The sequence below is a fragment of the Xiphophorus couchianus genome, chromosome 2 (assembly GCF_001444195.1).
Source record: "Xiphophorus couchianus chromosome 2, X_couchianus-1.0, whole genome shotgun sequence".
In the NCBI taxonomy this organism is placed as follows: Eukaryota; Metazoa; Chordata; class Actinopteri; order Cyprinodontiformes; family Poeciliidae; genus Xiphophorus; species Xiphophorus couchianus.
The window spans coordinates 7,148,840-7,262,582 of record NC_040229.1 but is presented as its reverse complement, the minus strand read 5'-3'; the positions used below and the strand labels follow the sequence as shown (position 1 = coordinate 7,262,582).

The 113,743-nt window shown below is 38.6% G+C and overlaps 1 protein-coding gene across 2 annotated transcripts; it reads right to left on the bottom strand.

The window, feature by feature from the left end:
• Positions 1–217: 217 nt before the first annotated feature.
• Positions 218–111,137, bottom strand: LOC114152855 (guanine nucleotide-binding protein G(o) subunit alpha). 2 transcript variants are annotated; one of them, XM_028030951.1, is made up of 8 exons: positions 110,429–111,130; positions 109,767–109,809; positions 85,146–85,287; positions 37,997–38,157; positions 30,012–30,140; positions 27,019–27,148; positions 9,485–9,638; positions 218–2,902 (listed from the first exon to the last, which is right to left on the bottom strand). In XM_028030951.1, exons 1-8 carry the CDS (start codon positions 110,544–110,546, stop codon positions 2,715–2,717), a joined length of 1,065 nt encoding a protein of 354 aa, XP_027886752.1. In that variant the 5' UTR covers positions 110,547–111,130; the 3' UTR covers positions 218–2,714. The 2 variants fall into 2 exon arrangements, with proteins under 2 accessions (XP_027886752.1, XP_027886761.1); XM_028030960.1 differs by lacking the exons at positions 218–2,902; positions 9,485–9,638 and adding exons at positions 14,699–16,694; positions 19,248–19,401 and having other exon boundaries at positions 110,429–111,137.
• Positions 111,138–113,743: the final 2,606 nt, after the last annotated feature.

Here is a 113,743-nt window from a genome sequence, read left to right as displayed (position 1 = left end):
AGAAGAAACGAGAAAAAGAATAGTCTTTTAAAAAGTGTTGCGTCTATAATTATCCACCCTGAAAAAAGAAGGTTTAAGTATTAAATGTTCATAATGGAAACTTTTGATCACATCTGTACATCTAGAATTTCTTAGTCACTTGAAGCTTGACTGTAAAACAAACAGCGATGTGCAATGCTTCTTGCAGCTGAAAGTCAGAAAACCAGAGACAAGAAGGTATTTTTTCTGTAGTCATGAAAACAGTGGCTTTTTAATGTAAACACTACATTCGATTGGTTTTTCCAGCACGGACATCCCACATGAAATAACAACCATTCACTAAAGAAGAGTAGAGGGAGAGAAAGAGAGAAAAAAGCTGCACAGAAAAAAAGCATTCACTGGGTAAAGAACAGAACGTAGGTAAGAAAAAATAAATCATGAGGATAACAGGAACGGAATGCAAAAAAACCCCAAAACAGCTTCATCGTGTCATTATACACAGTTTTTTCTTTTTTTAAAAACTAGAAATCAAGAAGGCAAGAAAGAGAGGTTTCTATAGATAGATTGATGAGGGGGAAACATAGATCAGGTATGAATAAATAACAAATTTCCAAATCTACTCATTGTGTGTCTGCGTGAGTGTGAGCGAGTGTGTATGTGTGAGGTGAGAACTGTGCTTTTCATTATAGACCTGGAAGGTGTGCACTAAACTGAAGAGAGATAGAGAAGAAGAAGGAGCATGAATTTATACAGCGCCGATGTGTTAACATGCGGCATCCCTAACTAGCGGATGCAGCCAGAAACGTGCTCTCCCCCACAAAAAGAGTGTTTTTCTTTTATCCCCCCCCAGAAATAATAAAAAATAGATATTGTTATAATATTATATTTAATCGTTCTGAGTCAGGCTAAAGTGAGGAGACGATTCTAATGCAGGGAAACAGGCAGAGGAGGTGGAGCTTGGGCCTGGGGGCGGGGCTTAGGGCGGGGCACAGAGCGGAGCGTTACAGCAACACCGGGTTCTCCGTGGTTCCTTGTCAGCTCACCGTCCGACCGGAACCGTCCACCAAACATCGGTTCATGTGAAATGGAGAAAGAAAACGTTCCGTAGCTACAAATCATGAGAAATCGTCATGATGTCGGTCAGTGTCGTGGTGAAGGCGGTTTTTCTCTGGGAGATTTTTGCCCTTTGTGTTGCTGCAGGAAAAATCTAAACTTTTCTTCACTTCAAAGCTTCCCATGTGAGCTGTTCCTGCTCGGAAACTTCAAACTCACATTTTTCTGACATAATCTCATAATTCATCCCTCACCCCCCCATTCAGAAACCCATCAGCTTCCCCTTCAGTTGCTGCTTCCACATATTTTTTTTTATTGTGTTTCCATTTAATTTGCACTTTTTATGAAGTGTTTTTTTCCCCTCATAAGCAGCTTTATGTTATAAGTTTTAACAATTAACTGGTCTTTTTTTATACAAAGTTGAGTAACTCATGCTATTTGTGTTGGGAATGAAAAAGAAGAGAATGAAAAGGACAGGAGGGGGGAAGGGTCAAATCTCGACGCCTGGGCGCCATGCAAAAGTCGACAGCAAGGAAAGAGAGGATGGCAGGCGATTGGTCAATAAATAAATTAATAAATTAATTAGTTTTCTTAAATGGAGAATGTTATTCGATTATTATGGGGAGGAAGGTAGAGTTTTACCTGCTTCTAAAAGCGCAGCTATCTACAGCGCAGTGCCTCTGTTACACAGCACTGGCGATTCAGTCAGTAAGCAAGCTTCCTATTGGCTCTCGAGCCTAGTTGTGGTTGGCGGCTGGCCAATGACAAAGACCAGATTATGGAAACAGGAGACCGGGGATCCTGGGTGGAAACTGGGTCATGAATGTGAAGATGTTAAAAGTTACTCAAAACAAAAAAGAACAACATCTTAAAATGTCTTCTCAAATGTAAACAACAAAAATAATCAAGCCAGTTTTAGCAGATTTTTTTTAACGTTCTTATCCAACTTGTCAGGTGCATTTTAGTGCTGCTCACATATACACATATTTCTGCAAATAAAAAAAGTATTAATAAGCCATAAAACAGTCCAGAATGACCAGAATTAAACAGAAAGTACAGGTGAGAGGTGAGAAAAATCTGTGTACAGACTTAATAAATATACACACGATCATCAAAGAAATAAAACAGCATCATCATTGTCAAAGTAACAATACATAAAAAAAGTATGCAAGAAAAAAAAATGTACAGGCTTCGGTTTTGTTAACAAAAAACAAAAAAAAAAATCACACAGTCGACCACGTGAGAGAGCGGGAATGAAGGCTTTCCTCAACTTTGTTCAAGATGTTTCAAGGCTGCATGTTTGGGTTTTTTTCTACTAAAACTAATTTTGTTTGCTTGGCAACAGACCAAAAAAAAACATCAGGGGGGAATCAGAGCAGAGAGGACACAAGAACCAAAAACATTAGATAGATTTATATATATATTTATATTTATATGCATGTATGCCTATTTTTTTTAAAATCATCCTCATTATTAATATGTACCTAGTTGGATTTTTTTTGTTGTTTTTCTTTAGAGAATCATCATTATCATCATCATCGCCATCATCATTTCCACAGCAGTGCCAAAGGAACATGACAGAGGATTAGGAGGAAGAGGAGGAGGACAGGAAGGATGGGAGAAAAGTGGAGGGGGAATGGTGATGGGTGGAGGGAGGGGGTCCAGGGTGTGTGTGGGCGCGCTCAGTACAAGCCACATCCTCGGAGGTTGTTGGCGATGATGATATCGGTCACAGCGTCAAACACGACCTGGATGTTCCCCGTATCCGTGGCGCAGGTCATGTGACAGTAGATTTCCTTATTTGGAGAGCGGTTCTTGCTCTCGAACTGTGCTTGGATGTAAGCTGCCGCGTCATCGTAGGTGTTGGGTCCTGGACGAGCAGAAAACAGGACAAAAGAACTCAATTTAAATGAGATTTTACCAGATTTTATACTAAAATTTGCGTGTTTTGCAAAAACAAAACAAACAAAAAACTCTGTTCAGTTGGAAAAGAGAAGCAAAAAAATAATTGAGATTTTACAGTATTATACATTAAAATCTGCCTGTTTTGCAGAAATTGCTCTCAGTTCAGTTGCATGTTGATGTAGTCAACTTATAGACTAAGAGATTACCAACAGCTGAGATAATGCTATGAGGGGCCGTTTAGGACAAAATTTACGTTTTGTCTCTCACACACTACCAAAAGGTCTCGCATACTCCAAAAAAATAGCCACGCACACTCCAAAAAATTACGTTTTGTCTCTCACACACTACCAAAAACTCACGCATACTCAAAAAAAATAGCCACGCACACTCAAAAATTACTCACGCACATTCAAAAAATACTCAAATTGCGTATACACACACTACTAAAATGTCACACACACATTCACAAACGTTAACTTTCTCGCTCACATACACTGCTAACAGCTCGCTCACACACAGACGTTTATCTCTCACATACACAAGACTAAAGTTGAACACACACACAGTACTAAGACTCGTTTTATGTATGTGTGAGAGCGAGACTCTTTTTGAATGTGTGAGAGCGAGACTCTTTTTGAATGTGTGAAAGTTGTCACGGAAGAGGCGGGGCATAATTTTTGGATCAAACTGCGCATGCGTAGATCCTAAACTATAAGTTTCGATTGTTGACTCACTGTATGTTCTGTTACTTAGTATATTTGTGCTTTTAAATATATATAGAACGTTTAACTTTCTTGTAGATTAAATGTGCTATAGAAATAAATGAATCTGATTGATTGATTAAAAATAGCAAAATTGCTGTAGTACAATCTGTCCACTGGGTGCCAGTAACTAACTCTAATTCGAAACGAGAGAGAATTGGTCAGGCAGCTGCCATTTTAAACAATTAGAGTTAGCCATGTTCGGTATAGCAAACTCTTTCTTCTTCGGCACTAGTTGGCGCCGGTTAATAATTCCTGTAATACTGGCACCCAGTGGACAGATTGTACTACAGCAATTTTGCTATTTTTAATCAATCAATCAGATTCATTTATTTCTATAGCACATTTAATCTACAAGAAAGTTAAACGTTCTATATATATTTAAAAGCACAAATATACTAAGTAATAGAACATACAGTGAGTCAACAATCGAAACTTATAGTTTAGGATCTACGCATGCGCAGTTTGATCCAAAAATTATGCCCCGCCTCTTCCGTGACAACTTTCACACATTCAAAAAGAGTCTCGCTCTCACACATTCAAAAAGAGTCTCGCTCTCACACATACATAAAACGAGACTTAGTACTGTGTGTGTGTTCAACTTTAGTCTTGTGTATGTGAGAGATAAACGTCTGTGTGTGAGCGAGCTGTTAGCAGTGTATGTGAGCGAGAAAGTTAACGTTTGTGTGTATGTGCGCGAGCTGGTAGTAGTGTATGTGCGCGAGCTGGTAGTAGTGTATGTGAGCGAGAAAGTTAACGTTTGTGTGTATGTGCGCGAGCTGGTAGTAGTGTATGTGCGCGAGCTGGTAGTAGTGTATGTGAGCGAGCTGGTAGTAGTGTATGTGAGCGAGAAACTTAACGTTTGTGAATGTGTGTGTGACATTTTAGTAGTGTGTGTATACGCAATTTGAGTATTTTTTGAATGTGCGTGAGTAATTTTTGAGTGTGCGTGGCTATTTTTTTTGAGTATGCGTGAGTTTTTGGTAGTGTGTGAGAGACAAAATGTAATTTTTTTGAGTATGCGAGAGTTTTTGGTAGTGTGTGAGAGACAAAACGTAATTTTTTGGAGTGTGCGTGGCTATTTTTTTGGAGTATGCGAGAGTTTTTGGTAGTGTGTGAGAGACAAAACGTAAATTTTGTCCTAAACGGCCCCTCATATAATGCTGCCATCCGCTGATCGTTCTCCCTCTCCAGCTATTAACTTTCTATTTTCATGAACATGAAAAATAATCCTAGATCCGTTCTTCTGTTTCTTTCTGTGTCTGCTCTGTCTTCTCAAGCCTCCAGTCAGTCATGTCAGATGGTTCTGGTTCTGCTGGAGGTTTCTTCCTGTTAAAGGGGAGTTTTTCCTCTCCACTGTCGCTACATGCATGCTCAGTATGAGGGATTGCTGTAAAGTTAACAACTCAATGTAAGCAATTGTCGCTACATCCAGGAGGAGTAAATGCTACAAGTCACCGACTCGATCCAATCTGCTGGGTTTCTAGATAAAAACTTTTAAAACTATTCTGAATAATCAGTTGAGCATAATGTTCTGTTTGATAAGTAGGATTAATTGGAACATATGCATGACTGAATCGAAATTATTTTTTTGTAAAGTGCCTTGGACAGTACTTGTGAATTGGTGCTATATTTGTAAAAGGTGACCCACTATGAACAGGTTAGGATAGGTCTATGGTCTTTACAAAACATGGTCATTGAATTTGTTTGCTCAAAATTATTCTTAGATAATAAGATTTTAGTCTGCTCAGTTCTACCCATTTTGAGCTCATTTAGGGCCTCTTGTCACTTTAAATCCAAATAAGCTGCTGCTGGCCACGCCCCTCAACTCAACTTAAAACAGACGCACAACTGTACATCTTTGAAAATCAGAAGTGGAGCCTCCTGCACAACCAACATGAATGCAGAAAGTGGCTTCTGGATAAGTCAACAGAACATTTTGTCTCTTCCAGCAGCCATTGTACAACGCACAGCGGTAAAACCAGCTCAACAAATGCAGTGGAGCTCTGCTTGGGTTGCTAGGTTACAGAGCTGTTCCTGCTGATTTGTGATGTTTCATTCTGGCACCAAAAAGCATCAACTTATTTCCAGATTGGTTTGTTTTTAGAAGGAGTAGAAACCCAAATGAAAGTACAAAAACGTGCAATATGTGAATTTTCCATAATACTTTCCCTTTAAGGATGCAAAGAGGCAAAACCCTCCAACTCCACCCTGGCATTTCTGTCATATAAAATGAAATCAGAAAATGTATTTCCAGTGATCAGAATAAGGAGTGATCAGACCTTTGGCTGGACAGAGAGGGAGAACGTGATGCAGCAAAAAGAAAAGGTGGAACCTGTCAGAACGGCTCAGTGTGACTATCAGAGCAGCGGGAGAGACGGGTGCGCCACTGTGAGTGTGTGAAGTGGCTTATCATAGCGCACCACGTGCGTCTATTACTCACAGTGCTTTTATCCGTCACCGCTACGTCTGGCTCCCACTTCCACGTCAAGAAGTCGTTCTGCTTCCCTCTGCTGTTTCTGCAGACTCTCACTGCCAACAACTTTCCTCTCCTCCCTGTACTCCCTATTATTTCTCCACTTGTGGAAATGCAGTAAAGTAAATCTCCTCTTGAAGTGAGGTTTTATGTTCCTCCAACCATTTCACTCTCTCTCTCTCTCTGCTGCAAACTATCTTGCAGCTGTAATCGTACCGCAATATTTAAAGTGGCACATTTTTCAGACGGTTTATAATGCAGAGACAGTAAATCCACATCTGAAGGTCTCATGCACAACTAATGCCCTCAATCAGGCAGCTGTTAATCAGAGAACAGACCTGAGGTTTTTAATTTCCAGGAAATATCATTCAGACAGTAAAGATCAGTCATTCATGCTTTCATATCCAGTTTTAAATATGATCAAGACACGGCTCTCTGACTGAACAATCTTAAGGTTAATTTAAGGTTTTAGGTCAAGAGTTTGATCTCCAAAGTAAGTTTAGCTGAATGAGGTCGTTTGCTTTTTTGCCAAAAGCTGTTGGAGAAAATTGATTTTCTGTCCCAACAGGAAATATGAAGCCATCACTGGCAGTCAGAACCGCTGAAACATAAAAGCAGCAACTTGAGCTCTAACCAAAGGCGCTGAACACAACTCAAAGTTCGGCCAGTTTATTTAGCAGTTTTAAACAGTTGTAGATACATTTGTAAGAAAGTCTGAATCAGAATCAAATCAACCTGAATTTTGAGAAGTGGAGTTATACTGGACCAACACTGCAGATACAGGATGTATTTTTCCAATATTTCTTAGCTAAATATTTCTTAGTTCAAAATCAATAACATTTTCTACTGTAAAACAGAGATAATCATTAAAAAAGTAAATAATTTATCTACATTCCTAAGCCATACAGACATCTTAACCCTCCTTTGCCAAACTGGGATGATTCTTCCTGAGGTCATTTCAGCTCCTGCTGTTTCTCCTGAAAGCTGAGTCTTTAAAACATGGATAAATGTGCAACTGGCTTTTCCAGGGCTGGGTAAGCATGAAGCCCCTCTGCCCCCCGTAAAACTGAATCTGGAAAACAGCTTGTTCCACCAGAGTCTTAAACATATTCCTTTGTCCATCCATCCATCCATTTTCCGTTCACCCTTGTCCCTAATGGGGTCGGGAGGGTTGCTGGTGCCTATCTCCAGCTACATTCCGGGCGAGAGGCGGGGTACACCCTGGACAGGTCGCCAGTCTGTCGCAGGGCAACACAGAGACATACAGGACAAACAACCATTCACACACACACTCACACCTAGGGAGAATTTTTAGAGAAACCAATTGACCTGACAGTCATGTTTTTGGACTGTGGGAGGAAGCCGGAGTACCCGGAGAGAACCCACGCATGCACAGGGAGAACATGCAAACTCCATGCAGAAAGACCCCGGCCGGGAATCGAACCCAGGACCTTCTTGCTGCAAGGCAACAGTGCTACCAACTGCGCCACTGTGCATATTCCTTTGTTCTAAAGCAAAAAAAGACTTTACAAGGTAAATGCTCAGAAAAAGTCCCATTGACCACAAAACAGACGTATGGCAGAAAAACCCCCCGGCTACTAATCATTTTGATGTGACCATTTTTAGAATCAAGAACTTGATCATTTGGGGAGGTAAAAGTGGTTATTAAGGTGCAAAAAACACCAAAAAGTTCTTGTTTATGATCCGCATCAGGGGATAACCTGTGAATGTGAAACTTTAATGTTTGCAGCTTGAAACTGCTGGCAGCATGAATGTCATAAATTCATGCTTGAAATAAAGATTCTTTCAGCAATTCAAGCCTCGACATCTCCAGATCAGGAGATAATAAAATGAGTTTCTCATCAAAGAAAGCTTGAAGTCTTATTATTTCAGCAGATTAATGGGATAATAAAGCTGTCGCCTCAAGAGAAACCCCCCCCAAAAAAACCTTGATATTGATTTTTAATGGAGCTGTTATTGAAACAATAATAAGTTTGAGAGTTTATGTTCTCAAGATAAAGAAACAAACAACCTCAAGGTAACGTTATCTCCAGCTGATGAGATAATGAAACATTAACATGAAAAACAAACTCCAGGTGGTATTTAGAAAACTAAATCTAATAATTAAAACAAGCCTCACATTTATCATCTCAAAATAATTCAAGTCAAGAAAACTGAAACCTAAACAATCTCAACATCACATTATGTCTACATGCTGATGACACGGTAAAGCATTTCAATGTCAAAATGAATTTTTTTACTCCATATTTCTTTACAATTTTTGACAGCATTAATTTAAGATCGGCTCAAAATCTGTTTTTGAGTTACTGACTGTGAACTCTTCTACAATAATCAGTGCTATAAATAAAAAGGTGTTTACTTCTTTCATTTTTTGTTTTACAAGTTTAAGGTGACCAAAATATTTTAAAATCAGAGAAAGATGACATGAGGAAAAACAAGTGTTTTTGCTCCTGCACATACGTTGCAGTCCATTTGGCAAAAACAAATAAAAACCGGCAGCTACTCTTGAAATCATATTCCTTTAACAACAACACCAATGCTACTACTACTACTAATAAAGGATATTGTTTAAAGATTGTAATTCTGGTGACAGTTGGTAGCACTCCTGCCTTGCAGCAAGAAGGTCCTCGGTGCAAATCTCAGTCTAAGGTTTTTCTACATGGAGTACTGGACTAAATGCCATCATCACTTGAAAACAGTTTTTTTTGTTTTTATTGTTATTATTGTTTAATATTAATGTTTGTTTTAGGATCAGAAACCTTTAAATGTGACAAAAAAACAAAAATAGTCTTTAAGGGGAGTATTATGTGTTCCAGGCACAAAGTCCCATTTTATAGCACAATCAGGTAACTATGTTAAGTTCAGTTGTTATAAAATAAAAAATATGACTTACCAGACATTTTACTTGCTAATTTAACACCTTGTAATTGGGCCTCTGTCTCTTTAAAAACTCCTGCTCTTCCTGAAACTCTCCCTTTACGAAATCATCACAACACGGCTCCTCTATTAACCCTTTGACGTTTTTACCAGCGTTGCTCTGAGAAGTAACTCCTATAATGAGCTCAGCAGATGCACAGTCCTATCAGATGTTTGCTAATTGCTGCTGGCTAGACTGACGGAGTGGAGGAGGAGCTGCATCTCGAAGGCGGAGCTAGGTCCAACCACGCGTTTTTCACAGCTGAATAGAGATTAAAGGATTTCTCAAAAATGCATGAAAGAATCAAGGTAACACTCCAGGTATGTTTTTGATGAGGGAATAACATTATAATAAGTGAAAGAAATCTCTCACCTGTGTACTCTGGGAAACAGATGCTGAGTGCAGACTTCTTAATCTTCTCTGCAAACAGATCCTTCTTGTTGAGGAAGAGGATGATGGAGGTGTCGATGAAGAACTTGTTGTTGCAGATGGAGTCAAACAGCATCAAAGACTCGTGCATGCGATTCTGCGGATGAGGAAGGAAAGGAGTGGGGAAAGGATGAGAGAGGAGCAGGAACAAACAGGAAAACGGGATGATGAGGACGGATGATGGGGAAGACGAGAAAAAAAGAGGACATTTTCAAAGTTAACAGCAACTCAACAAAAGTGAAGATTTACACAATAACATGTTACTATTAAAAGTTGAGCGAAAGAGTGATGAGGGAACAAAGAGGGAAACTTTTCTCTAGAATTATTGCTTCAACATTTTCCTCAGCCATTATGCTGCTCTCATTTGACTCGCACTCAAACAAGCGGCTTTTTTACTTGTTTACGGAAATCCTTTGTTAATAAATAATTACAGCTGTGGAAAAAAAGACAAACCCAGAAAAAGAAATCGGAGGAAGAGAAGTGACGAACGAGAGCAACACTAATAAACTTCTTCATATAAAGGAAAAACATTTTAGGAGGGAAAATAATCACACATCTCCGGTTGCTCATGTGGTGCTTTATTATCATTGTCTCATGTATAAATACAATGTTCAATAAATTATCAACAGAGAGGGAGTTACAGCACAAACAGTTTAGCACTTGCACACATACAGTATATACACATCCATATACAGTTTGTGCAGGTTTTGCAGTACCTGGACAGTGTTTACAGTGTTGGTTGGCATGGAGACAGAGTTAACTTATGGTAACAGGAGAGCTGGGTTATGGGCGTGATGAGAAAAAGCACAGTTGATGCTCTGGAGTTAAATCTGCTCTAATGCAGCCGGGAGACTTTCTGCAGGAGAGCGAGTGACTCCTCGGCTTAAGTGCTCATTACGGCAAAGTGGGACTGAAAATCGCTCATAAGGACATGCAAGCAAGGTCAGGATGGGAGCTGCTCTGGAGCTAATAAGGAAAATATTTGGCACTTTGTTTTAGTTCTTCATCTGTAACACTGTGGCATATCAGGAGCTTGTTATGCTGCTGTTGTAGGGCAAAAAACAAAAACAAAGAAAAAACGTGGCACAAATGCAACCATTTCTCTGGGCTGCAGCCACACGGCATTTTTTAAAATCTGAATTTAAGATCTACACTGAGAAATGACAGATAAACTACATTACCCACAAATCCCTATTTTATGTAGTCAACACAGATTTGATATTTACTAAAAAAGATAAAGTTTTGCTTTTTGGTCTTGGCTGTTTGGCCCCAACACACACGTCTACACACAGACACACTGATTGGCTCATTGTTCTTCTCTCAGCGCTGTTTCCATCTTATTAACCCCAAACTGCTTTAGTGCTACAGTGCGGTACTTTATTTCTAAGAAACAATTGGATGTTCTGGAAGGTCAAGCTGAATGAGCAGATCACACTGTTTAATCTAAACAAACACTATAAGCTGCTAAGAAATGTTGGTTTTTCACTGTTAATTAAAGAAAAAAAATTGTTCATGTTCTATAATGTATAGATAGCAAAACACAAGTCTTGTATTTATTATAAAGACATACATTTAAGTTATGTTTGAAAAAACAACTGACTAAATAAACTGTAAGAAGAGAACTCCCCAAAGGTTTTAACTAATACATTTTTAATTGGAAACTTTAGGATGTTTTGGTCCATTTCCTCATGTAATGTGGGCTTTTGTAAATCTTAAACTGCTTTAGCTGTTATTGCTAAAGACAGTAAAAGACATCCAATGTTTTATTTTTTTTCCAAATTAAAACAATGGAAAGGCTTTTTTCCAATTAAAAATAGTCATAATAATTACTGAACTTGGTTGAAGAGATAAAAGTAACAATGAAAATATCCGAACTTTTGTGAATCCTGAGAGGTACAAACTGTTTGCAGATACTTAATCTACTCCCATTTAACTAAATTAACTAGCTCTTAATTACAAGGAGAAGCATTTTCCTGAACACCATCATGAAATTCGGTAACCAATTCTTACAACCCAGGATGATGTAACTATTACTATTTCATATGTGGGTTTTATCTCACTAACGCCATAAAACCACAGTAAACCACCACTGTGAAATTGTCGCTCTATGCGTTCCTACACATAATCTGACCACCAGCTCAGCCAGAGGATTTTCAGCCAAGCCAGGAAAATGAGCCACACGCCCGTTGAAGCTCATAAACACCGTGTATACAAACATCTGGGCCGTTGCTACAGAATCAACAACACTGTGACTCAAGCACAGCAACAATGATTCAGAAAAACAGTTAGTAATTTCCCACCAAACAGCCCAGGTGCTTCACTCACCTTGGCATGCCTGATGCTTGAAGTTAAAAGTGAAACTTCAAACTTTATCTACTTTTTATTTATTTGACTAATAATTATGTCTCCACTTAAATATGGCACTAAAATTTAGTTATCAGATAGTCAGTTGACTTTCTTTTTGTATTTTAAATAGGAGCCAAAAAACACAGCAAAACATCATGGAAAAGTATTGTACCCGGTCATGACGAGACAGAACGACGTGAATTCCACACCACTGATCCCAGTGGACACACTCCATCAAAAGTCACACATAATTCTGCTTCGTTTCCTCATGTTTAGACCCAGGAAGGACACCAACCGATATAGCAAGACAGCAGCTGTAGCTTAAAAACATAACAATGATGATAAAGTGAAATGACTATCAGAAGGTACTGTACATTTCTGGTTCTGAAGCTCAAATGTTTCTCACCAACCCTGCTTTCAAATTACAACATAGCTGCAATGTGTATAAAACAAAGTACCAGATGCAGTTATAAACTGGTTATTTGACCTGATAAACGTTTGAATCTTAATAAATAATTTGTACAAACATTGTGCTCATAAAATTTGTTACTCATAGTAATACTTAAGCAAGTTAGTCAACAACATTTTGAAATTTCTCAAACAAGTTTAATTTGATTGTTACATTATTTCCAGATTTGAGAACTAGCAACTGGAGTGCAGCATAAAAGTCATCTTTCCCTGCAATGTAATGCAAATATAGGATATAATAATAATAAATAAAGTAAGGTAAATATAGGATTTTTTGTAACGAGTTCAATGTTTGCTTTCCTGTGAGAGACTGGTGACCTTGTCCACAGTCACCAGTCTCTGACCCTGAGAAGATTCCTGCAGAATCCTTCTATGCATCCTGATTTTAAAACCATTTATCAAAAGCTTTTAAAAACCTTTAAGCTTTTCCTGGGAATCAAAGAAATCAATAGAAGCCATGTTGAGAGGTGCATGTACAACATCAGGTAAACCAAAATGACTTCACCACATATCACTTCGTAATGCTTCCAATAAGATATCTGCAAAGTTGTTTCAGTTCTGGATAACAATTAACTTTAACCAAAAATATGCAAAATGCTTCAAGCTGCAACTCACAAACTCTTACACTAATAGATTTAGATGTACAAAACACATATCAGATCATTTAGGTTCGAATTATGTTTATGTTGTGAACAAACTGGGGGTAAATTAATAATACTGATAAAGAACAGCTGAAAAAACACCTCCATGTCATTCAGAATCAAGAGATGGAGCTCAAACAGTATGTTGTCACTTTCTGGTACGAGTCAAATAAAAAAATGAAAAGCCTTTTATTTTATCACTGTGAACTGATACAGAATGTCACGTAAATGGAAAATTCAGCAGGATGTCTTCCTCTAACTGCTGACAGATCTTTATGTGAGGCACTAGAAACAAAAAACCAACAAAACTAATAAACTGCGGTCATTTGCTACCATCCTATTTTAAAGCCTTTTCTGGCTCAATTCATTGGAATTAAACAACAAAAATTGTAAGGCAAAATTTAACAAGATCAATATTTGTTGATGAAAATGTTGCCAGTAAGGTGCATTCTTTGGATTTGGAGACCCAAGAATTTAGTTTCCATTAAAAAAGACAAACATGCAATTTCCCCTGTGGATTTAGATGGAAAGTAGTTTCCATAAAAAAGTAAGGAGAACTATTACTAAATTTATTACTAAATAATTTTAATGCACAGAAAAAACAAAACAAAATAATAATAAAAAGTGCATCATTATTCTTACACACAAACAGCAGATTTTCTGTTTGCCAAATCAGCCAGAATCCATCTGATGCTTTTTGCTACGAACGACGGGAACATTTGGCAAAGGAAGGTGTGGCGACATTTTAAAAACCCGAGGGCCGTTCTGTGCGTTCAGTGCGTGTGTGAACACTTGCCTGTGCTGCTGTGTGTGTTTGTGTTAGCGTAAAGGGTAGACAGGTGCTTTGCGGGTAATTAATCCAGATACTGACTCCATCACTGCACCCCTGAGCTGATGCTGTCTCCCAACACAACACGTACACACACGTTTGTGAGCTGACCTTTCCTGTTCTGTTAAATGACACGCACACACACACACATGCCCGCCCGCCCACACACACACACACACACACCATTAACTGTACGCAATCTGCAAACACACACAGACACAGAAAATCCACAAGCAGAATCATGCACATCAGGCCGATCAACAGCCTCGGGGAACGCTCCGTCACTAATTAGGAAATTTGGCGCAGATGTGGAAAGATGAACTGATGATGTCATCTACCTGTTTAAAAGTGAGGCAGAGGATGGGAGTGATGAAGCACGAATCACAGCAGTAAATCCACTCACATCAGACACTTTCAACCTTTCAAGAGGGGTGGGCAATATGGACTTCAAGTTTTAACACAATGTTCTGTGGCACTATTGTGATAATGATAAAAGTGATAAGAACTTCTCTAATTGGTAACTGTATGGCTGTGACTTTTATCAGCAAGTCTGATTTTTATTACTAAACTACACACAGTAACTGCATTTAATCATATTTTCAAACATATGGATATTTATCAAAACTCTTATTGAAAAGTGGAGAAGATAGTAAAAAAAAGCAATTTTGACAGTAGCTATGTTTCCATTACAAATGTGCAAAAAACTGTTGCTTTTCCACTAAAGTAAAAAAAAAAACTGAATTTTGCTACTGCAGTGTTTCCATTAAAAAAACCCACAATTAAAGTTACATGTGAATAAGTTTGTTCACGTGATAAGTTATTAAAAAAACATGGCCGCCTATTATCCTCCAACTACTTCCTGTCATCTTCTTCTTTGTGGTTTGTGCCAGTGGCAACATCTGATTGTTGATCATGTGAGTTGTGATGCATAAAAAGTCTTCCCATTACAGTTCTGAAAAAGAAACCAATTTTGATACTACCAAAAAACCTCATCATGGCGCCAAATCTTTTTATTGAAAGTTGAGTTTTTGCAGAAGTGGTGTTTTCCTACCTTCCATAACACGTAATAATCTTCAATCTGAACCCAAATCCCAGCCATCTACTCTCTCCAGGTTTCAGTCTTCCAAAACTCAGCTGCGGGTTTTCATGGCCGACAGCAGGAATGTTACAGAGAGCAGCCTCAGATAATGGCTTTAGTCTCAGGGCGGGGTGAAATCGATGAATCCATCCAGCCACTATCTGTAGCTGCCGGGCTGAGTCAGCTTTTCTAGCCCTTTGTTTTAAGTGGTTTCATAATGGAGTCGTGCACACTACGACATGAGGCAATGATGCAACCTCCTCCCAGCTCAGATCCTGTTTTCCTCCACTTACATCTCAATTGTCTACAAATAAAAAACAAAAACACACAATTGATAATTATGTAATAAAGAATGTTAGAGTTGTAAGTATTTACTTTCGGTTTACATGGTGAGATTTTTAATAATAATGTTCTTTGTTTTAAATATGGTTGATTCTCAGATCTCTTGCCAGGTCTTATGTCTCATATCAGAAGTCAGAGGAAAAACTAGCCTAAAATGGTTTTCATTATTAGAAATGGTAAAAAAAAATACTCCATGTCCAAACAATACATTACTTGTCACCATGCAGAAAACAGTGTAGAGAAAGGTGTGACATCCCTGCTATTCATAGGAGACATGGAGCACAACCACCAGTGAATAGCTAAAACATCCCCTAAAATGCTTATAACTCCCTACTTTATTAGTTCAAACACCAAATATACCTTAATATATATTAATACAGACAGTGTAAACCGTCTTAACACTACCGCAGAATATCAACCATTTTCCTCATTTCCGCTCTCAGGAGTTATAGCTAATCTGTGTCAAGGAAAAATGGGATTGGCTGCTTTGCAAACGCCAGCCATTACCATGTCAATGAGCATTACATTTAGGTATTTTAGCTTCTCAAGCTACATTTCCTTTGGAATAATTTGGAGTCATATTCCACAAAAAATCCATAAATATAAAGACATAGCTAATGTAGGAGTGTTCAGTTATAACCACAGACATTAGCTTACGGTTGTCTTCAGAGACTAGCTAACTGTGGTAGCAAAACAACCCAATTTTCTGGTTTGCTATTGCATTCTATCACCGTAACAAATATAGCAGAGTACTGTGTGTGCGACTGATTCAATGAAATGCAAACTCAGTAATACAAAAAAACCCAGGTAATTATAGGAGCAAAGAATACACATGCAGCGGCCATGTTGGATTCTGAACGAGGTTGGTGAGGAATCTCGTGATATTAGGCCAAATAGAATGAAGCATTAAGCAATGGAAAATTCTTACAACACTATGTATGCATTAATGGCTTTTCTAACAAACTTGTTAAGGTTTTCTCACAATTGCCCCTTTACAGAATGAACCAAGACACCATTGTTTGATATAGAGGCCTGAATCAGAGGGGCTCGGACAGGGAACCGGGGACAGGTAAGGTCAGAAAAACAACAGTACACAGCGGGAGTGGTCCAGGACTAAACAAACAGAAGTTAAATCAAGCTGGACCAACAGTCTGCTCTGTAATAAAGGAGGACATCATTTGACCATCTCTCACAGGATGACCAATCAAATTGGCCCCACACACGTGACATAACAAGGTACCACAGAGGTAAAAGCATCCGGTCAGTACAAGCCGCAGACCCGCAGGTTGGTGCCTATGATGACGTCTGTGACAGAATCAAAGACGAACTGGATGTTGTTGGTGTCCGTGGCGCAGGTCACGTGAGAGTACACCTCCTTAGTGGGCGACTTGTTCTTGCCTTCGTAATGAGACTTGATGTAGGCAATCCCCTCTTCGTAATTATCTGGACCTGGAAATGGGACCCAGAGAGGACATGAAGCAGGAGTTACGACCAGTTTAATAGATTTTTAATTTGTTTAGTTTTATTATGTTTTGACTTTTTATTTGTCTAATTCAGTTAATTTCTAGTTTTTATTAGTTTTGTTTTAGTTTAGTTTATATTATCTTTAGTTATTTCATACTTTGGTTAATTTCTAAGTGCAGAATTCAAAAAGGTTGCAGTATTGCATTGTGATACATCGACAGGGTAATGAGTACTCAACAGAAGATACTGTTTTCATAAAATGTAGTTGATTATTGTTGAACAACAAACTGGCTCTGGCATTTTTTCCCAACTTTTGCTGTCGCCATTTTTCAGACTAGCCGTCATTTTGTGAACTGGTGTAATCGCCACCAGGAAGAGGAGGAGTGTTGTCATTTCCTGACAGTTAACGTAAACTGCTTGTGCGGAAAAAACAAAACAAATCCACATCAGTTTGAACAACTAATGAATAAATCCATAAACACAAAAACAAAAGGTATTATAATTCTAACTTCAGCATATTTTCATAATATATGCAGAACATAGTTCCAGCTAGTTTTCCCCATTAATTACAATTTTTATTTATTTCTGTTAATGAAAATGTTTCAGATTTCATTATTTAGTTTATTTTTGATAACTTTAATAGCCTTGGTTATGATGCGGCTTTTAACACATTTTTCATCTGAACCGTTTAAATCTGTTAGCCGCCTCCTACTTCCCATTATCCCCGTTTTTTCCTCCATCAGCACTATTTTGTGATTTTCTTTCTGAAAACCAAACCTTTGACTCTTCAGCTCAGCAAACATTGTGCTGAGGTGTGCTGAGCTCACTGCCAGCGCACTTTAATAAACGTGATGCATGGACAACTTTCTGAGACAAACTGCAGCTGTGAGTTTGCTCCAATAAATGGAAAGTGATGGACATTAATACGTCCCGTTATTGTTGCCGCAGTGCGCCGCTCTCTCCTGGATTACTATGATAAACCAGCAGCTACAGAACGAAAGTCTGACAGTTCTGACAACCTGAAGCTAAAAACACTGGAGCCATTATTTGTACAGTGAGTGTGGTGATCAGTTTAACACCGGAGCCAAATCCACTGTGGCTCCTTTCAGGTCCAGTTCATAATTAGCTGTTGGGGCGAGCGCCGCCTTCTGCCAGCTCTTGGCTCACTTCCCTTTGTTCTCATGCTTTTGGGATGAGTCTGACCTCAGGGACTAGAGTCATTTTTGGTCCAAGCGTCGCCGACGTCTCGGTGGCTCTCGGCCATCAGCAGCCGCTCGCTGCCTGTCTGCTCCGGCAGGAAGTTGGTCGGAGACCGGCTAGTGGGAAGGGATGAAGAGGGGAAGGGACAGCTTTGGAATCCTAATCCCTTCTTTCTCACAGTCTTGCTGCTTTCTGTCTTTCTGTACCCATTTTTCCCACAGTTTCTTTTCTTCCTGATTTTCCTCCCACTCTCAGGCGTTTTCTTGTTTAGTTGTTTTGTCTCGTGTTTTCTCTTGTCTCACACACACTCAGGCCCTGGCAGTTTGGACCCTGGAAGCCCTGATTTCATTTTCTTCTGCTGTTTTCCTTTTTTTACTCTCTGTAACTCTCATCCCTGGTAGGATTCATAGTCCCCAGTTGATCTGTTTCGGTTGATATCATGAACCTGCAGCTCTGTTGTCTAAAATTTAGCAGAATATTTCCTCCTTTTTGTGTAAAATGGCCACTGTGATTACTCGACTTTTATTAGTTGTAGAAAAGTAAGAAAAAAAGAGAATTCTAATTTAATCTCAATTTATAAAGGTTTTGCTTTCAGAAAAATCCATAATTGAAATTTAAGTATATTATTTAGCAAAATGTTACTTCTCACAATTACCTACTCAAGTGGATTGTTTTTGATTTGGGCTCTTTGCACTTTCTGAGACTTAATTTATTAGGACTAATGTTATTGTAAATGTGTGCATGTAATCAAGAAAAATTATTTTAGCATCCAAAAACAAAAAAAATCTACAAATAAATTGTGGGCTAACTGTTTTAAATTAACCGGAATATTAAATTAAAATCCATAAAGAAATAAAGGTCTTGTTTCCAGGATGGAGAGCCATCTAGTGGTTTAAACTGAAAACTGCAGGCAACTTAAAAGCTGATTTCCTTTTTTTTTTTTTAAAAAAAAGGATTTTAGATAAAGTTTTTGATTTTTATTGTAATGGGGGAGTAATGTAAAAAAAAAAAAAATGAAGCCCCTGATTAACAGATTTTATTTGTCTTTATAACAAAGTAATATTACGTATGTGTTCCTTTTATTTTATTTTTTTTATTCCTCATAAATTTTTGATTAATATCTATACATTGAGCATGTGAAATGGAAGTCAGATTCCTTATTTGAGTTCATAAACCAATGTATGCTAAGATGGTTCATGTCAGTAGAATATGAAAAAAATAAACGTTGAGCAAAAGCCTAAAGATTGGGATTGTCTGTTTTTTAGAGGTTAGACAAGTTGGTGACTTTCTAATGTTTGAACCAGAATCCAGTTCAAACAGTCACTGTGAAGGATGTACCGGTGTATTCTGGGAAGCAGATGGTCAGCGGAGACTTGATGATCTTGTTTTCGAACAGGTCCTTCTTGTTAAGGAAGAGGATGATGGAAGTGTCGTTAAACCACTTGTTGTTACAAATAGAGTCGAAGAGCTTCAGCGACTCGTGCATGCGGTTCTGCAGGAGAGAGATCAGAACATGTCAAACGGGACAGAACTCCATGAGAAAAAACTCCAAACTGCAGGATATCATGACGTGTGCAAACGACATAATCTGAGCTAAAGGAGGAACTGTGATGAAAGCTAAAACCAAAAAGCAGAACAGAAGTTTGGGGGAGTTCCTCGTAAAACCACAGTTTGTGATCTGAGTTTGTGTTAACATTTTCTATCAGCATGCAACATTCAGAAATGATTAGTAAGACTCACTGGCAGTGAGCTTAATGAAGCCATGCATGGTGAGATGTTAGCTGTGTGTTAGAGTCTGCTCTAACGGCATCATGTTAAACTAAAACCCTGTGAAGTTTTTCACCTGTAGGGGCGCTACTGAGCACAATTTCCTCATGTGACAACAGTTTGATTAAACCTGACTTGTCAACTGAAGATGAATCAGCCCAGCAACTAGTGAAGAGCTTAAAAAAAAACTTTTTAGAAAAGTTTTAGGGTTGTAAAAATGAAAAGAAACTCATTTTTGTGATCAAACCCTGTTATAGTGAATAATTTAGGAGAAACTGAAGCTAGGGGTCTGGATGCACCACAGAAAACTAACAAAACCAAAGCAATCATTTTGTTAATATTTTTAATATCAACTATTAAAAATATTAACTATTTTTAAAAGTTAATATAACTAATTATTTAAGAACAAACAAGTATTTCACAAAAATGATAAAATTTGCACCACCTTATCAAGGACCCACTAATATGAATGTAAACTTATTTTGAGGCTCTTATTAAGGGATATCTCCAATTAAAGTTGAAGAAGAGGAAATAAAAACATGAAAGTCGTCCTCCTTGTTCAAATCAAAGCATCAAACCAGAACTGTATGTAGTTAAATGATCACAACGATAACTCCACAGGGTTCTAATGTAAGTAGAAACATGAAGAGCAGATGTAAAAGCTGCTAAATTAATGTTGCAGCTGCTTTGGTTAAGAAGTATCAAACCTCGTTTATTACATAAAACCAGAATATTTTACTTGATTATTTTTCCTTTTACAAAATTTATCATGCTTAATTTGTGTTTTCAGTGAATCATTGCCACCTAATTATTCACATTGCATTACAATAAATTGTGGATTAAGGAGAAAACTAACTAGCTGTTCCAGTGATTTTTTTTATGTAACAGGTAATAAAAACAGACAGATTCCTTCAAACTGTGAGCTGAAAGCAGTTTCTCTCTGGTTCTGATCCAACATTAACTTGAGGAGAAAGAGATCGATGGGATCCATCGATCAGATTCATGAGAAACGACTGTTGGAGTTTCACAAACAAGGAAAAGGAAGAAGACAGATCTATTAATAGAGATGCACCTTTTCATTTCCGATACCAATATCTGAGGTTTATCGATCTGATATAGAAAAACAGCTGTACTGACTTAAAACATTTCTTTTAAATGCAGACATATATGTACTAAATTAGGAATTTATTTGATAATTCTGCTACAGTACAGCTCACTTAAATACACCAACAGCATCACAAGCTTGGTCAAAACTGTAAAAACAATTTTAATTTGTTCGGTCCATGCAATTAGGAGTAAAACAGCCAATGTAAAATAAATAATGAAGAAACTGAAACTGAAAAACAACAGGGTGACTACTTTGTAAAAATAAACTGCAACAAATCATTTTCAAATGGCTCAGGAAGTGCAATTAGGAATTGTAAACATAATGTAAAATAAATAATAAAGCATTGAATTAGACCGAATAGATCTGCCCTTATGGATCGGGAACATTGTCGTCGATACCCGATCTAGAATTTTTTTCAATATCGGGACCGATACCGATATTAATAAGGGATCGGTGCATCTCTAGCTATAAAACAGAGGAAACAGCAAACACAGAGAGGACCTGCTTCCAGCTGCTAAAGTGAGTGTGTCGACCTATTTGGAGATTTTCATACCTGGCTGTGGGTGGAGCATCTGCATCTGACAGCTGATTGGTTAGAGAGGACAGTCGGTGGCGACAGTGACAAGAGGAGTAGAAGGAGCCAGAGATGCTGCAGGGCGGAGCTTAGAGAAGGAACAGAAAAACGCAAGGGACCCGCCCCCTGCGTCCGCTTCCCCTCCCCTCCTCAACCCGACATGCTAATGCTAACACACATCCGGTGCTGCAGAGAGAGCGTTCACAGGGCAGGAAGGCAGCGTTCACAACGAGCAGTCGTCATTTCAGAGAACACGATGAAGAGGAGCAACGACCAAACACAGTACATGCGCATCTGAAGAAGAAGGAAGGGAGTGACAGAGAGTAAGTGGTGCAGGGCGTGTTTGTACCAACAGACACCGATGGGAAACCAGTCAGAAGCTGGGAGGCGGAGCCTATCAGGAGCTTTTACTGTTTTTACCAACAGAGAAAATATTAAACCAAGCAGCTCAAAACTTTCCTGGAGTGAAAGGTTTTAATATCTGATGGTAAAATAAGGATCCTCCAACAGCAGAATCATGAAAGAAATTCATAAAATGGATAAGATTCAATAAATTAACATATGTAAGAATTTTATAAAAATTGGAAGACATGTTTTTTTATATTTGTCACTAAAGTACTAAAAAGGGCTTAAAATGATCTAAGTAAGCTTAGATGAGACTATTTTTTCTCCTTTTTTGTGATACTGATGTGACCTGAATTTTTTGGTCTTATTATCTTCAAAACTTTCTGCCTATCATATTCCTCACATACCTCATACCTGTGCAATGTATTTGTATGAGTTTTTTCTTTTTAAAATATATAATACACAAATTATGTTGGAAAAAAGAATAATCTGTTTGCTGAATAAGCTAGAGATCTTTAACAAGTTTTGTCTCACTCAAAAACAGATTTTTAACAACTTCATCTTGTGAATATCATTTCTGAAAAAGATGTTGAACATTTGATGTTTTTGATATAATAGGCACACATTGATTTGTGTGAGCAAAACGTGCCACTTAAGACCTTAAGAACAAGAACACAAGAGTTATATGGTTTTTAGTGTTTTTCCTTTGCACTCTGGTAGCCAAGCAACAACATTTTGTGAAAAAATTCACTGTTGTCTAAGTCTAAACTAATACAGTAAGGAGGCAAATACTTTTGCTCTACATAGCAGATGACTAATCCACTAAGTTAATATTCAGCTTGTGTTTGCTTTCCAGTGCTGTGACACGCATCAGCTCTGTTACTTACCCACAGGTCCTTTCACAGGTGTTTTGACATTATAAAACTATACACCTCCCTTTGACTAAAGTTCAGCCTGTTTGCATGCAAATGTTCCTTTTATGAGTCCAACTATTGAAATACAGAGACAGGAGGCTGAGCACAGCTAACAGCTTGCAGCTCTGCTTCCCACAGCAGGTTATATCAGCTTCATGGTGCTAAAATCTAACATTCTGGTTCAAGATTTAAATGGTTTATAGATTATTACTGTCTTAAGATATCTCTTTTAACTGATCCCAAACTGCTTTGGGAAAGAGAAACTGTTAACCTGAAAAGTTCAGCGTCTCATAATATCATGTCAATTCCTTCACATTTTGTCACGTTATGCTACACTGGGTTTTACTGGGAGCTGAAGAGGTGAAAGTCATGTATAAATTCTGATGTAGAAGAAATGTTATTAGAAATGAAAATCTGAAAAGTCTGCATTTGCATTCAGCTGCATTTTCTCTGAAAAATGAAATACAGTGCAGCTTAACCAGCAAACAGAGTCAGAAATCCAGCTGTTCTATGAAGGCATCACAGTTTACCAGAAGCCATGTAAAGAACACAGCAAACATGTCCTCTGGTAGGTTCTCACATCACAAGACCAAAAACTAACTGTGGCGTTGCACCAAGAACCACTGAAGGAAACGATACGAAAACATCAGGCGACACTGAGAGCAATTTCCTTCTTCACAAAATATAAACAGAAATCTAGTGGCGTCAGATTTTAGTGGTTACAGGATTTATTTTTTGTCTTTGGTAAAAGACCACAAACCATTTTTCTTGCACACTTTTGCGTGTGTTTAGGTTGCTTTTACCCAGAATGCCTTGCACTGTAGTCCACTTCCTGCTTTTGGAGCGGTCTCTGGTTCACTTTGTGTTCACATATGTTTTCAGACCGCAGCAGAGTTCACGTCAAATGAACTGAGACCGAAGTTTTTAGGTGGACCAGAGTTTGCTGTTTTGTTGCACTTCAGAGTGTGATTAGCATTCACACCTCACCAAACGAACTGGACTTTCTAGACAAACAGAGTGGAGTTGAATTAAAGCGGACTGAACAGGGCTGAAAACAAATGCAGACCAAACTTTCCAGAATTTATTTGTAAAAAAAATGGAAACCAAAATAAATAATTTTCAAATCAGTATAGTTGTCTGGTTGGAAAACACCTGAACCAGGGCTGGTCACTGAATAATAACCAGGAGTGAAGATGGATTCAAATCCAGATTTCCACTGCTTCCTTGCCATTACAGGTAGATTAGAATTTTAAGAAAAGTTGCTTGCTAATTAAAACTCCAGCAGAGCAGTGAGTTTAACGAGCTGCCGGATCGGGCTATGTGTTGCTTCTTCGGTCCAATTACTGGGAGGTCCTTCGCTTTTTCTTCCTAATTGTGGAATATTTTTGCTGAACGGGAGGCTTTCGGTAGTAAAACAGAGAGAAGGTTGAAGCCAGGAGGAGAAACATTTGTCTGCCAGTTAGAACTCCTACATCATTTCTAGCTTAGCGATAATAAAACTGGATAACAGAATGAAGATCAGGTCTGTTTAAAGCATCCCCGGGTTTCTGTGAAAACGTCACAGTTTTGTCTCACTGCAAGTTCCTCAGTTTACAGACGTCTAACAATTACAGAAACGGCTGCGTTAAATGAGTCAATGAAGTTCCCCGTTTATTTCCTCCATGATGGATTGTGTCTCCCTGTGTGATTACGAACCAATCCTGGGGATTCTAGTGATGCTGACTGCAGACGACGATTCTCTCCGTTGCTGTTTAAAATGTCATCGAATGACTTCAAAACGTATTCACAGGACCAGCGGCATTTCCATTCACCTTAAAACTGTGCAAATTAGGTCTACAAAACTAAACTGGTTTAATGGAAACACGCTAACTTGAGGTAGTTTCTCTGCTGTATCAAAATTAGTGTGTTTTGTAAAACTGCAATGGAAATGCTTTATTCGCTTCATGAGTCACGTGATCAACAACAAGATGTTGCTATTGGCAGAAAATATCCCTCCAACAGGAAGTGGAGGGAGAATGATGGAGTGAATCATTATTTTTAAATGACTTATTGCATGAACAAACTTATTCAAATGTGATTTTAACTGTGTTTCTTTGTTAACAGAAACAATGCAATTGCAAAATTTTGTTTTTTCAACATTAGTGGAATACTGACAAAGTTTTGCTCACATTTGTAAAGAAAACGCAGCTACTGACAGATTTTTACTTAAAGTTAACCTTTAATTTAACAAACATGCTTCTTCAAACTAGAAAGTATGATTAATATCACTCGGCTTGAATCTGTGGATGGAGCAAAAGATTAGGGTTTCGGCCAAGAGGCCTTCCAATGTCAAGGACTTTAACTCAATGCAAACAATAAATCAAACAGAAAAAACTGGTCATGTATTATTTGTAATTCCATTAAAGGATATTGAGAATTGTATAAAAACAACAGCTCTTACACATTATCTGCCAGGAGTATAAATAATAATTTTTTTGTTTTTCACAGCCTTTTGCATCATTTCAGACGTACCACATGGAGATCTGGGCGGCTTTGCCCATTGACTTTATCAAAGTATGCATGTTGTTTAATAAAATATGATCCTGTGTTTGTGTGACTTTAAACTTTTGGATGATTTCGTGGGCGTGAATAATTTGGGGCTTGACTATGTGTTTGACCTTAATGAAACTTGATCTATTTGTTGCCGTTTCTAAAATGCTCACACGTCCATTGTTTCCTGTTGTACATAAATAAAAAAAAATTCTGCACAGATTCCTCAGTTTCTAAGAGAATATTTCAAATGTATTGCAAATGAAAAATGTAAAAGTATGTGAACATTTTGGATTCAGTTTACAATATCAGAGTGTACAATGAGGCAAACATGTATCAGCTCTATGGTTTGAAAGTTTAGAAAAGCAGAACAGAGGCCTGATTTAGGATTTGAGAATCACTGGTTTAGTGAAAAATGAGGGTACAAATTGGCAAAGGGCTGAAATTATCCTGAGATTTATTGGTCAAATATTATTTCTGAATGCAGACTATGATGCTTTAGGTCAATAATGACATATTTTACCTTCAAGATACTCAGCAAATCCTCATTAAGGTAAAAAGGATTTTGAGCGGTGTTTACTCTGTGATCAGACGGCTTGTTGCAGCTCTGAATGAACTTTGGTCATTTTTTAAAGCGTTCTCTGTAACCGAAATGCTTATTCCTAAATTCTGGAGACATTTATCCTTTCCTGTCTGAAGCCTTTCCACAGGCCGTCTGTTTACTGTCGGCTTACTCAACACTTTCTACGTTTAAAGTGTTTAAAACACACATCGCGTCTATTTTCAGAAACTTTCCCTTCTGGAATAACTGAATTAAAGCTCGTTTGGATTATTGCAATTCATTATATAGAGGCCTGGATAAATCACAGATGCAGCGACTTCAAATGATCCAGAACGCAGCAGCACGGCTTCTTAAAGGAACCAGGAAGCGTGACCATATAAGGCCCATACTGGCCTCTTTACACTGGCTGTCCGTCTCTTATCGAATAGATTTTAAGATTCTTTTATGAACTTATAAAGTTTTAAATGGGTTACCTCCCCTTTATCTTTGGAACCTTTTAAAATTTCAGTCTGTGTCCAGAACCCTACGATCAAATAATCAGCTATTACTGACAGTTCCTCGGACCCGACTTAAGAGGAGAAGAGATCGGGCTTTTTCTGCTCCTATTCTATGGAACAATTTACCTCTCCAAATTAGATCTGCCCACAGCCTGGATCATTTTAAATCGCTTCTCAAAACTCATTTTTATTCTTTGGCATTTATTTGAAGTAGTGTTTTTGATACTCTGTTTTTATCAATTTGTTATTGTTGTTCTTGTACAGCACTTTGGTGCAGCTTTACACCTGTTTTTAAAGTGCTATATAAATAAATGTGACAGTGACATTCACAAAGCAGCAGACGCTCAAATATATATGGATAGAAAATCTGAGTTTTTATCTTCATGTTCATCTTTCAGATAAATTAATTGCACAATGTAAAGTTACTAGTGAGATTGACAGCTTCAAAAATCCCCTTTCAATAATATTTATTAAACACATTTATGTAATCCTTAAATTTTTTCTGACTTCCTGAATAAGCCACATACAGGAGCATTTTCACATAAGCCTTGTTATTAACCAATAATATTTATATTTTTTAGGTTTGTCACAGATGAAAATAAGGTTACATGTCGCTAACGTAAAAACATATAAACTATTAAAAATAATAATACTATAAGAATCTCTGACTTGTCAGGTGTTTAAGCTGTTACAATTCACCAAGTTACAAACAGCTGTTTGGTTCAAGGGGATTTATTTGACTTCAAACCACGTTTATAAATGATAAAACAGCCATGAATAAATCTATAAGTAAAATATTCGTCGGGTTCTTACCGTGGTTTCGTCCTCATGCAGAACCTGGTCGTATCCACTCAGAGCCACGCAGAAAATGATGGCCGTCACATCTTCAAAACAGTGGATCCATTTCTTCCTCTCCGACCGCTGACCTCCCACATCAAACAGCCTGCAGGACAGGAGACACAAACAAATACAGCAAAATAAAAGGTTGTGTAGGTGCAACATTGTCTACCTTCCCATTGTAGCATCTAAAAACACAGTTCCACTCTGGAAACTGTTTACACTCTGATTAGCTGTGCTGCAGATATATTAATGGACTGAAACACCTGAAGGGTTTGGCAGCTCAGCTTGGAGTGAAAAAAGTGTATTATAATTACACACACAAGCTTCAATGTGTACATAAAGTGTCAGTAACATGTAGCTAACTCTCCATTAGCAAGTTGCACATCAACTAAATCCACATAACTGCTGGAGAAGTAGAATAAAACAGTAAATTGTTAAACAAGATAAGATAAGATAAGATAAATCTTTATTATCATTGTCACAAGGACAACGAAATTCAAAGGGTGCCATCAGTTAAACAAGAAAAGACAGCAATTCCAAAAGCAACAAATGCCATTAAGCAAACAGAGTTAAGCTATCCTAATAATATGAATAATGCAGAAGACAGAATTACTGAAACACAAGAAGAATATAGAATAAAAACACAGCTGACCTGTCCATCTGGACAGCTTCAAATTTCCGTTGAGTTTAAAGATTTTTGAGACTTTTGGAGACTTTGAGGTAACACTTTATTTGACGGGTTGTGAATAAGACACCGTCATAAACATGACATAACATCTGTCATGAACATGAGTAAGTTTTCATGAATATTTATGACGGTTGTCATAAAGTGTCATTCGGTAAATCATAACACTTTTAATACAAAGTTATTCAAAATGTCTTCGTTATTACAACTTGCCATTAACCAAGAAATCATGATCTGACATAAATTTGTTATAAAAGTATTTGTGATTAAACTTTAGCTTTAATAACATAAAGCTACATAATTTTTAAAGTTGAACTTTTATTATAACAATTAAAGTTTAATTGTTATAATAAAGTGTTACTGACTTTGATCTCGGTTGGGAGCGTCTCAGTCAACACAGGAGTTCCAGCATGAAATCCTAACTAACCTGCCTTCATCTGAAGCTGATGGTTAGGGTCAGTATATCTGATGCTTTGACACAGTTAGATGTTCCACATTAAAACATTGAGCTGCTGGAGTGGCACAAACAAGAATCCTGGTGAAAATTTTCAGAGTAAACTTAAAAGCCAAACCATTAAACGCAACATTAATGGAGGTGTATGAATATATTTGAGCCTGAATGTGTATATTTGACTGTATGTGGTTAAGGAAAAAAAAAATCTTCAGTAAATTCAAGGCTGTGAAGAAAATTGTTGCCATGATTTATTTTCTGCAAAAATAACTGAATTATAGAGCAATTCTAATTTCATTATAACTATTTTCCCCCTCATTTTAAATGTTCTTGTAAAACTGTTTACAGATATACACTATTTTTATAGTGCAGGGATTTTTAGCTTAGCAGTCCTGCAACTTTTAGCTGGAAAAACCAAAACCTGGTTGGATTGCTGATGAATAGCTAAAACTATGAAGTGTTTGAACCTAGAGGAAAATGTCTAAACAACAGATGTTATCCATTACGTCATTTTGCCCGAGCAGAAAACCACCCAGCCTCACTGTGTTGTGTTTTTGTGGTGTAGGGAATGAGAGGCCTGAGTCCGGAGAGAAACGGAGCCAGCCGTGTGTGTGACGGGTCTAATGGTAGGCAGGATGACGGGTCCCACCCGTTACAGGAACAGAGGAGCCTCCCACTCCCCGCATGACTACCAATAATAGCAGCCCAGCTGGAAATCTGCAGGATGTGCCTCTCAGAGACACGCAGCGACGGCGCATCACAACCAGCTCAGTGGAAAGCCTCGACCAGCAGCACAAACATGCATCTCAGCCTTTCGTAGTAAATCAACTAATCGCATGACAAATTAAAATGAGTCAATAAAGAAATGCTCCCTTTTAAAATATTTGAAAAGTCGATATTTTGAGAAATGTTGCAAACATTTGACACCCAGTTTGAAGTATTTAGTTTGCACTACCTGCCTGTTTTCCCTGTTAAAGCCCAATGATATTGATGATGATGATGACGATATTTTGTGAAATGCAATTTTAGTTGCAGAGACTTTATTATCCATCCTACTTATTGTTGTTTCAGTGTTTTTTATGTCTATTTTGATATTTAAAATGTTTTCCAATTCCAGTGTTAAATGTTCTTTAGAAGTTAAAACGTATTCTTATTTTTATTATATTAGTTGAAATGGTCTGAAAATCAAAACGTTATCTTTAATCACAATCATTTCTGTACAAAAAGGAATGAGGGCCACTGCAAAAAAAAAAAAAAGAATTGTGACTTTAATTTTCTGCGATCAAAAGTCAGAATTCTGAGATCAAATTCTGAATTTTGAGATTAAAGTCCAAATTCTAAGATTAAAGTCAAAATTATGAGGATATATGTCAGAATTCTGACATTAATGCCATTTTTACTTTTTTCTCCAGCAGCCCTAATTCTCTTCCATATTTGCTCAAATATGGAAGAGGATGTGTTATGGTGACTGGCCTCTGTGCATCTGTAGCTTTAATTTGTTGATAAAAACAGCAAGAAAGGGACGTAATGATGCATCCATTCAGATAAATAATGGCCATTTAACAGTTTACTAACCTGCCACTCTCCATGTTGCTTTATAAATGAGAGTATATGCAGCTGAATTATGACAAAGTCTCATCCACTCCATTTCTCGCCTCGCCTCTCGCTCCCTCCGCTCCATGCTCTAATTGAATCTGACCTCGTTAAAGAGCCAGAGAATCATAAATATAGATACTTGTTTAAACCATCGGATCTAATTAATTACAGATTGGAGTTTCTGCGGTGTGAGTGGAATGGGGAGCAGGTGGACACGCTCTGGGTCATCCCAACCTGAAGTGAAGGTTTTTGAAGGTGAAGTGCGTCTCGACGATGCCTGTGGTCTTCACTCGGGTCCGGAGGATGTCCTGCTCTGTGGGCTGGTAGTCGGCCGCACCGATCCGATCTAGGCTGTCGAGGTAGCTGCACACACACACACACGGACGCACACACACAGAGGGGAAATGTTAAACTGCAGCAGAAGATCAAATCGTGGTCGGATACCAAACTACTCTGAACACAAAACTTACACAAACCCAAATATTAGACTTTTATGAGCACTGAGGCAGATTCAACATCAACTGACTCATTATTTAAATTTTATTGTCACATGACTTTATTCTTGTATTACTAAGACTGTCTTCTTGTATTAAGACTTTACTCTCATATTTAAAAAAAGAAATATCACAGGGTTGACATGAATTCAAAATCCAAATAACTAGAAGCTGTAAAACAAGATGGTGGATGTTTTTACTCTGAGTTGTGGAGACATAATGAGGGCATTGGTGAAAAAAATTCAGATTTTCCAAAAATCAAATCTTCAAAAACCAGAAAATCAACTTATCGCTCAGCCCTGTGTGTAGATGATGGTTACATTGTATTTTCATTCTGTTATAACATGTCATAAACGTATGTGTATTTCAGATTTCTCTGTAATGTTTCTGCATTGTCTTGATCAAAATATATGCAGACTTTCTGAAGCTCTTTGAAAAATGTTCTTTGTTTTTCTACTCATTTTTTTAGTCCAGTCAAAGCCTTCTCCAAAAAAAAAAAAAAAAAAATCAAAATGACTTCATTCTGTTTGCTGTACATCCCAGAGACGCTGGTGGATGTGATGCAGATAAAACAGAGAGAACGTCGCCGGGTGGTCTAACCTACTTTCCATGACATCAGAATGCTGATGATGAATATTATGGCTCAGGTGGTTTATAGGTAACATTACATAACAGTGATAATATCACTCCCACCTATTACATTACTGTCACTGTAACTGTAGTTAATGTGCTTCTTTCAGGGATTCTGCTGGCTGTAGATCAATTTCACTACAACACGCCGGGAAAATCGGCTCAGTGCTAAACCAGATGAGCTGATCTTACCTGAAAAAGCTTCATCATCTTTATTGTATTTCTCACAAAGGAGAACAATGTTTTTAAAGTTTAAAGTGCAAAGCATTATTCATATTTACCTTTCCTGTCGGTGCTAAGCTAGCTGAATGTCTAAATTACGTACTTGCCAAGTGAGCACAGCGAGCAGCTGCTTGTTTAGAAGAGAGGAAGAAAGGCAGGGAGGATGAGATGATTCTGTTTGCTTGTGTAATGGCATATCCCTGGAAGTGCACCTTTATTTTTACTGTAAATCAAATGATCCTGAACAGAGCCGGGCAGAGATGCATTCCAGCAGTGTGTGGAGTGCTGCTCTCACGTACAGCTACACTAGTAATACCCAGCAGTAGTTTCTCGTCATGCTAACTGCCTGGCGTTGTGTTGTAGTTGGTAGCACTATGGCAAGTTTCTGATTCCCCTCAAAAAAACCAAGAAAACATTTTCTGCTGGACTTTCTGGCCTGGTTTTGTTTCTCTGAGTTTAAATAGTGCAGAAGTTTCCTCCCAAAATCAAAGATACACATGGTTGCTGGTAGCTACAGACTTCCTGTATTAAACCTGGACCCTCAATTAGTGGGAACTTGCTGAAGGTCTCTGGTCAAGAGACCGAGAATAACAGGAGAGGTTTAGTCTGCAGAGTCGTGAACACCTTCAGTAAGACATCGTTCAGTCTGCAGGCCAGTAGCAGCAGTCTGGGTGGTCTGACTGCTTTTTAACGCCGTCCAACTGATGCTCATTATTTCTTCATAATCAAGGCAGATTGAAGGCTTAATGCATATTTTTCCACCTTAATCTCCCCCAAATGAATTATTAGGACTCTTTATTTCAGTCCTTCTTCTGTCCATCAGACTAACAGGCCAAACCAGGAAGAGGCAGACAGTCACTCTCCTGTGTTTAGATGCCTTTACTGGCTTCCTGTTATATGTTGAACTGAATTTTAATATTAAATTATTTTGTTTTTAAATCACTCACATCATCATAACCTACCATGAATGTTAAGGCTAATTAGCATAACCACAGATGACAGATAAATGGTTTTACTTGTTTCTCTGCTATTAGCACACTGAGCACCGCAGACAGGAGGTTGATTGACATCGCTAAGATCCTCCTCCTGGCTCTGATTGGTTGTTTTTGGGGTCTGCATTTTTGCAGACCATAACAATAGCACTGGGAGGAAGTGGAGGAGTTTGGTTTTTCACAGCTTATCTGTCTCACCCGACATGGTGACTGTTTTAATAAAAATGGAAAAAACATTTCTTAGCAAGTTTCACACTGCAGCTTTAAGATCAAATTTAAAAAGCTAGTGACAGATCAATTTAGATCAACATAAGCAAAAATATTGATCACTAAAAATTAAATAGTGGGTAAAAGGACCCAAACTGTTTCCGCAACCAATCAGGTTTTATCCGTCTCTTATACGCCTCACTGTTTTCTTCTAAAAACCTCTGAGGAAGCAATCATAACAAATCACTTCTCCCAAACAACCAAACATTACTGATGCTCTCCATCAGCAAAGGTGAACCCTGAAGTACGGACTGAGAGAAGAGATGAACACGATACGCACTCAAACGTCCTGCCAACGTAATGGATATAATGCTTTTTTATTTTTAGATTGGTGATGTTCTTTTAGGGCTAGCGGACACTCAGTTACTTCAAAAGAACGGCTCGAGGGAGAAGATATGTTGACAGAGTAAGAAAAGGTAGACGGAATACACACACGAGCACACACAGCTTCGCTGATGAGAACTATTGATTTTAGAGGGAAATATTGGTTAGATTGTGGTTTGAAAGGGAAGAAGAATATGACGAGCTGGTCAGGAGGAGACGAAGAAAACGAGAAGCAGAAAGCACTCTTTACCTCCTGAGACTCAACTGGGCATTAATCTGCAACCACAGTGTGTTTCATGGAATGAAAATGAACGCAAACACGCACCACATCCTACACAGGCGGGCTCTGTTTGCTCCCAGTGAGCGTGAGTGGACAGGATTAATGACGACTCGATGCCGAGACAGGTTTCAATTTACAAAGTGAAATGGCAATGATTAGATTACAAGGCAATCAAACAACCCACACATTCTTAGCATTAATGCAACAGAAGGAAGAGGAGTTAAATTGAAAAGAGAATTGAGAATAAATTAAAGTTGCAAGCAGTGAAATCCATCCAGGCCTCTGACGTCAGATCAGAAGAATTTTATTTTCAGGTGGCAAAAGCGTGAAGAATATTCCTTTATCATGTGTCAAAAACACTAAACTATCACAGATAGAGTCCGGAGCAAAGCATTTGTAGCATTATTGGTATTTTGCGTAAATCCGCTAAGTGTGGCAGACATGTATTCAACCCGCCTAACTCCATTCTTACTAAAACCAGCCTTCACTGCCAATATGACAGTAAGTGTTTGAGATGCGTCTCTGCTAGATTTGCACATCTAGAGACGGAAACATTTTCCTATTTCTCTACCAGATATTTCAAACTCAGTCAGATTGAGGAGAAAAGCTGTTGGTAAATCCTACTGAGAATCTTTCAATAGAATTTAGGTCTGAACTTTAAAATTTTAAAAATATACTCATGATTTGTTTTGTATGGAAGCCAAGAAGTTTCATTTTGTTTTCAGCTGACCAGAGTAACTTCTGCCTCCTGTTTGAGTTTCAAGCTTGTGTCAAACTTTTCAGTAGCTTTCTTATTGCCATCCTTTTATAACTTTTAGATTAATCAAACAATGACAACAGATTCATGAGTCATCCATTCAACAGATCCTCTCCTCCAGCATTACTACGGTCTAGTTGACTGTTCCTCTGATTAACACTCTCCTCGCTCCAGTCTGTCACGTTGGGTGGACTGAAGTTTGTTCATTCTCTCTCTTTGTTTCCAGATGACGGATTAAACAGGGTTGATATTCAAAGCTTATTGTTTTATAACATAAATCTGCTTTAAACTTCTCCAGTTAACAACAAATAAACCGATCCGTTGTTAATATCTGTATCTGTCCCGATATTTAAAAAAGACTCTAGATCTTTTTCAATATTCTAGATCTTTTTCACTGGTATCAGTGATTATTATTAATTTTACATTATATTTAGAATTCCTAATCACACTTTCTGAACCAATAGAAAGAAACTGTTGCAGTTTATTTTTTACCAATTTAGTAAATCCATTGTTTTTATCAGTTTCAGTTTCTTTGTCATTTATTTCACATTGGCTGATTTACTCCTAACTGTTTACGTTTGACCAAGCTGGTGAAGCTAATGTGTGAGCTGTAGTTGTGCAGAGTTACCAAATAAATGTGCAATTCAGAGCTTTTATGTCTGTGTTTGAAAAACATTTACGTTTTATCTGTTTTTCTGTATCGGATCGGTATCGGCTGACGATAAACCTCGGGTATCGGTATCTAGAAGTGAAAAAAGTGGATCAGTGAATCCCCATCCACAACATTCTCTCTGACCTTTCTGCTGTTCCTTAGTCTTCATGCTGCTGTTTGTTTGTTTGCTAATGTTCTCTATGAAACTCTGAAACATGAAAAAGTCAAAAAGTTCTTTGTAATTTTGCAAGACGCTGTACGATGTGTGACACACCCTTGCAGTTACAACAATAGATGTAAGAAATGTTTCCTCTTTCCATCTACTGCAGTGAGCAAAGTAACTATGAAGGCTATCAGTCAATTTCCACAACTCCGGTTGTTTGATAATTGAGTTATAAAGGTCAGTAAAAGGTCAGTAATTGTTTCGACTTATCCATTTGTCTTTCACGACCTTTCCTTCGACACGCGGCTGACCCCTCTGTGCTGCTTCTGCTTGTCGTTCACCCTGCAGCCACTTCTCGCCGCGCTGAACTTGCACTAACACTCATGTCAACATTATTTTATGCGCAGCATCGTTGTAAGCCTAAGGACTCACACACAGACAGCAACGTAAATTACATTTAAACCAGCCTGGAAAGGGATGATAAGTTTTCTGTCTGGTTTCTGGATGACATATAGTATGTGCACAGCTGCTGCATTAGTCTTTCCTCTCAGACTGATATTTCTCAACATGGCGCATTAAGTTGATTAACTCCAGACCCCTGAGTGTGCTTGCCTCATTTCACTGGTGATGTGCAGAATTAGAGAAAAGTGGTGGATTTAAAGCCCAGAGAGGCTGTTACTGTTCAAGATGAGCGGCCAATTGGTTCAGAAGCTAATAAATGTTCATTTGGAGAAACGAAGTTTAATTTTCTGTAATCATTAACAGTCCATATCCCACCCTCTGACTTGGAGGAGTCTACCATTTATAGTATAGGACGTCATGTCTATTCTAAAATTTCACATGGCTGAAGCATTCAGAAAACTATTTGAACTATTCCAGTTTATTTTGGTTGTCTTTGGTTGTCCTTTCCTCTCCGATGCTCTTTTTTCTCTACAGCATCTAAACTGAGAAGCTTGACTTTGTCTCTGACCCAGTTCTGTGTTTATTTGGTTTTATGTTTTGATTGACTCTTCCAGGGCTGTCTTATGTCACCGATCCAGTTTGTGGTATTCACGGACAGCATCTCAAGGCGTCGTCGTGCAGAAGAGGCTGTCTGGTTTGGGAACCGTAGGGTCTTATTGTTGCTTGTCACAGATGATGCGGTTCTGTTGGCTTCACCTCCAGTCTGAACTGGAGTGGTTTACTGGTGAGTGTAAAGTGACCGGGAGGAGAATCAACCACCTCTGGGCTGGGGGTCAGTCTCTGCCTCAAGCAGAGGAGTTTAAAGGGGACATATTATGTAAAACTCACTTTTTGCGCATCTTTGTACTTCCATTTGGCTTTCTACTGCTTCTAAAAATAGTCCAAAAACACACAACTGTTTTTTGGAGATAAGTTCATGTTTTTTGGTGTTAGGAAAAATAAATTTTTCAGAAACCTCCAGAATGTAAGGTGGTACAATGGCTGCTGGAAATAATAATAATAATTGTTGTTGACTAATTATTCAGAAACCACTTTCTTCATTCGAAGGTGCATGGTTATATAGTTGTGCGTTTGCTTTTAGTCACTTTAATATGCAAGTGTAAATGTTGAGTTGGGGGCGTGGCCAGCAGCAGCTTAATAATATTTAAAGTGACAGAGGCCCTAAAACAATTCATTCTGAAAAGAGCTCAAAATAGGCAGAACTAAAATCTCATTATCCAAGAATCATTTTGTGCAAAAAAATTAATAGGCATGTTTTGTATTGCTACACCTCCAAACAGGAGCTGCTTAGAGAAACCTTATATTAGTTTTTTAACCCTTTAATTTGATTGACAGCACTAATTTTTTTATACCATGACATCATAGGTTGCTTTTTGAGATATTGTATCTACTTCATGTTCTCAGGTGATTTCATGATTTATCAGACCTGACCGTAAATGTGGCTCATGAAAGTTAAGTCATGATGTAGCAAGGAGGCAATAATATTTTCACAAACGGTCAGGTTGATTGGATAGATTTGTCTTTCAATACATAAGTCATCACTTGGAAACTCCATTTTACATTTACTCCGGTTATTCTGCCTAAAATAATAAAAACAATCTGTAGGGGTATATCTGTAATGCTTTTTCAGGGCAAAGTATGTGACGTTTCTTCACCTAATTGTTTAAAAGAAGGTCACCACAGCCGAATGCATTCATGGCTGTTGCTTAGTAACCAGAGTTGGGATGGTTAGATACCACCCTCTGGAGTGATTTACTGACACATATTTACTTGTGACTTCTATAGAAGCGACAGAAAGTAACATAATAAAACCACAGAGCAGCATGAAAAAGAAAGGTTTCTGCCGTCGCTGAGCAGAGGGAAGCAGAATAAGGAGACCAAAACTATTTCCCAAAATGAGGGATATAATGATGTTTTTTCCAAAAAAACCAAAAAGAATTTAAAGTTTCTTACACCAATTTACAGCTGCAGCATAATCACCTTCAGCGGCACTGCAGCATTTAAAGAGGATCTTCTGCTGTGTTTATCCACAAAACAAAAAGTCTAATTCAAAATCTGTTGCAAACAACTCAAACTGCATGTTTTCTTGCCTCTGCATGGATTGTTAAATATTGCCAACTCAGAGAATTTAGCTACCTGATGTGGCATTTTTACATTATTCTCAGTGTACGTATGTGCATCTTGTGTGATCGCCTTTCTAAATTATGGCCGTGTCACAAAGGCAGGAATGTAAATCGCAGATGGAGTGTACAGTATGTGCATTGTGGTAAATAGGTCAGAACACTAAAGGCCTTTGCACACAAACACACAGAGGTGGCTTCAGGCAGGACCTACTCCTTTCACACAGCAGCGTTCTGCTTTCTATGGAATAAAAACACGCATTACATGCATGTGTGATTACCAAACCTGCACCATGCACAGAGATACCGCTTACGTCTCCAATGGTCATAAGAGCAGAAGGTTTTGACCACAGCTGATCTCTGGTTCACTGAAATGTTATCAGATTTCTGGGGTTTCTCAGAAAAGATGCACAAACGCACGCTTGTCAACAGTTTGTGTGGTCTGGTCATGTGATGTCTGTCCTATGGTTTCATTGGTTGGGCACTCTGCTCGGCTGCACAGGCCACAACATAATAGGAAGTGTGCATCAATCTTTAATGTGACATTTAACACACACACACACGAAGTGATAAATAAGCTGCAACTGAAAGGTTCACATCTGATTTCACCATCAGTGAAAAATAAATGAATAAATAAATCTCAAATAAATGTTAAAAATGTTGTCTGGCAATAGTTTTACCAAAGAAAAATGACTGTTTCAGGAAGAAGGCAACCACAGGAAGTAAAACATCACTCAAAAAGCGCTCACAAGTAAAGAAGAAACTCGTATCAACAAAGCTTGAACCAAACCTCAGTGAGTCTCTAACGTCTGATTTGTAGATCTCTACATGAGCAGATTTAGAAACATGGACGTACTACTGCGCCGAGTCGTTGAGCTGGTACTCCCGGGCGCGGCTGAAGCACTCCTGGATGCCCGAGTCGGCCCACAGGCGCATCATGGCGCCCAGCAGCTCAGCGGAGTACGGCTCTGTGTCTTCCATACGACTGACGACGTCACACACCATCTTAGCGTCCGCCTGCAACACAAACACAAAAAAGAAAACAATTGGTTAGCATGCTGCAAGCTATTTCTAAGGGATTGATGAAAACACCTCAAAACAGCAGGACGTCTACCCGTTCACTTCGACAAATAATAACTGATGAAGTGTTAAATATAGCAGAGAACAAGGGCAAAGTTCAAACAGGGAAGAAGAATGACATAAGCCCTGAAAACAGTGGAACATGTGCTATTACTGAACAAAACCACCCAACAGAGCTGCTCTTACAGAGGCGTCACTCCAGATCTATTTCCATCACTCTTCATTGTGGGTAAACCTTAAAAATAATAATAATAATAATAACACTGGACATTCAGACTGAAGTGGCCTTTTAAAAGCTGCACATACAGAAGATCCAGAGGGCTGGAAATAGACGGAGCACTCTGGCATCTCGCTCAGCCTGGCAGAGGTTTGTTTTTAGGCTGTTGTCATGGTCATGCAGCTGTGATCCGGCCGCGCTTCCCTTCAGGGCCAGAGGCTCCTGATCAGCTCCGGGCTCCTTCCACACAAAGACGCTCCAATGCAGCACTTCTCACCGAGTCACAGCATCATAATCCGCTCATATGATCGCAAAAACCCGACAACAGAGCTAATCTGCTACACTTAAAACCTACAGATGTAACATAACCACTATGTTTGTTTTTTCCTAAATAAATACATTAAAAAGTAAATGTATCAACCTGTCATGTAGAACAGTTGCTGTGATTTCATTGTTAAAAAGTATTCCAATTTCCACTGTTTATAACTGATTTGGGTAAATCCTGATGTTTTCAGGTGTGTGTGAAACAAATTAGTAATTAAAAAGGGGCGTGTGCGTCGGCGCAGGAAGGCGCAATCGGGGAGGAAGACGCTCACCGTGGGATCTGTGCAGCGGGAGTTTTGACCTGTCTGAACGTTTAAAACTAGTAAAAATCAAAGGAAAGACATCAAAAACAGCTATCAAAGATCGCCCCGTGCCACAGATGGTATTTTAGGAACTGGATCGGAGTTTGCACCCAGGAAACGGCGCCCGGTGCAAGTGGACGCCGCCAGTGCGAGAGGACGCCACCGAGGGGAAAGAAAAACGCTCCCGGTGAGATCTGGACTGTACTTTTCTTTTTGGGGATTTTTGGTGGTACCACTTTTTTTTCGTATCTTTTTTGGGAGGGGTTTGGACGTTAGGATTTTTCATTTTGGATCGGGACTTTGGATCAAAACAGGGAAATACTTCCAGGACTTTGTTTATTTTTTGAAGATATGGAACTGCTTTGTGGACAATAATCTCTTTGAAAAAAGGAGGGAAAAATTTGGGACATTTAATGAATTAGGTCTTTTGCTGATTTCAAACTGAGTGACCATAATTATTTTTTGAGGGAATGGGGTTATCGATCTATCTATCAAGATAACTATTATTATTTCATAGTATTGTAATTCTTTTTGAATAAATCATTGTTGCTAAGGATCAGCTTAATTCTTACTGAGTGATTGGGTATTTATTTATTTGTTTAATTTTTCAAATTAATGGTGTAGCCTATCTTACCTGATTCCTGGGACAGATCTCCCTTGTGTGTATTGTAAGTTCTGCTTTAAGCCGAATGTAACAATGTCTTCATGTTCATGGTTTACATTAAAAGAAGCAAAACATCACAAAAAAAGACAATATTGATAGATTTTCTTTTTAAAATCGACCTTTCTCAAACAATTTTGTTTTGTACTTGAAAGGACAAGCCAAAAAACTTCATTGATAAAAGCATTCAGTACTAGGTTAAAGGTTAAAACCACCCACAATTCATCCGTTTTCCTTCTCTAAGCAGACGTTCGTTCTTTGAATCATGTGAAGCGGTCCTGATTAAAATCTTCTCCAGGTCTTCTGGGCATTTTCAAAAACTTTTTATTTAAGTTTGGATGCATTTTTATTCACTTTCTCTCCAGATATTGTACTTAACCATTTGATGTCAAGTTCCACTCATATTTGAAGTGAGTTATTCAGCAGTTACATGTACTGAACATGTTTTGTATCGTCCATAGACCTATCCGAACCTGTTCAGGGACTATAGGTCAACTTTAAATCACAGATTTTCAAAGAAATATTTGGAAAATCCATTTTGCATTTACTCGTTATTTTGCCTTAAATAATTTAAAAATCTGTAAAGGTAAACCTCTAATACTTCTCAGGGTGCTGTATGTGACGTTTCTTTACATAATTGTTTAAAAGAAGTTCACCATAGGCAAATTATTTTTTTTGATTACAAAATTCTGCTAATTTCATTAAAAAAAATCTGATTTTAAATGTGGATGGCAATGCATGTGCTAACAAGAGCTTAAACATTGGGATTTCTGTCAGCAGAATAATTTTACTAAAAGAAATTAAGAAATTATACAATGGTTCCGGAATCGTCCAATCCTCCCTCTGCTTCCTGGAAAATAAACATTCCTGGATTAATCCGTTTTCCCCACACAAATGTACACGTCAGCAGTAAAGGCGATCAGATAAATACAGGTTTTGTTATCTGAGTCAGTGACGCTTTAGATTTACACACCACAGTGAAAAACAAACAGAACGTACAGCAGGATATACTGTGATACTGGGAAATAGGAAACCCGGAGCCCTCAGCGGCAAAATAAAGACATAACACAGCGACAGGAGATAAATATCAATTAAGGAATGCATTAAAATCCACATTAGACCCAATAACTGCTGTCACTAAAACAATACATCATTAAGCTTTACGTCAGAGAACTCAGCATGAAGCCAGTGGAGCGGTATAGTGTGTCAGATTTGGAGCCGATTTTCATCGAAATGTAATTATAGCCAGACATTATAATTAGATTGTGCAGCACTCAGGCTCATATTACACCACCTGAAGACAAGGTCTGTGTGAAGTCTGACATTCTACAAAATTTAGCAGCAAAGTGACTGAACCTGAGCACAGAGGTGATTTAAACACAGCCGCTCTGATGAACTCATGGAGCGCCCAGTTTAACCCCAAATCAGAGCAACAAGCTGTAAACGGCTTAATAAGCAGGTTTTCTTTTTTCTTTTGCACTTTTACCCTCTTCTGTTGCATCACTTCATTTGCTGCCTCTACATCATTAACAAAGGTTTGCACCATCATAACACTCCATGTGCTTCTTTACTGAAACTCTCTTCCCAATTGGTAGAATTCAACAAGTCAATTCAAGATTTATTTTGAACACTTCAAAAACACAAAATCTTAAAACAGAGTATTTTTGTCTAGTTTCTAATGCAAATATATCTTAGTACACTGGAAATTAGATAAAACTACCTTATAAGTTTTATTTTATTGTTTCATTCAGTCAACAATAACTAAAAAAGTAACAACTAAAAGAAGCTACGAATGAAAAGCAGCAGAATTAAGTATAAACTTATATCTGCCTCCTATTCACAGAAAAATCAAATTAAGTATTCAACTCAGAAAACTATTGCAAATATATTTCAAATATACACAAAAGATTAAAAAAAAAACTGTCACGATTATTCCATAAAGTGACACTTTTTATTGAAAAGCATCTTTCCAATGTCACTAAGTCACTTTTTATCAAGATATACTAGCTTGTTTTAGGTAAATAATTCCTTAAAAGTGATGAAATAGTACTAGCTCCACTGGCAGATTATGTCACTAATAACATAACATTTTTCCCTTGGTATAAGTGGAATTAGAATTTTTAATCAATATTAAGGAAATATTTACTTAAAATAAGCTCTTACATCTTGCCGAAACATTACTTACAAGTTAGATTTGCCTTATTTCAAATGTATTAAGATATTTGCACTAGAAACTAAACTAAAAATGGTTTTGTGTTTTTGCAGTGAAGCTGCTGCAGAGAAACAGTTTTCTGAAGTTTATTTATATTGCATATTTCAGTGAGAAGAGTTTCATGTCACTGAATCTGTAAGTGTGGCTGTTTTAACAGATGATACGACTCTACATGAAGGTTACACACTTGAACATGGAGCTGATCCACCTTCAGCTTCGATTACAACACATGTGCATGACTGTGATGAGTCTGCAGTATGCAGCGCTGCATCATTCATCTGCTGCCAGCATGCTGCTGAGTGACGTCTAAGATTCTCAGTTATGTTCTGGAGCCTGTTAGCCACGCTGTTTCTAATATTAACTCGCCTCACTCTCTGAACCAGGGTCTCTGCTCTTTTACATATCAGCAGATTGTGACTCGGTCGGCAGTGAACGAGGAATCAATCTAATAAATATGAATAATAATTAAAATCTAAAGTCGCTGACATCACCTCCTGGTAAATCCAGAGACCGGGATTCCACACAATCAGCAGAACTTCTCACATCATTTATTCATTTTAACTTGAAAAACCTTCTGCATGATTTCACATAGTTCAATAACGACCAGCCGACACCTCAAAACCAATGCAGCAAGTTTTATAAAACAAAACCTCTACTTATGGTGGACAGCATAGTTAGATTTAAATTAGAACTGGATGATTTAATCAAGATGATGCTTCAACCTGAACAGAAGGAACAAAAAGGTGAACAGGCAAAGGAGAACGAGAAAAAAGGATGGGACTGAACGAGGTAAGAAGAAAAGAATAAAAGGGGGCATTAGAGGATGAATGAAGGAAGGGAGGAAGGAAAAAAGAAAGGAAAGACAAGAACAGGAAAAAGGCGGGATTGAAGGAATGAAAGGAAGAAAGAAAGGAGGTAAGTAGGTAAGGAAAGATGAACGAACAAAGAAGAAAAGTTAAAACTGAAGAAAAAAAAGAAGAAAACAAGGAAAGTTGTGGCAGAAATGACAGGATGAGTCCCAGTTGAACCAGTTGACCAAGCTGAGCCAGTAGACTGGTTTTCTCAGAATCCACCCAGAGCTGCCACTCCTCTTCCTCCCTCCATTCCTGTCTCTCCCTCTTCATCTCCATGTGCAAACATGTCACCTCTCCGCCCTGCAGCCAGCGGGCCTCTGGTCCCTCATTAGTAGTCTCCGCCATGTCGTCCCTCCATCCCTCCATCTGCACTCGTCCTTCTGTAGCATTGTTCTGTCCTTCATCTGTCTTTCCGTTCCAGCTCACTGACATGTTTGTTTTGTTCTCTAATGTTCCTCCCTCTGCATCATATTTCCCCCCCTCTGATTCTCCTCAGAACTTCTGTCATTTCTTCGGCTGTTTTCCGTCTCTTCTCGCCTGTTTCACCAAGCTGTGTTCGGTTTCCCCTCTCTGCATCTATTTTTGAACACCAGCCACATTCACGATGACTTACTCCTCTCCTTTCAATCCAATCTGTCTCTTCCCTCCTCGTCCTTTCCATCTCCCCTGTCAGTTCCTCTGCTCTACCCATCATGGCAGAGATGAACTCGACTGTGTTCTGTTGCTGTGGAATGATCTTCCTTTGGGCATAAGACAAGCCTCTTCACTCGCTGTTTTTAAGTCCCTTCTTAAGACCCATCTTTTTTCTTTGGCTTTTGGCACAATCTGAGAGGTTTCACTTTGTCACTTTGTGTCTGTATATTAATATGTATTTTATATTCAATCTTTTCTATTTTATAATTGCATTATATTTTTGTGTATAGCACTTTGGTCCTGTTGGTGTATAAAGTGCTTCATAAATAAAGTTGGTATGGTCTGGTATGGTTGTGTCAAGTCATTTTTCAAACCTGACACCAAATGCTGCATGTCAGTTTATCTTAGTATTTTAAACTGAATGTCTAAAATGCCAACTTTTAATTATGCCAAAAAGATTTAACATATTCATTGAAACAAGATTTAATAGTTTACAGAGTTTCCCCACAGAGTAGCTTATCATGTTATGTATCATGTTTACCATATGAACAATAAGGTTCTGTATTTGCAGATTAACCTATTTGTGGATTTTTCAGGGGAATGTAACTCCAAAATCTGCTGACTCAAAAAATGTTTCGCAAGTTGTTTGAGAGAAAATGGAGCTTAGGAAACTTTGGTGCAAAGCGGCCAATCCAGAAGCACCTTTTCTGTTCCTTTGTGCTGATTGGTTGGATCCTGAAGAGCAGAAATAAGGGAGTCTGCAGATATTAGCTTCTGGTGTAGTACAAAGATGGTTTCCACTGTGCAAATCAATGCATTTTAAGGTATATTTGTTGTTTGAAACATTAAAATAAACATCTACTGTGGCTCAAAGTAGTTTGTTTTGGTGTGGAGAAATTTATTTCCACCTTTATAAATGTCGCTTTTCTAAGCTTTTAAAATAGAAGTTTGAGGCATTCCTTTGAAGTCATGTAGCTGATTATGATTGGTTTATTGAGCCTCTGCAATGTGGCAACTGCAGGAAGTTAGTGCAGCAATCATCTTGAGTACTGATTTCTTTTAGTGTTGTTTAGGACTTTAGGTGATTATCAGCCAAAGTGATAAAAACATTGTTGCCAATGACTCACATTGTGCCAGAATTCACAAAGCAACATCACCTGGCTGCAGATACGCATGTGGGAGGCATATTTCCACTTAGTATTTGTGAAATATTATAACTAAGGCTTGTTGTCAAGCAACTGTTTTGGCCAGAAACCCAAGAAGGTAATGGAAAAAATGATCAAAAATATGAAATTCAAGCATTAAAGTACAAAAATGTGACAAAATACAGAAAAAGCATGAGAACCCTACAGTAACATTTCATCACTTATAAACCAGTATCAGCTGGATGGATCTGTAGTCTATTTTACTGTCCAGCTTTATAGCGCAGTGGAGTTTACTCTCATCATTCCATCATAATCAGCATCAGCTTCATAAACATACTAAACACATACTGGATCATACAACACGGGCAACGATGAACGTGTTGCTGGTTCACTACTTATCAATACAGACTGGGAAAACCCAACAAAAGAGACAGTTTTGGAAAAAACTAAAGACAAATAAAAATCTAACCATCAAAATGTCTCCTATATTTTTTATGTTCCCATCCACTAAAAGGCACCATGATAAGAAAACTATCAGGGTTGTTCCCTTCACCTGTCTGTCAGATGGACCACAAGTCACTGCTTATTTTATATAATACTTTCATTGCACCACATTTGGGTTTTTGTGTGCAAGTTTGGCTTAATATGTACCAAAGCTTACAGCCAAGTGTGCAATACAGACGAAATGAGTCAGAATACTACATAAAGTAGGATATTGGGAAATCTAATGTACATCCGTCAACTTCCACTCAACATGCAAAAAATGTTTTGTGACAAAGAGGGGAGTTATAATTTTAGGGAACAACCAAAAATAGTTTTTGTATCTAAATGTGTGGGGTAGATTTATGGAATGAATAAAATGATGAACTCAAAGTACAGATATTGACCATCTTAAAAAATGAACTGATTTGAAATTATGTTGGGTAAAATGGGACTTCAAAGGTCAAACATGTTCTCAATTCTCTCTATCGTGATAACAATAAAAACTGTGTCACAGTAATTACTGTCCCACAAACACAAATACTGTTCCCACGTATAATACGCTTCTTTAGGACAACAGTAACACAAAGAAGTGGCATTTGTATAATTAAACTACAAAGCATATCTGTACTTAACCGTATTTTCTAATTTATTGATGCTTTCATTGAAAGGGGCTTTTAAGTAAGATTAACTGGAGTTTATCATGACAACAATAAATCAGAATTATCATGATAATAAATTTATCATGATAAATGCCCACCACTACTTCCAAATGCCCTTTTTCTAGCAAATTGTGTAAAATTGCAAGTCAATTAGCATGACTGTTTAACTCATTATATTTTTTCAGTCTTTCCTTTGTATTGTTTGTTCAAAGTAAAAGATAAATAAACATAGTGAATATGGTTTTGCTTAAACAGCTTCGAAACAAAATGAACTCCTGTTCAGCTCATTTTAACGACGTCCATGCAATCAGATCCAGTTTTATTCACAGTTTGTTATTCTGTTAACGTCCACAGAAGAACAAACACAGAATGTGACTCCGCCTCTCTCAGTGAAGACATTTCTTTCCCAGAGGGACTGCAGGGGTTGAAGTGCCAGAGTCCATGGTGTGACCTTTGACCGGGATGTGCCGACAAGTTCCTCCTAAAAGCCGAAGCTGCTTCTCAGGGTCATTCTCTGCCGAACACTGATCCCACTCAGACTGAGTGGATTTCAGCAAGCTGCAGGAAACAGAACTCCACGTTTTCCTGCGACTGTCCTGTGTGAGCAGAGCCACACAATGCCTGCAATGGACTGAAAGTTGTGTGCTTCAGGGGGTTTGAATGGAGGAGGACACCAGATGAAACAGAGCATGAGCTTCCTGTGTGTGTGTGTGTGTGTGTGTGTGTGTGTGTGTGTCCAGCTTTAGTTTAAAGAACTGGGCACTGCACCACAAACTCACTGAATATCCAGAGCCAAAGCCCAGGAAACTCTTCAAACATATTAAAAAGGCACGGCTGTTTATTTTCCAATTAAGCCATGAACTGAAATTCTGGAAATATCTTTCAACACTTGTTTTTGTCACACATTCAGTTGTAAATTCAAGGCACAAGATCTAATTTCCTGATCACACAGATACATAATTTCCGCGAGATAATCTCACTTTGCTGTGTTTTGGCCTGATAAAAGTTTTCTTTTTCTAGAGAGAGAAATCTTTGTCACACTATTTTCGCAGTAAAATATTTTAAATTGTAATTCCTGTAAAAATACAATTCAATTCATTTTATTTATTTATATTGCACCAACGCACAAACTCACCACAAGACGAGTTGTTTATTTCAATTATACAGACATTCCAGCCTTGTTCTCTTTTGTTTACAGTGCTAGGAAGAAAACAAACATGGAAGTCCTGCGTGCTGCAAAACTGTAATGTTATACAACGTGATATTTCAAATTTTGGAAAGTTGCCTAAAAATGCAAATGAAAGGTATGATTCCAGTACAATCACTACATGCAGTAGCAGCGTTAGAACAAAAGATGGTTTCCTGTAGTTGCTTCGAATTGAGGCTGGTCTGTATTCACACCAGAACCGCACCAGAGAGCGTTTGGAAGCAGACCAAGACCACCTAAAAAAGTCAGTTCGGGTCGGGTTGTTTGGCTCGAGACCAGAATTGAGTGTATTCAGTCCAGATCAACGAGCAAAACTAACTCTGGTCCGATTAAAGCAAACCAAATGCATCAGGTGTAAATACCTGAAACCCACTCTAAAAACACTTCCAACTACCAAAGATAAAAGACCAAATATATCTTAATATGAATTAAGCTTCGTTTATGGGGAAGTTTTTATTTCTACTCAATTTATATCAAGGAAAAACATGTACATTGAGAAGCTCTGGATCATTTAGTTTTCCCCCCATACTCGTGTCTTCGTACTTCCTGTCATGACCCGATCCACAAGATGCACAACGTGACTTTCTGTACCAGTTGTGGTCAGGAGTCGATTCCTGGCGTCTCCAGGGAGAACAAGCGCAGCTCTGCTGTCAGAAACCCGACCCAATCGACTTCTTTAAGCTGCTTTAAGCAGCTTGGTTTCTCTAAACTGTTATTTCGTTTTTCAAGCTTCGTGCTTTAATTCTTTACGTTTGTGAAAAGCCACCTAGCAATGAATAAACTGATACTGAAAAAGCAACAGAAAACACCAGAGTACAGATTCTAAATGGACTCGAGATCAAAGACCCGTTTGTCCAGACTTTCAGAAAAATATACTGGGACACTTAAAATGGTCGATCACTGTTTAAAAGGTAAATTTGTGATATATGTGAAATAAATAAACTGATTTATAATTGTCACTCATTCTAACAATTAGCGGATCTGATTAGGAAACTTTGTTGAAAAGAAATAAGTGAAATGAATCAATGGACAGAGCAGCAAAAAAGTTAATAAAGAATAGATTTGGGTTTCCAAAAACAGAAACAGAAAAACACAAAATTCCCCCCAAAAGATTCAAAATAAAATATAGAACTGATTTAGATCTGTTTAATAACTGCCTGCCTTCACCAGCAGGTCATCAGATATTCATCTCATTTATATTTTGTATAAATGGAAATTTATTATTGTGTTTCTAGCATCTCAGATGTCTCCTTCTCTGGTGTGTTTTACTGAGTAACTGGTACATTTTAAGAACAGAACCAGGTCATTCACATCCAGTAAAAATGACGCGTATAAATAAGTTTAACTGGCTTTTTAACGTCATGGGATTCATCAGCCAATCGGATTTCTGTAAAAAAATAAACCCAGCCTATGGAGCAACTTGCGCTGTGACTCGAACCTCCTTTGTGATCTGGCGTTTGACTCTTTGGGTCTTCTGCTTGTTCTGGAAACCATTTATTTTTTTCACACCCGTCCCTCTCTCCCTCTCTTCTCCTCCTTCTCCTCCTCTGCCGGCGGAGCGAGACGCCCCACCCTTCTGCTCCCTCTCTCCCTCCTCTGCATCACGTGGTGCTCGGCTGCAGTTACCATGGTAACCCTCCTCTTTTCCCGGGATGGTGAGATAGTCTGATTTTCTTCCTCCTTTCTCTCTCTCTCATTCTTCCCATCCATTCTGTTGCAACCCCTCTTCTATCTACCCATCCCTCTGTTTTTCCTCCTCTTCCTTTGTTTTCCAATCCTAGGATGAATTTGTCCGACTCACATCAGAGACAGAGATGTCAGAGAAGCATCCGGAGTTGGGCGCACAACCTCCCTCACCCACCGCCTCCCCCTCGTTCTCTCAGGCAGTTACTGAATAATAAAAGCGATTAAATATTTCATCGGCGTTCAGCCCTCCTGCAGTTCGCCTCAGCAGCTCTTACTCTCAGACTCGTGCGCGCCCGTCAGCATGTGTGCCATCCTTTACTGTTGCCACCCTGGCTGAGCTCCCTGCAGCCACACCCATCCCCGACCACGGAGGCGGCGGATGTAGGGAATGTACAGTATGTGCTATTAGAGTGTTAAAATCCACTCAGGGCGGGGAAGACAGTGAGAAAAAAGAACTGCTGTTCAGCCTCACACTCAGCAGCAGAGAGGAGAGACTCATTGTATGTAATTATGGTTGTGCACACAAAGCGTGGAGGACAGGAAAGATACATTCATGGGATGCAGATCTGTGTTGCAGTGCAGCTTTGTGCTGAGTGAATCTCCATTACTGTTATTGATTCTGATTATTACGGCACGATAAACCGGTTTAAGTCACTGCTGTTTCATTCAGCTCCAAATCTATCTTATGTTTCCTTACATCTATTTTTTCAGCTACTGATATACAACTGTACAGCAGCAGGTAGTTCAGGTCTTTGTTAAAAAAAATTATGACAAATACCAAACAAACCAACGGAGCTATTAAACTATTTCTGTCAGCTGTTTTGTTGACAGTTTAAGAAATGAAAACTTGATGTTTATCAGACAGTTTTTAGATTTTGACTTCATGTCTGACATCATTTTTATAAAAATGATTTCCCAGATCCCAGATGTTGTTTAAAAGCTTTAATTTTTACGTTTATCCAACTCTAGCGTGGTCATAATGCTAAAGAAGAAACAAATTGTTCCTTTTTTTGCTTTTGTAGATCCTGATAATCTCTTCAGTCAATGTAAAATTATCCATTTCAGCCTTGACTGGGACATTTTGAATGAGATACAATGAAAACAATCAAAAATGTGTAAAAACAAAACAAAACTGTGAAATAACCTTTCAGTTTGGTGCTAGCCAACAGAAAACTACAACTGCATCCCAGAAAGTATTGAAAAATCTAAACTTAACTGGTGCAAACATGAAGAGTCCAAAATGTAAAAGCTGAACTTTGGAGAAAGGATGAATGAAAGAAGTTTTCAATGCCAACATTCATTCATTCAGCAGCAGAGTACAGCGTGTCGTCAAACCCAGGGTATTTTTTGTTTTTGGTAAACGTTTGGCATTGTGTCAGGAAGGGCAAACGTTTATGGATTCATAACTTATTTATGGCTGCAGAGAATTATAAAAATATACTTCAGAAAAGCAACCTCGGTTAAGAAATCCAGGTCAGATTTAGAAAAGGAAAACCGGACAACAAGAACAGATGATAAAAGTAAAACAGGAGGATCATGGAAGCTCATTGGAGGTGGCAAGAAAAACACAGAGGTGAAGGATCTGAAACGGAGTCAGTGGTGACCTCTAAAGAGAGCAGTCAAAGGAAAACAAAAAATAAGATCCTAATCTGGGTGAAAATAATCTTAATCCACATTCATGGAAATAATTTACGGCATTGTTGTGGTGTATGATTAAAAAATGTTACAAATGCAGATTGTGTGATGATTTACAAAACTGAGAATTTGGTGGAAAATGCTCTCAGGAAGTTTATGCAGGTCTGAAAAACTGCTGCAAAGATGTTGCAAAAGAGGAGAGGAATCATTCTGATCAAGTTCTGGAGATTTTCTTGCTATTTATTGCCATTAGAAAAGGTGTTGCATGTAAAACTTTAATGTGACCCTCACAGCCCACCATAGATCCAGTGATGTCAGGGATTCAAACAAGCAAGAAAAATCTATGCTGTTTTCAGTTCTATGAGATTAAAAAAAATCATTCCAATCTGTAAAATTTTGTTCTTCACTTTTATTTAATGATGAATCATAAATGTATATTTCTGGTAAATATTCAAGCTAAATGTAAATCCCACTCAAACCCACTCCTACCAAACCAGCTGAGCGCCATCACATCCCAGAATGATGAGCAAACCGTTCACCTTCAGCCGTCATGACGACGACCCCTCGCCCGCCACCCTGAGTGACAGTGAAAAATTCTTTGCATACAAAGTGTATTGGCTCAGGACAGCTGTCTGGAATACATCCACTCCTTAAACACACACACACATTAATACACACAGAGAGCAGCACCTTCATGTGTCTTTGTCAACAACGGTTCCTGAAAAAAAGTCCAACAGGAGCCGTTCCTCTCTCTCTAACCACCGTCTGCTCCATCTCATGCTGGCCTGATAGTTTCCTATTAAAGATCTCCAGCTATGCGGTACTATATCACTTCCAGGCGCTTCATCTTTGGCCGGTTATTCTGTAGCTGAGCAAACCACTCAGGAAAGAGAGACAGAGAGAAATAGTTGGAGAGAGAGAAAAAGAGAGACAGTGTGCTCCGTGAACTGTTACATGTAAAAAGCTGATCTCAGTAATCGGCCTGCATATTTCTAGAGATGATTTTTTTTCAGTGGTTTTGGGTTGGAAATGTGGTAATCTTTTTCTTTGCAATATGATGCAAACAAAATACAACAAACAAACATGCAAACAAATACACAAAATGAGCTCCAATTATTGGTGGGAGTTTGTTTTTATTTTTAATTTAAAGCAACGTTAGTAAGCGTTTAGGTGAAAAAGTTTCAGCAAATTTAAGTGCTAATGCAATAGACAGAGATATTTACATCCTTTTCTTTGTCAAGTTCAAAAACATTCCAATCAAATCTGAGGTGAACAAAAAAAGATTTATTTAAGAAAGTTGAGGTCAAACTTGAAGAGTCTGGGGGAAAAAAAATTTCCGCATAGTGGATTGCTGGGATTCACAGGGATTAGGGACCACAGTCACCCAAAAATAGCAAAAGCCTACAACTGCACCTTAATATGCATTAATACACACAGTTAACGCTAACACAGAAGCTAACATCCACAGTCTCCCTTTTTTCTGCTCTTGGCGGTTCAGCCAATCAGCACGAAGTCCAGCAGCATTGCTTCTGGCTGTTTCAGCTTCTAAAGTCACTTTTTAACATGGTAGATATGCTCTATGAAAAGCTCCCTAATAGGCAAAAATGTACCAAATAATTAGGAGTTATGTTCCATAGAGAAATCTGCAACTAATTTCAACTCAACACATTGTTAAAGACTATACAGCCAGGTTCATTTACTTCACCATATTAACTGTTATAGAGCAAACAATGAACAAAACACATCAAAGAAAGAACAAAACATTTAATCTGGTAATAACCAAAACCTAGACAGCTTCTCCTTCAGGCTCAGTTCATATTTCCACCATGATTGGCAGAGAATGAATCTCCATTCTGTTTGTTTTAACTCAGATAATATAGATCAACTCCTCCACCTGTTTCAGTGACTCCTTACCCACTGTGAGAATACAAAGAGTCAGTCTTTGTATTGATCTGTAGCAGAGGTCTGGAACCTGTGGACCCGGAGCCACAAGTGGCTCTTAATAACTGGCTAAATATTAAACACATAACTAACGGTTTTGAAAATTGCCACAATGACGCACAAAGGTTTTAGTAGTTTTTCAGTCAGATTCCATTATTTCATTAAATGTCCACAACAAAGTGACACTAAACATACCAGTAATATATTTTTTAAATGTGCTCTTTGTTTTATTCTTGAAATATTTCTGACAAATAACTGCATCTATAGATGAAAATGTGTAAATATACATTTTGGAAAAGCTATGTTTTTCTTTATTTAAAACCCAAAACTCAGATTAAATGGTGGTTCTTTAGAAAGGTGAACTAGTAGATATTCAGCAAAAACTAAGTTGTCTTTTTTCAAAACATCTTAAAATTTGGAGCTCTAAATTGTTTTTAATAATCTGGACTGAGGGCAGAAATGGATTGTACAGGATGCAGACTTCTGGTTTGTAAAAACCAACCTTCATTTTTTAAAAATGTATTAAACTGAGAAATATTTTCTTCTCTCGGTTTTCCTTTCTCTTTTTCTTTACTATAACCCAACATCCCCTTCAACTCTTTCTCCCGGTTTCCTTCTTGGCGGCGTATCAGCCTCTCATCCAATCTGCTCCTCTGTCACTCACTGTCAGATTCCTCTCCAATTTCCTCTATACTTAGCTCCAGCTGTCACCTCCTTCTGAAAATCACATCCGCAGGTTCACAGGAGCTGGCTTAACATGAACCCAACACGTCTCTGAGCTTCACACACTCAGCCGTTCATATCTTCACATGAACAGTCGATGGTCGCTGTTACACATGGTTAGCAACTGTTTTTACCCTGTTGCAAGATCAACACACTTTCTGTGTAGATGCCTGAGATCCATGTGGTCAAATGTTTGATCTGCTTTAACATTTTAATTACTTGAAATGCATCAACTTATATTTAAAATAACATGTTTGCATTCAGCGGGCATTAAAGGTGACCTTGATCAGGTTAGGGATAAGACTTATGGACAATACAAAACATGTATATTACATGTTTGACACAAAATCATTCTTAGACAATGAGGTCTCAGTATAATCATACATCTTTGGAAACCAAAAGTGGAGGCTCAAGCACAACCAACAAGAATGCAGCAAGTGGTTTCTGGAGGGTAAGTCAATAACAAAACATTTGCTTTTTCCAGCAGTCATTGTACAGCGCATACAGCAGTAAAACCAGCTGATGTGCCCTTTAAACAGCAGCCACTGGGAAGCTCCTGCTGGTTATATTAAAGGACAGGATGTCATCTAAAAGAGAGGTTTTCTGAGGGGAGCAGTCTGTTGACATTAACCAGACATCTCTGCTGTTTGATAATGTCCTTCTGGCTGTTCTCATCAGACGGTGATCTCTACTGTCCATCTGTACAATTGAAACTTAGTTGAGAAGTAGAAATTGCGAGTTAGTGAGCCGAGTGAGCGACTGCATCCAGATGTGAACAGAGTCCTGCAGGCTTAACAGGAGCAGGTGGGTAAGTGTCACCACAGTTTGGCAGAGGAAGGATGAAAAACTGGACAAAGAGGACAAGGAAATGAGTTTAACAATCACAGGAGCAACAGAGAAGGCATTCACACCCAAAAATTGCACAGGATGTGCTCCTTCTGCTATTGTCAACGTTTCGTTTTGCTTCACAGCCATTTTCACAGCTGCGTTCTGCGCCTGCCAGAAGTAGGACTCAAGGAATGCAACCTGTTCAGGTTTCCAGGACTCTCAGTACTGCTGTTCTTAAAGCCCGAGTGTGTTAGTAAGATACCTGAAGTACCACAGTCATGGTGATGCTTTTAGCAGGAAACACAGAAAAAGGCTTACAGGATTCCACTAATGACTTATTTATTGCCCCAAAGTGATGCTTCAAACCAGCAACTCGTCATCAGACACAGTGACTGAGCCGAGCTCAATCTTACATCAGCAGGTATTTAGAACAGCAAGTCAAATGACAAACATGTTAATTGGGAATCAAACATCTACAGTATATGGAATAATGATGATCATCTGTAAATAGGGGAACGGGTTTGCCGTCAGTAAGATATGAATATTTGCAAAAATTACTTTAAATCTAAATGTGACAAGGATATGAATGCTTTGGGTACAATATGTAAACATATGTAGAGTGGCGCAGTTGGTAGCACTGTCGCCTTGCAGCAAGAAGGTCCTGGGTTCGATTCCCGGCCCGGAGTCTTCCTGCATGGAGTTAGTATGTTCTCCCTATGCATGCGTGTCAGGTTTCTCTAAATTCTCCTTGTGTGCATGGATGTTTGTCCTGTGTGTCTCTGTGTTGCCATGTGATGGACTGGCAACCTGTCCAGGCAGTTTCATGCAGATTATTCTTCCACATCTTATTTAATTTGTTAAACTGAGGAAGACAGTTGATAAGCATATCACACCATGGTGGGCCTGCAAGCCAACATAGAGAAACCAGATTGGTCTGATTGAGTTGATGTTGGCTTTCACCATGCTCAAACAAAGCAGACCATCTGAGTGAAAGGGCACTCAGAGGGCAAAAGTCAGTTAAAAGCAAACCCAGCAGCTCTGGTTTGACAGGTCCCTGAATGAATGTTTTCTGCTGTGGAATCTGTGCCTCTCAGAGGGGCATCCCCTACGCAGAACCACCACTGACACCAGGGCACACTGAAAACTGCTCACAACTGAAAATGCAAATGTTCTTAAACTTTAAGCTCAATCTTCATTGGTTAACTTTGCTAGGTTAGCCACTTAGTTTGCCGAGCATCTGTGGTAAACTGTCAGCATAACCACAGCTGGCTGACTGATGTTTCCAGAACAACTCACAAGACAATTACACCAAAACAGACAGAGTAAGTTGAAGAAATGTCACACAAGCACAATATGCAGTTCTTACCAAGCTAAAAGATAAAAATACATGTGGCATCAATGTGAAAACCAACAGACAACTGACAGGCTGCAAGACGAATGCAGCAAAAACAATGAAAGGGGAAAAAGGACAAAAAAACAGTTTTACTCATCATAGATGACCAGTTTTAACTGGGTCCACTACACCCTAGTATGCCACATGTGATCATAAAAGTGTCATTTAGCTCAAGACAACTTTCTCTACTTCTGTAGCTGTTTCCATTACAAATGAATGCAAAACTTTGTCAATATTCCACTAATGTAAAAAAAGAAAACAATTTCACATGCAGTGTTTCCATTAAATAAGAAGCAGAATTAGAATCACATGTGAATACTTTTTTTATGCGATAAGTTAAAAAACATGGGCGTCGTGTTATTCCATCTACGTCCTGTTGTCTTTTTTGTCTTTTACGCCAGCAGTAATTTGGGTGTTGATCATGTGACCTGTGTGATGCGAATAAAGTGTTTCCATTTCAATTTTGCAAAAAATAAAACTAAGTTTTGATATGGCCAAAAAAAAAACCTCATCCTAGAGTAAAAACTTTTTTGTGTCTTTTTATTATTTATATATATTCTTTTTTTTATTCCAACAGACGCATCCAATTTGACAAACAAGAATAAAACCTGCTATACACAATCATAAAAAAACAACCACGGAAACATACCAAAGACCAAGCTTGCATAGAGCCTCTGCAGTTGTCTAAATTAATTCCCTGCGTAAATTCCCCAACACTCCAGGACACAATCACACTGACAAAATGAAACACGATACAATATGTTCTTAAATGCCGCCTACCTTATTTAAATAGAAACTCACTCTGACAACTTTTCTGGGACACAAAAAGGCTAAATAATTCACCTCGTTTATGTTAATATCGATCGCCATCGCACAAACTCAGTCTACGCCAAACCACGCCCACACACACGCTTGAGGTGGAGTCGATGCTGATTGGATGAGACCAACCGGGGGGCGTGGCTGAATCGGGCTGTCAGAAGTTAGCCCTTCGGAAAGACCCCGAGATTTTCCCCAGGTGGTTTGACACCAGATTTGTTGAAAATTTAACAAAATGTGATACATTATTTCTAAAATGTATTCATTTTTAGGTAGTTATTTTTAAGTTGTTTATTTTAACAACTTAAAAATAATGTCAGGGAGGGCTTAGTCCTATTAGACCACTTATACCAGCCGTCCCTGAACGCAGCTAATGTTTTTGCAGATTTGACTGAATTAAAAAGTCTCAAAGCCTTTCTAGTTTTTTACAAACTTCTTGGATCAGATCTGTCATCTATCACAGAGTTCATCATTTCCAGTTGTTAAACTCAAAAACAGCAAACTAATCCAGGACTGAAAAATATATTTACATACCACAAACCTTAGCAGCCAAACTACGCAGAAAAAGCCCGTTGGCTCATTTCATTTCCTAATCCAGAAGCAACTCACAGAATTCAGATAGAAATGTAAGAAACAAGCTTATGTTATATATATATATATTACAGAATAAATGTTCTCCATTAGGTGATATTATTTATATGAATCCTGTTTCTCTGAAGACTGTTCTTTATGTGTTAAATCTTTATGTTTTAAAGCATCTCTGGATACTTTATAAGCTGGTTTCACGTTAACAACAGCACTGGCATATTTTTATGTACAAAGCTTTACCAGATAAGCCACCATTTTTATTTCAGAACATTGTTTTATGTTTGAAACAATATGCTAATAAATCATACCACTTATGAATCACTTTATCACACATTTATACAATCTAGGTATTTGGTCGGAGTGTGAGTGTGGCTCTTAAGTGAATCTTCACTCTGCTGCCAACTGACATCCTGACAGAAATCTTTTCACTCATCAGAGCTGCAGCTGAGGTGGGAGGTTAAAAATGTCCTGCAAGCTATTCCACTCAGGAGATATTTCTGATTATGCTCCAGAGGGCGGATCACCCAGCAGCCTCAGGGAGCGTTAGGATCCTGCTGATCCTAACCAAACGGGTTACACAGTAATGACAAATCTATGTTTAGTTTCCACTTTTATTGTACGGTTGGAACTATGAGCATTATAATGAAAGTAAATTTTAGGTGAACCCATTAACTCATGATTTCCAAGAAAAATTATGGAGCATCAGTGAAATTTCAGCTTCTGCAATTTAGACTCTGAGTGACTCATGCTGGTCATTTTGACATCAATCAAGTGGAGTACCACAGTCCAGAAACATGAATGTCGGGGAACACATTTTGTGAAATGTCAAGTTCTGTGACGTATCCCTTAATTTTACAAAATTTTTATTATTGTAAAATCTTACAGTCCTCATTCTGTCCCTGAATGAGGACTGAAACATTGCTGCAGAATAGAATCCGTCTTGTTCCTTTATTACTGGTGTGATGTTGCAACATATCAGTGGCATTTCATGCACAAGTAATTTTGAGGTTCACTTTCATGAGATGAATTTCAGACAAATCATCAAAACTTAAGTAAGACTTGTGCAATGAACAGACAACATGCCAGTAACAAAAATTGTCCATATATCAGCCAACTGTGTAAACAGACAGCAATTTGGAGCAACTTTTCATCAGTGCAGACAGAGCGTTTGCATGCTGTGGTATGTATTTGTCCAAAATTACGTTGGGCTGTAAAAGTGATTAATGTAGTAGGTCAGTTTGGTAGAAAGCAGATTCTCAAAGTATGACCTTTTGTGGGAAAGTGCATCTGTATGTGAATGTACAAGCTTGAGCCAATTTGCATGTGGTGCAGGTGCAAGAGTGAGTGAATGTGTATCAATGTGCTGACCTACTTTACTGGCAGTATGTACTGTTGGGATTTAATGATACATAAAACTCAAGAGAAAAGATGAGATGAGACACAATATTGACCTCACAAGACAGAACAAGAGTTTAATATTGCTGCCAAAATTCATTATTGCTACATGATTTTGCCACAAACTCAACAAACAGATATAAAGTCTTCTTTTTTGATTTCTTGAATCTCCTTAGACATTTGGACAATTCTTTAACCACTCATGATCTGCAGCACATTTTGCATTTCCCAGTTGCTACTGACAGGTTGCGCTGATAGTAATGTGACTCAACATATTGATAGATCTTGTTTTATCCCTAATATTCATACACTGCTGGAGCAGTTTTTTCATCTTAATGCAGTATTATTAGCAGTACCAAATGCATGCTCTTACGTAGTAACGGTTGACATGGAATGAAAAAAAACTTGATAAACAGAAAAAGTCAGCATGTTCTTTATCTCCTGTTTTATCTGTCAGCCTACACAAAAGGGTGCTGCATCAATGTCAGTCATTCCCTTTACATATTATAATGTTTGAGTTGTAACATCTAAAACATAATTTTTGAATGTGTAATAAATCCGTTGTGGGATAGCATTAGTGATGGTTCCTTTACGAATCAGATACAGACATGCTTCTTCATAGAAACGCAACACAAATATGCAAAGGTGTGTCAAAGATATACCACTGCTATGAAACAAAACAGGGCCTCCTGACAAATAATTCATGATTTATTAGTTGATTTTCTTGGAACTGATAAAGGGAGAAATTATACATAACAAATGCACTAGTTTATGCTTGATATAAAGTTCAATAATTATTTTTTAAGGATCAACTAAAAATGATTAAAAGCTTTAAAACTGTTGTTATGCTGCATATCTTCTAGACTTGCAGTCTAAAATATCCAATGATATGTTTGATTATCCATCTGAATATAAATGTTCTGTAAATACATTTTAAGCTCAAGTGAGTAAATATATAGAAAACTGAGTGAACTTTTAAAAGACAGTTTAAGTCTGTTGAGTTTCATCTTAAAGCACCCAAAGAAGTTTTCTTGCTAACTGAAAATGAAGGGGAAAACCCAGAAGTATGACCAGACCTGATTAAATGTTTAATTGTAAATATCCAGAAAACTAACAATTATTGCAGCTTTTAGTTACAGTCTCATACAAGCAAGCAATTGTGCAAAAATCAAAGCTGCAGTCATCTGCAGCTTTTTTATATAAAGAAACCCAGTTAATTTCAACCTGCAAGTCAAACACCAGGGAGTCATGAGACTGTTGTGAAGGGGGGCTAAGATTAGCCGTGCTCTTTTTGATAGAGCACAAAGTAGCCCAGTTTATCTGAAACACTGATTAAGGCAGATCAGGCTCTGAAACATGTAAAATATGACTCAGAGTGAATATAATCAACACCAATTAATTTAATCTCCTTGCAGTAACAGATTAGTTGCCTCAGATACTTTCAATCAAATCCTAATTGTCAAAAGCACACAGGAATGTTGCCAATGCAGGTTTTTACTAATGTAATTCAGTTCCTGGGTCTAACAGGAACTGGGGGTTGAGGTGTGTAGAGGAGCAGCAGAGAAGGAGAAATGGGACCAAAGAAAGAAAATCCACTTAAAGGTATAAAAATGACGGGAAAGAAAAATTATTGGGGCCCTCCGTTCCGGCCAACTGCATGCAAAACGGCGAAGCCAAAATACAGCGTCCAATCGCAAAGGAGATGGCTGGTCAGGTGACCGCCAGGCTGAGAGCTCTATAGAGGCGGCTGTGAGCCTGGTTGCCATGGCAACTGGTTGGTATCCTAGAGACTGGCAGAGAGGGGCTTATAGGAAAGTGAATGGTAAGACACCCAGAGGAGGGAAAGAGATGGAGCAGAAGCCTCGTCCCGCATCTCACAGCCAAGAAAATGCACAAGCACTTCAAGTCTTATGGCGGCATGTGAGGGCCGGTGTGTGTAGGGGTGGGTGTGTGTGTGTGTGTGTGTGTGTGTGTGTGCAACTTTTAGGCCACTACGGCCATTACAAAGAAGTGCTGTTAATTTAGATTATCTTATTTTCACAGCCAAACACACATAGAGCAGAGGAAGCACAGACCGTCCCACTACATTCAGGTCTGATGCTTCATTGAACTATAAATAATAGCAATCCACACACACACACACCCGCCCACCCACCCCCCCACACGCACACACACACCCACATATAAAGGCTCAATCACAAGGGATACAAGGACGCTTGACAAGTCCTGCCTGGATATGCCTGGGTGTGCGCCAACTCATCCCGAGAACACGTTGTACTGAATCTCAAATCTGCCTTTGTATAACAAAACGATCAACTTTAGTTTATGTTTATTTATTTATGTATGTGGTAATTTGGTTGAACTAAATGATATCTTACCAGCTGAAGTCGTAGCTGGTGACATTTCAGCCAGAAGAGCAGCTATTTGCTGTAATTATGTAACTGTTTGCATCTGATGGGGTCAGACTGTAAATGTAGGTCTCTGAAAACAGTTACAACCTCCGCATGAGAGATAACAGGCTTTAACGTGTAAGATGGTGGAACAAAATGAACCATATTAATCCTTTTGATAATTAAACGGCAGCCTTTGTGACAGAATGAAATATATGGCGTGAGTCTTGTTCATATAGGAAAACAGGTCAGTGTCTCTATGATGCTAAGCTAAAATTTGAGAGATTAATTACATTTTTAAGGCAATAATAAGTTAGTGACAACAAGGGTATTTATTTATTTCTAAACCAAATGTGTATATGTTTTGTTCATCAATTTTCTAAAGCCTCGTAAATCTAAACATCTGATATATACAGTATATCTCATAACACACGTTTGCCCTCTCAAAATCAATAAACTCAAATTTTCTGAAGAACAATTAAAACTGGAACAGCAAGATATTTTAAATATCCAAAACAAAATAAAAACAACCAAAAACAATAAATAAAACAGAAATTAACACCACTTACAACTGAAACCATAAATAAAATGGATTGTAATTTTGTAAACAAAATTAGGAAATTATGAATCTCATTTTAATTAATTGTTTATTGCGGCAGGCTTAACAACATATGAAGGGAAATTAAGAATGCATGGTTAAGGACAGTTGGAGAAAATGAGTAGCTGGAGAAGACCTACGTACTGCAGGAGAAAACTCCAGCTGGGATCTGAACCCAGGAAATGCTGCTCTTAACACTCACTGTACCATCAAAAAGTGTGTGTGTGCGTTTGCGTGCGCACAGTGTGTTGTGCTCCTGTCAGCTCCCTGTAGGCTGAACTTTCTGCAGTATGAAACCAGAAAGCTGCAGTGATGGACTTATTGCTCGACTGAGTAGGCGCTTTAACAGCACAACATCTTCCATCTTTTTTCTCCATTTCCATTTTCCTCCATTTCTTTCTCACCACTCTGCCCATTACTCAAGCTGCTCCCTCCCTCGCTCCCTCTCTGAGGTGGAGGGATGAAGAATAGTGAAGCGAAGCAGCTACGGGCCGAGCGCCGCGGTCAGAGAGAACATCAGTGCTGAGGCATATTACTGTATGCATGACAGCGTGCATGCAGGATGCACTATAGCTGTGAAATCCAAAGACAAAACATGCAGGCACAAGGTCCTGCTCTCTTCTTCTACCTAGCAGCACTTCCTCTGTGTGTCACCCTCAACATCACAGTAACACCCGTCTCATCCTTTACAGTCGGATCTTCTGCCGGTTTGTTTTAGCGGATTCTCATTCATACTCTGCGAATAAAACATGGCTGATAAAAAATGACAATCTGGAAGGATTTTAAATATACATTCAAGACAAATGTTGCACTGTTTGAAAAGCTATGTAAAAGAAAATGCCCCACTCTGGTCTGAATTGCAAATATGTATCACTTTAGACTGGTGTGATTCATATTACTCTGAAAGAAGTGAATAATGATTCCTCATCACTTTGTAGTGTAAATGAAGGTGTTCCACAGGGCTCTGCCCTCGGCTCGGTTTGTTTTTGTTTTACTTTTTTTAATATAAAATTGATTCTTTTTCACGTTGTTTAACATGTTGACTCCTATATGGTTATATTTCTTGCAGCTCTCTACCGTTGAGTTCTGGAAATGTTTTGATGTTCATCAACATCCTTCTCACTGTGAGTGGTGGCACAATAAAACCAACAATCAAAAACTTTACAGTTCATTTTGTTTTTTGTTTCTGTTGTTTTGTTGATCTAATTTGAATATTTAAAATGTGTTCTCGTGTTAAATGTTGATTAGAATTTAAAGTTTATCTTTAAGAATGTGTTCTTGCATTGTTATGACATTATCTTTATATTACTTGGAATATTTTCATTTATCGCATTAATTTCAAGACAATTTATCATCCAGAATCTGTTATCATGACAGGCCTAGGTTTTCCTACATTACAATACAGATTTTTTGTTTTCTTTCAGGTCTGATCTGAGTATTGCAGTTTTTTAATTTTATTTTAAGGACTCTCACACATAAAGAAGAAAATGTGCTGCACCTTCTTTCACATATGCAGTGGATTTAAATCAAATAGAAAACTAAAAAAAAACAGGATTATCCCAATTTATGTATAAGTGTAAATATATCTCACTTTTAACTGAAATTTCTTAACTGAAAATGAATTTCATTGAAACCGATGTTCCAAGTTGATGCGTTATTAGACCAAAAACACCAGGTGTTTGTAGTTCTGATCAGGTATGGGTGCCAGGAAGTGTAGCACCAATAATGTCTTGATTAATTATTAAATATCAAACATGTTTAATCCTTTTTTATGAGAGATGATGCTGTTGCAATAAAATGTAAATTTATTTTCTTCACTTTGACAATAAAACAGGAGTTTAAGGTTTTTACACCTTTTTACCAGGTGCTGCGAATTATTATGGAGGGATTTGTTAATTAGCAGACAATAATATATTGCTATATTGTTTTTCTTGTATTTTCTAAACATAGTGGGAGGCAGAGTTGTTGTTAAGCTTTTCTTTTCTGTGATCTGTGTTGCACCTGAAGGTCTTGCTGCTATCTGCAGTTTTCTAATGAGCTGGTAAAATTTATCATCATCATCATAAGAGTATTTTTTAAATTTATTTTTCTTTGGACAGTAATATTGCAGCACTCACATAATTGACAGAAAAATATGTGATTATTCAGATGGAAACAGTTTCCAGCATATTTCCCTTTTGAAAACAAGAACCTGTTCACTCACACATAATATGCAGTATGTTTAGTGTGCAGACACTCTCCAAGGATAAATTTTATTCTCTTTTCAATCCCTGGTTTAAAGAAGAGAGGGATGATTCAAAGACGGATGAAAGGAGGGCCAAAGAGAAGACAGAATAGGCGACAATGAAAGGGAGACGTGAGAAAGAGGGAACTGAAGGATACTTGCTTGATAAGAGGAGAGGGAGCCTAAAACAAGCCTTTCATTAAAAGTCCAAACACATTGGGGCCCATGTTATGTCACCACAAACACACACACACACACACACACACGCACCCCCTGCCCCCCCCACACACACCCCTGCACGCCCACACACTCATTGGAGTCTTTCTCCAAGAGCTTATCAAGAGAAGAAGCACTTGAGAGTGAAACACAGACAGAAGTGGAGCGGTAGAGCGAGAGAGGTTAGTGAGGAGAAACCAGGACAGATCAAACGCCTCCTTGTTGGGTTTAAACCCTGAAGCCAAACCCAACGGCCACGGCGGCCATGATGGACGTCATGGCGGCCATGACGCCGGTGTTCCGATGGGCTGCACTCCAACACTAAAACAATGGGTTTACGTTAAGGACAACTCACTTTGTGAAAATGGGTTTAAACTAAAGTTAGACTGCATAAGATCTATGTCTTATGGAGAGGTTTTATAAATCACAAAAACATCTGTAATCACTGTTTAATATTTCAGTCCAGGTTTGATAAATAAAGTGTGTTTTATATTTTTATCCAAATCTAAGTGGTCTTACGGCAAGTAAGAATTGGAAGTGCAGATTTTTTGTGTTGTCACAAATAGAAAAGAGGGAAAATGAACCTGAAAGTGTAGTTTGAAATGCTGCGTTCAGGGCAGAATTATCCAGTTAGTCTGACCAATCCAACTACACAATATTTTGATGAGATGCAGTCAAATAGAGCAAAAAACACAAAAATAGTCCTTTAATTTAGCACCAAATTAGAAGCTGTGAATCAGAAACTTCCTCAGCCACCTGAGGTTTGGAGTAATAACTGCAAACTTAAATACGTCACAGCTGTTGATCCAAACTGTTTAATAAACCATTACACCTCCACTGCAGACAGTTGCCAACATTTAAGTTTGTCATTTGTAACGAAGCAACAAATGTTTAAGCTGCTATATTGATTAGTCATTTCTCTGGTCAATTAATGTGCAAAAATCTGAAAGCATTTCAGTCTGAAAGGTGTTACTGTTAGTTCAGCTGCAGAACCAGTTGAAGTCGTTGACAGGATTTGTTAAATGTGTGGATAAAAAGATCGACAGGAAATGAAACTGGTTAAAGCAGGAAGGCTTTGAAAAAAATGGCACACAAAGTGTAAAATATGAAAGACAACATCGATGTTTCTCATGTGTACGCAACGTTTTCCAGCCCAAACTCCACCTTAAACGTGAACGCAGGGGACACCCCATTTAGAAATTAATTATTAATGTTTAGCCAGATGCAGCTTTTTATGGAGTTAATAATTAAAGAAAGACGAATTAGTGGAAGGAGGTGGACTAGCAGTGGGGAGGGGGTGTCTTTATGTTTTTCACTAACAAGCTCAAAATGGAGGACTGGGCTTCCTGCCCTCCGTTCTGTCAGCTGCCTCATCCCTCCATCCCTCCATCCCCGTTCATCTGTCCGTCTCTCCCACTTCCCTCCCTCATCTTTATTTTTCCACATCAGCAGTGATCATTCTCGACTCTCCCACTCCTTCACTCTCCTCTCTCAGGTGTCCTTGTTACCATAGCAACAACAGACCTAAGAATTAATCGGCTACCATCCGAGTGCTGCTGTTTTCATGCAGATATGATACAAACACTCACACACACACGCTTACACAATGTTAGGTGACATGACACCATTTTTGCAACAAAGACAGTTTTTCTCTGCTGCAACTTTTATTTGGCTTTACATTCCAGAAACACACACACACACACACACACACACACCTCTTTAAAGATCTGCTGTTGATATTAAAATCCAAACAGAAATGAAAACCTAAACAATCAGGGTTGAACTGGAATATTCATGACAGCAACAAAAGAAAATTCCAGCCTTTGTTTTCCTGAATTTCCAGTTAATGTATGAAAGTAAATAATTTACATAAAGCAGCTGGTTGGTACAAAATGTAGGACAACCAGAACAAACTAATCATGGTGAGCTGCTGGAATAAAGCGACCTTTCACCTCATCTTTGTTGGGTTCTAGTTTTAATTTAGACAGAAATGATCAAGTCATTTACAGTTTCTAACACAAATTGTGTATTTCAGAAATCCAAAAATATCATGCCTGCTTAAGGACCCACAGGATCGACTAAAAGGTGATTTTGTAGCTAAAATACAAACAAATATGATAAACTGAAGTGTGAAAGGTTTTAAAGTGAGGAATCCTCCAGTTGCATCACTCTGATTTTCATGCATTATGCCTTCATCGCATTGAACCCAGCAGGAGCTGCAGGCGTGATAATATCCCACACAAACCAGGATAAAACATTCACTTTCCAAATATTAAAACACAAATTTGCATCACGTTTGAGCAGCAAACAATGCCACCCAGTAAATATGAATAACAACAGCAGCAGAAACAGAGCTGATCCTGTGAATCGGTGCTCGCTTGACAGCTGGATACTGTAGAAGTTACAGTGGACAAAAATACGGCTTTATCGACCGAGGACAGGAAGAAAGAAGGGCAAAGAGAGGAGGAGAACGACAGAAAGAAAGAGAAGAGACATGCTGATGCTATCTGCTAACCTTCAATTAGCAGCGGTAGTCAGCAGGACATTGACTTCCCTCCAAATGCCAAAGCAGTGTGCAAACACTCCCATCCACCTCCACACACACACACAGGTAGGTAATAATGCTACAAGTTATTTCATAATGATTGGTAATGAGTAAAATGCTGGTAATGAGTAAATGTTGAAGCGTTGGTAAAATCTGAAGCCCCACAGCTGCATTAGCCACACGGCAGGTTTTTCCTCTGACTCCAACTTTACACACACGACAGAAATACAGGAGAGGAAGTCGGCGTCTGACCCTCATTAAGGTTTGTACTGAACTGCGAATCAGGCTGATTGGTTATAACCAATGTATTTAAAGATTTAATTAGAGATACACCAATCAGATATTAATATCTGTTTCAGTTCTAATATTGATAAAAACTCCAGATCAGGTGTCAGTGACAAAGTTCCCAATCCACCAGGGCAGAACTATTCAGTCTAGTTCTATACTTTCTGCTCTGAGCAATTTCATGCTTTATTTATTTATTTTGAATTATATTTAGAATTACTAATTGACCTTTCTGAATCATTTGAAAGAAGGTTTGCTGCAGCTACTTTTACATGTTTGACCAAAGTAGTCCACTTATTATTTTGATCAATTTCAGTTTCTTTCTTTTTTATTTTCATTGGCTTTTATACTCTTAATTACACCGACTAAACAAATTAAAGTTGTTTTTACGTGTTTGTGCTTGTGAAGCTATTGATGTATTTAAGTGAGCATCACTTTGATGCTGATGTTACCAGATTGGTTGCTGTCTACTATTGTATAATTTTACTATTTATGTTTTTTATTTATCTTTAAGAATCCTTTAGGATTAACAGAGATTTCTGAGCTGAACTTCAACAGATGCTAGTTTTCAAGAGCCAAGTCGTAAGAAAGTAAGTAAATATTCTAATGTATCCACATTTCCAATTTTCTCTGAAAGGACTGAAAGCTAACCTTTATAAGTTGCTGTTTATTTACGAATTGCAGAAAGTCCCAGTGTTTTCTGTTGCAACATTAATGAAGTGATGTTAGCGCTCAGTTCAGACGTTTAGCAGCTCCAGAGGTCGCTGAACAGCGTTTTCTATCCAATTACACGGCAAACAGCCGGGAGAAACACTGACAGGGACTAAAACAAACAATTTCTTTTTCAAATACCCAATTAACACCCAAAATCTCTTCACTTAAGCCTGTGAGACACTAATGATTCACATGTTGTTAGAAAACCGTATTAAAGTCATGTGGCTGGTCAGATTCCAGCAGTTTGTTGGTTTTCATAGAGATAATTTTGGACCTCGACTCTCTGCTTTCAGAGCTGATAAAAGTCAGCTGAAGGATATAAAAAAAGAAAAGTTCATCGTTTATTCTTTCAGAAACTTAAAGAAAACAGCTGAGAAATATTTTTTTTTACAGAAGCACCAGATCTAGTGGTAAACTTAATGTTTGTAACATCACTATATCTGTCATATCGATGCTGACTTTAAATTTGGTAAATTGTTTAGGTCTGCTCTCGTATGATGAGAAAATGTCACGACAGTTTTGCAATATCTGAGTAGGAACATTTTCACTTTGTATGTGGATTAGTTTCATATACAACATTTAATTTCCCTTTGGAATAACAAAGATTTACTAATTATCTGATCTTTTCAAATCACACTGGATTTTATTTAATGGTACAGAAGTAAAAGAAGCTGAACTTAAAATCTATGTAACATTATGAGCTAAAGTGTATCGGTCTATCCCAACCCAACATGAAGGTGTGAATACTTTATCAAATCAGCTTACAGGTCAGCTCAACCCTCCAAGCTGTTGCTGTAATTTTCATGCTGCTATAGTTTTATGTGGATGTGTTAAATTAAATCTGACTATTATTGCGTAAACAAGCTGTAAATGTTTTATGATGATAAAGGTATATTTATGCCGTCTGGCACTCTGATGGTCTCTGGACTTTCTAAACTCCTTGCCAGCTTAGTTATCTTTAATATTATTACATTCTAGACAACCTTATTTATAAAGACAAGGAAACTAAAAGCTGCACAGCGACAGACTCTGATTAAAGTCTCCTTACAAAGTCGCAGTCCTTCAGAAATAACCAGTCAAAGCTCTTTGGGTTCAATACAATTTGAACTTGAAAAGTCTCTTCATTTTAAACAGGTAGCAGGAATGTTACTTTTAGTCAGCTGATTCTGTGTTTAATCTAAATGATGTACATGTGATGCAGACATCTGGTATGCAGTAAAATGACAGGACAAACAAAAATAACAGAGCAATAAGAGAAAGTAGAACGCCCCATTAATTTCATTAACTCCTTTCCCTCCCAGGAAAGAAACACAAAGAGCTTCTCTGTTGGATTAAATAGAGTTTGTGCATCTATTAAATGCAGCTCATGCTGGTATTTGTTGCTCTGTTTCTTCATCCTTGCTTCGTTTTTTCCTCTTTTTCTCGGACTGATATTCTTTGCCGCTCTCCATCTGTGCAGCAGAAATAGCAGCGCTGACCGTGTTGCTGTTTGTGTGCATGAGTGCGAGGTAAACTGTGTGCAACTGGCCTCACACGTTGTCTGCAGATGTTATCACGTATAGTCTTTACGTGAAGTCTGACGTTTAATACAGAACTCTGCAGAACAAAAGCGCCGGAGTTGTTCTCATGGAAACAACTCGATGGTTTTTAACAGTTCTGACATCAACGCCCATCATCTCGTCTCCCATTAATCTGAGACGACCTGGTTGCTCTGACCTGACCGGACAGGACGGGCCGCCCTGAACTGCTCAACCTTCAGGGAGGATCGGTGAAGCACATCAGCATAATCAAAATAATAAGTCAGATAATGTGATGGACTCATCCACAGACGATGTTTTTGTTGTGAAAAGGTATTGTTGTTTACATCGGGAGGAGCTGCAGAGATGATTGGATAATTCTGCCTGAGGTGACTCATTCTAAGTGCATGACTGTGTTAATATTCCCAGTTTAGGTAGTGAGTCAGCACTGATGGACACAAAAATAAAAAGACACTTTTGTGGTACTAGAAAGTAAAAAAAACAAACAAAAAAAAACATCCAGTGTATTAGTAATATGAATAAATAATCTTGTTTTTATTCTGTTTGTTTTATTTGGTTTCCTGCAAAGTGCTTAAATGCGGCCATGGATATGATCTACTCCATAAATTATTATTATTATTGTTTTAGAGCTGATACTTTAACACAGTAATGTTGGTGAATTAAAAACAGGAAAAAGTGTTTGATCGCACTGAGGGCGTAGCCATCCTGATCCAGATGTGTCAGAATCCATTCAACCAACTAATTTTTACTTTTTCTCATATCAGTAGAAATATGACAAGAAAGTCAATTCAAAGATCTTAAAATTTTACGGATTAATTCCTCGATATTGGGATTAAAAATAAGCAGGCAGGGGAGAGCAGAGCAGCAGCATCGTGGGTCAGAAAGAGTTCTGCAGCGGAAGGGAGGTGGAGCGGTTCTGAATATAGAACTCCGCAAAAACCCTCTTCTGGAAGGTTTAGTCAAACTCTCTTTGGAGGTTTTTTTTTTACCCAACGTATTTAGACGATTTTGGAGAATATGACGAGTCAAGCTGCAGTTTGAATGTGACTGAATCTGGATGAACCACAGCATGGAAGCAAAGACACAACAAGCTTACACTCGTTTAAATATCATCTATCTTTATAGATTTAGTCGTCAAGCTAATTTATTTGATAGATAACAGATTTTTGTGTCAAAAACTCCTATTTGATAAAAATGTGATTAATCAAGTGGAATTAATTGCAAAGACAACGATTAAATTTCTAATCACATCCCATCAGTAAATAATCTACATAATTTCCTTTTTTCTGTTTCTGTGAAGATCAGTACATTTGAAAGGTAAATAAATAAATGATGCTGTCATTAATAAATGATCAAATTAATTAATGTCTCCATGAAATAAAAACAAAGTAAATATTTTTAAAATTCTTAATGTAGATATTATTTTGTCAGTCACTAACAGATTGATTTATTATTTAGTTAAGGATTTTTAAAATGTATTTATTTAATTGTTTATTCATTTAGCTGGTCAGAATGAGTTAACTCCTGTTTCACACACGTTTCCATTTGAACATTAGAACAGGAAATAAAAAGAGCCGGAAATAAAAACAACAATAAAACAATAAAAAATAAAAGCTTTTGAAGTACGTAAAGCAGCTTTGCAAAATTAAAAACAATTAAGATAAAAAAAACCCACAAATAAATTTAACACATGGAGTACTTTTTATTTATCAATAACATATTTACCAATAACAGTATTTATTTATCTAATTGAGAATAAAATGGCTTTGTTGTCCTTATCCACAATATTTCTTGAGCAATTTTTGTATTTTTTAACGTGAAACATATCAAATGAATAACATTTTCTTTGACATTGCTCATTTATTTTACAGCCAGTAATGTCTTTACCACTCCAGCCTTCTGCTGTGATGGACTGTCAACATGTCGGGGTGCAACCCGCCTCTCCGCCCGATGACAGCTGGAGACTGGCACCAATATAGATTCAAATGTCTGAGGTTCTTTCTACGAGGCCCACGGATAAATGAAACAATCCCAGGGATCTGCCTGAGTGTGTGTGTCAAACACAGAGAGAGTTCAAGGAAATGTTTATATAACCCAGCAAGAAAATTACAGCAAGAGAAGAAATAGAAATGGAAGTTCAGGAAATTAAAGGGTTTTTCTCTCTGCAATCATCCTGCACACATGAAGGATGAGGGCCAAACGTAACTCCTGACAACACTCATCCAAACATATTTTAAACAGATATTTCCCAGAATGCCGCTGTCCAGACTGGAAAAGCAGAATGGACCTTCAAGAGGCCCGGTTCTCGATACAGCAGACCGAGACACTTTAATTATCTCTGTTTCTATTTTGAGGTTGATATAATTGAGAGTCTCAACAGCATGAAGGATTTACATGACAGAGAAGAGTTCAATGCACACAGCACTTCCACTGAAAGGGTCTGAAACTCTAATATGACAATAAATGTTAAAATACTCAATGATTTCTACGCTTCACTCGCTGCGCTGGCAGCTGGAGGAATTCCTATCCTCAGAGTTATGGGGAATGCGCGGCCTGGCATGGCTGCAGATTGGCGTTGGGGGGGTTGTTATGAAAAATCCCTGTCAGTAGTTTGTCTTGAAAGCATGCCCAGAGGAACACTAGAGTTACCATTCAGCATTTATCAGAGCTCATCTGACATCCCGCTGGCACGAGCCGCCGGAAAACTGACGGAAAACTGCTGTGGTTTGTTTGAAGTTTCCTCCAGGGGTCACATCCGGGTTGGAAGAGGAGGAGAAATAACCGACACCTCTAGACTTACAGAGGGACCGGCCATCACTAAATCACACTTCAAAAAATTATTCAGTACAATACAATAAAACATTTTGTTTAACTTCTAAATAGGGACTCAAGCTATCAATTAATGAGTTGATCTAAAGTTGATTAATCTTACCGATTAATTGATAAGCAGCCATTTTCTTAAAAAACAAAGTTTTTTCTGGTATCAAGAGGGACAACCGTCTTTACATAACGTGGTACAGAAAGAAAAAACAATAGCATCTCAACATTATTTTGTGTCAGCTCTATTAAATATTAACTGAATAAACCATTTTTAACCATTTCTCTTTTCTGCACTGAAATGGGCCTGCCATCTTTATTTCTGTATCAACTGGTTCCACTTAAGGATGACCAGAAGTGCCCTCTTCTGGATGGTGGCCACGCTACAACACTAAACGGACTAAGTGAACGTTATTAGTTAATCAATTGCAACAAATTTTAATTTAATAAACAATTATTCAACTTAAAATTGTTTACATTCCTACTTTTAAAGTATTTTTTCAGTTGGCTATATTGTTTAATTGTAGAAATGTTTTTTTGACAATCATAAAACTAAGACTGCTGACATAATGAAAATGTATGTTGTTACACAATGCGGCTGAGAAGGGTTGGCTATATCACTATGCAGGTGAACTGTCTGAGTGAGTTGAGCATCTAAGTGATTTTTACACACAAACCACTTGTTAAATGGCCGAATTTTAGAATCAGTACATCCGTAACTCCTGTGGGCTGCTTCACATCTGCAGCCGTTAGATCATTCCCAAAGCGATCCAAGGAAGCTCACCAGCATGTAAACAAGAGGATGATTATCACAGCGTTGCATGTGGAAACCAAAGGAAGATCCATAATGTTTGGGGAAAGAGAAGGCCTTTCATTAAACTGCAACAACAAAACACTTTAAAGTCCATTTGGTAAGATATCTTAGGTATGGAACTAGATAACTGCCCTGCGACAGACTGATGACCTGTCCAGGGAGCCTGAAACGTTCGCTGGAGATAGGCACCAGCACCCCAGTAGGGACAAGGGTGTACAGAAAATGGATGGATGGAAGTAGATAACACATCTGCACTCACTATAAGCTACATCTGTTCAACTGCTTGCTCAGACATATAGGTAGCCAACCAATCAAGGGACAATGGGCTGGTTTTTACCAGGCTAGGAACTGACAGGTCCTCAGATTTAAAAGCCATTGAGAATTTGTCAGATGCAATGGAAATCTCCCTCATAAAAGGATTTTGTAATCTTTGTGATTCGATCCATCTTGGCATAGACATTCAGATGTGTGCTGTGGTAAAAGTTGTTCTGGTGGAACCACAAGTCTGGTCATTTTACCACCATGGCTAAATGATACACCAGTGAAACCCATGAAAGCTCTACTGACTGTAGGCTTCACATGATGAAAATTCTGCATGCATCTTAAAGGTAGGCGACTATTTTTAGCCTGGCCTGATTAGCTCCACCAGCGGCTGGTCGACAGCAACAACAATGCAGGAATATCAGTTCACAATGAACGCTACAAATAGTTTCCATTTGAATTCCAGCGGCGTTAGGAAGACCTTGTGAACAGAATTTACTAATTATTAGCAAGCAGCTCCAAGGCAGCAACAGATAAACTTAATCCTGCTGCTTTGGTCATGTTCTATTTTTTTTCCTACATGGATGTCTGCAGGGAATGAAGCTTAACTTAATGCAAACGGTTCAAGGCTGGGATTTTGTGTCGCTGCACCTTAAGTGTGCACGCATTGGGAAACAGCATCATGCTTTATTTGTCATTAAAGCAAAGCAGAAAGTGATGATATTCTGCTCTTTAGCAGAGGGAAGGAAACAGGAATTCAGGCTCTCTTAACCTGATCCTCTCTCTCCAAACGCTCACAGGGACGTAGCGTTGTAGCATTGTGTGTCAGCACACTAACCCCAGAAGACCATCTCCTTGGTCTTTTCTTCTCTCCATCCACTTCTTTCATCATTTTTCCACCTTAGGGAGAATAATTCATGTCTCTGTCCTCCTCTCCATTGCTCCCTCTTCCTTCTCTCGTGAGACTGAAGTTTTGTTGTCTTTCTGCCTCTGAGCACCTGAGAACCAAGTCCCTGATGTCTGCATGCACCTTTCAAAAAACCTCCTCTATTAGACTCATAAATGGGGGTGTCTTTATGACTGATCACAGGCATGTTTGTGACTTTCATCACACCAGCTTTCTCACTGCTCTCCATGAACTTAAGCATTTTGGGGGTTTAGCAGTAATGTTTAAAATGTTGGTTGTGATCATGAAAAACTTGCAGAATTTTCTCTGCAAATGCCAAACAGCTCATTCTGCTATAAACTTTAGCTTGATGTTTATTAGATCGGATGATTTAACACATTGGAAATATAGCAAATTGTCTATTTAGCAAACAAAGGCCTCATAAATGCATGGGAGAAAGATACAAAACCACAAAAATGGCATCTTCTCCTCTGGCTACATACTAGTGTGGTCAAACACTAATGTGGGACTCAACACTGACTGTTGAGTCAGTTAGTATTGTGACCACGCTCTTCTTTAATAGACTTTTTAATCGATGTTTGTACCCATCAGTCAGTTGTTGCCGAAGTCTCTGCTGCTGGTGTTTTGTGGGTCGGAAACCAAGAAGTATGAAAATTGAATGAATTGCAAAAGTCACAAAAGAATGCATGCCAGGAAATTTACAATTTGTTCTTCTAGTGACCAAAAATCAGCAGGAAAAAAGACTTTATTAGCATTTTTGTCCGCAGGGCATCTGATTGTGAGTTGTGAGTGGATGGAGCTGGAGGGAATTAAATGAACTGTGTTTGAAAGGGAATATGACTGAAACTAAACCGGAGTCGTTTGATTATTGGGGTGCATCATATAAATAGACAAAATTAATGTGAATTTAAATATATGACTATGAGTAGAGATAGTAACATAACTGACGCTCGTAAGTCAGGTTATAAAAAAACACTTATTTTTTTACTATGCGATCTTATTTTGCAGCACTATCATGACAGCTATATTTCCTTCTGTCTCTGCATGTGATTTGTTTTTTATAGATTTAAAATTTGTTATTGCACATTCTAAAGTGTTTTGCAAACCAGCATCCGTGATCGACAGCCTTGGTAACCGTGGACGACAGAAACCAGGAATCATGGTTCTGTTCTTAGTGGGGTGTTGTGGCTCGACGGGTCCATGTGCCTGTCATGTGATGCTGGCAGCACCAGTCTGGTTGCTGAGGGAGTCAGGCTGTGACTTACACCTGTGTGTTTGCGTGTGTGTGTGAGATAGAGAGAGAAACAGAGAGAGAGTGAGAAAGATGCTACCAGGCGATTTCTGGACTGGTTGTACGAGGGTGTGAGTGTGTGTTTTCTTCCCTTAAGGCTCCACTCTGAATCTTCCTGATGTTATGCACTTTGACAGGCTTTCCTATTTAAATGCACTGCTGGTTCACCGACACACAAACAGAAGGGAAAGCACTAAAACAGGCGGCTGCAGCTGAGTGAGTGGATCTCAGAGCGACTCTGACCTCTGCTTCAGACGCAGAAATGATCCTGTCAGGTGCATCGCTTCAATCATCCCACTGCTTTAAATGCTTTCATGCAAATGAGCAACTCGATGAGTAATACAGCCGCGCTGTCATATATACACACATAATGTCACAATGTGAGTCACCAGTGCTGCAGAAACATAAAATATGCTAAATATTTTAATAAAACCTTTATTCCAATCAAAAAATGTTGTCAACTTGTAAATTAAGAGAATATTAGAATATTATGACCCATTTATCACCTCAGTTTCTAAATTTCAGTCAGTTTGTTTCAAACATATTCACATTAATAATTCAAAGACCATAATCAAAACTTTTGATAACTATTTGTTTGAAACGGAGGTAAACATTGGTTTTTAAAAGTAAATGATGTTGCTTTGGTCCAGCTTCTTTCCTCCCACCTAACAACATCAAATGCATGTTTTTGGGTGGATAAAATTTACATTTTTATCCATTGAAATTACGTATTTTGTTTTTTGTTGTCAAAATCAGCTCCTCAGGTTTTCAAGAATCTAATTTTAGGGTTTTTCTGAGGACTTAAAGATGTAAAAGATGCATTATAAAAGAGAACCAAATGATTGCTTTAATTTACTTCTTTCATCCATTTCCTGAGTTGCTTACCAGCAGAGTTGGCAGAATGCTCGATTTCATCCCAGTTTGTACTGGTTGGCAGGCTATCACAGTGACTGGCACACACACACACACACACACACACACACACACACACGCACACACACACACACACACACACCCACACACACACACACACACCAACATTCACAGCAGCAGGCAGTCCAGATCATAAAACATACAAGTCTTTGGACTGAGGAAGAAGAGAGAGCATGGCAGCAGGACTGAGAGCGGGGGGCGGAGCCAGCCAGTCAGAGGAGAAGAGGGAACAGAAACTGGGAACAGTGGAACTGAGCTGGGAAAGCTTCATCAGAGAAATGCTGAAGTAAAAATAAAAAACTTGCAGTTTTAGACCCTAAGCTGCAGCAACAATGGAACAAAGACAACACTGATAAAACCAGCATCGCTGATCTCAGGTGTAGGATCACAGTCCTCCCTGTTGCTAGGATACATTTCATTTCTGACAATCTGACTCCAACAATGCCAAAAATTCTCTCTGTTCTTGCTCTGTGGTTCACTATTTTTATCCTCTAAAATCCACAATGTGTGTATCTTTGAGTAAATCACTCCTCATCACTCCAGGGCTTCAAACTGAGGCAGTTCATTCCAGCCCGTCACCTCCCATCTGCGGAGCTATGGGAATAGAAAGTCCAAAAGATGACTGCTGGAAATCTGAGGAAATAACTCTCAGCTGCACCAACCTGCCAAAAGACAAGACATTAAATGACAATGGCTGAAAAAAGACAGAACAGGAAGTCAAAACAGGAGGAAAAAAAGATGAGAAACACGATAAAGGAGGAAAGAAAAGGAAAAAACAGGAATTACAGACCGAGGAGGCGGAGAGACGATGGGATGATGCTGAAAATAAAGGTGGAAAGTAGGGGGCGGCATCAAAGAGAGCACAGGACTTCAAACAGCAACACACACACTCCAAAAAACACGCCAACAAGCTTCAAACATTGGATTGGGAGTGTGTGTGAGTGCATAAAAAGCTCAGTCTACATGGTGACCTTCTTAACCTGGTTGGAAAGGATCTATCACACACACACACACCCGTCGTGTTTGCATCACTTGTGGGGACTTCACATTGACTTACATTAATTTCCACAGCCTAACCCTTACAATAATCCTGACCCTAACCCTTACCTTAACCTTTACCCTAAACCTAACCATCATGGGGACCAAGAAAATGTCCTCACAAGGAGCAATGGTCCCCATAACCCCACATTGTAGACAGAAATAGGTTCCCACAACCATATAAAAACCTGGTACAGATGCACACTCCCACACCCCTCACACCCCCACACTCACGCACACACACCAGGTGTGATGAGCTACAACCTAAAAGGTTATTTTCCTTTATTTAATCAGGTAAACCCCAGTTGATTTCTACTCTGATTAACATTAGGAGCCATTTTTATTTGAGTCTTAATCTTGTTGTGGAAAATGTATCAAACATTTTTCAGCTCACCTTGATCAAAACAGCTAAAATCTGAAAGTTTGTCATTTCCTGAAATGTACATTTATAATCCTTTCATTATTGATCAATAATTAATTAATAGGCATAAAATAAAATAAAAAATATTTATCCAAGAAGTGGGAACAACTAAATGATCTTTGGTCTTGCAGAACTCAAAGGACAAATTTAACAAATTTAACATCAGACCCTCAACTTCTCCACATTTATGATAAATCACAGAATATTTACCCCAACAAGGTAAATAATGTAATTTTATACAGTGTTTTTCTGGTCATTGTTTCTCATCACTGCAGCTTTACAATAGAAACACATTCATGCTCTGATCGGTAGATAATTTGGGGTTTAGTGCCTTGCCCAGGAGCACACCTACACATAAAATGAGAATGCTGGAATTGAACTCACAACGTTTCCCACTGAGCTTCCCAGGAGTCTGCTTTTAGTCCCAAACTCAAGATGTTAAGAGTCTCTAGTACAGGAGCACCACAGGGCATTGTTCCAAACCCATTTTTATATATTTTGTGTAGGTGAAGCTAGACAGTCAGCCATCTTCTCTGAAATAAATATTTCTAGAAATCAACAACAGAACCAGAAAGTTCTCTCATCCCATCACCATCAGCTTTTAGGTTAAAGTTTTTCCCCCAAAAAGAGCATGGCGGAAGCAGCTGATGCTCTACCAGCTCCTCTACGTACCAAACTTTAATTATCCAAAATATATCATTCAAATGTTGTTTAAGTTCCAACTGTATCATTCAATCATTAATCATTATAAATTCCTCCACAATGGTTGAGCTTTCTTAAACAAATGGTTTTCATCAAGTATTGTAAACAACTGAATATGTATATGTGTATACAATAACCATCTACAGTATTGGATTAGATTGTCAGGTCTCTGGATATGAACTGCATTTGTCTTAAAGTGCGTGTAAGACTTTTTTTCTTCTCTGTCTTTTGATCTATAGATTTTGTAGCGCTCATGCCTTCAGTGAAAACTGTTTCTACCACCATCAATGACCAGGTTTATCTTTCTGACTTCACCTTTGGCAATCTCTTGAACCAGCATCCAGGATTCCCAGTTTGGTCAAATGCTTTTGCTTGTCAGCCATTCCTGCTTGTCACATATTAGCTTGACAGAGTTTCATTGGCCAATTTCTTTTGTTAGTGATTAAAAGCAAAACTTTCTTTATAAACAAAGAAAGGTTTTGAGTTGGTGACTCAAAGGGAAGCTTAGAGATTTAAAAAGTCTGTTTGCCACCTCTATGAAACACATCAATAGTAAGAAAAAAATTTCAGACACTATGGTATCCTGGTTAAACTGTTGAAGTGTAGATTAATATTTAGGAACCAAAGTTGGGGTGTTCAGAAGGAGGGAGTCATACTTTTAATGAGCAGAAAGGATTTTAAGGAAGGATGTCAAACCTAAAACTCATCCAGACACACACAAACGAATCTTCAGAATAATCTGTTTCCACAACAACAGGCCAGCCGGTTGGCCTGCTTTCTGGCCGGTGCATCGCTTCATTCCATCAGTCTGTTCATCCCATCTCCCCCCTTATGGTGCAGCCTCTCTGTCTTCAAGAGTCAGTAGAAATGGTGAGTGTTTCTCCAAAGTATTTGTGCTTTAGTTCAAAAGAAGTTGCATTGTTTATTTCCTTTTTCAAATCTTACACTTTGTTCTTAGTGGAATATGAACTGCAGACATTTTGGGGAACTAAACAAACTCTGGTGGAGTTGCTTTGTTAAATGACATGTGAAACTTAGTGCCATTTATTCTCTGTTTATGAGCGATAGAAGAACCGGATCTTTACCGCAACTGCCCAACAAGCACCGAACATCTAATACAGACACACACATACTGCCATCTCTCCAGCTTTGTCTGAATCCACTGAAGCAATTCCTATATGGAAAATGGATTTAAAGGTTAACCCATCAGTAATGCAGAGACTCGCTAAACAGCTGACAAAGGATGGCTTCAGGCGAACTCTTAAGAGGTCTTGGTGCTTTCAGAAAAGTCAGAGCAAAAAAATAAAGTGAAGCTCTGCAGAGGTGGAAGAAAGGTCAGCCATGATTTCCTAAAAAATCAAATTTACAAAAAACATATTTATTTAATACAAGTAAAGATTGCACAATTTATATTTTTCATATATTGGAAATAGTTTATTGCTTTTCAATACACAGATGTGTATGCAATTTTTTTTAAAGTTCCACATCCCTTGGATTGGAGGTTGTCATTTCTAATATTTTTACGTTATTTTGTCCTTACTGTATGGCACGTCATTATTCCTAATTTATTTTTGTTTGTTTTCATTATTTTTTATCTTTTGTGTGAATCTATATGCCTAAAATCTGATGCTATACCTGAATTTCTCCACTGTGTCATCCTGTGTGACTTAAAAGAATATTTCTATTCTATTCTATAATGAGTAAATAAAATGTCCACTGTAAAAGTACATAAATCTAACAGGTCACATCCCACGGTTCAACCTCTCTCCTCTTACTAAGCACCTTTCGGTCGTAAACAAAACCAATTCATGTCTCAGTTATCCATAAACAACAAAGATGAGCAACATCTGGTCTAAACCTGAAATTTTAGCAGGTATGAAAGTCAAGCTGTAGATACACTTTAGCTGGAAATAGCAGGGCTAAATAATTAATGAGGAGGATCTAACTCCCTGAGGTAGTTTGTTGTCAATGCAGCATGATCACTGTGTTGGAAAAGCTGATCTGATCTCAGTCGATTAAATACTTTATCGCGATTGTTTTTGGAAGATTTCATGCAGCCATTTTTTTATTAATCTGCAAATCCATCATGGTGTCATAATCCCAGAGACAGTTTAGAGGTTTCTACACATTTTAACATTCTGACAGAACAGTATCTTAAATCATTAATTTTATTTTTCTCATTATCACCATGTGATAGATACACCAACCAACCAGCATAAGGTTGAGATTTATTAGACCACTGTTCCCTTTATCTGCTTGATCTGGTGATAAAGGGGTCAGCAGCTCAAAACTATAAAATTTAAAGTTTTTCCTTCTTTTTAAAAGCATATGACCTGAAAACTCAATAAACATCATGTTTATTAACCCATGTTGGTTTTTGGAGTTTAGCAGAAATCCGATAAATGTTACAGACACACTGTGTGCTTTGCTCTCTACCAACAAGCAGCAGGCTTTATTATTTTATGGTTAATATTTCTTAATAAAAAAACAACAAACATTAATAGCATCACAATGTATCCATGAGATATGGGGCCACCAAAAAGTGGACAAACAGACATGCATACACACTTGAAAGCAATTTAAAGTCATGTTTTAGATTTTAGACAGTTCAAGAATTGATGGGCAGAACATGCAACTTCATCCAGAAAGATCTCAAGCTGGGATTTGAACCCAGAACCTTCTCACAGAAAGACAACAGTGCCAACAACTACCAACATGTAGCTTCCCTCTAATGGAAACATCCATTCCTCTCGCTATGAACCAGACATCTGAGCAAAGGTCTTTTGGTAAAAGTGGAGGCCACTATAAACATTTGGCTCAAAAGACATTGCAAAAACATTGCATGTCTTACCAAGTAGCTTTGGTTTAATTTGTAGTGCAAGTATCTTACTAAACTTGAAATAAGACAAAATCTAACTTACAGGTAACTTTTCAGCAAGATATAGGATTTTAAGTTAAGTATTATATCATTAAGACATTTTCTTCATGCCAAAGAAACTAAGATCTTTTCATCAATATTAAGGAATTATTGACTAAAACCAAGCTACTGTACAATGCTGAAAAGTTACTTGTAAGTTTGTTTTGTCTTCTTTTAAACATACTAAGATATTTGCACTAGAAGTTAGACAAAAAATATTTGGTAAGATTTTGCATTTTTGCAGTGTGTGACCAAATCTTGTTGCATTATTGGAAAAGAAGCAATGAAAAGCCAAAGCTGAACTGAACAGGTCACTGCAGGAGCATCCAGAGAGATGCTCCCACATGCTGTGAAGTGGCTCATATCTTCAGGCCTGAGTGAAAAGTGCTCAAAGCTTCATACGGCAGTGGCAGCACAGTCTATTTCAGGCCTGCTGTCACTGCGCGGGCGCGCGTGTGTGTGTGTCACACCGCCCTTGGACACAAGCTTGCGGAATGTGTTGAGAGCAAGGCAAAACACCAGGTTGCCACAGCAACCAGCGAAGGCCACGGGAGCAGATGGGGTGGGTGGGTGCGGTGCTAACAGAAGATGAGGTGAGAGCGAGCGCCAAAGGTAGCAATCAGTGCCATCCTGAAAAACTAAAAAAAGATTATTTAATATAAGGAAAGGTGTGTTTATGCACACACACACACACGCACACCCCCTCCTGGTGCTTTATAGGAGTCGGTGTGTCTGGTCCCTTGGTGGGGAAGTGAGGTGTAGACTGTAGTTTACACAAAGCTCACTGTGTCCTTCTGTCTGTCTAATGTCCACTGTCTCCTAAAATGCTTCTACTTTTAGATCATCTGCCTTCATCCTCTCATGTATTTCACCACATCATGGATCTCTGCATTTCTCTAGCCATGTTTCCATTGACCATGACTCAATGGAAACACGTCAATTAAAAAACAACTTGTTTTTCAATAAAAAGTTAGGATGAAATGTTTTTTTGTTTTTTGTGTGTTTTTATTTTTCAAAATTGCAACAAAAACACTTTTTTGATCAACAGCCGAATGTTACTTCTGGCAGAAAATATGAAGAGGTAGGCAGGAAGTGTATAGAGGATGAAGCCACATCACGTTTTAATGATGCATTTCATGAACAAACTTATTTACATGTGACTCTAATTGTGTCTCTTATTTAATGGAAGCACCACGATTGGAATCAATTTTCCAACAGTGGAGTATTGACAAAGTTTTTTCTTTCTGCATGAGAAAGACTCAGACCAGTGGTCTCAAGCTACATTCTGATGAACCAAATCATTTCTTTTTTAGTCCGCATCAGAGTTCGATTAGCATTCACACCTCCCCAAATGAACAGGACTTTCTGGATAAATGGTCTGGAGTTCGAGTAAAGCGCACGAAACAGGGCTGTTCTGCATCCTTCAAGGTTTCAGGAGCAAGGCCTTCAGGCGGTGGAAATAAAAAAACATGAAGCCCCTGTGGAGAAAACTTAATAGTCTTCACCTTCAGATACTCGACATCGGGGACCGACTTATTTTTACATCCCACCAAATGAAATGATGCAACAACAAAATCAAAGTAACCATCTTCCTTAGTCAGAGGTCGATTCTTATAACCGTTTAGAGTATTTCTCTGCAGTTTACAATCCAATATTTTCAAATGTCAGGATTTAACAACATAATGCAGTGCCACACACACACCTACATACACACACACACACACACCAGCAGCAGTCCATTAGGTTTAAAGTTGAAGCCGTCACCTCTTATAGGAAACGCAATGCCGATGTGTACCAAGCACTCCAACACACACACGGATATATTATCTTAATCAATAGGCGTATTGTTATTTCATCTCAGCAGTGAACATCAATAGCTTGGCTGTGAGTAAAAATATTCTGTGCCTTTGAAAGAGGTTAAAGCCAGTAGCAGAGTGTTCGTTGTGTGAACCGTAGCTGCAGAAGGAGAACCCAAATGCAGAACCAACCATGATAGTAACGTGCAATCAGCAGGTTAATGGTTTATGGTGCAAAAATGAAAAAAAAAAAAACTATTCAGAGGCTTGTGGCAGACAGCAGAACAGGAACTCAGGACAATGATCTGGCAGTGACTGGAAATGAACTGAGGAACAAATATTCATTCACTCACAATGAAATGTTTTTGACTCATTTCAGTTCACTGCAAGTTTTATGGAGCTGTTCGAAGTTATTCACACCTCTGGCAGGTAAAAGGCTCAAACTCATCTTTAGATTTGACTCTTCAGAGTCCTGACTTGAAGCTAATAGATAATCTGTGAAGGGAACTACAGTTTATGGTAATGGAATGGAGACCTTACAGCTTCAAAGACAGACCTTTCAGCTAAGAAGGGTGTATTTTTCAACATGCCATTTTTAATAAAATGTGGATAAAAGCTGATTTTTTCTTGTTGATGCTCCTTTGTTGTTGTATCTCTTCTGCAATGAGACACAAACTTCTTAGATCAATAAAATCTGATTCATTTTGGGATTAAATGTAGATAAATTTACAAATAAAAAAATGAGAGCTGAATACATGATGTAAATCTGTCTCTGTCCAAATAAAAGAATGATTTTCCTTTATTTGTTTGCCTAATGCTGGCGCTTCAAATACTATTTTGTATGTGTTTGAAGTCAAAATCAACTGAAAGATAAATTTGCTTAATTGTAAAGGTATAACGTTATCTGTTGAACAGCCTCTGTGAAAACTTTCCCACAATATTGTGCTCTGGCCATTTAAATGGAGAAAACTCAAAGTTTATTTCCTATAAGCTGAGACTTTACAGATTGCTTATTAGTGTTTTAGCACCAAAGTTGCAGCAAAACACAGATAAGATGTTGGATATAACTAAGCGCGTTGTTAATTAACCTTTACCCCATTGCTCCAAATTCAGACAGAACTGGTGTTATTCTTTGGATTAGACACATAATCCCCAATTAGCGTATTACATGTTGAACTTGCCTGCTGTGGGGATTTAGCAAAGGCAGAAGCAGGACTAACGTAGCCTGACAAGATGGAATTCTGCATGACAGAGTTGGCTGACAGCCTTTTCTATTAGCCTTTACATCTGGGAGACATACATCAAATATCAGAAGAAATGGCTCCAACAACCAACAATTTACTGCTATACAGACAAAGAGCAGGAGACATGATCAACCTCACAAAGGGATTAATACTTTATAAACTGCATGATGTGGAGTAAGCATTAACCTGACCCTGCTGAACAGCTTCAGTCATGTGATCTCTGTCCCGTCTTCTGATTGATCATTAATGTTGCCGCTCCGTCCCTGCAGTTTTATGGAGGTTTAACATTAACAAACCCCTCCAGCACCAGTTGATGACCAAGTCATTACATACCAGGATGAGTTAATATGTGCATTAGTGATAGTGTTCTCCAACACTGACCATGACAGAGATAATTACAGAGCAATCATTAAATCTGCAGAGACGTAATAAGAGGTCAAAGAGTGGAGGGCGTAGAGGAGTGTGCTGCTCTGATACGTGAGTCCGTTACAAGAGCTGGACTCAAGGTGGCTGACAGACAGGAAGTGCGTTTCTGTGTCAGGAACCGGAGGAAAAGCTTAGTGGGTCAAATTCATCCTAAATCCAAAACTTTATCCAGCTGAACAGAAACAAAACAGAAGTTTTTATCTTTAGACCCAAAGAGGAAAGATCTAGAGTCAGCACAGCTTCAGTTATTACAGAAACTATAAATCAAACTGAAATAGTGGTGGTGTAGTGATGAACTCTGACCTGAACCTTCAGAGTCACATAAAGATAAATGCAAAGGTGGCCTTCTGTCACCTGAAGAACATTTTTAGGATTAGAGAAATAATGTCTCAGCAAGTTCTACAGAAACCCGTCCAATGTGTTTATCTTTAGTCGTATTCATTTCTGCAACAGCGTCTTCACAAGTCTGTCTAAAAAGTCAATCCTCCATCTGCAGCTTATCCAGAACGCTGCTGCTGGAGTTCTGACTAAAACCATCAAGATAGAGCACATCACCCCAGTTCTAAAGTCCTTCACTGAGAAAATAGACTTTAAACTACTGTTGTTAGTTTATAAACGGCTTAGCAGTAAAAAAAACAAAAAAAAACATTAAAGAGCTGCTGTTGTTGTATCAACCTTCCTGGCCTCTCGGGTCTTCTGGTTCTGGTTCTGCTCTGCATCCCCAGAACCAGAACCAAACATGAAGAAGCAGCTTTCAGCTTCTATGAACCACACATCTGGAACAAACTTCCAGAAAACTGCAAAACAGCTGAAAACTGAGTTCCTTTAAATAAAAGCAAAAATCCCACCTGTTAAGAGTTGCCTTTAACTAGTGAAACACATATTTAATGTGTAGATGAGTTGATGATGATACATGACTGAATATAATCTTATTGCTTGTTTCACAATTGATGACGGTACGATGTTTTTATGATGTAAAGCACGTTGACTGTGTTGTTGCTGAAATGAAAATAAATAAACTGGACTTGGTTGTGACTGTGAAGCATTTGAGTTTGCAGTTCAAGTCCGGCCAACACATTTGGGAAGCGGTGCGTATGTTTTGCAGCTCATGAGCGGCGGATCTGTTTTGGAAAGCATTTCTCTGACCTTGTGCTCTTTGTCTCCGTACTCCAGGCCCAGCGTATCCATGGCGCGGACGATGGCAGCCAGAGATTGGATGGTGTTGCTGTAAACGACAGGCTTGTACTGCTTTACGTCATCACCAGAAAAACCGTCCTCATGGATGATCCTGGACAGAAACACACAAGAAAGTCAGTTTTTATTTTTGAAGGTTTTTTTCTTTTAGAAGAGAGATAAATTGGTGGAAGACTATAACAAAAAGACAAAGAAAAACACAGACACTGGGACGTAAGGGAGGGTTTATTACCAATGGGCTTAGCTGACATTTAGACACACAGTGCGTCCTGCTGTTTCAAATGCCATGATGTCTTTCACTGCAGTGAGCACACGGACAGAACGGCGGCCCGGTTAGCCAGGCAGACAGACGATCAAACAAAGTCAAACACAGCGAGCGATGATGGTGAGATGGCAGCAGAGAACAAAACACGGGTCACCAGGAAGCTTCCCCTCCGATGCAAAGAGACAGAAGCCGGTTGGACGAACGCTGTGAGACAATTAAGAGGGACATCGTCCCCACACATGAGGACGTAAGGAAGAGACAACCAGATGCATTTCTCCATCTCTATCAAACTGACCGGGTTGGTCTTCATTTGGGCCACCATGAATTGTCCCAATCATTAACTGTGCTTCACTATAGGCCTTTTATTCCTGCAGAAATCAGCAGGTAGGTAACCTAGCCAATGGAAGCTAACCAATGTACGACTGGTGATCGTTACTTTGAACTCCTCATCAGTGGACGTCACGCTGCGTCAGCTCCCATTACACTGTGCATGTCACCTGCAGAAAGCAAGCCAGAATCGACCAAACAGCAATCACCTCTCTTTGCCTGGTGCAGGTTTGGTCGACTGCAGATGTCGGAGGTTTTATTTTTAGTTCATCACACAGCCTCCGTTCAGTTTGATACATTTTTAATTTCAGATAGCTACCTGCTTCATCTTAATTTTTCCAGTAACAGAGACCAAAAAAGGAATATTACTACTCATTTGTCCTTTTGCACGCTAAACATGTTTAATTTTAATGAAGATTTACAGTTTTAGACAACACATATCTCACTGAAAGTTGTCCGTACAGTAAGTAAAACTGCTTTAATATTCTTTGTAAGTAATGTGTAGCGACTGAAGTTTGGGACATTTTTTCTCGCCTTTATCTCAACTCCTCTGAACGTAACACCTATGGATCAATAATGGGTCACTAAAGCCAATTTGGTAGCATAACATATTTCTAATGCTAAAACAACATGATTACTGCAGGTAACTATGGCAACTGGTAACAGTTTAAAGGCCGGCCAGCTCTTTCTGCAATCAAGCTGCACGCACAGCCGCCATCTTTACAAAAGAATAATCCCTTCAGGTTGTTCACGTTTTGCTATAATAAATGCCACAGAATTATATTTTAGTCGGATATTATGGGAAGTCTGACACAAAGTTTTGCATAAAATGACACAAATAAAAATCTAAAAAACTTACACCAACGAATTTGTTCAATTGAATTAAATATATATTATATCCCAAAGGGAAATGAAGTGTCATAACTCATATCATCCACTCATCTTTAGTCGTTGTGGATGGTAACGCTGTGGGCAGGAATAATATCCAAAAGCAGTCTGTTTTGCAGTGAATCTGAAGAGGCCTCTGACTAAAGACAGTTCAATGCCAGTAGCATTATATCTACATCCAGGCAGCAGAGATGATATTACACAGTAACAAATGAAACTTTAGTTTCCTTCTCAGGGTATGAAAGGGTTACCTCTGCAGAAGCATCATGCAGACAGTTGGAAGCATGCAGTGTGCAGTGACGGGGTTAGCATTGTCCTCTGGCAGCATAATGTTTCAGATCAATCAGACATTCCTCCCTCAGAATTACATCACAGCTTCAGACCACCAGCTCTGTTCCTCTGCAGTTTTCTCCTATATATAATGTTCACAGCTTCCTCCACTAGCAGAATTACACGCAAAACCTCAGAGTGCATGCATGATTAAAAGGCGCCATGATAACTGCGTCTCTCCGTCTCCCTAGGTGCTCCTACTCAATTTTTACTCTTCCCACTCATGTCTCCCCATGTCTTAATGACTTGCCAACCAGCCACTTAATCTGAAACTTTGCCTCCCATCTTCCCTTGCAGAGGGGAGGTGAAACAAGGACAAACTCCTAATTGGATGCTGCAGCCTCAGAGGTAATGGTATGTTAAGCTGAAAATGCCAAGAGAGTTTCTGGTGTCAGATGAAAAAGAAGCTAACAAAACTTTAAAATACAAACATTCTGCTGTTGATAAGATGTACGATCGAGTCATCTTAACGTTCAAGGATGACAAATACTCAACTGCAAAGCATGGTGGTGGCAGGCTGGTGATTTGTTCTCATTTTGCATTCTCCAGACAAATGTAAAGGCAACTGTCTGCCAGCTGAGGTTCGACCCAAACTGGGTCATGAACAGTGTGATGATTCCAAACACTGCAAATAATCTCCATACCCACTGGAGATGATTCGGGACGCAGAAATGAATATCTGCAAGTAGCATTGCAACCATTGATTATTTTAACTTTAATTGGCACAGTCTTCAGATTTTTCATTTAAGCCTTTATATATATATTAGAAATGTATTAAAAGATGCAACTAAACAAATGTTTCATTTCCTTTATTAAATAAAAAATAATTATATCTTATTGCCTAAAATGCAATAACAACATTCATTAGTGAACACTGGATCATTTGTAGAAAAGGATGCATCTGCAGCTAAGAAATACTTCTAACAATGCTTCTATACTCAACCCTTTCTGCAGGGTAGGGCTGATTTTTTGGATTACTAATTAATCAAAAGGCACTTAATTTTCTTAAAGACTTTGAACCAGATGAAGCTAAAACTGCAATTTGAAGAGTTCTGGGTAGAAAATATTTACAAATAAATATTGTTTTATTATCTTAAATGCACAATGTATGTATTTCTTCTATAATTTTAGCTTAATTACAGTTCTTACATTCTTTCAGCAATTTTTTTGAATCTGTACCCTAAATTAGTTGACTATTATTTCAATAATTGCTTTATCATGATGAATCTGATCAATCATTTCAAGCATCAGTGAAAACACCAAAGAGCTCAGTTCTTTCACAGTGACGGTACAATCAAGAGATTTTCTCCATGCAGTGTTGAACTGCAGAGACTCGAAGTCAAACGGTAAATCATGTCACCCTGATTAGCTCAGAATAAAGCCACGTCACACCACGTGACAAAAGAGCTGAACAATGATTTAATATTAATATTAATGAAGGTGTTACTGACACGCTTAATGTCAGGGTGCATGTGTGTGTCTCAAGCTGGCATGCTGACGTGAGCTTTCATGCACAAGGACCTTTTTCTCATTACCCACTCTCAGCGCCCTTCTGCCTGCGCCCAACTGGCCTGTGTGTGTGTGTGTGTGTGTGGGCGTGTGTGTGGGTGTGTGTGTAATTTTTTGTAATTTGGCACAATCTGCACGGTGACCTGAAACATAGTTTAGCTTCACACTGAGTCAGACAGATGGATGGAGAGACAGACATATGGGTAATTTACTCACTGCATTATTCCATGATATTATTACATGGCTGCCGTTCTGGAGGCTGAATAGCAGGTGTTTGGCTGAACGGAAAATGCCAGTCAGTGATCCATAATCACATTTAATAACTACTATTTATGGTGCTCAACTCTTCCAAATCTACTTTTGGTCTACTTTAAAATGACAAACTCGTCAAATTTCTAATAATGAGATTAGGAAGTACGCTGCTGTTATCTGTGACCATTAACATCAATTTATAATATTAACTCCTCAGCTACTGCAGCTCCCGAATTGTCCAAACCATTATCCAACAGAAAATTATCCAACAGTTTAACACAGCAAAATTAGGAGGAAAGTAAAGCAAAATTATTAATAAAGCATGTCAGGTTTTTGATGCTAATCTGGCTTGAGTTTTTGTTGTCCTATTGGAAAATAAGTTCCTAAACCTGCCTATTGAAAGCCATATTGTTTTTGATTCCTTGTGCAATTAGTCATTTTGACTGAAGTGAACTTCTTTAAAATGATCTTTACACTTTGGAGAAACAAATGCGCTGCTGGATTGGCTGCTTTGCAAATGCCAGCCAATAGCCTGTCAAGTAGCATTTTGAATAGGCATTCCAGTTTCCCCAAGATGTATCTTATTTTGAATATTTTTGATATCCTCTACAAAAAAATCCACAAATAGGTGGATATTTGTGAGTTACAAACAGAAAAATAAATGAACCCTGAACCACGAATAGGCAGGGGTCCACTGCAAGTATGAGGAGTTTACTAGAAAGTAAGTTTTTCACATGTATTGCCCCTAACTGGACTTCAATGATACAGAAGGGTTGAAATGACCAGTATGGCTGTTTCTGAAATTTCTGCTTTACTGTGGAAACTGTGGTCCAAAGGTGAGGTCCACCTTACAAGCACACAGACTAAATATTTCAATTTTTATTCTGGGTTTCCACCAGACAACCTGCTAAGCCCAGGTTCAGCTAGAGCAGTCCACCAGCGGCCCCCTGTGTTTATTGTGTTAAGAAATGGCGTTCACTGTTACTGGTGAAAAAGAAACACTAAACAACAATTGTCCTGGTGGTGGAGAGGGCAAGAAAAGCCTGGTGGCCTGTCAGGCTTATGATACACTGAGGGAAACCCTGTTTACAGGAGGACTTGACAAGACAAGTGTTTTTACTTTCAATATATAATTTGGCCATTCTTCTGAGTGAAACCGTACAGATTGAAGGAAAATGTGGAGTAATATACCCAAAGATACATGAAAAGACAAAGTGCATGAAGCTCTCTGCTCTCCGCCTCTTATTATCCTCCACACTCATATTTTTATCTTCACACCTACTCAAGTGAACACACACAAACACAGAGCTCACACACCACCCTGTGCAATTAGGTCTTTATCTAAGACCCTGCTAGCTCGGCACTGTTTGTCCTGACAAACACACGCACACACACGCCCGCACACACACTTGCACAAAAACCCGTGATTGGTTCTTTTATCTCTAAGCTGTGCTTTCGCTCACTCCATGCTGTATGTCGACAGCGCCCTTGGTCATGACAAAGTGCACGCTGACCGATGGCTGTCAACGCTGCAAGGTGCGATTTACTTGCGCAACAACCAGGTGTGTGTGTTTGTTGAGGAGAATGTTAGCGCAGGTGCAAGGAGTGAAATAAAGAGTTGGTGTAAGATGTGACGTGTGATAACGAGCTTAAAAAAGCATGAAATAAGATGGAGCTAATCAGAAAGAAGAGGTCTATTTATAGCTGAGGGCATCAGCGGTGCGGCCCCCACCTCCACACTGACTAACCACCACAAACAGCAGCACAAGCATCAGCTGCTGTCATTTGGCTCCATTCTTGTCTTCTCACCTTCAGGTCAAGCAGCAACATCCTACACACACACACACACACGTATGTGTCCCCATCGATGGTTGTTTTAGCTCCAGAAACATCCAACTGTCTGCCTTCCAGAGCCACGAGTCAGCAGGTCTCCAACAACGGTCGACAATTACTTAGTAGATTTTAGTGCTCTGCATATCTGTCATCTGAAGGGTGTAAAATATGGAGACAGGAAAACCACAGTGTCTTCCTGTTCAAGCCTTTCCTACACCAGTTTGCTGTCCAGTTCAAGTTCCTGGTTCAAAGTACACCTTCAAAGAGTCTTAATGAAGTTAAGATCTGATCTGATGGAGATCTGATCGCAATAAAACAGAAAGTTGTAAATGATATGAGGTTTTATTTGATTGTGAAGTGGGAGCAAAATGAAATGACAGGTTTTTAAAATTTGTATGTATGCAACACATTCATTGTCATTTCCTTCACTGCTTCTCTTTTCCTGTTAAAGAAAAGGTCCTGTTGATGTCAGTACCATGCATCACCGTGTTGTCTCATCTAACCAAAGCAACTCCTTCCTGTTTTCCATTATTGCCTACATTCCTCGTGTCAAACTACAAGAAAAATTTAAGCCGTTCCTTCAACAATGCCTTTCTTTATTCCACTAACAGTCCTATCGACAGATTCTGCACTTCCTCCTGAGTCTGACACCTCCGACCGAAGACAGAAGCCTGATATTGAAACATGTCAGGTATGCCTTTATATCCAAAAAATGTGTCTAATAAAAGAAACTAAAGACAAGCTTTCACCTGCTTTCTTAGCCAGTCTGTCAGGTCAGGTGGACCTGCTTCTATCTCGGTAGGTCTGCAGTTTGTCCATTCTCTCTACATGTTCAGATTATGGATTGAACAAAGTTCTGGTGTTGAATGCTTTAGATATTGTTTTATGGTTTGCACACAAACTGGAGTACAGACATCAGTCAGAAAATGCCCCATAGGCTCTGAGAGTCATCAACAATCTCAGAAAGGAAATTAGATCATTTACATAAATTTCACAAGTTCTTAGAAGGAAATTTGAGGAGGTGGACTTCTGTCAAGGTTTAGCTTATGAGGAACTCCCCAGCTTTTAGATGAATTTTAAGTCAAAGAAATGTTGTGGATTCTAGATAGGGATTCTGTTCCTTAAAGAGATGATGGTAAAAGTTTAAGGTTGTTCTCCCTCTTCACAATGTGATGAGCCATCTTTCTGTTTCAGGTAAAGTGGGAGTGGCTAGGAGCAAGTTGTTGACTGGGACCACCTGAGCTGAATGCTCTCAGTCCATTTGGACCTGGTTGCTCTCTCTTGTCCCACACAGCAAGGAGTTTGGTTTCGCTACCCAATCATTCCGTTCCTGGTGCCCATTTCTGGTCAATGGATTCCCTTTAACAATTCACCAGTCCATCCCAGGAAAACAGAAAAGAACTTGCAGACACACACACAGACCGAAGGGAAATTTACACAGACCTTACAACACTTGCACTTTCGCTCTTTCATAATACACTTGTCCTACACCACTGCTTCACTCACGATCACAAACTTTATTGTTTCAGTTGATCTGTTTCACAGTGAAACTTGAGTTAACCTTTAACTCCAGGCTACAACCAGCCTGATGACTCATCAAGGTGACCGTGTGGCCTGGCTAGAGAACTTTACATAGGAATAATAAAACTGGCTTCAGATGGTGGGGCAGGATAAACATGCATACGTGAGCCTGCTCAGCTGCAGAGGTAAGCGGGGGACTTCAAAGGTCGGGTACACCTGCTGTGGAGCAAATATATCCGTTTGATAAAGCACTTCGTTACTAACATATCTGATTGCTCCAGCTCTAGATTTAACAGTGGGATGAAGAGTCAGAGTAGTTGAGGTTGAGGACACTTCAGATGAAAAACACTTTTATCCAAAATAAACTGGGTTGGAGGTCAAGAGCTGAGACTGACTGAAAAAACAGCAAGGAGAGGAATTACTTCTAAAATTACACTTTTAATTTGCTACAAAAAACTAAAAACATTTAATAAAGCCTTTATTAATTCCCCTTATTGCTGATTTCATAAGACAAATAAAAACATGGATCTGGTTGAACTATAATGAATTGTTAACTACGTATATACCAAGTATGAACTTGCATTTTTTTTTATGCTAATGTAATATTCAGCCAGTTGGACAGAGTTTTACCTCGGAAACTAATGATGTTGTCCAAAATGGTAAAGGAAAAGAGTGATGGCAAAAAGGAGAAATTAAAATAAGCATATATGGCAACTGATATTTTCATTGCAATATTTACCAATATTGTTGGCAGTGCAAAATATTCTAATACTGTGCAGCCAATCTGAATAACTCTCAAATACAGCAAAAACAATACTTGCAACATTCAAGACAAGAAGTAAGATCAGTGATGGTATATTGTCAACAAGATGGCGGACATTATGTCAACTATCATACATTCCTGCATTTTCTCCATTTTGTAATATATATTGCAGGGTTAGAAAAAAAATCACATTATTAGTTTTTTCCACCATCATGCAGCTGTAGAAGATACACTCATGTTATACTGATGGAAAATGTCACATTCTGTTGGTTCAGCTCTTTGGTTTGAACCTACAGATGTTTCATTTGTTCATTTGTCTCATTAAGACTGATGAAGAGTTAAATTCTACACCAAATAAGCTCCGTCAGTGCTGGATAAAAAAAAAAAATCAATAACAACATGTATGATCAATATCAATATATAACTGTCTATAAGACAGATCCAGAACCGCACAGCATTCTGGGGGATTTAGGCAGATGAAAGACTTTAGCTCCTCAACCTATAAGCAAAGTTAGTGGGATCAACTAACTCACCCACTCTTTGGTTACCTAGCAACTCACCCACTCTTTGGTTACCTAGCAACTCACTCACTCTTTGGTTACTTAGCAACTCACTCACTCTTTGGTTACCTAGCAACTCACTCACTCTTTGGTTACCTAGCAACTCACTCACTCTTTGGTTACCCAGCAACAACATGTTGAGTAACATGCGCAGCAGCAGTTTAAAGTTTTGCCACAGTGTCCCATAACTGCTTAAAAATAATAAACATAAACATGCAGTAAAACTAAGGATAAAACAGGAAAGGTTCCTCCTGCCAGTTTGGGAGTTTTTCAGATATTTAAAACAAAAAACTAATCATTAATTATCAATATCAACTAATATGAAACCCTTATGTTTTGATACGTTTTTCAGCAATACTCTTTTAACACTTTTAACTATGTTAACTGTGTTAAAAGTGATCCATTTGCAGCTGATCCAGTTCAAACTGTTTAGACTGTTTATCGCCATCATTCTCAATAATTGACTCTAATATTGAAATCTGTGACACAAAGCTCAGATTTTTATGCAGCAACAGATAAAAAGCATATAAATATCTGTGAAACTGTACAAATGTAAAGATTAAGTCGGTGTGTAGGTAACAGTTTTGTTCACCTCTCACATGCTTTAACCTAAATATGGCCGCCGCGTGTCGTATGTAGCGAGGCTAGCGTTCCCCAGGCGGCAGCGCACACAGGAGTCTCATATCTTGCGGCTCTGACAGGGAGGAGTCCTCTGGCTCCAGCTTTGGTCATCTGCTGATGAAGAGCCAGGGGAGCCAATCTGCTGCGGCTGCTTCAGCAGGGCTGTTAGAAGCTGCACATGCTTGCATGTAAAGCCAGGCAGACAGCAGAGCAGAATAATTACAGCTCAGGATTACATCTAGGGAGACCTCATTAAATCCGTCTGCCATCATCTTTCTGTTCCTCTGTCACCTGGTATCTCTATCTGCCTCTCTCCTCTGCCAACTCGCCTTTCATCCCTCCGTCATGCATCCTCCTCTTCCTCTCTGTGAAGAATTCAACACTGCACTCTGTTTCCCTGTGTGTCAGTTCCCTTTCCTCGTGGTACTATTGTCTTTCAACCTTTCCAACTCCTCGGTCCTAATTATTTCCGCTTTTTTAACTCCTCTCCTCCTGTTCCACTTCATTTTTCATCCTTGAAGAAGTAGGGGAGGAGGATATAATGATCTGAGCTGGAGGATTGGAAAATGTTGACATGAATCTTCTATAAGCTCTTAATGACCTTAATGTTTACCATCCTAGTATTACAGAATTTATATAGTTAGCAAAACTAAAGTTACTGTTAAAACTGTAATTAGTCATGGTGCTTATTTTAAACAAAAATTGTTTTTTTATCATCCATAAAGGCAACGTCTTGACAGAAAAGCAAAAAATCTTACCAAGTATTTTTGTGTAGTTTCTATTACAAATGTTTTAATATAATTAAAATTAGACAAAATAAGCTTGCAAGTAACTTTCCAGCAAGATAAAGTAAATTCCTTTAAGTCATTTATTTCACTTATAACAATGTTACAAGTAAAATAATCTGCCAGTTGAACTATTACTTTGTTTTTAAATCAATATTAAGGAACTGCTGAACAAGTTCCTATATCTTGCTGAAAAGTTACTTATAAGTTAGTTTTGTCTTATTTCAAGTATCCTAAGATATTTGCATTAGAAACTAGACATACATGGAAAGATTCTGTGTTTCAGCAGAATCCAGTGAAAGTAAATCAGGGATATTTATACCACTGAAGAAGACCAAGTATAACATGGCTGGACTTTTAAAAGACTTTCTGTCCTCACTATGTGCAGAGGGAAACTACACTAACTTATCAAACTGCTGATGTATTTATAGTTTGTATTTCGATGCATATTTTATATGGTCTTATATATCTTTGTGTGAACCTACTTGCTTTGGTTGCCTGTCACTTTATGGCACCAGAATTTCCCCAATGTGGGATAATAAATGAATTTCTGTTCTTTTCTTTTTTCAACAATAGGGTCTGCAGAGAGCATTGCACTAAATAAAACAATGACCTTTAATTTTAAGCATATTTTTTAGAAGTTAATAGTCAAGTTCTCTCCTCCCAATAGGCATCAAGAATCTCCTCTGAGACTCTTTCTCTAACGCTCCCTTCAGGTAAATCAGAAAAGGTGAGTGAATCGATTGTAAACATTTCTAAAACTGTCTTGTTTTAAAAGTTTTTCTTCTAAAGAAGGTATCCGATGGATGATACTGAAAAAGAATCAGAGAAAACACAGGTTGCAACTTGCTGAAAGTGGTGCAAAAAGTAGGTATGGACTGAACTCCGAACACCGCACAGCATTCTGGGGGATGTAGGCAGAGGAAAGACTTTAGCTACTCAAACACTCACAGCCATCTAAGCAAGGTTGGTGGTGGTATCAATTAACTCAATGGCTCTTCGGTTACCTAGCAACTCACTCACTCGCTGGTTACCTAGCAACAACCTGTTGACTAACTTGTGCAGCAGCAGTTAAGGTTTCCCTACCGCAGCTCATAAAAAGTAAAAAACAACATTGTGGAGTGAAAGGAGAAAATGAGTACAACAGATGAAGAGAAAACTGGATAAAACAGAAAAGGCCATGACATGAAGTCAGGTATTTAAAACCAAAATCTAATCAATAATTATTAATACTGACTGATATCAAATCCTAGTATAATATCACCCCTAATTTTAGATATGCTGTACGAAAAAACCTGCAAATAGATTAATTTTTAATGAATAATCAGACTTTTTCTTTAACGGTTAAAAAAATCCAGGAATAAGTGAATCATTTCAGAGTAGCCACTAAGGCTAATGTGTTAGCATGTGGGCTGTATAGGAGGAAGCTGCAGACCAATGCATGGACATGGAGAACATGCAAACTACACAGAAATGTCCTGGATGATACTCAAGTCCAGAATGTTCTTTCTGTGAGGTAAAAACTGTTCCACCGTTTAGTGTGGCCCTGTTAATATATTTACAATGAAAAAACTTAAAATAAGCATTATTAGTATGTGCTGAATGAATGTGGCCTCATTTTGCCAGCTTTTGTTCTGCTTTCTGCAGCCTGTAGACAACATTCCTTCTAAACTCTTGCTGTACCCTAAACATCCAAGATACCAACAAATCTGACTTTATCTGCATCTTTTTTCTGTTTCTCTTCCAAGGCAGCAGAGATGAGACTTAAAGGAGACTCTGTCCTATTATGTGTTCACTCAGATTCCCTATCAAAGCAGGTTAGGGGAATTTGCTTTGCTCAAATCAAATCCCGACTTTATTCACACAGCATGATCCGATAAAATCAGGCAAAAAAAAGGCTGGGTCTGTGCAGAAATTCAGAACATTTTTACATGTATATTAAAAATGAATTAGAAGCAGGAGCCTTTCTAATAAATCATAAAAACCAAGCTATGCTGGAGTCCGCATACTGAATGCAAAGAAAGAAAGGGAAGTGTCTCTGCAGCAAATTCAGTTTATCTGCCAGCTGCACACTGCATAATTTGGCTTTATCTCAAATATCCGATTCTAACTGTGCTTTTTAATACCCCTCTAACAGTTTTCGCATCATATGCTCCACACAGATCCTATTATTTCTGAAGTCCTGCAAACAAACAAATGTCCTGCAGTTTCTGCTGGCAGAACGCTACAAAGAAACACGCTGCGTAAATATGTCAGCCAAGAAAGATCCAATCGGACTGAAAGGAGAATGCCCTCTGGAGGTTTTTACTGAGTGATTACCAAACAGTGACGGTGACATAAAGGAACACTTCTGCATTTTCAATAGTCAGTAGAATTACAGGAAGTGGCTGCTCCAGGAAATGTTGATATGATCAGCATTACAGCCAGCATCATGTGCTTTGTTGGAGGTGCTTTGAATGACTCGAAGATCGGCTATCCAGATGGGGAGTGACTGGCGTAATAAGACGGAGGGAGGGGAAAAACAGGGACACAGCTTTAATCAGATCACCTCAGAGCTAATGTCAAAATTTAATTATTCACATTTCCTGTCCTCTCATGATTCAATATTAATAAATTACTTGGAAGGAAATGAGCAGAAACCAGTCTTTAGACACGTCATTCCAGCGATCGCTTTAGAATCACTATAAAACAAGAAATTTATTGAAATTATTCCCCGTCTTTTGTTTGGATTCTTAGAAAATCTCTAATCAGGATGAATCTGACCTTCTTCATAAAGGCACATCCTGGTCTTCTAAAGCTGCTGTGCCCAACCTGCAGTAAACCTTGCAATGGTTCCCGCCCAAGCTTTTATTTTTCAAAACCAGAGGAAAAATTCTCAAGAGAAAGATTTTAATTGCTTTAACCAACTCAGGCTCTTAAAAACTCACTGAATCACTCATTTACACCACAAAACAGAGAGCCTCACCAAGTGTTCCTTTCTAGTTTCTGCTGCAAATATTTAAGACAAAACTAACTTACAAGTAACTGTTCAACAAGATGTAGGAGTGTATTTTAAGTCAATAATTCCTTCCAATCACAATAAAGGGGAGAATGTCCATCAATCAGGGAATTACCAACACAAAGTACGGCACAACTGTAAAGAGGGGGGAAAATATGGTTTTCAAATTGTTTTAATATAAAAATCACAAAAGTGTGGCATATTTTTAGCAGTGTACAATCAGTTTTCCTTGCAATTGCAGCTGCAAGACCCTTTAGATATCTCTACCAGCTTTGCAGATACATTTTTGTCCGTCCACAGGTGGAGTCAATGTGCAAATTAAGTTACTTCTGAAAGCAAACTGGATTTTAATTTGGAGCTCTAGGGTGAAGGGGGATTTATCCAAATACACACCACACTTCTCATGTTTTTATCTAGAAAACCTAAAAAATAAAAATAAAAACTAGTTTGTGTTAGTCTATCACATAAAATCTTCAAAAAATATATTGATGCTTCTGGTTGTAACAGGACAAAAGCTTTTGTATGTTTGTACATTCCTCAATGGCTTGTAACTTTTTATTACATTTTTTTGTTAACTTTTTGTATCATTTTCCACTTACAGCTAATGAAAATATGACATTTAAAATTGGCTGTAGTTGTACATAATTTTTTTTTGAAGGGAGACCACGTTCTCAAAGATTTTAGCTAATCGTGTTCGACTGTGATTCAGACCCCTGCAAATACCAGGCCATACATTTTTTAAAGAAATATCAAGAAGTCCAGTCTCCATCATGCATCTGAACATAAAGTGCCTTTAAGACTGCCTAATGCACAGTACAGCTTAAATGTACTGGTACTTCTGTTCTGACTGAGGTGTGATCCAAACCTCCCTTCCTGCAGCTACAAACCGAGCCACAGCCACCGTCAGCTGACTTCAGATCAGATCAGCTGAGTTGGGTCACAGTAAAAGGATTCCTTTGTCTTTCAGCTCTCTGAACCAACATCAAATCTGCCAAATAGGTCTGACACAGAAATAAACACTCACAGTCACACCAACACATGAACAGAAGCACAGAGAGAAGACGGAGCACACACACTCCTAAAAGTGTGTAAAGGCGTACATACACACCAACCTACCACACGTTGGTGCAACAAAGGAGCTTTGTTTTTCATAAGAAGCACTGATTAGAGCGCAGACCACACACACAGGCATCGTGCTGAGCAGACACAAACAGAGCCAGAGATGGTTTACAGTGAAAACAGACTAAAAAATGAAACAGAGTGGACAGAGGAACAGTAGATATAATATTCATGCAGCTCAGGTCCCAGTAAAAACGTTCTCAGGACTCTCTGTCCCCTCCGTCAAGCTCACCACAGTAAACTACTAAGTTTATTTTTCCAGTATGAGGAATTAATTATCTATAATCGGTGAGTTTTAAAATAACAAGCTTTGGTGTCAATGTACATTGTACTTTACTTCATTAGTTCAAAGTCTTTTGGTCGACAAGAACTACTTTGTGTTATTTGGCTATGTATAAACCTGATTGAACAAAAATCACATGTGAGCCTCAGGGCTCTGGTCACTTTTTATTCATTACAAACCTCACCTCTCAAGTCTGATCATAGCAGATTACTAGTCTCTTTAAGAATACTTATATTGACGACACGCAACTTTATATTTCCGTGTCACTACAAAAAAGAAATCACATGTGAGGCTCCTCGGGGCTCCAGTTTCGGGTCAGTCTTTGTTCCTTTCAAAGCCCCCACCTCTCAAGTTTCATCATGGCTTATTATTGGTCTCTTTTAGAATATTTATACTGATGACAGACAGCTTTATATTACCATATCACCACATGCCCACAGTCCATTACAGTCACTGAGGAAGTGTGTTTATTATATCAACAAGTTAATGAATCAGATTTTTCTCCAGTCACACGTGGAAAAAAAAATGTCCCAAAATCATACAGTTAAAAAGAATAAAAAGCAACCACATAAAGTCTAAGTCAAAAAACTTTGCCAGAATTAAGTTTTTTTTTTTTTTTTAATCTAAACAGGGCAGCCAATCACATCACTGCAATACTGAGCAGATTAATAGATACCTTTAGCCAATGATTTACAAGGATAAGGTTGATAGAGTGACTCAGAACAGGCAATCCAGTAAATTGCCTGTTCAGTGCCCAACACAAGCACTCCCTCTGTTTTCTGATTCATCTCTGAAAAAGGAGGCTAATAATTATCGCCGATTCCAGTCTGGAGTCCAGGAGCAGAGCGCCCTTTGCTCCCGGTCCTATCAGCCCTCTTTGGCACCTTCTCCAGCTTGCTTAATAAGTGAGAACATGTTCTTCCACCCGCCGGCCTCTCTTAGCTCAGAACGTCTCTAGTTCCTCTTTTTTTTCCCCCTGCCAGCCTCTTTCACACTTCCACATCACTTCACCAGAATCTGAAAGAAAAAAAAATCAATTTTCCTGTCCTACTCTCCCCCTTTTTACAATCATATCACTCCTCTGTCTTCATCCCTGTATCTGTTGCTACTCCAAACTTCGAGGAGAGAATAATACAGCAGAACTTTACTTGTTTTAATCCACCTCTGTGCTCTAAACATTTATTTTCTTTCATTAAATTCTCCCTTTCTCTCCCTCCAGCTATATCCGCCCCCTTTGCCACTCAGCATGAAAACCACCACCTTTTTCTCCTCCATGTTCCCCCCCCTTCCCTCGTTTTATTCTCCTGTTCCGAGGCTTAAACCTAATTATCTCCTGCTGTAGGGAGAAAAGCCGCACACACACGGTGGGAACAGCCTGTGGGAAGCTGCGCAGCCGCGAGGGACGGACAGCGTTTGTTCTCCCTTCAGCCGATCGCCTCCAATCATGTCAGCGAGGCCCAAACACACGGAGAGAGAAAGACGCAGAAAAAAAAGGGGGGGCTTAATTTGACATCTTTACTTAGATCATAAGGCAAGATGGGGCAAAGGTTTGTGGTTTTCACTGCTGAGAAAGTCTAATCAAAATAATTAGATGAATGTACGTCACTGCTGGTTAACTTTATTATTAAGTGAGCTTATTAAGCAGCTGTCTTTAATCAGCCTGGAGAAGTCTCAGGCTTCCTCTGAAATAATTCATACACTCCAAGTAACATCAGTTTTACAAATTCCATCTCCTTTAAACAAAGTCCTTTAAACTCTGTTCAAACTGAACTATAGCCTGCAACAGCCATGTCAAAGTCTCCATGACTCTTCATAAGCTGAGAAAGTTTTAGCACTAACATTGGTTTCTTTGAGCAGAAAAGACTTGGAACAATTTCCCTCAAAAGCAAAAGTTTGGTGTGTGTATGTGTTTGATATGTTTTAGATGAAAACTGTTACTGTCTGAAACATTTTACTGTTTCAGGCCGGTGGTGTCTGTGTAATGGTATGGGAGATCAATTATTATTATTATTATAATTATTGCTCAAAACCAAAGAAGTCGACAATGTCCATCCTATTGGGTGCTGATCTTTTAATGGCTACTTCAATGCACCATGTCACAAAGCAGACATCTTAAAACTTTTATAAAAATGAGTCCCTCTGCAGTCAGATCTCAGTCCAACAGAGCGCCTTTGTAATGTAGGGAAACAGGAAGTCCACATATGTGCAGCTGACAAATCTGCAACAACTTTGTCCAAATGGACCAAAACCTTTACAGGAATGTTTTGCACTCCTTCTTGAATCTTTTTATGACAAATGAAAGCAGTTCTGAAAGCTAACATGCCTTAAAAAGCCAAAACAAGTTTGCAATACTCCGAATTTGGGGCTTTTTATGCACATTTATTGGAATCCCAACCTCAATAAACAAATGAAAAATAATAATCCTACTCATTACCTACCATCGGCTACAAGGATGTAAATGATTGACAGATTTCTGCTGGGACAACTTCCGATTTTTTTTTTCCAGTAAACAAATACTGGTGCATATTTAGTGAAATGTTCCCAACAATCCAAGCATTTAGAAGTCATTAGCTGGAGAGGACACATCCCCTGCTGCAGCCATTCCAGGACTATAAACTGTGTTTATGGTATGACATCCTCTGTTTATATTGCTTTATGTGGGTTGAAGACAGTTAATGATTGAAAGAGGAGCTGCCTTTGGGTTTTAATAAACAGAAAAAGAGGTCATGGATGACTCTTGTGACGACCAGAAGAAACCAAAGAGGGAAAAGAACAAGAAGAAGTACGAAATGAGTTGATGCCTTTTCATGAACATCTCATGAACTCTGCAGACTGACAATCATTTCATGTTTTCACCAGCCAGCATCCAAAGAATTAAGTGAATTCAGTTAAATGTATGGGTGGTGCTCTTCATAAGGGCTTGGTAATGACATTAGCTCCACTAATTCAATTATGTTTTTCCATGCATCTCTCTTTTGCAGCCATCAGCCCGACCCTTTGACTTTTGCAGCTACATATTTTAAAAAAATATATAAATTCATGACCAAACAGCTGCTTTGTGACATTTACCAAAATGGCCGCTCGAAACATCTGGTGACATTTGATGGTCGTCCATTCAGCTTCAAATGTTCAGCCTGAGTTCCCTCCAGCAGCCGAAATAAACAGTTTATATGTGATGTCACTGATCAAAACAGCTGCAAATAAGAATCAGCTTCCATATAAACATAACCTTATTATCAACTCGTCTTCATATTGCTGAGTTTTAGCCATTATATTTGCCAAATTGTTTTTTCAATCTTAACTCCATAATTGTTGGCAGTATATTGGAGATTTTTAGACTTTTCTTTTTTGGTTGAAGCTTTGCGTGTTAGGACAATGACTTCCTCTGGTTTTGGAGGCTATGCAGCTAAAGGATTTCACGTATTTTACTTTTGGACAGTGACTATGATTTGTAACCATGCCAACAAGGTACTGTTTCCAACTGGGAGCAGCTGATTAACATCTGAAAAGCTAAAATAATACCTGAACTACGACTCCAAATCAAAAAAGTAGTTGGAAATGAGGCTTCATGGAAGCTTTCAAACCACACAGAAAGTCTTCAGTCAGAGGCCGCTTCTGATTCGTTGCAGGACTGACTGTTACAGGAGATCGTTTGGTTCTCTTCTAACAACTTAGAACAACTTAAATTTTTTAAAAAAGATTTCCAACTGTTATTTTCTCCAAGGTCAGATCCCCAACACCAGAAAAACATTTTTAAACTAGTTAGCACCAGTTTAACTAGGCTACCAGTTAAACTTACTAGTTTAACTAGGTCCACTTACTAATATCGAGATTTACCAAATTTAAAAAATTGTTCTGGTATCAAAACCACTAATACATACAGTCCTAAAGTGTAAAGTTCTTTAAATAAGACACTAACAAAGTAGAGGGGGATAAAGTTTCTGTGTCTGTGTGAAACAGAGAAACACAGATCTGCCCTGCCCAGTTTGCTGCTGTGCTCTGCTGGCTGGAAGACGCCTCTTTTCATGTGGTTACAAAAAAAACACGTTTGGTTGTTTCGAAATCTAGTCTGCCGCCAAAATCAAGAGGGTCGTGGTGTGGAAACTAAACTGACTGACATCACTGAAACACTGAGCAAAAGCCAATGTGTTGCAGTTCTTTTCACTGATTTGTTGAAAGCATTTGACGCTGCACACAATGCTGAAACAGAGACTCAACAGTATTGGGTTTTCTGGTTGACTAGTGTGATAATGATCGTTCTTGTGAAAACAGCGCGTGCAGGCAGATGGTTTCACTTCCAAGTCTCTTACTGTTAGAATCAAACTCTGGTTCATCATCAACTATAAATACATAAACTTCAAAAGTAATACAATTAAAGATAAAGGGAACAGCATGTGTATGTATGGACAGCCAATTTTGCTTTTTAAGTATTTTCATATAAAGAAAACAAAAAGTCATTACTAATGGTGTCCCTCAGGACTCGGTATTAGAACCACTTCTATTTGTAATGTTACAGTTCAGCATCTACACCCAGTCTGGCTCTGGCTTTAATCTATAAGGATAATTTGGCTCACCTGCATTCAAATCTTCAGAGACTCACTCATCAAAACAGTTGCCGTGGTAACAGTGTTCAATTACAAGATCTTGTTGTCTGAACCAAGTGTCCGTATAGAGCTGGGAACAGTTTGGGGGAACAAAAATCCTAAAAATTAACAAAATGGTGCCCTTGATCTTTTTTTTTTTTACGTTTAACACTTAAATTTTTTAATTTATGAATGAATTAACTGTATTAATATAGCTATTGTCAATTATTTTCTTTATTTAGTGCATTCCAAATATATGATGCCTATCAGAAGAATTAAATATCTTTTAAGACCAAATTGAGTTTTATATTGTGATAAATCCTGCCAGCTAATGAGGCAGACTTTAAAAGAAATCCTTAAATTTTCTGGACAAGTGAAGCAGGAATAATTCATCTCTGGATTTCCTGATGCTCTTCCTCCAGTGTCTGGAGTTACATCAAACAGAACCAGCCCCTGCAGCTCGGGATTTAAAGTTACAATATAAACATTTCAGACCAGAATTAGAAAGAACTGCAAAAACTAGCATTTCTTCCAATCGTCGTGGCTGCACCTGAAAATGGCTTCCTCACTTCTGCTCGTTTGCTCTTATTAATCTAGTCTCCTCAGCACACACACACACACACGCACACACACTGATCGCTGCTGGAGAGGTCAGTTTGGCAGCTCGGGTGTGAGAAAGCCATTGAACACGTCTGAACACACACAGGCTCCAAACACAGATGGTGTTTCCTGCTTGCAGATTGGCTGTTCACACATGACCCGGTCCCTTTGGTCACTCGTCCAATTATCACGTCTCTGACAGATCATGTGTCCAAACACAGACGCAGCCGCATCATCAATATGCACCTGCAGAAAACCTCCACATCTCTGAAGTTCAGCTTTAGAGTTGGTCACTGTGTGATGAGATGATGGCAGCTCTTCCTATTGAGAATCGTCTTATTAAGCAAGATCTGTACAGCATTTAAAGCATCCATTCATCCATTTTCTGTAGTAATTGGTTGGTGCTGGCTAGTCTGTAGGAGCTGAGTGGGGGAGTCGTAGGAGAAGGCTTCTCTGTGAAGCTTACAAACTGCAGCTCTGATAAGTAGCTGCGTCTCAAAGGCGGAGCTAGGTCCAATCAGGTGTTTTGCACAGCTGAATGGTTGTCATGGAGATTAAAGGATTTCTCAAATATGCATGAAATAATCTAAACAACACTCTAGGTTGCTTAGATTATGTTATTCAATATTTTTGATGATTGAATAACATCATAACATGATGTAAAGCTCAAAAAAGTTTATTTCACATAATAACGGCCCTTTAATGAGCTACTGTGATCCTGAGAGGATCGTCTCATTAAACATGAATCTGTACAGAGACAACATCAGCTCACAGCCAAAAGCATTTAAGAATCTATTACCTAAAAACATAATCAACTCCGTTAAAACCAACTTGATGGACACGGTTTTTGTAAGGTGGTAACGCTCTACTCACATCCACTCACTGGGATCAGACACACAGCTGTGTGTCACAGCCGTTAAATTTAAATGTTACCGTTAAATTTAAATCTAATCCACTGACGTGGGTGGTTTCTTCACACACACACACACGCACACACACACACACACACACACACACACACACACACACACACACACACACACACACACACACACACACAGCCAAGGTGCTGAGAATAATGGCATAATTCCCCATCAATAATGGTAATGTCTTCCCTCTCAAGCACCTATGATTAAATATCGTTGAGAGAAAAAAAAATTAATTTAGACGTAAGTAAATGAAAAAAACAAATCAAACCATTAATCAATTTTCTTCAGCCAACTTCCTTTTATCTCAATTTCCAGCTGTTATGAATTGATGCTTTCAAACGTAATAATATAATCAGCCTGTTAGATGGAGTCTCACTGCAGTAGATGCCCACAGTTTACACTCTGGACAGTGTCCAAGAGGTTAAAGGTCAAAAAACCATTAGAAACAAACAAAAATAAACATTAGTTCCTCTAACATTTAAGCACTACACCAACACGCTAACTAGCAGAAGCTAATACTGAAGAGCTAACTTCATTTGAAATTATATCTGTCCTTGAAAGACCACAAACCTAAAGCACCAATTTAAGTTCAACATCGTTATTTGAATGTTCTATAATACTTATTGTATTTATGTTTATATCTGATACATCTGTTTCAGCAGCTAAATGTGTGTCTGGCTTTTAGCAGAAACTCCAGTAAACCCCGTTGGTTTATTATGAGATTACTGGACTGATAGCTATGAAAACACTGGGAAAGGAAAAACATGTCACAGATGTAGGAAGATCTCTGCTAAGTAGCAAAGGTGAGTCCCAACAGAAACATCATTAAGTACATCATGATACCATAGGAGACATAATTACCAGGCAGCTTTAATGAAGCCACTCAAGCAGATGAAGGTTCAGTGTCTGCAGGAGGAAACCAGCAGCACTGGGGTTGGATTTTAAATCAGAACTGACCCCGGATCAGTGCGGAAAAATTCAGTTATTACAGATTCAGTCAGAGAAAACCTGAGCAGCCAGAAAAAGAAACAGGTTTTTATTTCCAAGCAAGTAGCTCCCAAAAGTCCAAACCTGTTCTGACTCAGATTGGATCTGGATTTCTTTCTTATGACTTTAATAACATTGAATGGAAAGAATTCCCCAGATTTACCCTCAGCGTAGTTTGGTTTTGTTATCTGTATGCTCCACGAACCAACAAACTGGAGGTGGCGTCTGACTTGGCAGTGGCTGTTTTCAGCACCTCTCATCTTTTTTTGGCATAAGCTCCATTTCTGAGCTGTTAGCTTGTCATGAGACAGCATCAGTTTTCAGTCAGAGGCTTCTTCAGACTGGTTGTAAGCCTGACTGCTACAGGAAATCCTTCCCAGAGCATCACTACTCAAAACGACTATTTGAAGATATTTGGATGATTTCAGTTACAACAATATTTAGTTTCCCTTTTGGATCAGCAGAGATTTTTTTAATTAAATCCTAAAATTTAGAGAAAGTAGTTTAGGCACCATGATGATGTAAATTAAAAGAAAGTTAATATACTTGTTTCAGTTAATATATTTACTGCAATATTCAGCAATATACTAATGTCACATATTAATAATATTGTATCAGCCTCGCTGACATAAACTAAATTATTCCTTTTGGTGAAATGTGATTTGTCTAAAGGTTTTCCATCATTGTCTAACAAAAATCTAAATACAGAAGGATAGAATGTTAAACTCAAGTTGTTATGTGGCTAAAAAGAATAAAATCTGTCAATTAAATGGAAATCAGACAAAAAAGCACATCATATATCCTGGAAAATATAAGGCACAATGTCTGGAAAAAAAACATCTGAAAAAGACAAATTTAATGCAGAAATTCCTGATTTGTTAAAGGAAGGAGCCCAACAACTAATAAAGGAAATTATAATCAAACCTCAAGCAGACCAAGAGGAACAATAAGATCATTGGTTCTGAAGAAATAAAGAGCAAAGAGGTTTGTGCTTATATCCGCTAAAAGACGAAGTTGGATTCTTCTTCTGTCCTTTGACAGACCAGCACATGATCGCCACCTATGAGGCTGCAGAAAAGCTGCAATTATAATAATGCATTACATCAGACACTACTAATCTAAATCAACCTGGATCTCATTTCCTTTAGAAAACATGTAAGCCTCATCTGAACCACTTTCCTCTGCTAACTTACACCATGTCAGCAAATGTGTTTAGGTTTATTCTGCAGAACCGGTCCGGATAATCAGTTTGCTAAACACGGAGGGAAGCTGGGGCTTCCTTCTTCTTCTAAGCCGCAGAGCATGAAAACTGCAGCTCTGTCAAAATTTGTAACATTTTTAAACTGCAACCAAACTGCAGGAAGGCTAGCAACTGTTCCTCTGCGCCTGCGGACCAATCAGGAGGCAGCATTCAGAGGAGGAAGTGGAGGAAAGTCACAGGACCTCAGAGCAGGAGACCTGGATCCACAAGTTCTTCAGGGCAGCTTTTTCCCTGGACTCCATCTTCTCTTTAGCTCACTGAAATCTTTCAGTTATTCATCAGAGATGTGCTTCAAACACAAAGCAAAAGCCTCTGTTTCTTTTTAAATTTAGCAACACCAGCAAGCCCTGTAAACCAGCAGCATGTGATACTGGAATGAAGATCTGAAAACCTTCAGAGGCTGAACACATCATGCATGTTGGGAAACAAACAACTACTGTAGTGCTGAATAAATATGTTCACACACAATAAACTTGTTCACATTTTGCCACAACACAGGAACAGACTTTGATGTTTTGATGGGTTTGAACTGATAAATTGGCCCCGATTTCCTTAATTTCGGGAGAGAATCTGTTCTCATGAAAAACATTAAAAATAATCGGGTCTATGTTGAAGAATTCAACACCACTGTTGAAAGTCACACTTGCAATTAGGGCTGAACCTAACAACTACCAGAGTAATTGATTATTCTGTTGATTCATCAGGTAAAAAGAAATTGGCACATTCTGCAGATTTTTTTATTTAACTATTTAAGCCTTCCTATACAATATTTAAATTACATTAAGAGATGCAAATAAACAATTAAATTCCTTTTTAGAAAGTAAACATTTTATACACAGCATTCCTTTAGTTTACATTTGATCATTTGTAGCAAAGGATGAATCTGCTGCTAAAAACTATTTCTAACATCGACATGTGAATAGCTTGGCCATTTCTACTGGACTTAGCATCAATACAGTGTACGGCTGATTTGTTGACTTTATTATTATTATTATTAATTGGATAACAAAAGGTGTCTAAAAGGAGGTTGTTGTTGTTTTTCTTTTAAATAAAGAATTTGAACCAGATGAAGCTAAATACAGGGGTGGGCAACTCCAGGCCTGGAGGGCCTAAAAGTCTCCGGCAACTTTTAGATGTATCTCTACTTCAACACACCTGAGTCAAATAATGAGGTCATTATCAGGACTCTGGAGAACTTGACTGCACTTAGGAGGTGATTCAACTATTGGATTCAAGTGTGTTGGATCCGGGAGACATCTAAGAGTTGCAGGACACTGGCCCTCGAGGACCAGGATTGCCCACCCCTGAGTTAAAACTTTCCCACCTGAGGCATTCAGGATAGAACATATTTATAGACGAAAGGTTTCTTTTGCATCTTAATGCCAAATATATACATTTTTGATACAGTTTTGGCTCTTTTACTGCTTGAATTGTGTAACTCTTTCAGAAAATAGCATTTTTGAGTCTGTATACTCCAGTTAAGAATTAATCAAATACTAAATACTAAACTGATTAATCATTTCAGCTCTACTTTCAATTGGCTGCAAGAAACACACTAGATCTAACACTTGAATACAAATGCACACAACCATTTCCCTGCCACTTTACTATTATGTCCCAATAACTCCCAATAAACTCTGTTAAAGCTTGTGGTTGCAAATTTATTAAATGTGGAAAAATTCATGTGGCATGAATACTTTTGTACGCCACTGGGTTTGCTTTACTGAACATTTCATCCACCAAGACAAGACAAGAGGCAGCGGAAAAGGAAGAAAGCTCTGCAGAAAGACAAAACAGCCGTTGAAATTGCAAAACCAGTTTGCAGTAGTAAAAAAACTGGAGGCTTAGCACAGCAATGACAACACCCTGCTGCCTCCAGCAGCTGATCCCCCCCACTGAGCTTTCTCTGGGGTTTAACGATCAAACCAACTGCATTTCTGCATATCCACACCCGAGCATGTGCCGCTCACAGCTCCGTGGATCTGGGTCAGTTTGAGCAGGTTGATACGGATGGACCTGCAGATTCACTGAAGACGCTACTGTACATTTTACATTCACGGGTAAAAAAAAAAAAAAAAACACAGAAGGAGGCAAAGTGGGAGAGGAAGGATGAGGAGAACCTTTACAGAGTTACTGGACCTTGATTATGGAGGACTTACTTCATTTGTTTGACGATGGTGCTTTTCCCTGACTCTCCAGCCCCTGAGGGAGAAAGACAGAAGAAATCAGTGTAAACAGTGTGTGTGTGCGGGTGTGTGTGTGTGTGTGCGTGTGATAGACAGAGGGGAGGCAGAGGAGGGAGTGGGAGGAACAGAGAAAGAAATGGGAGCTTGAGCTGAGCAGCAGGGGGTGCAGATAAAAAGGATGGAGAAAGTGGGAGCACCTTTTCTCCTCATTTTCTTCCTCCACTCTCCATCTTGTGACTTAGTTTGACAAACAGATTAAATCTTCAAAGGTTGCGCTCAATTAAAGGAATCAATGATGAGCAAACCCTGCTGCTGCAACCTGCCATTTTTTTCATCTGCAGCTCTCACCTCTCTGTTGCTTTTTGGAACATTTTACCACCTGCCACACCTTTTCCATTATTTAAACCCCCTCATTTATTAAATGTGACCAAAAAAAAATTTGGTTGTATTTTAGAAAAAATGACAATTCATGACGCCCATGAATTCAATTCTCATTTTTCCCCTTTTCTCTGAGGCGTCGTGTTTCTGCTGTAATTTTACTCCCCCGGTTCCCTCCATCACCGCCACACCTTCCGCCGCCCAGGCTGGCCCGCTCCCCGGCCCCCCGGGCCCCGCTCCCCGGCCCCCGGCCTTACCGAGCAGCAGCAGTTTGACATCTTTGGCCGCAGTCAGCCCGTCCTCCTTCAGGTTCTTCTCGATGGCTTTGCTCCGGTCCAGAGCCGCCCTCTCCTCTGCGCTCAGCGTACATCCCATGGTTAGAGAACACAGCTTGATGGCGTTACTGGTACCAGGATCCACGCAACGAAAACGCACCAGACCAGCGGGTTTATATCAAAGAGGAGGGGGAAAAATCTAATCTGACTGCAGATCCTTTGAATTGTGAATATTTCCACCTTTTCTGAGCTCTGCCTTCGATCCCCTGGTTCTCTCTGGGCAGATCCCTCTCTCTCAAGCCGGGCACAGACGCTCCGTTAGCGCATTAAATCGGCGATCCTGTCGGTGTGATCCAAAAGAAAGAAAGCAAGCACGGTGGAGCCACCGCAGCTGGCTTCGTGTCGATTTTCGTGGCGTTCTCCTGACGGTGGAAACCTCCGTCCCTTCGGGTCTCCTCGGCGCTGGTTCGGCTGGTTACTGGGCGGCGGCGGGCTGCGCTCGCATCGCTTGGTGCTTCTTCCTGCGGCTGGCGCACAGCGGACCGTTTCCTCCGTTCGGCTCCTCCGGGGCGCGCTGCAGGGACTCGCTCTGTAGCTCTGCTGCCTCCCGGTAGATCCGGTCAGGGCTCGATCTCTCCTCCGTTAGTTCCTTCGTTCACTTGCGGCTTGCTGACGTCACAGCAGTAACAGTTAGTGCGGGAGAGAGTCCAGCCGCTCCCAGTGGCGCAGCCTGGCGGTGCGAAGTGAAACAGGTGCATCTAAATGAATTCGAGCAACAAAGAAATGTTATTGTATTTATGTAAATAAATGTTAATTTGCATTAAAAATTCAGTTAAAAAGTGAAACATTTTGTGTATTTGTCTGTTTTTGTCTTGTAGCAAAAACATAAAATTCAGTTTGTCTAACAACGTAAACATGACAAGATGAATTAATTTATTTTTTCCTGAAGAATGTGTGTTTTACTTTCCTAAACTGTTGACTTGACAGTTGGCCAACAAAAAGCAAGTTAGCCACAAAAGGTCACTCTCGGACAGTTTGGTGGAAGGAAAAAGTCTGCTAGATAAAGGGATGACTGCAGTCTTGACCAATTGTGAAATTGAAACAAAGTCCATTTAGGAGTTTGGGAAACATTTGCAAACCACGATTGTTCTCTTTTCATTTCAAACTAAATGTAACTTTTTATTTGGAAAATTAAGGTCACAGGATCACAGAATGTAAGTGAGTGAGCTCTGGTGGGAGATTCCAACCTCCAGTCCAAAGTCATCATTCTGATGATTATGGCTTTCAGCTAATGTAAACCTAAAAATCAGAACATAAAATCAGACCAACAGAAGAACAAATATTGCTGTCAAATATACCAAAGTTATGCTAAGCAGACAGTCTGCGCTTCCATTACAAATGTGTGCAAAACTTGTGGATATTCCACTACTGTTGAAGAAAAACAATTTTGCAATTGTGGTGTTTTATTTAAATAATAAATACAATTTGTTTACGATCATGTCACAGTTTCCTCCTGCTACTTCCTGTTGTCTTCTTTGTGGTTTCCACCAGTAGTAATATCCGGTCGTGGATCACGTGACTCAGGTTATGCAAAAAAAGTGTTTCCATTGCAGTTTTGCGAAATACATTCACTTTTATACAGATGAAAAACTTCCTCATACTAGCCCAAACGTTTTATGGAAAAATGTGAGTTTTTCTAAAGTGCAGAATTTTCATTAAGCCAATTTATTTTCGTAATTCCAATTTGTGCAATTTTATGGTTAACGGAAACGGAGCTCCTTCACTGGGAGAAACTGGCTGTTCACATCCTTCTGTTTCCACGCATATTAATGTAAAATTGAGTAGAAGGAAAAACTGTAGAAGAATCTCTACAAGTAAGAAAGATAAAGGTTTTAGATTTTCACCTTTTGGTGGTGAAAAAAAAGGAATAGATTTGTCGCTGCATTATGGGCGTCTTAGATTTGTAAGCCAGATGCCTTTTGTCATTTTTTGTTAACTCAACCGCAGAAAAACTCTTCCTGACAAGTTTTAAATTGAATTTTTCTATTTTTCCCATTATGTCAACATAACCCTGGTCACTCCTTTACATCCAGCTGTTATTTTATGTTATCCATTTCGGCACATAGAAATGATGAAATAGTGGTACTGCAATGACCCTCTTATGTGTCAATAATCAAGTCATCTTCTTGAAATCATTTGTTTCCCAGGAGTCCAACTGAATCTTAAAGTGGTCTTCCTGTAGTCATTCTTTCAGCTTAATTTTTTAAAGGCAACCATACAAGTGATTCACCAGCAGAGACAAAGGTTTATAAATAATCTGTTCAAAGAAAAGCAAAAGCTGAAAAACTATTACTGGAGTCAAAAATAGCTGAATAAAAATGCTTTCAAATATCCTTCAATGGATGATTAACTGTTTCAGTCATAAAGGTCACCTTCAGAAACGGTTTCTCTGCTGCAATTTTTTGCCTGCAACGTTTTAATCAAACTCAATTTCTCCAGTTTTCTATCTTTAAAGACACCGAACACTGCTTATAAAGGTTTTAGATTTTCACTTCGAACTGATAATAGCATCTCTACAAATTTAATTAAAATATTTTTTGTGCTAAGTTACAATATTCAGAAATGTTACAGGTGATGAAAAGTGACATGTTCTAATATTTGATAGCACTGATTAATGACTCCGAAACAGGACAAAAAGAAAACATCCTCTAAAACAAAGATCATTAATTGAGTGAAAAACTGAAGAATTGTTTCACAAGACCATTTTAACACTGTGGTCTTGTGAATATAAAGGATTTCAAAATATAAAGGAACAGGAAGTGACTCAAAGGTCTTGAACTGTGTTGAAAATAAAAAAAAAACCCATGTCAAAATATATTTTTCTCAAAAAAGGGAATGGTCTGTATTTTCCCACCAACAGTAAGCAGCTTCACATGTGTGCATGCATACAGTATAACTTCACTGTATAAAATGAATAGCCCATTTTCTTCACGCAGTCATGAAAAATGAGAGTTTTCACATTAAAACTTAATAAAAATGAAAATCTAAAACAAAAAATGAGGCCAAAATTAAGTTTGTGTGTGAATCCTACATCCTTGCAGCTCCTGCAGGATTTAAGTATAAAAGTAGCAGCCAGTTGATGCCAATCAAAGGCCTTTTGTAGCTAATCACCATTAATGTCTCTATAAAAGCAGCCATTCTGGTTGTGTAAGAGGAATGTGTTAACGTCATGCTACAGTCGAAAGTCGAAGCAGTGCTCCTGAGATCTGAGAATCAAGCAATTGTCATCATTCAGAA

Bases quoted from the DNA above. Each gene is read 5' to 3' on its own strand.
- LOC114152855 (XM_028030960.1), bottom strand. From the start codon at position 110,546: ATGGGATGTACGCTGAGCGCAGAGGAGAGGGCGGCTCTGGACCGGAGC. The intron at 109,810-110,428 runs GTAAGGCCGGGG...TTTCTCCCTCAG, and splicing joins TGTCAAACTGCTGCTGCTCG to GGGCTGGAGAGTCAGGGAAA. The intron at 30,141-37,996 runs GTACGTCCATGT...GTGTGTGTGCAG, and splicing joins CTCAACGACTCGGCGCAGTA to CTACCTCGACAGCCTAGATC.